A 118482-nucleotide genomic window follows, 5' to 3' on the forward strand; every position below is an offset into this window, starting at 1 on the left:
CATACCTTTCTGAGACGTGCATTTGCCCTCAGGGGTCCATGATGAGAGCACCAGATGGCCTTGGAGGAGACCGCTCACATCAGGCCAGAGCAGGGGCAACACGGTAGTAAGAACAACCTGAAGACTTTCCTAAAGGTTCCTGCCCCCAAGCAGAAACAGCTTCAAGTTTTTCCATGGGGCTTTGGGGACCTCTAGTGGTCAGAGAACCACACTGCCCCGACCTATGACCAGAGGGAAGTCACTGCTCAGAGAGCCCACGGACTCCAAGTCCTCCTCTTAGGTTCTGGGTTCCCGTTTACTGAGCTCCACCGCTTGCCAGGCTCTGCTCTAGCACTGGGGATGCAGCCATGACAAGTCAGACCCAAGAACCTGGGGGCTCACAGTTAGTTAACAAGTTCCACCATCCCACACAGTCAGGCCAGACAAAAGCACGTCCATGTCCAACTCAGTCTTTATTGACTGTTTTACCTTGGGGCCACCAGTGCTAACAGGTGTGGGGGGGCCCACCTTTATTCATGTCAAGGACCCTACAGCACCCCCCTCAGAAGACAATAAATCCAGTTACAGAACTTACATGGCAGTTGGGAGGAGTGGAAAGGGGCACAGTATGTACAGAGACCTAAGGGGGCGGTGGAGGTTCTTCAGCAACCGGGCCTGGTAGTGCTGAAGAGGGAAACGAGCCGCAGTCAGCCACTGATCTGGACCCCCTCGGCCTCAGCCAGAGGGTAGATCTCAATGGCCTCCACCAGGGGCAGAGCCTCCACTGCAGTCTCCATCACAGCCAGGCCCACGGCGGCTTCGGCCTCTGCCAGCTGCTGCCGCACAGCTGCCTGGTGCTGCTGCTGGTGGGTCTTGCGGTGCTTCCACAGGTTGGAGAAGGAGCGGTAGCTCTTGCCACAGTCGGGGCACGAGTAGGGCCGTTCGCCTGTGTGGATGCGGCGATGTTCTGCCAGGCGCATGGAGATGGCAAAGGCCTTACCACACACTTCACAGGCAAACGGCCGCTCACCAGTGTGCAGGCGGCGGTGGTCCTTCAGGTGGGTACTCTGACGAAAGGCCTTGCCACAGTCAGGGCACGGGTACGGCCGCTCGCCGGTGTGGATGCGCCGGTGCACCTGCAGCGACGTCTCCGTGCTGAACAGCTTCTTACACTCGCTGCACTCCAGGCCGCGACGTCGGGCGGGGGCCGCAGGGGCAGCGGGGGCTGCGCTCCCGAGGGTTGTCGGGGAGGTGATGGGTGTGCGCGCAGCCCGCGGGGCCCGAGGGGCCGGGGGCTCCTTAGCCAGGACCTCCCCTGGCCCAGCCGCCGCGTGAGCGGCCTCGTGCGCCTGCAGCCGAGCGGCTGAGCCCACTTTCTTGCCACACGTGCCGCACTCGAAGCGCCTCGGGGCCTGGGCGGCTGCAGCTGCACAACGGTGCTCCCGCAGCCGCAGCGAGGAGGGGAAGGCAGCGCCACAGGAAGAGCAGCGGTGGGGCTGGCGCCCGGCGTGGGCCACCAGCTGGTGCACCTCCAGCAGCCGGCGCAGCAGGAAGGAGCGGGGGCACTCGCGACACTTGTAGGGGTACTCGCCCGTGTGGTGGTAGCGGTGCATGAGCAGGCGGTAGGGCCGGTGAAAGCGCACCCCGCACTCCTGGCAGCGGTACGGGAAGTGCTGGGCATGCACCAGACGGTGCTGCCTCAGCGTGGAGCTCTGGGTGAAGGCCTTGCCGCAGTCCCCGCAGCGGTAGGGCCGCTCTCCTGTGTGTGTGAGGCGGTGGCGGGCCAGGTTGGCGGGCGAGTTGAAGGGCTTGGAGCAGTCCGGGCAGGGGAAGGGCCGCTCGCCCGTGTGCGTGCGCAGGTGGTTACGCACGTGCGACTTCTTCTTGAACATCTTGCCACAGATGCTGCACTTATGGCGCCGTTCCAGCCGGTGCACAAAACGCTGGTGCCGGGTCAGCTGCAGCGCCTTGCCAAACTCGCGACTGCAGAGGAGGCAGCGGTAGGTGCCTGGGGCGGCAGGCTCGGCAGAGCTCTCCTCGGCCACGGGGGGCTCCGGGGCCTCTGGCTCTCCAGTCTCTGCTGGGGCTGGCTCAGGAAAGCCAAGGACGGGCTCCTCCGGGGGGACTGGCGTTGTGGGCAGAGGGACACCCCCAACCCCGTGGGTACGCCGGTGATAAAGGAATTTGGTGAGGTTGACAAAGGTCTTTCCACACGGACACGAATGCAGAGGATTGGGGGTGTGGGCTCGCCGGTGGGCCAGGAGGAGGGCCTCCGTGCCAAAGGCCAGGCCACAGTCCACGCACAGGAAATGAGACTCACTGCTGTGGTCTCCAAGGTGCTGGTCCAGACTGGAAGGGCTGGGGAAGACACGACTGCACAGGGGGCACTTGAAGACACCCTCCCGGTGACTCCGCAGGTGCTGCTGTAGCTGGTGAGGTGAGAGAAAGAGCTGGTCACAGGCTGAGCAAAAGAGCTCCTGGGTGGCTGCCCCGCCTGGCTCTCCGCTGTTGTTCCTCCGTGCCCTGCGCCCCCGGCGATCGCGCCCGAGGGCTTCCCCGTTGCGCAGCTCGTAACTGTGGTCAGAGGAGGGCACGGGCTCAGGCTGAGACACAGGCACCTCCACCGGCGCTGGGGTCAGAGTCTCCTGCTGCAAGACGGGCTCCTCAGACTCTGGGGCGGGAGCAGGGAAGTGGGTGGCCTGATGCTCCAGGAAGTCAGCTGGCAGCTGGAAGAGCTGAGAGCACTCCGAACACTTGTAGAGGAGCAGCTCCACCTCGGTCACCACCTCAGTGGTGGTGGCAGCAGCAGACGGGACAGCTGCCCCTTCCCCGCCCTCTTCTGCTTTGCGGTACGAGTGCTCCACAGCCACGCGGGTCTGGCCCACGGGGGACCCCACGACAACTGGGGACCCCAGGACAACTGGAGTCGGAGGCTTGGTGGGAGTGGCCCGGAGGTGCGTCTGCCGGTGGTTCAGCCAGAGCTCCTGGCTGGCAAAGAGAGCCTTGCAATCCACACACTCATAGTGGATGGTACTGGAGCTCAGGGCAGGCGCCTTGGGTGGTGGCTCAGCTGGCACTGCCTCCTGGGGTGCCATCATCTTCAGGTGCAGCTCCTGGTGCTCCAGGAGCTGGCTGGGTGACATGAGCAGCTGCCCACACTCCAAGCACTGGTACTGGCTCTCCTGGACGAGGGTCTGATAGAGGCCGGTGCCAGAAGCGGCCTCTGCTGCCACAGTGACTCCAGGGTCAGCCACACCCACCAGCTCAAAGTGCTGCTGGGGCACATGGGAGTTCTGATGCATGAGCACCTCCTCCAGGGATCCATAGAGCTGGTTGCACTCAGAGCAGACATAGCGGTGCTCAATGTACAGGACCGTTTCCTCTGACTCTTCAGTCATGACGGTGGCAACACCCTGGGCTGGGAGATGTGGGGACAAATCATATCTAAGTCACTGATTCTTCAGTCCTTCCCAGGGACAGTTCTTTCCCTTTATCATTGCTCTACCAAAACCCTAGATCAATTTCCCCCTCTAACTTTTTGCTTCCATATTTCTACCCGCACCCCACTCCCTTCCTCTCCTGAACACACAAGAACACCAAGCACAAAACCTTTCCCCCAGTCCCTTCCCAGTCAATCTACCCAAATCTCATCTCTGAATCTTAAATTCCCACCACCAGATCCTTGCAACCTGTTGACTCTCTCATCCTCCTGCCCCACAGCTGGCCCAAGACGCCAACCTACCACACAGGAACCTCTTCAGTCAATACTTCCTCTACTGACTCCTTACCAACACACTACCCATCCCTACCCCAGATGCCCAGGAGAGTCCTCACAGGCTTGGACCACCCATTTCTCACAGCTCGCTCCTCCTCTGCTTCCACCCCCAGGGTCTCTCTCTCTCTTCACACCCCAACCACTCAAACTGTCCCAATGCCCGACCGCTTTCAGCACCTTTTCATGGTTCAACCTCCCTCCTCTGCACATAGCCCATCACCCACTAACCTTCTCCCTTTGGTGCCAAGGTTCCTCACATCAATAAACTTTTCTCACATTGGCCTAACCCATCTCCACACCCAGACCTTGCCCACCTTAACCACTTTCCCATGATTCCCAGGTCCCTCTGTTCAAATTACTTAACTCCCTCTACACACTAAGGCCCTTTCCCACAATCCTAATAGCCTACCCAGAACTTCTAGACTCATCGTCACAAAAGACAGCCAGAACTTTCTTCACACTTAGACCCCTCCCACCACCCTAACGCATGTCTCCAGAGCACCCAGACACTCTTCCCATTAATCCTCTACCTCTTCTGTGCACTGAGACCTCATCCACAATTCTAAGTCCCTCTGGGGTACCCAGCCCCCTCTTCGTACTGACTTAAGCCCCACTTTTTCATAGACAACCACCCTGGACAATTGAGGGATTCCCAGAACCTCTCTCCACATATTCTTCTTCGCAAAAAAGACCATTCCCATCCTAACTTATTCTTGGGATACCCAGATCCTTCTTTAAAAAAGACCCACCCTCACCCTAATCCATTCCAGGGACAGACCTCCGCACCACCCCCCCCCGCCCCCCCCCCATTACTAATCTAACCTTTTCTTCCTTGCAGAAAGACCCAACCCCACCCTAACCCACTCCAGGGATGCTCAGATCCCCTCTTGATACCCAAATTCCTCTTTTCTGCAAAGAGATCCCACACATACTCTATCCAATCCAAGAATATCCAGACTACCCCTCATAATGGCTTAGATTCCTTTCCCACATACTCCTCCCACTGTCCAAACCTCATTAAGAATACCTAAACCCTGCATCAGCACCCTAACCCTGACAGCCAGCCAGATCCTCCTTCCTAACAACCCAAGCCCGTCTCATCAGCCTATTATCCCTGGGGCTACCCAGACCCCCTGTTCCACCCTAGACACACAGATCGCTCTCATCACCCTAAAATCCTCAAGGGACCCCCAATTCCTACTCTTCACCTTGACCTAATTCCTGGTACTTTCCAAAAAGACTACTTTTCAAGTTATTCGATAAACACGAAGACCACAGTTTCATATAACATAAAACTTCTTTACACAGAGACCCATTCTCAGGTCTCTCAACCCATTCCAAGAGTGCCCAACGCTCCCCGCTCGCTCTCCCTCCCCACATACTTTGGTTTAACTCTTCACATTAATGTAACTCATCCTCATCCTTCACACTGGGACCTCCACCTCGCCCTAAGATACCAGGCATATCCATTTCCTGGTATCTTTTCACACTGAAGACCTAACTCATGAGCTTAACTCTCCAGGCATAACTAGATTTTCGCTTTACGTCAACTTAACCACCTCCGTTCTCACGGCCGGAACCCCTCCCCGGGTACCCAGCTGTCCTCTAACCGTCCAGCCTTCGTCCTGGGTTGTCCCACAGCCAAGCCCCTAGCCGCGAACTCCCTGGACCCTTAGAGACCCTCCCGGGGACACTCGAACGCCTCCCTTCCCACCCAAGTACCCGATAGCGCCCAGCCCGAGCCCCGTCCCTCCTCAATCAGCCCTTCCCACGACTCTCGCCCCCTTCCGACCCGCCGCCCCGGCCCGGTCTCCCGCGCACCCCGCGGGCCGTTGGTACCGCTCCGCCCCACCTCCCGGCGCGCGCCCCCCCCTCCGGTCCTCAGTGCGCAGGCGAGGTGGCGAGAGAAGGCCGCACGGGCAGGGTGGGGAGCCCGGCCGGCCCTTCACACGCCAGCTCGCACGTACCCGCCTCCGCCGTCTCGCACACCCCGGGGCCAGACCCGGACCCGGGCCGCAGCTCCCCTTGCGCGGCAACCCTAGCGCTGTGCCCTCTCTAGCTCCCGCCGTCACCTCTCGCCTGCTCCGCAGCCTCGCTCTCGCCCCCGATCGCCCGCAGCAACGCCCCTCCCACCTTCCTCCTTGGCCGCCGCGCGGATGGCCGAGTGCGCCCAATCATCGTCCGTCTGGCCTCTGCCGTTGGGCCAATCGACGCTCACGTCTCCGAGCCCTGGACCAATAGTATCGGGCGTTGGGCTCCCTCCGCAGCACCCAACCAATCCTCCAGCGATGTTTTCTCACTGGCCCGCCTCCGACTGATAGGGCCCGCCTCCTTACGCCCTCTGAAGGATGTTCCTCCTCCACCTCCTCCTCGACCCCTCTTGACGGCTCGAGAAGGGAGGACGGCGCGATGACGTCAGGCGGCGGAGCGACGTTTCTGGCGCCATCTTGGGGCCGCTGGGCGGGAGGTGGGTCGTTCTCCAAGGGGAAAGTAGGGGAAATTGAGGCACAAACACCAGGAGGGCGGCGGAGGTGGGGGTGCTGAAGCTTAGGAATCCCTGAAGAGCGAAGGGAGAGAGCGAAGCTCTGGTCAGCGCGAAGGGAAGGAGAAAAAGGGGAAATCAGGGCTCTAGACTTTGTTAGAGAAGAATAAAGGCAGAAAGAAAGAAGGGAAGAAAAACCGAGGGACCCTTGAGGGAAGGGGGAGGAAGAAATGTTGGAGGAAAAGCACGGATAGGGAATCTGAGCGAGCAAGGAAGATCTGAAGGGTAAGGGAGGAAATGGAAGTTGGAAGGAGAGACAGTAAAATCCAGGAGGGGCAGTTGTTTGGTTTCCTATCGTGAATATTTAATAAGCGGCTGCAATATGCCAAGTCAAGGTTAATCTTTGTAGGGATAGAGAAGGAACAGGAAAAGTCTGTGCCCTCCTGGATTTTAATTTCTGAGAATATAAAAGTATCAGGTTCAGGGCTTCCCTGGTGGCTCAACCAGTGGTTAAGAATCGCCTACCAGTGCAGGAGGCACCCGTTGCATTCCTGATCTGAGAATGTCCCACATGCATCGGGTCAGGTAGGCCAGAGGACAACTGCAGAGCCTGTGTTCTGCCCCAAGGGAAGCTACCACAAAGAGACGCCTGTGTACTGCAAATAGAGAGTAGCCCCTGCTCCCTACAACTAGAGAAAGCCCACATATAGTAAAGCCAAGTGCAGCCAAAAATAAATACTGTAAGAAAATAAAAGATCAGGGTACACAAGTAGCTGTAGACAGCCAGTGACAGTAGTTGTAAAGAAAATAAAGCAGGGGGACAGAGGACATGGACTGATCTTGGGTGGCAGGGGGGCCTCTCTCTGAGGTCACTGAGGGATGACAGGAAGGAGCCAGGAAGGAAACTGCTGTCGGGGTGGGGAAGGTACCCAGATGGATCCTCATTTTTCCCCAAACTCCTTTCAACTCAGGCTCTGGTCCAGGAGAATTTCAAAGTAAACCAAGTCCAGGACAGTGATGTTCCTGCCTTCATTATCAAGGCTTTCAGAGCCAGGAGAGAGGAGATGGCAATGGGACTCTCCTGGGCCCCCTTCTCTCCCTGCCATGATACCCCTAGGCTTCCTCTAGCCCAGGCCAGAGGTCTGAATTCCTACCTTTTGGGAAATCTGGCCCCTACTCCACCTCCCATACTGAAGAGGCACTAAGGTCTCAGGCCAGGCCAGCTAGCTCTGGCATTCCATTTGAAGAAACAAGATGTGTAGGGGGTTGCTGCTGCTGCTGCTGCTGCTAAGTCACTTCAGTCGTGTCCGACTCTGTGTGACCCCAGAGACGGCAGCCCACCAGGCTTCCCCGTCCCTGGGATTCTCCAGGCAAGAACACTGGAGTGGGTTGCCATTTCCTTCTCCAATGCATGAAAGTGAAAAGTGAAAGTCAAGTCGCTCAGTCGTGTCCGACTCTCAGCAGACTCTCAGGTGCCATTGCCTTCTCCGTGTGTAGAGGGTAGATGACCTGAAAGACAACCAGGGTGAGAACCTGAAGGTGGTGACCCTGTAGTGTCTGGACTGTATTCCACTTTCTTCTAGGGTGCTCTTTTTCCAGGCTGATGGCCCAGAAGCTCAGGAAGGCTGGAATCCCCATATGTTTGAGGAGCTCTGGACTACTCACATCCCCTTATGGATGGCCCTCAGGGCCTTGGAAGCAAGTTGCCCCCCACCCAGCACTGCAGTTGCCAGAGCTGCTCTACTCCCCAAGGACAGGAGGGGACCTGCAAGAGATTCTATTGTTCTAATTGCTTCCCCTCCCTCCATTGCTAAATGTCCACCAACAGATGAATGGATAAAGAAGATGGGGTATATATACATAATGGAATACTACTCAGCCATAAAAAAATGAAATAATGTCAATTTGCAGCAATATGTATGGAATTAGAGTTTATCATAGTAAGTCAACTAAGAGGAAGACAAATTCCATATGATGTAACTTAAACATAGAATCTAAAACATGACACAACAGAAGATATCCATGAAGCAAACAGGCTCACAGATACGGAGAACAGACCTGTGGTTGCCAAGAATGTGGGGTGGGAGAGTGAAATATTGGGAGCCTGGAATTAGCAGATAAAAACCATTATATATAGGATGGATAAGCAACAAGGACCTACTGTATAGCACAGGGAATTCCATTCAATATCCTGTGATAAACCATAATGGAAAAGAATATGAGGGGACTTCTCTGGTGGTCCAGTAGTTAAGAATCTGCCTTCCAATGCAGGACATGCAGGTTCAATCCCTGGTCAGGGAGTTAAGATCCCACACACCTTGGGGCATCTAAGCCCATGCACCACAACTATAGAGTCCATACGCTGCAAACGAAAGATCCTGCATGCTGCAACTAAAACCCAACATAGCCAGATATATAATAATAAATACTAAGAATGTTAAAGCATATATATGTATATCTGAATCACTTTGCTGTACAGCAAAAATTAACAACATTGTAAATCAACTATAATAAAAATTTTAAAAAATTTCAAAAAAGTTGTGTAAGAGTTATTTTTATTAGGATCTCAAGTGCTTCCTTTTTAAAACAATTTATTTTGGCTGTGCAGCATGCAGGACCTTAGTTTCCAACCTAGGGATAGAACTCATACCCCATGCATTGGAAGCGTTGAGTCTTAACCACTAGACCACCAGGGAAGTCCCTATGTCTCATCATTAGGAAGAGACACAACCAGGATACTAACACAGGAGTGCACTCTAAGATCTACACTCTTAGGTCCCACTCAGGTGGGACATCCAGAGCCTCATACCAAATGGATGCATGCACTGCATGCGTGCTAAGTCACTTCAGTTGTGTCTGACTCTGCCACCCTATGGAGACGGCTCTCAATGGCCTAGTTTGAGCGCGTCCCCATCTCTGAACTGATCCCTGTGGCCAGGACGATGTGGTTCTTTGATCCTGAGTCAGGAATCAATCAGTTCTGGGAACCATGTGGTTCCCTGAGGGAAAGTTCAAGTTCTGCCATGGGGATGGGCACTGGGCAGGTAAAAACAAGACTCTGCCCGCCTCCCAGCCTGGAGATACATGCATGTATAAGGAGAAAGAAAAGGGAAGAAAGAGAGCCAGTAAATGCAACAGAGGAACAGTATTTGGGGTGTAGAACATAGAGGGAACTTTCGCTGTGGATTCAGGGTAGAAGGGATGTTGGATGAACCCTAGATGGTTATTGTTTAGTCATTAAGTCATATCGGACTCTTTTGTGATCCTATGGACTGTAGTCCACCAGGCTCCTCTGTCCATGTGATTTCCCAGGCAAGATACTGGAGTGGGTTGCCATGCACCTCCTCCAGGGGATCTTCCCGAACCAGGAATCGAACCAATGTCTCTTACATCTCCTGAATTGGCAGGAGAGTTCTTTACCACTAGCACCATCTGGGAAGTCCGGATGAATGCATTATTGCTTTCAGGGTGAAAGCACCAGGGGCAGGAACCAGATAACCTGGAAGCTAGACTCAGCCTTTGGGGTTCCATGCTCTTGGGCAGATTCTCACTCTTTAGCGGCTTCCTTTCCCCACTTGAAAACGGAAGGGTCCAGCTTGACTTATCTTTTTGCTTATACCTTCAGCTTGGAATTCCCAGTTTATCTGGATTGACTAGGTCGCTTCACTTCAGATGATGCAGGAGTAAGCTGAGGCCTGCATCAGTTTTTATGGAGGTGGTGGCACGGGACTAGGGCATCTGGGACAGGATCAGCTTAGAGAGAATATCATTCTATGCTGGGGTCCCTGCATAAGCAATGGCCTGGAGGCCACTGTAAATCTGGGCTTTCAGACCTAGCTGGAGCTGAGAGTGGGTGTTGGGGGTTCCTTAAATCACGTGAGGAGGGGTATGCAAAGTCAGAGGTCCTTCAGGGTCAAATATATGTGGCAGATGTATGTTGGGGCCACCCCACATGCCAGCTGCAGAGGGACTTCTGTGCCAGGCCGATGTGAGAGTTGCCACGTGCCGACTGTGTGCCTTCTCGCGAGGCATGCAGTCACGTGTGCTGGGGGCTGCACGTGAGTGAGTGCATTAGTGTCTCCTCCCCATCACGAGCATTGGGGGTGGTGGTGAGTCACGGACTCAGCCTTCAGCACCAACTGTCATGTTCCTTCCCCCCAAATTTCACCCCCCACCCAGCCGTGCACCACCCACCCCCACTCCTGCTTCTCTCTGCCATCCCCCTGCCCTGCTCAGCTCTCTCCCAGAGGGAGGGGGTCTCCCACTTCTGTGGGCTCTGCCCTCCAGCTCCCTGACCTTTCCCACTGCCTCTATGCTCGGGTGGGTGACTCTCCTCCCCACCCACTCAGGTCCCCAGGATTTCTCTGCTTCATGGAGAATTCCCCTACTCACCACCCATCCCTGCCTCTCCTTGGGGGCTATTCCTGTTTCTAGGGGCTACTCCCTCTTTCCCACAGGCCCGCTGTGCCTGCCTCAGTGGGTCTTTTGGGTCCTCATTCTGCCTTTCTGGATTTTCTGGCCCCTGTGGGCCTCCCTCCAGGTCCATGACCCGCTCCCCCTTTCCCTGGCCCTCCTCCCAGTCTCCGTGATGTGCGCCCTTGTTCCAGTTTCTGTGGGCCTCTTCTCCCGTCACCCCAGACCACTCCCCATGTCTTCTGTGCCCGAGGGCCTCAGTCCACCAGCTTCCCTCTGTCCCCCTCTTCACGAGGGGCTCTCTGGGTCCACCAGCTGTCCTTGCCTCCGAGGTCCTTAATTTGTCTCTGTGGTCTGCTCCCTTGTCTCGATGGCCCTTTCTTTGCGCTGGGCTTCTTCCTGTCCTTGTCCTTGTGGGCTTTGTGGACCCTGGTCCACCTCTGTGGCTCTTGATGGCTGTCTTGCCCTTTCTCTGCATTTTTCTTCATCTCCGTAGCCCTCTCCCCCAGCTGCATGGCCTTCTCCCCAGGTCTCCCTGCCTTTCAGTCTCTGTCTCCTGTGGGCGCCTGTGCCCAAGGGCTGCCCGGGCAGGGCGGTGGCATGGTGTGGTGGAGGAGGTGGCCCGAGGGGTGGGCCCTCTGTCCAATGCAGCGCCTTGCCCTCATCAGCATTCTCCTCGCGGGGGCCCCCCAGCCGGACCAACGGGCTCCCCCTCCCCCGACTCCCCTCCCTCCGATCTCTCCCTCTCTCTCCGTCTTCCTCTCTCTCTATCTCCGCCTGCCTCCCTCCCTTCCTCCTGCCCGCTCTCCTCCCTGTCTCCCTCCCTCTCTCCCTCCTCTCTCCCCCCGCCCCCCTGCGCTCCAGGACCCAGCGCGGGCGGCAGGCGGGCAGGCAGGCGGCGGCCTCGGAGGGGAGAAGAAGTGGCGGCGGCGGCGGCGGCGGCGGGGAGGGAGGCCCAGCTGGGAGCCCGGAGCCGGCGGCTGCTCCTCGCAAGGGACCAGGAGTCCGTGGCCAGGCCCTCCCGCTGAGGCCCTGCGCTGGGCGCCCCGGGACACCCCACCCTCCTCCGCCTTCCTCTTCCACCTGCTCCTCTCCATCCTCCCCTCCCTCCTCTTCTCCATCTCTCCACCTCTCCGGCCCGGCTCGTCGGCGGCGGCTCTTCTCGGGGTCTCCCAGCACCCCCTCCACCCCGGCCCCGCCACTCGTCCGCCTCTCCCCGCCCCCAGCATGCCTTCCCGGCGCGGGTTGAGGGCTTGAGGACTCCAGGCCCCAGCCTCCTCATCCAGGGCCGGCCCGGGCTCCAGGGGGGAGGGGGGAAGGGGTGGCCCCCTCCCCCCCCCAGCCAGCCCTCCCCTCCCCCACCTCTCCTGATGGCCGGCTTCCCTGTCGCCACCCAGGCCTCGCCCCCCGTGGCCCCCCCAGGCCGGCCCGGCTAGGGGAGGGGGCGGGGGCCCTTGCCTGGGCCGGCTTCCCCCTCCCCCGGCTCTGCCTGTGCCCCCTCCCTTGCGTTTTCACCTTCCTGCCTCCTTCCCCTCTCCTCTCTCCCCTTCCCTCCTCCATTTTCTCCTTTCCCCTTCCTCCCCTCCCTGCCCGCCCTCTTCTCTTCCACCTGTCCTTCCTCCTTGCCCCCCCGGGGAGCCCCCTGTTTGGGATTAGTTGGGGGCCACCGCAAGAGGCGGGGGAGGGGGCCCTGTGGACTGCCCTCTCCCCCCGCCCCAGCCACGCCGCCCAGCGCCGGAGCATCTCCCCCTTGTCGATCCGATCCTCGGGCCTCGAGGGAGCCCAGCCCTCCGTCCCACCAGGATCCGTGAGTGTCTGCAGGGTGCGGGTTGGGCCTGGGCCTGGAAGGCTGGGCTCACTGCCGGCGGCTGGTGGGGGGCCCACATCCCCTTGATCCCCCCGACCGGCAGACACCCTCCCCCACCAAGGGCCTGCCCTGCACCCTCCATCTCCCCACCTCCTTTCCCCTAGCCTCTCCTCACCCCTTCTTCTCATTGCCCAGCTCAGCCGTGCCCCTCAGCCCCCCAGCTGCTGGGCTCCTGAGGGGCTGATCTGGCTCTGACTCGCGGCCTCACTCCGCCTCCGGGACTCCTGGCTGGTCTCCGCCCCTGCTAGCTCCAGCCTCGGTCCGCGGTGGCCGGCTGTGCTCTCTCACTCTGCTCCCGTCTCTCTCTCCTTTCCCCTGAACCTCATCCTCTCCACCTACCGTGGGCCCCATCCCAGCCGGTCTCTGTCTCCTGGAAGTGTCTTTTCTCCGTTTTTGAATCTCCCATTTCATGTGTCTGTTGGACCTCTCTCTGACTCTGTCCAACTTCTTTCTCTTTGCGGTGAGCCCAGCCTTTTCTTGGTATGTCTCTATGGACCTCCCGGTCTCCCTCCCCTCCCTCCCGTCTCTCAAAACTCTCCTGTCTCCTCTCTGTCTGGGAGGATCCTCTGCCTGGTCTCACCCTCTCCCCACTGCCCTCTGTCCACTGTTCACTTTGCCGGGGCCTCTGCTCACCTGTCTGCCTCTGTCTCCACCTCTGGGCTTGGAGGCCGTCTTCCTTCTCTTACTTTCTGCTTTCTTCCCCCAGATCCACTCCTCATCCTGTCTCCTCCATCCCTCACTCCTTAGCCACTGCCCTGCTTTGCGGTCCACTTTGTCTCTTCCGTGATGATCTCCCGGGCCCCCTATTCTCTCTTCCCCTTCTGAGTCCTCCCCTTGCCTTGGGGCTTGCAGTCTCTAGGGTTGACCTGCTTCCAGGATGCTCCTCTGTGCAGATGGATGGATGTGTCGGTGCTTGTCCCCTGCCTGTGCCCCTCCAGGTCACTCACTCTTCTTCCCTCCCTCCGTTTCCCTCCTTGACTCTCCTTTCTCCTCTCTCCATGTTGGGGAGTCTGTCTCTCAATCTTGTGTCTGTCTCTCCCGCTTGGTCTTTCCTCTTCTCTAGAGAAGCTGTGTGGCTCATAGACCTTTTCTCTCCATCTCTCTCTTTCCGACTAGCCCTTCTTGTCAGAGTTTGGTGATCTCTCTCCTCCCCTCTGTTCCTGTACCTGTTCATCTTTTTTCTCTATCCCTCACCCCATTTGCCCTCTCTCCTTTGCTATATTTCTCACTTGCCCACTTGTCTGTCTTCCTCTCCTGGCAGGGCCCATTCCGCTCACTCAGCTGCTGTGTTTCCATCTTTATCTGGCTCTGCTTAAGTCTCTGGGCCTGATTCCCTGCCCTCCTCTCTCTCTGCGCTCTCCCTCTTGTCTCTGTCCCCTTTGGTGTCTCACTTCTAGGTGATGTCTGTGTGTCCTTCTCCCTCATTGAGCCCCACTCACTTCCCTTTGGTTTGTCTGTCTTTCTGTCTGTACCTCTTTGTCCATCTGCTGCCCCAGCCAAGTCCCTTGACTGTCTCTTTCAGCTCCCACCGGTGTCTGCCACCTGCGGGTCCCTGCCCTTCTGGCCCCTGTCTCTTTCTTGGTCTTTATGTTTCTAGTCTCCTCCCTGATTTGTCCCCAGAAGCCCCTGGAGCTCAGGATGACCCCTCACTCGCACCACTCTCCTAGCCCCGCCCTGCACACCCCTGTCCCTGTGAGTTCTTCTGGGTTCGCCCTGCCTCTTTCGGTTCTGCACCCTTGACAGGCCTTCACCTTCGATGCAGATTACAGTCCAGAGGCCCCAGGTGGTCCAGCAGGCCCTCCTACCCTCAGCCTGTCTTTCCCAGAGGTCCTGAGAGAGAGGGACCTGTTCAAGGTCACCTGGGAGGTGGCGGCAGAGCAGGGACCCAGGGAGTCTCTGGTGGCCTTGGCCTAGGTTTTTCTGGCTACAAGGGATGATGTGAAGTGTTGCCGTGTGCTTCTGCCTCCTCCATCGGTGGGTCTCATTCTGCCATCTCCCCAGCCTAAAACCCAAGTGTCCCTTCCCATGGGGCCCGGCCCTTGACCAGGGGAGCCATGCAATTGGCCAGACTCATCCCTGCCCAGTGGTCCCCCTACAGAAGGCAAGGGCACTGGAGCAATTGTGGGAAGCAGAGACTCACTGGCTCCCACTAGTCTTCAGCTCCCTAGAGCAGGGGGATGCCATAGTTTGGCACGCGATTCAGCAGATAGTGCCCACCGCCCCCCCTGCTTTATTCACTCCTTCCATCCAGCTTACTGGTGGCATCTCGAGTAGATTTGTGTCTTCTCTCCATTCTGTGTCCCTCCTGTGTCTTTTTTGTGTGTGTCACACTGCTTGGCATGTGGAATCTTAGTTCCCCTACCAGGGAGTGAACCTGCTCCCCTTACACTGGGAGCCTGTAGTCCTAACCACTGGACCACCAGGGAAGTCCCCTCCTGTGTCTTGATTTCCCTCTCTTCTACCTGCCCACTCTCTTCCTCTCCCTGCCCTGCCCGTTCTCACTCTGTCTCCATGTCTCCCTGTTTTCTGTCTTCTCCTTCTTTCTCTTTCCTAGTCCTGTCCTCTTCTTCCTACAACTCTTCTTCTCTGTTTCTCCCCATTACGAGAGAAATGTTTCTCTCCATTGTTTCTCCCAATTCTCTTGTCTTCGCATCATCTTTCTGTTCCCTTATATCTTGGCCTATTTTCCCTTTTTCCTTTCTTGAGTTTCTTCATATCTCTGCCACCCCCAGCCTCTCTTCTTTCTCTCTGTCTGTTTTTGTCTTTCTCCCTCATTACTCTTTTTTTTTCCCCTTTTTTCTTTTTTAGCCCCTTAGGTGCCTTGGATCTTCCCATCTGTCTCCATCTGTGTGTCTCCATGTGTCTTTCTCTTCCCAAGTTTCTTAACTCCCGGATACTTTCCCCTCCAGACCCCGGATGTCCAGGCTCCTCTCCCCGTGGGATTGTGGGAACCAGGGACGTCAGGAAGGTGGCAAGTGAGGCCTGGGATGGGGTTGCCTAGCAACCACTGCATCCTCTCCAGCCGGTTTCTGTTGCCTAGTAACGGCTGCCTGCCCAGAGACAGGGGCGGAACTGGGTGGGGGGTGGCACTTCCTGGTTTCCTATTGGGGTGGAGATAGTCCCTGGAATCTGCTCTTACCTGAGATCCTCTTCATATCTCCCTCCCATTTGGGTAGCTGTGAACATCCTCCATCAGTGCTTCTCCCCCTTGGTGCTGGGGTGCCGTGAGCCTCGGCCCCCACCACTGCTAGTCTCCTGAGTCTTGGCGCCCCCAGCGATGGCTTCAGTACTGTCAGCTCTAATGAGGGCAGGGCCCTTCGGAGCTCAGCAACTGCGTCCCAGGCTCTGTGGTCACCACCCCATCTGGCAGTCCACAGAGGGGCTCAGAAGCCCCCGTTTTGGCAATCTCCCCTTGGGCGGGGGGGTCTCCCTGCAGGTGGCGAGTGGGGGCCGCGGCAGCTGCGTCCCCATGAGGAGGGGAGGAAGATGCCGGCTGAGCTGCTGCTGCTGCTGATTGTCGCCTTCGCCAGCCCCAGCCGCCAGGTGCTCTCATCACTGCGCATGGGTGAGGCCCTGAAGCCCCCCTCCATCCTGCCTCCCCACAGACCCTCCCACTGGGCACTGGGGCTCTTCTCTGATCATGCCGGTCCCTCAGGAACCCAGGGATCCGGGCCGCAGTCTGGCAGCCCCTGCCCAGCTTCTTCCTCCCCCTGAGCCTAGGAGTCAGCATCCCAGGTCTCTCCAGGCTCAGATGCAGGAGTCTGGACCCCTTCACCCCACCTCCAGCCCTACCTCAGAGCCAAGGAGTCCAGGAGCCCAGCCCCTCCTCCCTCAGGACCCAAGAGTATGGTCCCCAACTCTTGTGTTGCCTCAGCTGCCATCCTGGACGACCAGACCGTGTGTGGCCGCGGCGAACGTCTGGCCCTGGCCCTGGCCCGGGAGCAGATCAACGGGATCATCGAGGTCCCAGCCAAGGCCCGCGTGGAAGTGGACATCTTTGAGCTGCAGCGGGACAGCCAGTACGAGACCACGGACACCAGTGAGCAGGGCCACGGGGGGGCGGGGGTGAGGCAGGCCGGGCTGCTGCCTCCATCCCTCCCTCAGCCTGCCCTATTCTGGGTGCTGCCCTGGAGGACCCGAGGGCCTCATTTGAAAGACAAGCTTCATGACTGGCTGGGGATGCTTAGCCCCCAGAGCTAAGTAACGAGGGGCCCAGGCAGTGGGGCTGGAGGCCTCAGGGGCAGGGACAGCAAAGGTGTTCTGGAGAAGACTAACCTGAAGCTGAGCTCTGAAACATGAGCAGGATCTAGAAAGAGAGGCATTGCTCAAGATCCAGCCTGTGAAACACAACCAGCCCTCTAGTAGGGGTTCATGAGTCTATTGAGTTCTCACAGAGTGAGTGAATGTCCCTTGAACAGACGTGCTGGGACACAGACTAGTGGACCTTCAAACGAGTTTTAGATTTCTTCCCTGCAGACCTTATCAGAACCTTTATTTTGTTGACGTTTGTTTCAGATCTTTGAAGGGCCAAATGGGCTCCAGTGACTCCTGGACTTTTTTGGCTGGAGTAGCACAGAACACAAATTGAGAGACTGGGTTGGAGGGTGTGGAGGCAGATGGTGTTCCAGGCATGTGCCTGTAGTCTGGAGCTGGGGCAGAGGGGAGGACTGAGTGTTTGGAGGCAAGGAACATGATGTGGGGTTGCACTCAGCCTGACCACCTGGGCTCAGTACCTGTTTGCAGGGATCGTGAGAGACTAGAGTATAGCTGGGTGATGGGAGGTGAGGCTGGGCAGGTTGACAGGTCAGCTCGAGGAGGCTGAAAGATGCCATCTTCACCTGCAGGCAGCGGGGAGTCATTGATGGGTTTGGAGCAGGGAGCTGGTGAAAGTAGAACTTGGAGGCTAGACTTGGGTGGCTGATGAGGAGGCTGGTGACTGCCTGAGTTGACAGCCCTGAGATAGGACAGGGGAGGAGGAGTTGAAGAGAGGGAGAAAGATGTGAGAAAATCTGAGGACAAAAAAGAGACAGGACTTGGTGACTTGACCATTAGGAGAAAGATCAAAGCTGAGGATCATTTCCAGGGATGTGGTGTGTGTGAATGATCACCCCGGCCCCCTCACCAACACGGAAGGCGTACAGGGAGTACATTTGGAGGAAAATGAGATGCTCTTTGTTGGGTGGCAGAAACCCAACTCAGGCTGACTTAAGAAAAACAACTTATCAGGCCATGTCACTAAAGGCCCTGATGCTGGGAAAGATTTTAGGCAAAAGGAGAATGGGGCAGCAGAGGATGAGATGGTCGGATAGCATCACCAACTCAATGGGCATGAATCTGAGCAAACCTCCGGGAGATAGTGGAGGACAAGGGAGCCTGGCGTGGTGCAGTCCATGGGGTTGCAAAGAGTCAGACATGACTTGGTGACTGAACAACAGCAAAATAACCTAAAGATTAATTTGGGGCTTGCTTGGATCCAGGTACTCGAATGATATCCCTGGATTGTTTCTGGCATGGCTTAATACAGATACTCAAGTGGTGTTCTAGGGAGCTCTGTGTCTTCATCTCTGGGCCCTACTTTCCTCTCAGTTGGTTTTGTTTTCAGGAGTGCCCTCCCCAGCTGGTGTCAGGATGGCCACAACAGGTCAAAACTTTACATCTCTCCAGTTTAGCAAAGCCAGGGATAATTTTAGCAGGGGACCTGGGGAAGGCTCTCAATGGCCTAGTTTGAGCCCGTCCCCATCTCTGAACCGATCCCTGTAGCCAGGACGATGTGGTTCTTTGATCCTGGGTCAGGAATCAATCAGTTCTGGGAACCATGTGGTTCCCTGAGGGAAAGTTCAAGTTCTGCCATGAGGATGGGCACTGGGCAGGTGAAAACAAGACTCTGCCCGCCTCCCAGCCTAGAGACGCACACGTGTATAAGAAGAAAGAAAAGGGGAGAAAGAGCCAGTAAATGCAACAGAGGAACGGTGTTTGGGGTGTAGAACATAGAGGGAACCCTGGCTGTTGCCACCATGTGCTGCAGCCCACCAGCGTCCTCTCCATGGGATTCTCCAGGCAAGAATACTAGAGCAGGTTACCATTTCCTCCTCCAGGGGATCTTCCTGACCCGGGGCTGCAACGTGCCTCTCCTGTGTCTCCTGCATTGGCAGGTGGATTCTTTTACCACTGAGTCACCTGGGAAGCCCCGTACCCTAGGTTTTATGTGGTTAAAAAGGTTGAGAAAGACAAAGGCTGAGAAACCAGACACTGGATTTGCAGCCAGAAGGAGGTCTTTGGTGTCTCCTCTTCCCCTCTTTGTTTCTCTCTTGCTCTGACCTGGCTCTCTGTTGCCGTGTCTCCCTGTCCACCTCTGTCTCGTGGCCCCTCTGTTTTTTCCCCCTGCGATGGCCAGGTCAGGGATCGGGCCTCCGGGTGCCTGGCACGGGGAGGAGGATCAGGCAGCCCTGTGTGGAGTGTGGGGTTCTCTCCTGGGCCAGGGAAGGGTCCCCAAGGGTGGGGACAGAGAGGAGGAAGCAGGCGCCTGAATCTGCGATCTCCTCCTGCCCCTCACAGTGTGTCAGATCCTGCCCAAGGGGGTTGTGTCTGTCCTGGGACCCTCCTCCAGCCCTGCGTCTGCCTCCACAGTGAGCCATATCTGTGGAGAGAAGGAGGTGAGAGGCGAGCCTGGGGGGTGGGAGGGCGGGTCCCTGGAGGCTGAGGGCCGGGGAAGGGGAGCAGGATGGGAGCACAAGCTCTTCTCTCTTTAGATCCCCCACATCAAGGTGGGTCCCGAGGAGACACCCCGCCTTCAGTACCTCCGCTTCGCGTCCGTCAGCTTGTACCCCAGTAACGAGGACGTCAGCCTGGCCGTCTCCCGGATCCTCAAGTCCTTCAACTACCCCTCGGCCAGCCTCATCTGCGCCAAGGCCGAGTGTGAGGGAGAACGGGTTTTTTTTTTATCTCATTTTCACTTATTTGATTTTGTTGGCCACACCTTGCGGCTTGAGGGATCTTAGTTCCCCGACCAGGGGTCAAACCTAGGCCCTTGGCGGTGAGAATGCGGAGCCCTAGCCACTGGACTGCCAGGGAATTCCGAGGGAGGAGGATGGGAGGCTTTGTTTTCTGTTTCCCCAAACTCCTCTTCCCAAGAGATCTAGTCTTTCACAGTCATTGGTGCCCCTGGTTGTAAGGTCTGGGGGAGTCAGACACAGTCTCTCCTTCTCCCCACATCCCTTTCCCTTTAGGAACCCAGATCTCTGGTTCTGTAGAGCTTCTCATTCCCCCACCCCCAAGGAGACCATTTAATGTGCAGATCATCACTAGGCATGGCTCAGAGCAGGGCCCTGTAGGTCCCAGCGTGTCTTCAGTGAGTAGTGCTAGGCTGGGTCCCTGACTTCCTGGAGCTCCGGGGCCACTGGGTCGCACGGTGGTCGAGCGGTTGTGATTCAGTGATGTGAGCTCTCAGGAGTTGAGCGGGCGGTGATCCTACCCTGGTCTGAGAGCCTCAGAGGCCGCCTCCCAGAGAAAGTGACCTCTGTGCCGGACCTGAAGGGTGGGGATGAGTTGAGGTGGGAGAGGAGGGAAGGCGTGGGTACTGAGTAGAAAGCAAGGCAGAGGCAAGGCCCAGAGAGGCTCAAAGATGCCCCCTGTGTGGAAGTAATGAAGCAGGACCCAGAGATGGGGCTCTGTTGCTCCGGGCCTGTGTTTTATCCTGAAGGTGATGTGCTAAATCACTCAGTCGTGTCTGACTCTTGTGACCCCGTGGACTGTAGACCGCCAGACTCCTCTGTCCATGGGATTTCCCAGGCAAAAATACTGGAGCGGGTTGCCATTTCCTCCTCCAGGAGATCTTCCCCACCCAGGGATGGAACACAGATGTGTCTCCTGTGTCTTCTGCATTGCGGGTGGATTCTTTACCCGTTGAGACATCAGGGAAGCCCAGTGATGGAGGGTGGGGAAAGGACCCGTGCTAGGCAGGGGAGTGTGTCACAAGAAGAGCTCTCTGGGCCCTTTGGCTGCAGTGTAGAGAGCAGACTTGGAGAGTGACAGGAGACGTGGCAGGGAGAGCCCCCAGAGGTGGGGAGGGATGGTCTTGATTAGAGCTCAGGTGGTGGCTCCTCAGGTGGATCTGAGGAGCATCGTGAGGAAGGCCAGAGGGGTCATGGACGGTGACCAGGTCCTGCCCGAGGAGGAAGGGATGGTCAGTTCTGGGGTACGCAGTGGGTTTGAGGTGTCCTTGAGACAGTCAAGTGGGGACGTCTAGGGGGCTGGTGGGCCTGTGGGTGTGCAGCTGGAGAGAGAGAGGACCACGCTCAGTCACCTCCAGGAAGAAGTCCCCTTTCGTAAGGTATTTCCTGCACTTGGCGTGGTCCAGACATTCTTCTTGGTCTTAGGTATCAGGCTGTGTGTGAGCCAGGCCAGGGGTCCCCGCCCTTGTTAGAGCTAATGAGAGGAGCCAGGTGGTAAACATAGAGAAGATGTGGTCCAGTCAGCAGTGTTGAGTCCTGTGCACAGGAACTTCCCTGGCAGTCCAGTGGTTAAGACTCGACTTTCCAATACAAGGGCTGTGGGTTTGATCCCTGGTTGGGGAACTGGGATCCCATGTTGCACAACACAGCCAAAAAAAAAAAAGTATATATATGTGTATGTTTGTGTGTGTGTATGTATATATATATCTGTATCTATCTATCTATCTATATATATATATAAAGTTCTGTGGATAAATAGAGGAAGATGACAGGAACTTGGAGAGCTGGGGCAGTGGATGGTATTTGAAATGGGCTGGTGGGCTTGGGCCTTGTTGAGGAGGTGACATTTGAGTAGAGATCTGAAGGTGGTGAGGGAGGGAGCTGAGTGGGGATCTGGAGAAGAGTGTTCCAGGCAGAAGGGACAGCAAACACCGAGGCCACTGGGGGGTGGTGTGTGTGTGTGCACGTGTGTGTGTGCGTGTGTGTGAACGAGGAGGCTAGCATGGCTGAGAGTGAGTGAGAGGAGCTGAGGTCAGGGAGATGAGGCGCGTGGGCAGATGGAGTGGGGCCTTGGGGGCGGTGAGGACTTTGGCCTTCACTCTGAACAAATGAGAAGGCATCGGAGGGTTTGGAACAGACAGGGACATGCCTGCTTACAGCAGTTCTGGCTGCTGCCCGGGGAACAGGCTCTCCTGGGGGTGCGGGGCGGGTGCCGTCGTTGTAACAGGCAGGAGATGGCAGCGGCCTGGGCCAGGGCGGTGATGGTGGCTCAGTGCCACGGGGTATGCTTTGAAACTCGAGCCTGGGTGGATTGGGCACTGATGTGAGACGGAGAGGAAGCCAGGCTGCCATCAAAGGTTTTGGCCTGAGCGCCTGGCCGGCTGGAGTTTGTGCGCTGACCCCGAGAGACTGCCGGTTTGGCGAGAAGAGAAGATTGCGGCTCCACACGTGCAAAGTGTGCGTGCCTGTGACGCAGCCCGTTGGGGGCAGAAAGGTGGCAGAAGACGGGTGTGTGGAGGTCAGGGGAGGTCCTGGCCCAGCGACCCAAGAGAGCCAGCTGCGCTCTGGACAGCTGCCCCGCGTCCTCTCCCCAGCTACCCTGTGTTAGGGAGGAGGGAGCAGCCGCTCCCATCCGGGCACACGGAGGGGCTCTAACTCAGGGCCCCTTCCCTCCCTCAGGCCTGCTGCGATTGGAGGAGCTGGTGCGTGGCTTCCTCATCTCCAAGGAGACGCTGTCTGTGAGGATGCTGGATGACAGCCGGGACCCCACGCCCCTGCTCAAGGAGATCCGTGACGACAAAGTGTCCACCATCATCATCGACGCCAACGCATCCATCTCCCACCTCATTCTCCGTAAGGTGGGTCCCTCCCTGCCCCGTCTCTGACGCCCTGCAGGGTCAGGAGCAGAAACGTGGGGTGACAGAGCAAGTCAGCCGAGGCCCTCAGTGGTCGCGGGGCGGTCCGGAGCCCCGCTCCCCACGTGCAAGCACTAACCAGGAAGTTCTGTCTCTTCCCGCTTGCACCCCTGGTTGGATCCTGGACAGTTGCCTCCCCTTTTTGAGAATACGTCCTACCTCAGTGGGTTGCCCGAGGGTTAATGAGGGAATGGTGGGGAGGCACCAGGATGGCCCCTGGCCCAGGGTGGATGTTGGCATACTGGGAGTGCCCTGTGGTCTTTACTGAGTGCTCGTCCTGGTCTGTTTTGGGGTGTTTGCGTGTCTTCTTTAATTTGGCTCTTGGGAATTAGCTGGTGGTCCAGTGGTTAAGGTTCCACACTTTCACCGTAGGGAACATGGGTTCGATCCCTGGTCGGAGAATTAGTATTCCACAAGCTGCACGACTCAGCCAAAAAAAAAAATTATATAGGCTTCCCAGGTGGCACTAGTGGTAAAGAACCCCCCTGGCAATGCAGGAGATGTAAGAAATGCGGGTTTAATCCCTGGGTCAGGAAGATCCCCTGGAGGAGGGCATGGCAACCCAGTCTAGGATTCTTGCCTGGAGAATCCCATGAACAGAGGAGCCTGATGGGCTACAGTCCATGGGGTCACAAGGAGATGAACATGACTGAAGGGACTTAGCGTAGCACAGCGTATATATGTATTTGGCTCTCATCCCACCCTGCAGGGCAAGTATGACACCATTTTGTGAATGAAGAAGCAGGCGTTCGGGGGCAGAGGTAGACTGGCTCAAGGCCACCCAGGACGGGCCGGCCCCAGGACCTTCCCCTCCCACCCCAGGGCCCTCCAAGTTCCACCCACCAGTGACCCACGTTCATTAATCATTCATTGTTCCCTGCTCTTAATTTTCCTGATAATCTAATCTGTATTATTTATTTTTCTGCAGCTTTTAAAAAATTAAAACCATATGTCATTGCTGAGTGTAGCTTCTAGGAAAGCAGTGTGACAGCATCCATAGGGCTCTTGAGGCAGGCGTCTGAGAGAAAAGATTTTGGGTTCTCAAGGCAGGCAGGGCAGGCCTGGGCCGGGGTCCCAGCCCCTTCTGTGTGAGCCGGGTGACCAGTGATCACCTTCCTCTCCGGCCCGCACGTTCCTGTCCTGGAAGGGGCTGTAACCACGCGCTAACAGCTCCTGCCACGCAGGAAATGCGGGCTGATGCCATTTCCTGTTCTAATGATCAGAGCGGGACAGAACTGGGCACTGCTGGCCTGAGATGTCTTCCAACTTTGTTCTCCTTGAGGACTGTGAGAAAGGGGGCTCACAACGTGAATCTTGAAAGTTATTTATTTTCTAAAATCTTTTCTTTTTTGGCCATGCTGCGAGGCAGGTGGGCTCCTAGATTCCCTATTGAACCTGTGCCCCCTGCAGTGGAAGCGCAGAGTCCTGACCACTGGATCTCCAGGGAATTCCCCCAAATCTTGAGATTTAAATGGGCATCTTTTCATGGCAAAGTGCTTTTAAAGATGGCAAGGCGTAGTCTTTCTGACCTGTGACCAGGCTGAGCCCTACACGATAGCAGCCCCAAACTTGGCTTTGGGGCAACCTGGGGGTTAAAGTTAAAGTTACCTATCCTGCCTCCACCCTTTTTCCCTGTCTCTCTCTGTGCCTGGGTGTCTCTTACTGTTTCCCACGGGGTGTCTCTCAGCTTCTTCCCATTTCTGCCTCCTCTGTTCTCCAGGCCTCAGAGCTGGGAATGACCTCAGCATTTTACAAGTACATCCTTACCACCATGGTGCGTACCCCCTGCAGCCCCCACCCGCCTCTGCCCCAGGCGGGCCCGCCCCAGCCTCACGCCCTCTTCTCGGTCCCAGGACTTCCCTATCCTGCACTTGGACGGGGTCGTGGAGGACTCCTCCAACATCCTGGGCTTCTCCATGTTCAACACCTCGCACCCCTTCTATCCTGAGTTCGTGCGCAGCCTCAACATGTCCTGGAGGGAGAACTGTGAAGCCAGCACCTACCCCGGCCCTGCGGTGAGCTCGCGCCCTCCTCCCAGCACACAGACACTCATGGGGCCCCTTCAGGCTTCAGCCAATCGTGCTCAGAACCCCCAGTACCCCTCTTGCTTTCTGAGTTCATCCAGGAGGCCTCACAGTGCAACCCCGGGGTTAAGTCTGGCCCATTTCTTCCTCTCCACCTGCTCCAGCCACACCTCCAGATGCCCCAGCACACGCACACCCCAGGGCCTTTGCACTTGCTCTTCCTGCTGCTCTGCGTGCACATCCCCAGGGAGCTAGCAATTCGCTCCCTCATCACCAAGTTACTGCTTAAATGCCCCCCTATTTTAAAAATGGCCAACTACCCGCTATTTGCAATGTGAGAGACCCGGGTTCCATCTCTGGGTCGGGAAGATCCCCTGGAGAAGGAAATGGCAACCCACTCCAGTATTCTTGCCTGGAGAATCCCATGGACAGAAGAGCCTGGAGGGCTACAGTCCATGGGGTCACAGAGAGTCGGACACGACTGAGTGACTAACACACACCCACTGTTTAGCCCCCTTCCCTGCTGGGTTCTTCTCCATAGCACCTGTCTTTGCTTGTCTAATCACCCCGTGGCTTGCTGTATGTTGTGCTTAGATGTATTTATAGGGATTTAGGTTGTAAGTTCCATGAGGGCAGGGGTTTCTGTCTGTTTTGTTCATTATTGTATCCCCACACCTAAAACCAGCTGGCTCAGGGTAGATGTCCGAAAACGTGTGTTGAATAAATGCAGACATACAAAAGATGCATACTTAACGTGTATTTGTTCACAGACATCTAGTCAGACACCAGGGTACTGAGAAGACACACCTTTGTGCACAGAAACTTACACAGACACCGAGCCACGCGTTCAGACGTGTGCGTGCAGAGCCCTCACGCACATACACGGACAGACACGCATCCGTCCGCACCCTGCACCTACCAACACCACACGGCTACTCAGGCTGTCACACCCAGCTCACTGAGACACGTTCTCCCAGGACACGCCCCGAATTCACGGACACAGCCCAGCGGCCTGTGTGTGTCGAGCCCTCACTGGGTGCCAGGCGCTGTTTTGAGTTCTTTGCATGTGTTCTCCCCCTGGAACCCCACATAAGCACTCGGAGGCAGAGTTAACTGTTACCTTTACTTTTACCAGGGAGGAAGTGGAGATTTGGGGAGGGGTGTGGATTCAGCTCTCTGCAGGAAATATTAGTAGCAGAGCCAGGCCTCTAGCTCAGAGTTGCCTGCCACCCAGCGCCGGGCTCATAACCCTCATGCTCTCCTGTTTCCTGCACATGGCGCCCCTCCCCCAATGGATAGACAAATATGCACGTTTGTCCAGCCCCGCCCACATAAGTGTGTCCCTGGGCACACTCAGACAGGGGCTCTAGCTGTCTCCCTTCGCCTCCTCCATGACCCCATGTCAGCCACACAGACGCATGGATTCCTGTGCCCACGAACCTCCCCACTATGGGGGTGACAGCTGGCCGTCCAAGCAAACCCTCTTGGATGTGCTCTTCCCAAGACTCATGCCACACAGGACAAGCCGCCCTCATGACGGGAGAAACCCTTCCTTGATCCTGACCTCATGATTTTACATTCCTGGAGAGAGCAATGTCTGAGGGCTTGGGGGTAAACACCACGGAGCTTCGGGCCTCCCTTGGCTGAACTCCGTCTTTCCCACCCGTTCCCCGTCTCTGCCCCCCACCCCACCGTCCACCCCCCAGCTGTCAGCTGCCCTGATGTTTGACGCCGTGCATGTGGTGGTGAGTGCCGTCCGGGAGCTGAACCGCAGCCAGGAGATCGGCGTGAAGCCGCTGGCCTGTACGTCGGCCAACATTTGGCCCCACGGGACCAGCCTCATGAACTACCTGCGCATGGTGAGCCGGGAGCGGGGCGGGCCGAGGGGGCGCGGCAGCCTGCCTCGGGCGCGGGGGCACTCACTGTGTCCCCCTGCGCCCCGCTCCCTGTGCCTCCGACCCCGCTCCCCGCCTCCGTGCTCCCTCTGGCCCCGGCCTTCCTCCGTCTGTGCTGTTCTCTCCCCGTTTCTCTGTCCCGCCTCCTCTCCGTTCCCCTGTGGTCCTTCCTGGTCCCTCTCCCTCTCTCTCTCATTGTCGTCTCCTCCCTCTGGGCCCCTGCCACCCCTCCCTCTGCCCTCCTCCCGCCCTGCTAGGTAGAGTATGACGGGCTGACCGGGCGGGTTGAGTTCAACAGCAAAGGGCAGAGGACCAACTACACGCTGCGCATCTTGGAGAAGTCTCGGCAGGGCCACCGGGAGGTGAGCTTCCCCAGGGTGAGGCCGGGGGGCCTTGATGGGGTTGGGGGGAAGGGTAGGGCAGGGCCCGAGGGCTGAGGCATCTTCTGGTGGGGCGGTGCCCGTGCTGACAGCGCCCTTTCTGCCTCAGATTGGGGTGTGGTACTCTAACCGGACGCTGGCCATGAACGCCACCACCCTGGACATCAACCTGTCGCAGACGCTGGCCAACAAGACGCTGGTGGTTACGACCATCCTGGTGAGTGGCCCTTGTGGGGGTGGGCCGTGGATGCAGCGGCCTCTGCTGAGCGGTGCCCCTGCCTGGTCCTAGTGAGGAGGCGGGATGCATTGCCAGGGCTGGCCCAGCACCCGGAACAGGGGAGATGTCACCCGGGCACCCAGCGACCCCTGATTGTGGACAAGATGTCACCTGCCTAATTGCTGCTGGAGCCTCAGCGGGCACAGACTCTGACGTTAGAGCCAGGTCCAGCCCCGGGAGCTGCCAGCCTGCCAATGCCTGGCAGAGACGGGAACCGCTGTCAGCATGAGCATTCCACTGGCACCACAGGCAGGGGCCTTGCACAGCGCCCAGCCCAGGGTGGGCCCCCGTGAATCACCATCGCGGGAAAGGTCATTTTGTCACATTTGCCCTCCAAGCCTGTTGACACACACCAGCTTACTTAATATCCATCTTGAAGAGGCTCAGAGAGGTGAAGCGACTGGGCCAGGTCACACAGCAAGTGTAAGGCATGGCCGAGATGGATGCCACGTCTCTGCATCTCCGCAGCTTGGGTCTTAACCACTGTGCTCTAAAGGCCAGTCCTCCCCTTCCTGAGCCCTGGCACGATCATGGTCCTGTGGCCCCTGGGGTGCCAGTCCTACGTTTCGCCAGGTCGGAGACCAAGGAGCCGTTGTGTGTCAGCGAGGATTTATGAACCCGCTTTTACATCAGGCAGCGTGCTAGGCCCTGGCAGGCATCACTCTTTAAACCTCTCAGCTGCTCGGTGAGGTCTGTCCTGTCTTTCTCCTTTTGATGGTCAGGTAGCAGTTTACAAGCTGGGTCCTGGCTGGAGCTGAGGGACATACTTGCAACCCCTGCCCTGTCCCCTGAACCCTCTGCCTCCTGCCAGGAGGTCAGGGAGGGGAGATGCTCAGGACCTGGGGAGCAGGAAGGTGCCCCGAGCCGCTGGGCTTCGGGGCAGCCGGGTCCCTGGCCGGGTGGTATCTGTTGTCTGGGGGGAACCCCCTGGTCACTGTGAGCTGGGCTGGCCGATAGCTGTGGACGCTGAGCTTGGGAGGATTACACAGGTTCCGCAGGACGGCAGAGGCCCCTAAAGCAGTGTGTCGCACGCTGAGCCATTCCCTTGGTCCCTGGGGAACTCCTGACCTAGTGTGGGCCTCGCCTCCCTCTGGAGAAGGGCCAGCGAGCCTGCTGGGGAGGGACAGATGGCCTGTAGACGGGAAACCAGACGCTTCCTAACAGCCTCACCGAGGGGCCCTGAGGGCCAGGCCAGGCTGACTGGGAGAAGGAGCACCTCCTTGCACACGTGGAGGTGGAGTGCACCCCAGAGGCTTCCTGGGGTTCTGGGTAGGGAGCAGGGGCAGACGTCAGGGCGGGGATGTCAGGAGAGCACAGCCATGACCTGGGGGGCTTCCAGCCACTTGTCTCCCCTTTTCCCCAGGGCCCCTGAGCCCGTGTTGCCCTCCTCCTAACCTTCATTTTTCTTGTGATGGAGTCATTCATTTGCTCATTCATTTTACAAATATTTACTGAAGCTGCACCAGATCTGATACAAATCCCAGAGTATCACCGGGATGAGTCACAGGTGGTCTCGTGGTCTCTCTGTCTTTCAGTGGCCCCGGGGAGGGGATCCCAGTCTGATGAAGGAGGCAGACCTGGACACAATCATTCCAAGCCAGGGTTATAAGGGGGCCCCACAGAAAGGAGGGGCTGCCTGAACTTTTAAAAGCCTGAGGAAGGAAGGCTTCACAGAGGAGGTGGCATTAGATGGGGCTTTAGAAGCTGTGTAGGAGTTGGGTGCACAGAGGAGGGGGCCTGGCCTCCCAGGCAGGAGGAACTCCCAGGAGGAGGGGCCTCAGGAAGTGTTTGCCAGGTTGAATGTGGAAGCAGCAGCCTCAGTGTGCCTCTCTGTTCATGAACTTTCTCAGACTCATGTTTCTGGGCAGGGCCTGTGCCAGGCACTTGGCAACACAGACGTGAGTCAGCCTGGGCACCGGTGGGAGGGGCACGGAGTTGTCAGGACCTGTCTTATTTCCCGCTCTGGTCCCCAGGGCTTGGGATGGTGCCTGGCACCCAGCGAACATGGAGGAGCAGTGAACACTGTGACAGGTGGGGAGGGGCCTCTGAAGAGCTTAGTCATGCTCATTCTGTACCTTGGAGGGGTTGCCCTGGTGGCTCAGCAGTCAAGAATCCGCCTGTAATGCAGGAGATGCAGGTTTGATCCCTGGGTTGGGAAGATCCCCTTGAGGAGGGCACAGCAACCCACTCCAGGATTCTTGCTTGGAGAATCCCGTGGACAGAGGAGCCTGGCAGTCTACAAAGAGTCCATCGTGACTGAAGTGGCTGGCATGTACCTTGGAGACTGTTAAACCGGAAGGGACGGGGCCAGATCTGGATGTTTGGAAAAGCTGGGCCCTGAGGGAGACTGCAGGAGAGAGATGCTCCAGGTCAGATGGGAGGATGAGGCTTGAGCTGGGCTGGGGGTGTGGGGAGGGAGGGACCTGATGTGGGGTGCTGATGGGCTGGCCTGAGGGAAGGAGCAGGAGGAGGTCCTCGATGGCGTGGAGGCTGGGGTTATCCCCAGGGTGGGGTCCACATGTCTGGAGCTGAGAGATCAGGCTGGTGCCAAGATTGAAGGAGGTCCCACAGGGAAGCTGCGGGTGTGGGACAGGTCCCAGGGGATGATGCCATGCTGGGCCATCCCAGAGAGTTTACTCCTTTCCTGGCATTCCTTTTCATTAAGGCATGACATCTTATCTTGCTCTTTGGTTTTCTGGGATCAGACAGACCTCACTTGCATTCCTGACTTCACCTGGACCTTAGTGTCCGACTCTCTAGGTTCCATACTTTATCTGTAAATGGGTCTAATAGTCCCACTTTGAAAGGCTGTGGGAGGATTGCATGAGATCAGAGGACCCCCTGGCAATGTCCTGCTGGCAAAACATGCTGAGCACATGGGAATCCCTTTTTTCTCTTTTTTCTGACCTGGTATCCTCAATAAGAATAGCAACTGAGACTTCCCTGGCGGTTCAGTGGTTACGACTCCAGACTTCCATTGCAGGAGGCATGGGTTCAATCCCTAGTGAGGGAACTAAGATCCCAGCACAAACAAGCCACATGGCATGGCTGCCCCACAAAAGAGTAGCAATCATCATGCCCAGCGTCTTTGAGCTGTGTGCCGAGTCCTTTCCTGGTGTTACTCAGTGTTCATGGCAGTCCTGAGGCTGGTACCATGGTGACTCCCAATTTTCAGACAAAAATAAGGCACAGGAGGGTTAGGGGACATGAGTGGCCCAACTGGAAGATGGCAGGGCCCACGTGTCTCTACCTTGAACCACAACACGTCAATTTCTGCTTCTTTCCAAGCCTTCACTTCCATTCTAGACCTGGCCCAGCTGTCTGTACACTTGGTCACCAGGTGGGTCTCTTCTCTCTGTTCTCAGCTTCCTCCTGTAAAATGAGGGAATTAAAATATTCATGACAGAGTGAAGGGTGGTGGACTAGATCAAGGTTCTTTAAACTGAGCTCCAGGAAGTCATGGATATGGAGTTGGGTCCTGGCTTCATGAAAGGGTCGAGGCAAGCAGCTTGTGAAGAATTTTCCAGAACCCATCCTACTTTAACATTTTTGGTTTTAGTTTCAAGGGATTTTTTTTTTTCCCTGGCAGTGTAACATGCATACAGAAACTTTCACGAATCATGAGTGTACTGATCACTGAATTTTCAGTAACTGAGCACACTTGTGGGACCAGCCGTCCACATGCCCCTTCAGGTGTCTTAACTCCTGCCACGGTCTCAACTTTTATCACCACAGAGTAGATTTGCCTGCTTTGAACTTCACGTAAATGGCGTCATATTCTGTATTCTGTCTTGTGCATACATTTGTGAGATTCACCAACTTTGTTGCAAATGGTTTAGTCTCATTGTGGTCCAGTCGCAAAGTCACGTCCGACTCATTGCGACCCCATCGCCTGTAGCCCGCCAGGCTCCTCTGTCCATGGGATTCTCCAGGCAAGAATACTGGAGTGGGTTGCCATTTCCTTCTCCAGGGGATCTTCCTGGACCAGGGATTGAGCAATGTCTCCTGCTTGGCAGGCAGATTCTTTACCGCTGAACCACCAGGGAAGCCTTCAGTGTTGTTACCTGTTGTGTTACATGAACGAACCTCGATTTATTTACCCACCAAATTGATGGGTGTTGGAGCTGTTTCTAGTTCTTTTGCTGTCGTGAATAGTCTTGCTGTGGATACTCTGCCACATGCCCTTTGGTGAACGGATACACATTCCTGTCAAGTGTATAGGCAAGAGAAGAATCGCTGGGGTTTTCAGCTTCTACAGATACTAACAAAGCATCTTCCTAAGCCATGGTACCCATCTCCATCCCCACCCATGGTGTATGAAGGAGGATTCCAGTCGCTACTCACTTCTGCTGGTGCTGAGTGCAGAAAGCCGCCGACCCTATTGTGATTTTCATGTACGTTTCCTTAATGGTCAGGGAAGTTGACCACTTTTCACTTATTGCCTATCTGGAATCTCCTTTTGGGAGGTCCCTGCTCAAAGCTTTCTGTATATTCAGAAATTTGGGGTATCTGACCTTTTTATTGATTTGTAATATACTTGTGTATTCTGGATATAAGTTCTTTGTCGGAATATGCATTGCAGAGATCTTCTCCCACTTTGTGACTTTCCTTTTCACGCTCGGAGGTTTGTGTTTTCTTTTTTTCCAGCCGCACTTGTGTGGCTTTTGGAATCTTAGTTCCCCGACCAGAGATCAAACCCGGGCCCTTGGCAGTGAAAGCGTGGAGTCCTAACCACTCAACCACCAGGGAGTTCCCCTCAGTGGTATCTTTTGAGGAAAAGATTTTTAATTTTCCTAAAGTCCATTTTTCCCCCTTTCTGCTTAATGCTTTTAGAATTTAACAATTCTTGGGACTTCCCTGGTGGTCCAGTGGTTAAGACCCTGCATTTCCACTGTAGGGGGCATGGGTTTGATCGGTGGTTGGGGAACTAAGATCTAACATGTGGTAAGGCATGGACAAAAAAAAAAAAAAGAATTCTCTGCCTACCCCAAAATCATAAACATACTATTTTCCTGTATGTTTCTTTGTAATAATTTTGTCTTTTACATTTAGATCTACAGTCCACCTAGAATTGCTTTTTATGTATCATGTGAGGAGGAGTGGTCAGAATACTTTCTTCCCATATGGATGTTTTATTGAAAGGCATCATTTATCAAAATGTTCATTCTTTCTCTTTTCGCTACAGTCTTACTCTTGTCATAAATCGTGCATGCTTGCATGCTAAGTTGCTTCAGTTGTGTCTGACTCTGTGTGACCCTATGGATTGTAACCCGCCAGGCTCCTCTGTCCATGAGGTTCTCCAGGCAAGAATAGGGGAGTGGGTTGCCATGCCCTCCTCCAGGGCATCTTCCCAACCCGGGGATTGAACCCACGACTCTTATGTCTCCTGCATTGGCAGGCAGGTTACCACTAGCGCCACCTAAATCAAGCATACATTTACCTGTGGATGTACAGATTCTTCATTCTACTGTCTGTCTGTCTGTCTTTGCTCTACTACCACATTGTCTTAAAACACCACGGCTTTAAGTTGTGTTAAAGCTATGGTAAACCCTTCAGTTCTCATACTCTACTTTAGGATTGCTTTGGTTCTTTTGATCTTTTGCATTTTCATATACATTTACATATCATCTTTAAGATGTTTTAAATATTTTAAAATTAAAAATGTTAAACTGGGGGCGGGACAGAAGTAATTAAATAGAATTAAATAGCATTCAATTTAATTCTCCATTAAATTGAATTCAAGGCTTGCAGGGTGGGTAAGGAGTGAAAAAAATCTGTCTCTTTCCCTCTCCAGTCCCGCATTTTTTCCCCATCCTCCCAGAAATATCTGAGCATATACAAGCACATCCCCACTCTTGCCTTCACAAAGAATAGCATATTGTACACGTTGTTCTGTAGCTTGTTTTTTTCCTCTTAATATATCTTATAGAACTTGTTATTTCAGTAGTTGCCTGGGATTCTTTGATGACATCAATAATCTTTTTAACCTGTTCCAAATTAGGCTGTTTCAGTCTTTGTTCCCGCTACGAGAGGCGCTGCCACGACTCCCCTCGACCTGCATTCTTGTGCGCAGGTGCATAGCCACTCGGATGAATTCTTAGAATCAGACTTAGCAACATCCCACTGTCTGCAATGCTGGGTTTTCTGCAGAAGATTCTTTTTTGAAGGAGTCTGAAAACCTTGGATTAGAGGCTCCTTCAGGCCCCCAGCTCTGATGGTCTGGGACTGCAGGTTGAACGCTAGATCACTGTTTTCCGACCTTGAGTTCTGTTCCCAGGCCTCAGCCCTTATTTTTGGCTCTGTCAGTTCCCACCCTGATCCTGAGGCTTTGAACCCAAATCTACAGCCCAGATGCCTCAGTCTTGAATTGGGAGAGCGGCCTGATGGAAGGAATGAGGGCTCTGGCGAGTACAGCAATGGGTTTCAAATCCAGCCTCTGCTCCATCTCCCCTTCCCACTGCCCTGCTTCGGCTGTGTGACCTTGGGCAAGGCACTTGACTTCCTCCTCTGTATGTCAAGAGGTCTGTACCAGAGCCTTCCAGCTCCAACACTGGCTTGTCTAGAGAATTCCTAATTTCTGATTCTCTGGCTTCGATACCTGGCCTTCCCTTCCCTCACCCCCATCTCTGTATCTGGCTACTCACAGATCTGCCCTCTGATTCTGTCCACTTGAGTTCAGTCTGGCGCAGAGCTTAAGAGCAGAGCTGTGGACTCAGCCTGACTTGTCCATCTCAACCACTTACTACTTCACTTCTAGGGACCTGTGTCCTCATCTCTCAAATAGAGGTAATAATACCGACCTCCTACGCTGACAGGATAGCTGTCATACAGCAAGCCCACAAGAAATGCTAGCTGCCGCTGCTATTATTAGCATCATCTCATCCCTACTCTCAGTTCCACAAGTTTGGATTTAGAAATGTGGCTTTGGAGAGAGAGAGAAAAGTACTGACTTCCCTCTGCCCCATCTCCCCTCAGCTCAGGGGCTTTGCTGGGGTCCAGGAATCCAGTCTGCAGTATCTTATAGGTACCTTCTAGTACCTATCAGGCTTCCCTGGTGGTTCAGATGGTAAAGAGTCCACCTGCAATGCAGAAGACCCAGGTTCGATCCCTGGGTAGGGAAGATTCCCTGGAAAAGGGAATGGCTACCCACTCCAGTATTCTTGCCTGGAGAATCCCATGGAGAGAGGAGCCTGGTGGGCTACAGGCCTTGGGGTCAAGAAGAGTCAGACGTGACTGAGCGACTAACACCATAGTACCTACCACTGTATAACAAACTGCCCCCAAACCTGGAGGCTTCCAGCAATAATGATTATTTCTCACAATGCTATGGGTCAACTGAACAGTTTTGTTTTGTTTTTCTAATGTGGCCGCAGCATGCAGCTTGTGGGATATTAGTTCCCCGACCAGGAATTGAGCCAACACCCTCGGTGGTGAAAACACAGAATCCTAAGCACTTGACCCCCAGGGGAGTCCCTAAAACTGATGTATTGATTTACTTAATTATTTTTGACTGCATCTTGACGCTTGTGGCATTTTTGTTCCCCAACCAGGGATCGAACCCAGACCCTTGGCAGGGAGAGTGCAGAGCCCTAACCACTGGACCACCAGGGAATTCCCTGAGCAGTTCTGCTGCGCTCACTGCGGTTGTGTGCAGCTGGTGTCTAGGCTGGGCTGTTGGCCAGCATACCTCGGTCCATTCATCCTTACTCATCCTTCAGCAGGCTGGCCCAGGCTTCCTTACGCTGAGGTCCCAAGAGGTCTGCCTGAGGACCCAGGCGCTGAAAGTCACACAGCGCTACTTCCACCACACTCCGTTGGCCAAAGCAAGTCTTGAGGCCAGCTCAGACCCAAGAAGTGAGGAAATCCACTCTACCTCTTGATGGGAGGAGCTGCAAAATACTGTGCGTCTACCCCAGAGCTCAGTAATTCTGTATTGAATGAGAGGCAGCAGGATGACCTCTGTGAACCTCAGTTTTTTTTTTTTAATTAATTAATTCATTCATTTTTGGCTGTGCTGTGCCTTCATTGCTGCACACACATGGGCTTTCTCTAGCTGCAGCAAGCCGGGGCTGCTCTCTGGTTGCAGTGCACAGGCTTCTCATTGTGGCGGCTTTTCTTGTTACAGAGCATGGCTCTAGAGTGCGGGCTCAGCAGTTGCAGAGCACAGGCTTAGTTGCCCCAGGGCATGTGGGATCTTCCTGGACCAGGGATTGAACCCTACACCACTGCATTGGCAGGTGGATTCCTGACCGTTACACCACCAGGGAAGTCCAAGCCCTAGTTTCCACATATGTAAAGTGAGTCTAAGAATACCACCCATGTGAGGTCGCTGTGAGGAAATAAAGTGATAAGATCCAAAGAACACACTCAGTGCAGGAGCTGGTACTCAGCAGGTGTTCAGTCCATATGGTAACCATTGTGGATATTATTGGCCCAGGTTCTTCTGGCTGCTTCCTAAGTCATAACGCCTTTTATTCCTAAGTCCAAGGTGACACTGTACAACCATTTAGACAATAACTGCACAGATAAATTTCCCTTTTGTTACCATCATCTTCCTATACCTCATCTTAGTAACACTTGGAATATTCTCTCTGCTTTTGTCTCATTTGGCACAATAAAAGTCAGTAAAGTCTGCTCAAACCCCTCAGAAATAAGCATCAGCGTAGCAAAACGGCTGTAGGCCAGAGGCTGCAAAGTGTTAGGTGTTTGTTTAGCCTGCAAAGCACTAAAAAAAAGATGGTATTAGAATTTGAGTTCTTGCTAACCTTTATAATCAGGAGATTTTACGAAACAACCTGGGTTTCCAGATTCTCTTAACATTGGACCATCTGGCATCTCAGGCCTGCTACTCTCATGACAGCATTGGGCTGGAGCTAAATCCTGGTGGGGCAGATCCTCTTGGATCCCTTGGTGGCTCGTGAAGTCAGTTGAGTGGGTCGCTATCGATTGTGTAGGAAAATGAGACAGAGCAGGACAGAAAATACCAGGATATTCTGCCACAGTTGTAAGAAGGACTGCTTTGTGGAACTAAGTGTAGTGACGCACACGCAGCTGCAGTCACACAGGCATATGTGTGTGACTTGGATTACAAGTAATACATCTCAAGGGGCTTCCCACGTGGTACTAGTGGCAAAGAACCTAGGGGACGCAAAAAACATGGGTTCCATCCCTGGGTCGGGACGATACCCAGAGGAGGGCATGGCAACCCACTCTAGTATGCTTGCCTGGAGAATCTCATGAACAGAGGAGCCTGGTGGGCTACAATCCATGAGGTTGCAATGACTGAGCACCCATGCATGCCGTGCAGACTGATTCACTCGGTTTACCTGCCTTGCTCATAGCCATTTGAGCTTTTTTTTTTTTTTTTGGCTGCGCTGCTTGGCTTGTGGAATCTTATTTTCCTGACCAGAGATTGAACCCAGGGCTATAGCAGTGAAGGTGCGGAGTCCTAACCACCAGACTGCAAGGGAAGTTCCCATTTGAACTTGAGATAAGTGAATATTAACTTGGCTGGTGGAGATCAAACCAGCTCCCTGGGATCTGCTAGGGGCTGGCAGGTTCCCTGTGCTTTTTCCTTGGCTCTGAGTATTTATGTTTTTTAGTAGTTATTGATATTTTTTTGAGGTATAGTTGATCTACAGTGTTGTTAGTTTCAGGTCTATAATATGGTGATCACCTCTTACACACACACACATATATATTCTTTTTTTCAGCTTCTTCTCCCTTACAGGTTATTACAAAATATGAGTATAGTTCCCTGGGCTGCACAGTAGGTCCTTGTTGATTATCGATTTGTGGTGCTGGAGAAGACTCTTCAGAGTCCCTTGGACTGCAAGGAAATCAAATCAGTCAATCCTAAAGGAAATCAACCCTGAATATTTATTGGACGGACTGATGCTGAAGCTGAAACTCCAGTACTTGGGTCACCTGATGGGAAGGGCTGACTCACTGGAAAAGACCCTGCCTGCCCTGATGCTGGGAAAGACTGAAGGCCAAAGGAGAAGGGGGCGACAGAGGATGAGACGGTTGGATGGCATTACCGACTCAGTAACACTGAGTTTGAGCAAACTCCAGGAGACGGTGAAGGACATAGGAGTCTGGAGTACTGCAGTCCATGGGGTGGCAAAGAGTTGGACACCACTTAGCGACTAAACAACAATATGTTAATCCCAACCTCCTAATTTATCCCTCCTCTCCCAACCCTGCCCTGGCTCTGAGCATTAGTAAACAGGGGCTGTAGGTAGGCCAGGACTCCGTCACCCCTGCTCTGCGAGCAGGTTCCGGAGCTAGCTGCTGGCGTGGACTCTGGGCCCCAGACTCCCCTTGATGCTCCGTCTCTGACCCCACCCCCTCTTCTCGCCTGCTTCCCCAGGAGAACCCGTACGTCATGCGCCGGCCCAACTTCCAGGCTCTGTCCGGGAACGAGCGCTTCGAGGGCTTCTGCGTGGACATGCTGCGGGAGCTGGCCGAGCTGCTGCGCTTCCGGTACCGCCTGCGCCTGGTGGAGGACGGGCTGTACGGGGCGCCCGAGCCCAATGGCTCCTGGACGGGCATGGTGGGCGAGCTCATCAACCGGGTACGGCGGGGCTGGGGCTGCAGAAGGGGCGAGGGCCGGGTGAGGAGGGAGGGAGGGCAGCCAGTGGGGCCTCAGGGCCAGCCTGGCATGTACACTAGGCACCAGCCCATGGTGTGCTGTGCCCCTGTGGCTGGTGAGCACCACGGAGCCAGCACAGACGGGAAGAGGACAGTGCATCACTTCCGGTGTCAAAGGCCATGCACATCACTTTCTGTGTCTGGCTTCCAGATGCTTCCTTCTTGCCGCCTCGGCTTTGTCTTTGCTCAAAGCTCAGAAGGCAAAGAATCTACCCGCGATGTGGGAGTTCCCCTGGAGAAGGGAATGGCTATCCACTCCAATATTCTTGCCTGGAAAATCCCATGGACAGAGGCTACAGTCCATGGGGTTGCAAAGAGTCGGACATGATTGAGCGACTAACAAAGACTTGAGTGAATGAAGGAGACGAGGAGTCGGAACTGGAGGGACTGGACAACTGGAGGAGGTGGAGAAAGCTTCCTGTGGGAGGCGAAGCTAGGAGGGGCAGCCAGGGAGTGCACCTCAGGTGTGCTGTGCCCGGGCACTTGCCAGCAGGTGGACTTCGAGGTTGCCCACTGCTCTCGCAAGTCCACTCTTCCCGTAGATGTGTATTGAATGTCTAGTGTGTGCCTGGAGAAGGCAATGGCACCCCACTCCAGTACTCTTGCCTGGAAAATCCCATGGACGGAGGAGCCTGGTAGGCTGCAGTCCATAGGAGTCAGACACGAGATCGACTTCCCTTTCACTTTTCACTTTCATGCACTGGAGAAGGAAATGGCAACCCAATCCAGTATTCTTGTCTGGAGAATCCCAGGGGAGGGGGCAGCCTGATGGGCTGCCCTCTATGGGGTCGCACAGACTCGGACATGACTGAAGCGACTTAGCAGCAGCAGCAGCAGTGTGTGCCTTGCACCTTGCTAGACCTAGGGTATAGTGATGAGCCTAGGGGACCTGGACCCTGCTTCCAAGAGCTCAGGGCCCCATTGAGATGTAGAAAAACAAATGACCACAAAACAGAACCTTCCGGACTTCGAGGGGGGAAACTCAGAGGAGGGACCTAGAGGCTCCTGACCCAGCCGGGGATCCAGGGAGGGCTTCCTGGAAGAGGTGACACCCCAGCAGATTCCCAAAGAGTGTGAAATAGTCAGCTGGGTGAAGTGGGGTTTGGGAGGAGGAGAACTTATGTGAAGGAGAAGAAATGGCATTTACAAACAGCTGGGTGGGATGTGTGTAAGAGAGAGGGGGATGTATCAGGAGAGCAGCTGGGCCCTGAGTGTGGGCAGGATGTGAGGGTAGGTGAGGAGGGGAGAGGAAAGGCAGGTGGGAGGTGGTAGGCAGGGTGCAGTGCAAAGACTATTTTGGAGTCAGGCCCACCCTGGTATGAGTGCTGTGGTGAGTCATTTCTCTCCTCCCAGCCTCAGTTTCCCCTTCCTAGGATGGGGGCTGATGATAGCTGACAGGTCTGTAACGAGGGTTACAGACACACCACACGTGTTGCTGGTCATATGTAGTGCCTGAGTTCCTCTTTGTTTCTGGTTGCCCTGCAAGGCTTGAAAGATCTTGGTTCCTCAACCAGGGATTGAACCCAGGGCCCCAGCAGTGAAGGTGTGGATTCCTAATCACTGGACCACCAGGGAACTACTGGAACCACCCTGTAGTTCCTTTTCCTTCCAGAGACTAGAAGCTGCATGGGCAAATGCCCAGAAAAGACAAACAGGCCCCTGGCTTAGGGCATGCCCGGGGCAGGTGTGTGGAGCAGGGACCTTTGGCCATAAACAGTCAGGGTGGCCTTGACATTGGACTTGGCAGAGGGCATTGGAGACTGTCACTTTCCTGTCTCTCTCATCCAGAATTCACTGCATGCGAGCCCCTGAATATCACCAGGGTAAACTCAAAAACGCCACTTCGCTTGACAAGGACGTTGATCCCTTAGGGCACTGATTTTCAAAAGTTGTTTTGACTGCAGAACCTTTTTTCCAGTTGAAAGGGCCCTCAGAACCCTGGACAAAACAGCTGCTCTGGTGGAGAAGGAGGTGGGGGTGTCCCCAGGGGTCCTGGTGACTCAGTCTTCCCCCCGACCCCGGCCAATTCCAACTGGCAGGCCTGAGGCACTGTTGTGCAGGCACCAGCTGGTTGAAAGCTTCAGCCCTGGGTGGGTTTAAGAGTCTGAAGCCAGGACCTGAGGAGCCCAGAGGCAGAAGCTGGTGCCTTAATGCCCACCTCACTGGCAGCCTTACCTGCGACCTCATCGCCATAGCCTGGTCCCCAGTCATGTAAACTCAGAACTTTGTGTTCATCGGGGCCCCCAGAAATAAGATTCCAGGAGAGTAACAACCACCTCCTCCCCAACCAAAGTCACCGTCAACTGGACGCCTGTCCATTCATCAAGGAAGAAGTCCTATTTATAAACGTATGACCTTGGGCAAGAGTTTAACTCCCTGTGCCTTAGAACTTGGTGTGAAGGTGCCTGGGGTGAGGATTGGGAACTTTGCTGGTTGGTGGCTGCTAATTAGAAAAGTTTATGCTCCTGGGTCCTGGGTCTTGTCTGAATCTCTGCAGAGCATTTGTTGTGTGACATTGGGCGAGTTATTTAACCTCCCTGTAAAACTGAAGAAATAACAGATGCTCACACATAGGGTCGTTGAGAGTGTAAAATGAGTTAATCTGTGTAGGGGCTTGGAACAGGGCCCTGCAAGTAGTGGGTGCTGTGTGCCTGAACTCTCTTTCTGTCGTTGTTAGTGTTATTCCTGCCAGCATGGACATCCATTCATGCATTCATCTGCCCTCCAGCCAGCTAGCATTTACTGAGTGCCTGCTGTATACCAGTAGGAAAAATCCCCTGATGCTGGCAAAGATTGAAGGCAAAAGGAAAAGAGGGCGGCAGAGGATGAGATGCTTAGATAGCATCATTGACTCTATGGACGTGAACTTGAGTGGGAGATAGTGGGGGACAGGGAAGCCTGGTGGGCTGGAGTCCATGGGGTCGCAAAGAGTCGGACACGACTTAGCAACTGTATACCAGATGCTGTGGTACACCCTGGGGATTCAGTGGCCTGGGTTTGCTCTTAGGGTTAAAGACTTTGGTCCTCAGCTGGCGACCCATGGGATGCACCCCCTACACACAAAGGGTTGAGCTGGCTCAAATGAGGAGACAGTCGTGGGGTGGGGAGTGGCAGGGGCTGCCAGAGGGTCTGTAGGGATGGAAGGGGAGGCTGGAGAGGGCCTGGACTTGGTGACTGCCTGGGGTGAGGGACGGAGGAGAGAGGACGTGAGCGCGCCTCCTGTTTCTGATTTGGGCAACTGGGCACCAGCTATGACATTTAGGGGAAGAACACTGGAGGAGGAGCAGGCTGACTGCAAAGGATGGGCATGGTTTGGCCTCGCCGAGGCTCATCTGCCTGCTGTGGAAGGCCAGGCACACTGAGCTTCACACAGACACTCCCCACTGTTTTCCCGACGGTGGCAGCTGACGTTAGTGAACTTCACGCCACGTGCCAGAACTTTGCAAGTGTCACTTACTTCTGACAATCCTTCCTGGACCAGACGATCACTGCTCTCCTGCCAAAGTGAGATCAGGGGCTCAGCAGTGAAGGGACCAGCCCCCAGCACGCAAGGCTGCAGATGGGTGTGTCTGACCCGAGGCCTTTGCAGACACTCGGCAGGTCCTTAGGAAGCCTGGAGTGCTCAGGGTGATGCTCACGCCGTGCCAGGCCCTTGTCCGAACTTTATGAACTTAACACAACTCCTTGACTCCTCACAGCCACCCCTTTGAGGATGGCCTGGTGTTAGCTCAGATTTCTGTAATGGACAGAGTGAGGCACTCAGATACCATGTCCAGGGCACATGGCTGGTAACAGGCAGAGCCAGGGCTGGCATCCCGGCAGGCTGGCCCAGACCTGATGACTGACTTCCAGAGGGAAAACAGCCCGGGGCACCAGCAGCCCCCCAACCACCCCAGGGCCAGGTGCAGGGCTCAGACGCCAGGCTCCAATTATGGTCCATTTATTTCACCCAGTGGCCACTGCTGGAATTGGCTTTATCCCTGCTGTCACTGCCGCGCTGTGAACTCAGCCCCGCCCCTCTCACCCACCTTCTCTGGGCCTCCCATCTCTCTCCATTCCAGTTTGTCCTCTAGATTCGGACACGACTGAGTGAGTAACACACTTTAGTTGTCACCTCCCCAGGCCTGCAGGCTAAACTCTGTGCACTTTGGTCTGGCACTTAAGAGATCAGGAAGCGAATTTCCAGGTGAAAATCAGCAGGCAGGAGGTGTGTGGGGGCGCCCTTAGAAACCTGCCTTGTGAGATGGTGTGCAGGAAAGAACCTATCTGCCAATGCAGGAGATGCAGGAGACCCAGGTTCCATCCCTGGGTGGGGAAGATCCCTTGAAGGAAGGCATGGCAACCCACTCCAGTATTCTTGCCTGGAGAGTCGCATGGACAGAGGAGCCTGGTGGGCTACAGTCCATGGGGTCGCAAAGAGTCAGACGTGACTGAAGTGACTTAGCATGAGGGAGGGGAGGAGCAGGCTTGGGCAGAGAGGGAGGGGTTGAGCTGTGAGGCAGTCGTGACCATCCTGCGGGCAGCTCTGGAGCTGGGGTGGCCATTAAAGATGTCCCCCTGAGGGAAGGGGCCAGGCTTTTATGCCCCCCACCAACAAATCATTGGAGAGGGGCTGTCCTCAGGGGACGTCAAGGGGCTTCTTCCACCTACAGAGCAAACAGCCACCAAAACCTGGGCCCGTGAGTGTCCCGTCCTGAAGAAGGGTCCAGGCGGCCACCTCGGTGTCCACAGCTGTGAGCTGGTCAGACGCCAGATGGAGGCGGCCTCAGGTTGGAAGTGTTCCCACGTGATCTCTGACAAGCCACTTCACCTCTCTGATCTCAGTTTCCCCTCTTGAAATGGGAATGATGTTCCCTCTGTCACAGATTTGCAGGGAGTGGGCAAGGGGGGATTCAAGGCCCCAGGACAGAGCCTGGGTCACTGGGGTCTTGCAGGTACGGAATTTGGGTGTGTTTGTTTTTTGTTTTCCTTTTTGACCTCGCTACGTGGCTTGAGGATCCTAGTTCCTCAGACAGGGATGGAACCCGGGCCTTGTGAGTGAAAACACTTGATTCCCAACCACTGGACCACCGGGAATTCCTTCTTTTTTTCTCTCTCTCTTTTTGGATTGTATTTTTATTGTGTTGTGCAGCCACGGGAAGGTTTTAAGCAGGGAAGGTGCCATGATCTAATTTCTTTATTCTTTTTTTTATTGAGGTGAAGTTCATATAAAAGTAACCATTTTAAAGCATACAACTCAGTGGCATTTAGTATATTCACAATATTGTATAACCATTGCCTCTCTCTAGTTTCAAGACATTTTCATGAGCCCCAGAGAAAACCCAAACCCAACAGCAGTCACTGCCATTTGCCCCTTTCCCCAGCACCTGGCAGTTACCACTCTGCTCTCTGTCTCCATGATTTACTTATTCTAGACATTTTGTATAAATGGAACCAGCCAATATGTGGCCTTTTGAGTCTGGCTTCTTTCACACAGCACAGTGTGCTTGAGGTTCATCCACATTATAGCGTGATGAGTACTGCCTTCCTTTTTAAAAAAGTATTATTATTATTCTGGAGGAGGGCATGGCAACCCACTCCAGTATTCTTGCCTGGAAAATCCCATGGACGGAGGAGCCTGGCTGGCTACAGTCCATGGGGTCACAAAGAGTCTGACACCACTGAGCTACTGAGCGCGTGTGCGCATGCGCGCACGCGCACACACACACACACACACACACACACACACACACGTTATTACTATTATTATTATTATTAGGCTACCCCGTGCAGCACGTGGGATCTTAGTTCCCTGACCAGGGATGCAACCTGCACCTCCTGCATTGCAAGTGTGGAGTCTTAACTGCTGCACCACCAGGGTAGTCCCCTGCCTTCCTTTTTGAGGCTGAATAATATTCCATTACATGGATATAGGGCCTTGATTTAATTTCAAAAACATGTAAAAATGATTACTCTGGGCAGGGCTTCCCTGCTGTCGCTAGTGGTAAAGAACCCACCTGCTGATGCAGGAGACAAAAAAGATGCAGGTTCGATCCCTGGGTCAGGAATATCCCCTGGAGGAGGGCATGGCAACCCATTTCAGTATTCCTGCCTGGAGAATCCCCTGGACAGAGGAACCTGGCAGGCTACAGTCCACAGGGTGGCAAAGAATCGGACGTGACTGGATGACTGAGCGTGCATGCAGTGGTGGCTGAGAAATAACCGTAGTGGCCCAAGAGTAGAGACAGGATGGTCCATTTCAGAGGTTGTTGGAAGGTGTGGAAGAGGGAAGACGCTGCCTGGTGCTGGGGTGGTAGCTATGTCAGGTGTACCACCAGGTAGGGTGTGTGCCAGAGGCCAAGAGGAGTCAAGTAACTGCAGGGTTTGGCTAAACAGCTGGGCAAAACCGGTAAAGCCAGTTTCCATGGTGGGGAGGATACAGGGAGTAGGGAGGATGAGAGTTATCTCTGGGCGTGGATCATTGGAGATACCTACTTGAAATTCAAGTGGAGACAAAAGGATTTCCTTGTGCGACTGGGCATGAATTATTTAACTCATCCCCTATTGATGGATATTTGGATGGTTTCCAGTTTTTGCAGGCATAGACAATGCTACCATCAACTGGGCCTGTGGATTGGTGAGGGTGTTCCTGAGGGATAAATTCCAAGCGGTGGAAGCATTGGGTCAAAGGGTATGAATATTTTTTAAGTACATACTGCCAAATGGCCCTTCAAAAAGGTTCCACCAATTTATATTCCCACTCAAAGTGCACGAGAATGTCAAATTTCCCACACTCTTGCCAACAATGGGTATTATCAATCTTTTAAAAAAATCTTTGCCAACCCGAAAGGCTAAAAATAATCTTAGCGTTTTAACCTAAACACAATGTCACGCGGCTGCACATTAACCCCCATGTGGATGTACTGTAATTTATTGAAACGCTTTTTAGTTGTTTCCAGGTATTTTTATCCATCTGTTTGTGCTGTTATAAACAACCACAAGCAAACATCTTCATGCAGAAAAGCTTAGCCTGCATTGTAGCTGACTAGAATTGACTCTCAGTAGAATTACCAGGTGAAAGAGAAAAACCCTTTGTATGGCTTTTGTTATATATTGTGGAACTGCTTTCTGGAAAGACTGTACCAGGTTCTTCTTTCTTTTCTTTTTTTTTTTTCCAGCTGTGCCACATGGCATAAAATGTCTTAGTTCCCTGCGTGCACGCATGGTCAGTCACTAAGTTGTGTCTGACTCTTTGCGACTCCATGGACTGTAGCCCACCAGGCTCCTTTGTCCCTAGGATTTCCCTGGCAAGAATACTGGAGTGGGTTGCCATTTCCTTCTCCAGTGGACCAGGGATGGAACCCGAATCTCCTGCATTGGCAGGCAGGTTCTTTACCACTGAGCCACTTGGAAAGCCCCTTAATACCCTGACCAGGGATCAAACCCATGACTCTTGCGGTGCAAGCTCGAAGTCTGAAACACTGGACCTCCAAGGAAATCCCTTCTTTTCTCTTTTTTCAAGCCCAGTTTCTTTTAACACCAGCTTTGTCTTAGCACTGAGGAATTGATGGGTTTTTAGATTTTCAGACAACCTCCTATCATTTTCATAGATGGCAAGGCATTTTGGGTTTTCCTGCTTTTACTGGTGGACCACCATAAGGGTTCTGTGGCTGTGTGATCGATGCAGTCTGAGCCCAGGTTCCACTCAGGAGGGGCCCGATGGATCTGTGGACTCCCTCTGTGTTTCCCCAGGTCTGGGTTGTATAATTGGGACAGACGTATATGGCAGCTGGCAGAATCCCACGTTGGTTTTCTGACCCGTGGAGTCAGGATCATTGTTTTAGAAAGTGCCAGTGGAAGCCCCCAGAACGCCCCACATTTCCCAGGATGGAAATCCAAAAGCAATTCTACTGCCTTTGGAGGAACTGCAGATTAGTGCCACCATTAATGGCTCAAAAGAAGCTGCGGTGGTGATCTCATCTTTGTTCCACTGACCTGTGTGGGGATTCCTCTAGCGGTCCAGTGGCTAAGACTGTGCTTCCAATGCAGGGGGCTTGGGTTTGATCCCTGGTCAGGGAACTAAGATCCTGCATGCCACAAGGCACAGCCAAAAAACAAATAGACAAAAAACGACTGACCTGTTTGGCTTGTGTGGAAGGCAGATGGATCTCGGAGAATGACTGTGGATTACTGTAAATGCAATCAGGTGGTGATTGCAATTGCAGTTGCTGGCCCAAATGAAGTGTCTTTACTGGAGCACGTCAGCACAGCCCTTGGCAGCTGTTGTGAGCTACTGACTGACCTGGCAAATGCTTTTGTCTCCATACCACTTTCCAAGGACCACCAGAAGCCAGGAGTACAAACCTTGAGTCTTGCTGAAGGCTGACATCAACTCTCTTGCTTCTCGCCATCACCTAGACCACTGAGATACAGTGTTGCCCTTGTCCATCACACTGGCAACATTCTGCTGATCCGATCTTAAGAGGAGGAAACAGCATTTAGTAAGGAGGTTGGCAGTAAACCCACTGCTGATATCAGTCAGTTATGGTCCAATCTGGAGACAAAACACCAGTTACTTGAACAGAATCATGTTACTCAGTTGTGTCTGACTCTTTGCAACCCTACGGACTGCAGCACGCCAGGCTCCTCTGTCCTCCACTATCTCCCACAGTTTATTCAAAGTCATGTCCATTGAGTCGGTGATGCTATCTAACCATCTCATCCTCTCCCGCCCTCTTCTCCTTTTGCCTTCAGTCTTTCCCAGCATCAGGGTCTTCTCTAATGAGTTGTCTCTTCGCATCAGGTGGCCAAAGGTATTGGCGCTTCAGCTTCAGTCCTTCCAATAAATACTCGGAGTTTGTTTCCTTTAAGATTGACTAGTTTGATCTCCTTGCAGAATCATATCAGCTATTTTTGTATGCTTGTTTTTATTTTATTTTTGGTCGCAGTGTGCATGCAGGATCTTAGTTCCCTGACCAGGGTTGGACCTGTGCCCCCTGCAGTGGAAGCTCTGAGTGCTGAAACTGTGCACCTCTGATGAACCCATGTGTGAGGATTCAAAGCCAACCAAAACGCAGATTGGGACTTGAACCCACGGTCCTTTTTATTTTATTTTTTAATATTTATGTATTTGGCTGCGTCGGGTCTTAGCTGTGGCTTGAAGCATCTTCACTGCATCATATGGGATCTTTTGGTGCAGCACTCGGACTCTCTAGTTGCGGTGCACCGGCTCCAGAGCTGGCAGGCAGGCTCAGTGTTGCAGCACATGGGCATCGCTGCTCTGCAGCTTGTAGAATCTCAGCTCCCCGACCAGGGATCGAACCCGAGTTCTCTGCACTGCAAGGTGGATTCGTAACCACTGGACCACCAGGAAAGTTCTGAATCAACTGTCTCTTAATTAGAATCACTCACCTGGTGTCCAAACTTGGGTTCTTTGAGTCTCAGCACAGAAGGAATTCAGGGAGAGGCAAAGTGATAGGCAAGAAGTAGAATTACTAATATTCCACTTGCTTGTGTGGGATGCAAGTGGGCAGGTGCGGGGGCTGTGTCCCAAAAACTACATTTTGGGCTTAACTGGTAGCTCAGAAGGGAAAGAATCTGCCTGCAATGCAGGAGACCTAGGTTCGATCCCTGGGTTGGGAAGATTCCCTGGAAGGGGAAATGGCTACCCACTCCAGTATTTTTGGCTGGGAAATCCCATGGACAGAGGAACCTGGTGGGCTATAGTCTATGGGGTTACAAAGAGGACACAACTGAGCAACTTATACCCTTATAAGTTGACTGAACACTAACACTTATAATCAACGGAAAGTGGAGAAGGGGGGAAAGGACCACCTTCTTCCTTTTTCTTCCAGTTGATGTCAGGCTTACATCACTAGCTTCTTTAGAGTGTTTGACCCTATGAGGTCAAACTAGGACTGTCACAGAGCTTATTGAAATCAGCAGAATGGTGGTAACATGTCCTAAAATATGTTGAATCATCTCAGTTTCCATGTAACGACAGTCTCTTGCTTTGAAATGTTAACCTTTCCCTTAAATCTGTCCTTAACCCTAAGGATCATTATTTTGCTGATCTCGACCAGCACAATGCAAGCTTCATTTTTTTTTTTTTCTTTCACTTAATGACCTGGGGCATATCGCATGCTTTTACTCATGGCTTTGTAGTTAAGCAAACCTGCTTCATCCCAGGATATTGTAATAGCTCTCTTGAGTGACCCTCACCTTAGAGTAGAGCTTCCCCGGTGGCTCAAATGGTAAAGAGGCTGCCTGCAGTGCAGGAGACCTGGGTTTGATCCCTGGGATGGGAAGATCACCTGGAGAAGGAAATGGCAACCCACTCCAGTGTTCTTGCCTGGAAAACACCATGGACAGAGGAGCCTTGTGGGCTACAGTCCATGGGATCACAAAGAGTTGGGCATGACTAAGCGATTTCACTTTCGCTTTACTTAGAATGGTCTCTTGAAGTTCCCTAGGTTTTCCTGTCTATCTACAATCCCCTACTGGGACTTCTACAGCCATCTATGTAACTATCTATTTTTATCCCTATCAGTTTTTTAAATTTTATTTTAAAATATTTCTTTATTTGGCCGCATCGGGTCCTAGTTAGAACGTGTGATATCTTCACTGAATCTTGTGGGATCCTTCCTTGTGGTGCCTGGACTTTCTCATTGTGAGGTGCGGGCTTAGTTGCCCCAAGGTATGTGGGATCTTAGTTCCTCGACAAGGGATCGAACCCACGTCCCCTGCATTGCAGGGTGGATTCTTAACCCCTGGGGCCATCAGGGAAGTCCCATCCATATCAGTCTTAACCACTGGACCACCAGGGATTTTTCCTCCTATCAGCTATTGGAATAGAGAGAATTTAATATAGCTATTTGTTGCGCTTCCCTGGTAGTCCAGTGGTTAAGAATCCGCCTGCCAAAGCAGGGGACATGGATTCGATCCCTGTTCTGGGAAGATCCTATGTGCTGCGAAGCAACCGAGCTTGTGCCACAACTACTGAGCCCCTGCTCTGGAGCCTGTGAGCCACAACTAGAGAGGTGCCCCCGCTTGCCACAACTACAGAAAGTCCTTGTGCAGCAACAAAGACCCAGCATAACCAAAAATAGACAAATCTCTTCAAAAAAGAATTGTTAGCTTGGGAAATCCCTGGCAGTCCAGCGGTTAAGACTCTGTGCTTTCTCTGCTCAGTGTCCGGGCAGATCCTGCAGGCTTCACAGTGTAGCCAAAAAAAAAAAAAAGAATTGTTAACTAGATGTAAAGTTGTTAGAGGGCTTCCCTGTTGTCTCAGTGGGAAAGAATCCACCTGCCAATGCAGAGACGGGGATTCTATCCCTGGGTTGGGAAGATCCCCTGGAGAAGGGAATGGCAACCCACTCCGGTATTTCTGCCTGGAGAATCCCACGAACAAAGGAGCCTGGCAGGCTACAGTCCATGGGGCTGCAAAAAAGTTGGGACACAATTTAGCAACAAAATGAAAATTGTGAACCTGCTAACCAAAAGAGTAAAAAGGAAACTAAGGGATCCTGAGGGTAGCAGCTGCAGGAAGCACCCACCACCCTGAGGGCTAAGGGGAAAGGAGAAGAAGTTAGAAAGACTGAAACTTAGAAACTCGAGAGAGGCCCAGTAGAGCTGAGACTCAGACCTTTGAGGCAGAGATGCTGTTGGTCTGGTTTTGCGGATGTTTGGTGGGACTTTGGATTTGAGCAGCAACTTACCCCTGGGTCTCACTGCGTGTGCTGCTTCCGTCCTTTTACCAAACAATTTGTAAGACTTTTCATTTTGAGGGAGGCCCAGAGTACAAAGACCGCAGCAGGTGCTGGCTTCATGTAATCTGACCTGACTGACGCCCGGACCTGATGACCCGGCAGATCCAGGGATGTGCAGAGTGCTGGTGGCAAATAGGGATCAGGCAGCAGGAGGTCACTCACTGCAGACCGCGAGGGCTTTGAAGCAAATCAGGCTCTTTTCTGTAGATACTATTTTTTTCAGTTTGAGAAACTGCTCATTACTGGGCCCCCATAGAGATCGAACACCTCTCCATGGATAGTGACCATGTGACCTGAGGACTCATGTGATCTGAGTATTGTCATCTGTGCTCCAGTCAGGGTCCTACCGGGAAACAGGTCACTCCAAATATCTGAATGAAGAGAAGTATTCACTAGGAATGAAGTTGCTAACTAGGTAACTGGGAGGGTAAAAGTTGAAGTCTGAGGCCAACTTTTTCTGCAAGGGGCTGGATGTAAATAGTCCCGGCTTCCAGGTCATCCTGTCGCTACTCAACTCTTTTGTCTGGAAAGCAGTTGCAGACGATAGCTAAACGAGTGAGGCTGGCTGGGTTCCAGTAAGACTTCATTTACAAAATTGGGCAGATGCACTAGACCTGGCCGTGGTTCACATATCCTTGCTCTCAGGCACGGAGGTAGCAAGTCAGGAAGCCCCTCTGTCTCAAGTTCCGAAGGAACAGAGAGGAGCTGACGCTGTTGGAAACTGAGGAAGGGCTCTTTGAGGCTCGTTCTGCAAGCGCTTGTTGTCCTTCTTAGTCGCTAAGTCATGTCAGACTTTTTTGTGACCCCATGGACTGTAGCCTGCCAGGCTCCTCTGTCCATGGGATTTTCCAGGCAAGAATGCTGGAGTGGGTTGCCATTTCCTTACAGGGGATCTTCCCGACCCAGGGATCGAATCCCTGTCTCCTGCATTGGCAGGCGGATTCTTTACCACTGAGCTATCAGGGAAGCCCACTGCAAGTGCTAGGAGGCTGCAGACTGGATTTGTCTGCTGTCCTGGGAAGAACCGCAGCTACCTTTGGTGCAGAAAGGAAGGCTGGGGACCCGAGAGCCCACTGGAAAGTGCAGGTCACTCTCATTCCTCCAGCCCTGCAGCCTTCCTCTGGCGCCCCCTACAGGGAGCCGATGGCACAGCCCAGATGGTTTGCACAGAGCTGGTGCACAGGGCAGGCTGGGGGCAGCGGGACAGTCACAAGTGGTTGGTTTTTGGACATTTAGACAACCCCTCGCCCCCCATCATTTCTACAGGTGGATAGTCATTTGGCTTCTTCCCAATTTCATCCCAGAAATGAAACTGTCAGGGTCACCTTGGGGAAGGGAAGTCTTCTCAAAGGAATGGGTGTCTCTTTTGGAAAATGAAGAGGCGGGGAGGAGGAGGTGGAAAGGGAGGGGGAGTTTTAAGTCTCTGAGAGGAGTCTAGAAGGAACTTTCAGCCTTTAAGGATCTGTCTGTCCTCTGTTCAGAATGAAATCTGAATCTGACCACCACCACTTTGCCCGCCCCCAGCATCTCCATGGACACCTTTAGTCAGCTTTCTCCCTGCCCATCTCACCCCTATGCCCGCTTCCACTCTTGCCCCTGTGGTCTGTTCTCAAGGCAACCAGATCAGTCACCTCCTGCTCACACCCTCTGATGTGATGTCTTCCACTGTCCTTGGAGCAGAATTGGCCGCCTCACCCTGGCCTGCAGGGCCCTGAAGGGCCCTGGTCCCCACTCCACTGAATTTCCCACCCCTTACTTTCTTTTTCTTTTTTTAATATTTATTTATTTGGCTGCACCAGCTCTCAGTTGAAGCACACAGGATCTTCAGTCTCAGTTGTGGCAAGACCAGGGGTCGAACCCGGGTCCCTGCTTTGGGAACACAGAGTCTTAGCCAGTGGACCACCAGGAAGTCCTCTACCCCTCCCTTTCTGCTCCAGCCACCCTGGACACTGTCTTGGGTGCAGTGGGGAAGCCACCCCTGGGTTTTAAACAGGTGATTATCACTTTGGATTGGGGGTGTTATTAGCGGAGGTGGGGTTGTGTGGCAGTGAGGAGGCTGACGGGTTATCATGGAGGACCTTTGTCAAGACAGACCTCCTGGGGTGCATGAAATAAGATTCCTGTATTTGCTGGCATTGTTCCTGACAGTTCACGTATTAGTCATAAGAGGGGCAAGTGCACAACAAAGGAGAAAACCGGAATTCCCTGGTGGTCCAGTGGTTAGGACTTGGTGCTTTCACTGCTGGGGGCACAGGTTCGATTCCTGGTCACAGAACTCAGAATCTGCAGGTTGTGGGCCAACAAAAAACAGAGGGAACCACTCCTTACTCTCAACATGCAGAAATCCCCAAGGGTGGGCTGTGAACCCAGTGTGTTCTGGGCCCTTGCCACATGTCGAAGCCTCTGGCTTCATCATCGCTGCTCCCAAGTCTCACTGGGGCCATGTCGTCTGACCCCCACCTGGCAGGAATCGTTTCACCTGCATATCTCCCTCTGCTCTTGGTTTGTCTTTCGGGTCTGTCCTTTTTCCCTGACATCGAGTGATCTTTCAGATGGGTCTCTTCTCCCCCGGTCGCGGATTTCATTTGGGCCCCACATGATCTCTCTGTGACCCTGGTTCTGATGCAGCCTGTGGCACCCCTCTCTCCTTCGAGGCCTGAGCCCTCTCTCCCTTCCCCCAGTTCTGCCCCAGCCTCTGTTACCTCCCATGCTGCCAGTCTCAGTGCCTTGGGGAGGTGAGCATGTCCCTCCTCCCAGACCAGTGATCCAGGACCTTGACTCTTCTGTTTCAGCCCCAGGGTTTAAGGTCTGTGCTTGAATTGGGAGTCAGTGTTGGGCCCAGTTGAGGCCGTGGGGGCGGAGCCAGTGTTCATGGAAGAGGCACCCTGGGAGCCGGGTCCCAACCCAGGAGACGTCTCGCCTACATGTATTGCCCCCATTTTACAGAGAAACAAACTGAGGCTCAGAGACACGGAAGCCCCTGTCCCAGGTCACCCAGCGAGCTCGGGTCAGAGCCAGGGCTCCCTCCTCCCACACCCGGCCCGTACCAGCTCCCTGCCTCCTCTGTCATGTATGTGTGCGTGTGAGGCCACGTGTTCACGTGTGTGCACTGTGCCTCCAGGGGATGACCCCCCCACACCACATCACCTGCTCTCGTGTACTGGGCACGTGTCTGTCTGCCTGAGTCCACGTGGGTAGCCTGTGTCTGGACACTCGTGTGGATTTGGCTTGGTGCGCACATGTTGCTGGTGTAGACTTGACCGTGTACAGTGCTCACATGTGCAGTGTGTGTGTGTGTGTGTGTGTGTGTCTCCAGGGTCTGTATATGTGTGTGTGAAGTGCCAGGTTTTTTCCCAGCCTGGGTCCTGCCCACAGCTAATGACTGACTGATGTCCACTTGAGCAAGATGGCCTCTTTGGGTCAGGCATCCCGGTGCGCCAGCCAGACCTCCCCAACACACCCTTTTCTCCCTCCCTTCACCACGTCAGACATGGACCCCAGCCACCCACCCTTCCCTGACTCAAGACTATGTGCAGCTCCTCTCGAGGTCATTCTCTCAAAGGAGCTGGGCGTAGTCCTGGGTCTCGGGATGCCTGGGTGCACACACCTGGGTCCCTAGCACCTGTCAGGGGCAGGAGCGTGGAGGTCACACGTCTGTGTTATGATCCCCAGCTGTTGTGCCTTTATTCCTCAGTGCCTTGGCCTCTCTGAGACTCAGTCTCCCCAGCTGTAAAATGGGGCTAGTACTGGCCCCCAGGGAGCTGTTGAGAAGATTATACAAGATAAACCCTATAAAGTGGCATCTAGCTCGGAGCCTGGCACAAAGTAAGCTTGATAAATGTTACCTGTTGTTAACTGTTCATACCGAAGAGAAACCAAGGCTCCCAGAGGGTCCTGAGTGGGTCAGCGTCCGGGCATCTTGACTCCAATCTCAGGACCCCGGCGTGGTGGGAGTGGCGGGGGGTCTGTGGTAGATTTTATAAAGCAGGGCATTAAATGATGAGCTTGACGTCGGGGGAGGGGAGCGGGAGAGATTGGATGAGGCGGGGCAGCTGGGAGGAAGGAGGATGTGAGATGACGGGTCCAATACGGGCCCAGGGTGCACTCCTGGAGCCGGTCTGGTCCCCTGGCTCCTCCTGCCGTCCTGCTCTCTGGGTGTCTCTCTCTTGGCTTCTGATACTCCAAATTGTTCCCTCGGTACAGCTCTCTCTAACTGCGCGTCTGTCTCCCTGGCCCACCCCTCTGCTCCCGCCCCGCCTCCCCTCCAGCAGAAGGCAGACCTGGCTGTGGCTGCGTTCACCATCACAGCTGAGCGGGAGAAGGTCATCGACTTCTCCAAGCCCTTCATGACCCTGGGGATCAGCATCCTCTACCGGGTGCATATGGTATGGTTCCCCTGGAGACGTGGCCGGGGGTGGGGCGGGGGTGGCATTGAGGCCCGAGGGAGACAGAGGCTGCAGGCTGGACCTTGCCTGCCGTAGTGGGGCCTGTGGACCCCGGGGCTTTGGGAGGGCCTGGGGGGGACTCTGCTCACACTCCCTCCCCCACCAGGGCCGCAAGCCCGGCTACTTTTCCTTCCTGGACCCCTTCTCTCCGGCCGTTTGGCTCTTCATGCTTCTTGCCTATCTGGCCGTCAGTTGCGTCCTGTTCCTGGCCGCCAGGTGAGCCCACTATCTGCTGCCTGGGAGGGAGGGGGCAGGGCGGACGCAGGAGCTGGGCTCTCTGCAGCTGACCTTCCTGTCTGTCCTGATTGTCTCGGCTCCACTTGGAGTCTTGGGTTCCCTGCACCCGCCCTCCCCTCTCCCTTTCCGGCCCGTCTCTGTGTTTCCTCCCTGTGTCTCTGGCTTCTGCTCCGTGGTCCTCTCCAGACCTCTCCCCTTCTCGTTCTCCTGTCCTCTTCCTCTTTTGCCCCCACTGTCTGTGTGTGTGTGCCTCTCCCTGCTCGTCTGTGTCTCTCTTCCTCTCCATGTGTCTTCCCGTCTCTTCTCATCATGGTGGCTCTCTCTCTCTCCTGTTCTCTTTCTTCCCACCCGCTGTGTCTCTCCACAGGCTGAGCCCCTACGAGTGGTACAACCCGCACCCGTGCCTGCGGGCGCGCCCCCACATCCTGGAGAACCAGTACACGCTGGGCAACAGCCTCTGGTTCCCCGTGGGGGGCTTCATGCAGCAGGGCTCGGAGATCATGCCCCGGGCACTGTCCACGCGCTGCGTCAGCGGAGTCTGGTGAGAGGCTGTCTGCCCGCCCCAACTGGGGTGGGTGGGGTGTTTTGGGGGTCCCTCCTGAGACCTGGGCCCATTCCTGTTCCCCACGCCAGCCAGGTGATGGGACACGGGGTAGGGCGAGCTAAGCCCCAGCTCTGCAGCTCACTGGCTGTACGACCCTCTCCATGCCTCAGTCTCCTCATCCGAGAAATGGGAGTAAAAATGCCCACGTCTCATGTAATCAGGACAGCATGAGTGTGGTAGTCACTGTCTGGGACATTGCCCCAGGCAATCACAGAGACTAGAATCCTTGAGCCACGACAGCCTTCACTGTCCAGAGGCCAAGGCTGAGGCCCAGTCAGACACCTGCTCCCTCAGAGCCCCACAGGGACCCAGTACCTTGAACAGAGCTTATTTTGACTCTGAGACAAGCTCTGAGAAGCTTCATACCAGAGAGCAGACACTGACAACCGGTGGTGTCTGGTTCATAGCTTTACATTTTTTGGATTAGTTGTCATTTAAAAATTGGGCAAATTCACTTACAAATTCAGACTTCTTTCTTCTTAAAAGAAAAATACTTAATTAAATTAGTTTATCTGTTGGCCACGTGGCATGTAGAAGCTTAGTTCCCCAGATCCTATAGGGATTGAAGCCATGCCCCCTGCACTGGGAGCTTGGCTGTTCTTAACCACTGGACTACCAGGGAAGCCCCAGGCTTCTTTCTTTTTCTGTTTTGTTTTGGCTACGCCACACGGCTTGCAGGAATCTGTTTCCCAGCCAGGGATTGAACCCCGGGCCTCGGCAGTGAGAGCCTGCTGCCCTAACCATGAGGCCACCAGGGAACTCCCCACATTCAGATTTCTCACTTCTGAAAGCTTTGGGAGCTCTGGTGTTGCACAGCTGGCACTCCCACCTGGTGTCGATGCCGCTCCATTGGCCCCAGGCCCTCTGCCTCCCCCGGTCACTTTCTGGCCTCGCTTCCGTAAGCGCTCATGTCTGCCACCCTGTCTTTGATTTATTTAGCCCCATGATATGTGGGTGGAGAAGGCAATGGCACCCCACTCCAGTACTCTTGCCTGGAAAATCCCATGGACGGAGGAGCCTGGTAGGCTGCAGTCCATGGGGTCACGAAGAGTTGGACACGACTGAGCAACTTCCCTTTCACTTTTCACTTTCATGCATTGGAGAAGGAGATGGCAACCCACTCATGTGTTCTTGCCTGGAAAATCCCATGGACAGGGGAGCCTGGTGGGCTGCCATCTCTGGGGTCGCACAGAGTCGGACACGACTGAAGTGACAGCAGGGGGATGGTATGTGGGATCTTAGTTCTCCAACCAGGGATGGCACCTGTGCCCCCTGCATCAGGAGTGCAGAGTCTTAACCACTGGACCACCAGGGAAGTCCCCATCCTGTCTTTTAAATAGCAGATGGGCTTGGTTGCAGCTCATGTGACTCTTCTCAGCTCCTTTTCCTCCTTCAGTTCAGTTCAGTTCAGTCGCTCAGTCATGTCCGACTCTTTGCGACCCCATGAATCGCAGCACGCCAGGCCTCCCTGTCCATCACCAACACTCAGAGTTCACTCAGACTCATGTCCATCGAGTCAGTGATGCCATCCAGCCATCTCATCCTCTGTCGTCCCCTTTTCCTCCTGCCCCCAATCCCTCCCAGCATCAGAGTCTTTTCCAATGAGTCAACTCTTCGCATGAGGTGGCCAAAGGACTGGAGTTTCAGCTTTAGCATCATTCCTTCCAAAGAAATCCCAGGGCTGATCTCCTTCAGAATGGACTGGTTGGATCTCCTTGCAGTCCAAGGGACTCTCAAGAGTCTTCTCCAACACCACAGTTCAAAAGCATCAATTCTTCGGCGCTCAGCCTTCTTCACAGTTCAACTCTCACATCAATACATGACCACAGGAAAAACCATAGCCTTGACTAGACGGACCTTTGTTGGCAAAGTAATGTCTCTGCTTTTGAATATGCTATCTAGGTTGGTCATGACTTTTCCTCCTTAGAACCACAGAAAGCCAAGGAGCACGCCTAGAACAAGGAACATTCTCCAAGTTTTATGGATTAGAAGGCCGAGACCTAGAGAGAGGAAGTGGTTCCCCAGAGAGCGCGTTAGGCTAGAGGCAGGGTGAGGCTGAGCCAGCTTCCCGCCCCGGTGCCGCCCACCCCCCAGTCCCTGGGTGCTGCCTGAGCCTGGCTCTGCTCCCTAGGCCCTTGGTGACCTCTCCAGGGGCACCCAGGACGTTGGGCCTGGTCCGCGTCTGTTACAGTCAGTGTGTCAATAGTCATTCAGCACAAAGTGCTTCTGAGCCCTTTCTATGTGCCACTTACTCAGGTGGAAAATTAAGAGGCAAAGGAGCTGAGAATAAATAAGTAAAGAGATAAATAAACACAAGGACGTCATATTTTATGCCAGGATTGTATCCCAATGATACTGTCTGATTCAAAACTTGTTCATTCAAGACCAGCCATAACGGTGGCAGGTCTTTCTCTCAACTAAGTGGGACTATCTACCGTCTGGCAGTTGTTTGCAATTTGCTTGGCCCACTAGCTTTGAAACTTTTGAATCTCAATGATTTCTTTTAAATGTCTTGGAATTGGCATCACTTCAGGAGTTACACCCTGCCTTCAGTTTTCTGTTGCTGTTGCAACAAATTACCACAAACTTAGTGGTTTTAAAAACAATGTAAATTTATTCTCTTACAGCTCTGGAGGTCAGAAGTGCAAGATAGATATCACTGGGCTAAAGTCAAGGTGTTGGGAGGGCCAATTCTGAAGGCTCTAGGAGAGAATCCATTTCCTTGCCTTTTCCAGCTTTTAGAAGCTGCCTGCATTCCTGGGCTTGTGGCCTCTTCCTCTAGCTTCAAAGCCAGCAGCACAGCATCCTCAAATCTCTCTCTGACTCTGACCTCCTTCTTCCCCTTATAAGGACCCCTGTGATTCCATGGGCCCACCTGGATACTCCAGGTCAATCTCCCAAACTCAGGATGCTTAACTTAATTCTATCTTCAAAGACCCTTTTTAACAAAAAAATTATTTATTTGGATGCACTGGGTCTCAGTTCTGGCACTCAGAATCTTTGATCTTCATTATGACATGCCGGGTCTTCAGTTGCAGCATGCTAACTCCTAGTTACGGCATATGGAATCGAGCTTCCTGACCAAGGATCGAATCTGGGCCCCCTGCACTGGAAGTACAGAGTCTTAGCCACTGGACCACCAGGGAAGTCCCCTGTGAAGAGCCTCTTACTCCGTGAAGGAAGATACAAGTTCCAGGGATGTGCATATAGACGTCTTAGGGGCAAGGATTTCTTCTGCCTACCACACATCCTAAGTGAATTTTATTAGCATTTTAAATGTAACGATGTATCAGATGCACATAAGCTGAGCTACTGAAGAAGCCAACAGGGTGCAGTGAAGAAGAATGAAGATGCTTAGGAAGGGCACCTCTGAGGGAGGTGACATCTAGGCTGAGTCCTAACGGTGCAAACAGAGGCAGACCTGCCAAGGAGAGGGAGGCACATTCATCCAGGCGGGAGAGGGCGGCCTATGTGAGGAGGTGGCTGCAAGAGCAGGGAGGGACCCGCCGTGACAAATCTGGCTGAGTCCCCAGGTCAGATGGGGGACCAGTGACCACCTGTCTATAGCCCATCCCTTCTGCTCCTCAGTCAGGGACCCTCTTCCCCAGCTGGATGTTCTATGCCCCAGGGATGTGGTTGCCACAGGAACAGCAGCAGCCCCCCAGAGCCCGCCTCTTGGGCCCCTCATCTCGTGTCCACCCGGGCCACAGCCTCCTGCAGCCACACCCAAGGGCGCATCATCATTTGGGACAGTTCTGCCTTGATTCTTTATTGTTTTGGGCCATGCCCCATGGCCTGTGGGATCTTAGTTCCCCAAACAGGGGTTGAACTCGCACCCCCTGCACTGGAAGCCCCGAGTCTTAACCACTGGACTGCCAGGGAGGCCCCAGTTATGCCTTGAAAATCAGTATTTCAGAGTTCACGCTCTGACCCCAGCCCTGTCCCTCCTGGGCTCCCCCATCACTCCCTTGAAGTTGGTCCTTACACCTCCTTTGCCCTTGTCAACTTCTCAGGCCAGGTCACCCTCTCCTCACGCCCTCCTGGTAAAGAAAGCCCCCAAACCTCAGGTCTCGCTCTGTTCCCTTCCCCACGTCCACCAGGGTCACATGTGCCCCCTTTATTGATATGGCCAGCACACCCTGTTAGCCATCCTCTTTCTAGAAACTCTTTGCTCCTAGGCTGCTGTGTCTTCCTGGTTCCCTGCGACCTCTGGATCCTCTGTTCCATCTCACCATGGGCTCCTTTGGCCCTTGCTCTCTCTCACTCCACACCAGTGATTCTTCAGTGCTCACAGACTCAATGCCCTCTTTAAAAAACAAACAAAACACTATTTACTTGTTTATTTTGACCACTCCACACTGCGTGTGGGATCTCAATCCCTGACCAGGGCTTGAATGCAGGCCACAGCAGTGAAAATGCAGACTCCTAACCACTAGCCTGTGCACATGCTAAGTTACTTCAGTTGTGTCTGAGTCTCTGTGACCCCTGGACTGTAGCCCACCAGGCTCCTCTGTCCATGGGATTCTCCAGGCAAGAATACTGGAGTGGGTTGCCATGCCCTCCTCCAGGGGATCTTCCCAACCCAGGGATCGAACCCATGTCTCTTAAGTCTCCTGCATTGGCAGGTGGGTTCTTTACCACTAGCGCCACCTGGGAAGCCCCCCTTAACCACTAGACCACTAGGGAACTCCTTCAATGCCTTCTTTTTTAAAAAAATAAATTTATTTATTTGTGGCTGTGCTGGGTCTTCGTTGCTGCATGGCCTTTCCTCTAGTGGCGAGTGGAGGCTACCCTCTAGCTGAAGTGCACAGGCTTCGCAGTGCCGTGGCCTCTCTTGTGGCGGAGCACGGGCCCTAGGGCGCTTGGGCTCCAGTAGTTGCAGTTCATAGGCTCTGGAGCACAGGATCAATAGTTCTGGTACATGGGCTCAATTACTCTGTAGCATGTGGGATCTTCCTGGATCAGGGATCAAACGTGTCTTCTGCCTTGGCAGGCAGATTCTTTACCACTTAGCCACCAAGGAACCCAATGCCCTGTTTTTATAACAAATATTTGGTAACATCTCTTTTCCGCCCTAATGAAATTCAAAGGTAATACATCAACCTACACACATGATTCAGAACAAGTCAATATAATGCCCTGATTTCAATACAAAGGAGAAAAGGGGAAGTGATTGAAGATAAAACAGTAGGAAAGCAATACCTAAATGCTTGGGCGGGACTGTGCTCCAAGACAGATTGCAGTGGTCAGGTGGCCGAACCTACAGGTAGTGGATACCTTTGCAATTATGAGAAGACAGACTGTTTAATAGAATGATGTCAATACCTGAGGCGTTAAGCTTTGAAATCATTGGCAGATAAGTGTATCTGTACAAATACAAATCACCATGAATGTGAGACTCATCAACGCAGCTGGTCCAAGTGTCCACACCGTGACTCAAAGACCACAGACAGGGCTGCTGTCAGAGACACGATTTCCCCAAATTGTGAACAGTTCTTGGCAAGGTTTCAAATAAAACACCATCCAGCTTTGTTCCTCAATCTAAACAATAGGTAAACATTTCTAAACATTTCTAGAAATGTTGGTTTCTATTCTAGCCATGCCAAAAATATTTTTGTTTTTATGTCCGTGCATGCTCAGTCATGTCCGACTCTTTGCAACCCCATGGACGGTCGCCCACCAGGCTCCTCTGTCCGTAGGATTCTTCAGGTGGGAACACTGGGGTGGATTGCCATTTCCTTCTCCAGGGGATCTTCCTGAGCCAGAGATCGAACCTGAGTCTCCTGTGTTGGCAAGCAGATTCTTTACCAATAGTGCCACCTGGGAAGCCCTGGTTTTTATGTACCAGGGAGTTAAGAGTCAGATAATCATGTACAGGATTTTCCATGTTTAGACTAGGCTGTCTGGTCGACACCTGTCCCCACCCACTGACATCAGGACGCCACACAATCACTGGTCACCAGAGTGCCCCACACCTCACCAAGCACTTTCTGCAAACAACCCTGGGGCCACTCCCTGCCCGGGAACCACCACTCTATACCCCCAGCTTCCCTTCCCAAGTCCTCAACTGCAGATCCCTCCAGGAGGCACCCTCAAACTCAGCTTGCCCAAAATGGAGCTCACGTCCTTACTCCAAAATTGGTCCCCAGGTTCTGTCTTGGTGAACGGCCCCATCACCCCCACCACCGCCACCGCCCGTCTGCAGTGCTGTCCCTGGGGTTTCAGGGTGCCTGGGTTGTATCAGGCACTGAATCGTTTTGTCTTGAGTGAATGACAGCATTGACCCGTGGGGTAGATTTGAAGAGACTTGGCTTCCAGAGAGATTATGGTGGACCCTGGATCTTTGTGTGAGTCGAGTTTGGGTTGCTTTTGGAAAAGGCGTATTATTCATCTGTTTATCCTACACTCCACCCGCATCCCAGCACCTAGCACAGGAGTGAGCATGCGTGCTCAGTAGAGGACAGCTGCTCTTCTCATCATTATCCGCTGGAGGAGGGGGTGGTCTGGAAGGACCTCTCAGCATCTTTCCTGTCTTCAGGCCCCACAGATCTGTATCTGTACTTTGGCAGGGAGCCTAGCCCCTCTCATCTGCCTGGTGGGAGGATAGAGGGCCAGGCCAAGGCAGGTGATTGCCTTTGGGTCTAGAGCCAGGCCAGTGGGTACTTCTTTTCCCAAGTCCGTCCTGAGTCACAGGACCACGAAAGCACACACATGCATGGCACTTGGTCTGTGTCGTAACTCACTCTTAGAACAGCCCTGTGAGGAGCGACCTACAATTATTATCATTATTAATATTATTATAAATACTGTTATTTGGGCCACACTCTGAGGCTTATGGGATCTTAGTCCCTCCACCAGGGATTGAACCCACCCACTTAACACTGAAAGCATGGAGTCCTAACCACTGGCCTGTGAGGGAATTCCTGTGGGGGCCTATGATTATACTTAACCTCACGGGTGAATCCATGGTCTCACAGCTCATCAGTGATGGAGCCAGGATTTGGGGATTTTCCAGGGACCTTGATTTCTACTTTATTTCCACTGTGGTCAGTGAATATTCTCTGTAGGATTTTAATCCTTTGTCATTTGTTGAGACTTGTTTTATGACTCAGCATAGAGTCTATCCTGGTAAATGTTCTACATGCACATGCGTAGAATGTGTGTTTTGCTGTTGGTGGGTGCAATGTTTTGTAAATGGGAATTAGGACCGTAGGTTACTCTTGTCTTCATGTCTTCTATATGCTTACTGACTTTCTGTTTACTGATTCTGTCAATTACTGAGAGAAGAGTGTTGAGATCACTACTTCTGGAGAAATTTTATGTTTCTCTTTTCAGTTCTATCAGGTTTTGCTTTATGAATTTTGAAGCTGTGTAATTAGGTGCATCCATGTTTGGGACAGTTGTGTCTTTTTGATAAATTGACCCTTTTGCTATTATGTAGCTCAGTTGGTAAAGAATCCGCCTGCAATGCAGGAGACCCTGGTTCGATTCCTGGGTCGGGAAGATCCCCTGGAGAAGGGAAAGGCTACCCACTCGAGTATTCTTGGGCTTCCCTTGTGGCTCAGCTGGTAAAGAACCCACCCAATGCAGGAGACCTGGGTTCAATTGCTGGGTTGGGAAGATCCCCTGGAGAAAGGAAAGGCTACCCACTACAGTATTCTGGCCTAGAGAATTGGCCAGAATTGACTATATAGTCCATGGGGTCTCAGAGTCGGACACGACTAAGTGACTTTCACTTTCACTTCCTCTTTATTCCTGATAAATTCCTTGTTTTGGGGTTACCTTTTTTGATATTCATATAGCCATCCCAGGTTTTTTTAAGAAGTATTTATTTGGCTGCACTGCATCTTAGTTGCAGCATGTGGGATCTAGTTCCCTGACCAGGGATTGAACCAGGGCCCCCTGTTCAATCACTGTAGCCTTAGTGATTGGAGTCTTAGCCACTGGACCAACCAGGAGTCTTAGCCACTGGACCAACCAGGGCCATCCCCAACATTTTTAGTGCAGTGTTCCATATTATATCTTTCCGCCATCCTTTCGTTGTCAGCTTACCTACGCTGTTATATTTAAAGTGGTTTTCTTATAGACAGCACGTACTTAGGCCTAGGACCAGGGATTGGCAAACTTTTTTTGAGTATTGGGCCAAATTATAAATATTTCAGGCTTTGCTGGTCATATGGTATCTGTTGCATCTATCTAACCCTGATTATGGTACAAAAGCAGCCTTGATTGAATGAGTGTGGTTGTGTTCCAATTAAACTTTTTTTTTTTTTGGCTGCACAGCAGGGCATGTGGGATCTTAGTTCCCCAACCAGGGATCCAACGCATGCCCCATGCCCCCTACATTGGAAGCTCAGAGTCCTAACCGCTGGATCGCCAGGGAATTCCCCCAATAAAACTTTATGAACACTGACAGTGAAATTTGAATTTTATGTGTCACATGTCATGAGCTGTTACTCTTCCTTCAGTTTGTTCTTAAGCATTTTAAAATGTGAAAGCCATTCTTAGCCTGTGGGCTGCACAGAAACATTAAGTAAGATCTTGCCTGTGGGCCATAGTTTGCCAACCCCAGGCTGAGACCATTTACCTGCAGTATAATTATTGGTATTTATTTGATGTTGTTTAATTGTTAGGTCGTGTATTTTTTCAATCCCATGGACTGTAGCCCGCCAGGCTTCTCTGTCCGTGGGATTTCCCAGGTGGGAATACTAGAGTGGGTTGCCATTTCCTTCTCTAGGAGATCTTCCTGACCCAGGGATCAAACCTGGGTCTCCATGTCTCCTGCATTGCAGGTGGATTCTTCACCACTGAGTCACCTGGAAAGCTCATAAAACCCAGCATTTACTTATAAAAATTAGTTGCATTCATTCAGAAAAAATTCAGACTTTATAAACTTGGTGTAAAATGTTATTTCTAAAACAAGAAATAACTAATAATGTGTGTATGTATGTTGTCTTACTTGGGGCTTATTGAGATTCTTGGATCTGCAAGTTTATAATTTTCACTAAATTTGAGAAATTTTGGACATTACTTTTTCCAATATTTTTTTCTGTTACCCCCTTACTCTCTTCTGTCTCTGGGACTCCCGTCATGGATGTGAGACCACTTGGTGTTATTCCTCAGGCCACTAAGGCTCTGTGTTCATTGTCGGTCATTTTTTTCCCTCTTTGTGTTTCATTTTTTGTGTATGTGTTTCTTTTGAATAGATTCTTTTGCTGTCTTCAAAATCTGTTTTCTGTGCAGTGTCTAATCTGTGTAGATCCTTCCAGTAAAAATTTCCTTTTAGATGTTGTATATTTCATATAGAGATTTCTGTTCTTTTCTTCCATTTCCCTCTGCAACATGTTCATGTTTTTCTTTACATCCTCGATCATTCTGAATGTCTTTGTAATAGCTGTTTAATGTCCTTGCTGCTAATTCCATCATCTCTGCCAATTCTAGTTCGGCTTCCGTTGAGCAACTTTTTCCTAGTTGTGAGTCAGTTTCCTGCACGTTTGTTTATCCGGTATTTTTTTTTAATTGGATGACAGACATTGTGGATTTTATATTGTTTACATTGTTGCATGTATTAAAGAATCTTTGGGTTTGTTGGGTTTTTTTTTTCCCCCGCAAGACAGTTACTTGTGGATTCTTTTGAGTCTTTCCAGGCCTGTTTTTAAGCTCTTTTAGGGTAGGTCTAGCTGTCTATGGGGTCGCATAGAGTCGGACACGACTGAAGCGACTTAGCAGTAGCAGTAGCAGCATAACAACTAATTCTAATGTGTTATCCTTTATCTCTATTGAATGTCTTATGCATTCAAAGAAATCTCTCTACTCTGGTTAGGAGCTCAAAAGATTCCCATCCCTGTATGAGCCCTGGAAATTGTTCTCCCTTTGAACGTTCTTATCTGACCCCTTGGAGTTTTATCCAGTGCATACACAACTGACATTCAGCCAAAGATTCAAAAGAGAAGCTTTGCAGATTACTAGAACGCTGAGCATTCTGCTGCTTCCTCTTGGGCATTCTGTCTCATGAATGCCAGCCATCTCTCGGCCTTCTTGATCTCTGATCTCCATCTCTGCAGCTCAGTGAGTTTGCCAGACTCGGGGTTTTCCTTCCTGGCACGGCCGTCTATAAATTAAGTCCAGCTGGGTAATGGCAAGCAAATCTTACTTCATTGTTTCTCTTCCCTCAGGGATCCTGGTCCTGTAATGCCTGTTGTCCTTTGTCTAAGGTCATTTCCTATACCCTGTCCAGTTTTCTATTAATAGTTCACAGTAAGAGGGTATTTCCAGACCATCTCATTCTCTTGTGTTTCTGACAGTGGAAGTCTCTGGAAAGAAAGTGTTAGTTGCTCAGTTGTGTCCAACTCTTTGTGACACCATGGACTGTAGCCCGCCAGGCTCCTCTGTCCATGGGATTCTCCAGGAAAGAATACTGGAGTGGGTTGCCATGCCCTCCTCCAGGGGATCTTCCCAACCCTGGGGTCAAATCCGGGTCTTCTGCATTGCAGAAGTCTTTACTGTCTGAGCTACCAGGAAGTCTCTGGAAGTAATACTTAAACCCAGGGAAGGGACTTCCCTGGTGGTCCAGTGGCTTCAACTCCGCTCCCAATGGAGGGGGACCTTTGTTCAATCCCTGCTCAGGGAACTATATCCCACATGCTCAGCTAAGACCTGGTGCAGCCAAATAAATAAATAAAAATCTTTTTAAAAATGTAAACCCAGGGATCTGGCTCCAGATTCTATGATCCCAGCCCCTCCCAGCTCTTTGTGATGCCATGTACTGTAGCCCACCAGGCTGCTCTGTCCATGGGATTCTGTGATCCCAGTCAGCAATCAGCCTTCTAGCGTTCTAGATGCTGGGGTCACTGAGGGGGCACCACCAAGGGGTGCATGGCCACAGGGGCGAAGTGGCAGGGGGGCTCCAGCCCGTGGCTCACCCCTCCCACCCCTCAGGTGGGCCTTCACCTTGATCATCATCTCCTCCTACACGGCCAACCTGGCCGCCTTCCTCACCGTGCAGCGCATGGAGGTGCCCGTGGAGTCGGCCGACGACCTGGCAGACCAGACCAACATCGAGTACGGCACCATCCACGCCGGCTCCACCATGACCTTCTTTCAGGTGGGGCCCCCGGGGCCGCCCTGGCTTGGTGTTGGGGTCACCGCCACGCACAGCAGCTTAGGGTAGGGCAGGGCATTCCTCATAAGGTCCCCACAGGGCCTGGAGGAGGAAAGCTGTCCTGTTTGGCCTGGATGGAGGTCTCCCTGAAGCAGGCTGGGCCCTGGAGAGATAATGGGGTGGAGCTTCTGCTTCTCTGGATATACCCTGGGAACACTGGGAAGACAGGGCTGGGTGTTAAGCTGCGCCAAGACCCAAGGGTGGGAGAGAGAAAAAGGGTTGGAAAACAGGTCATGCCCCCTCCTTCCCAAGCCTTCAGTCCTCGGGTTCCTCGCTGGGCTGGTGGGTGTGGGGATGGTTTGGACCTAGCCTTGAATAGTCAGTCTGTCTGTCTGTCTTGTCTCTCTCTGTCCTTGGCTCTGTCTTCCTCTGGTCTCCTCACTCTCTCCGCTTGAGGGAGACCTCCTGGAGGGCAGAGGGCTCGGGGAAAGGCAGGAGTGGAAAGACCCTCACCCGTGCTCCCTCCTCGTGCTCCCCTCCCCGTGCTCCCTCCCCGTGCTCCCCTTGCCCAGAATTCACGATACCAGACGTACCAGCGGATGTGGAACTACATGCAGTCGAAGCAGCCCAGCGTGTTTGTCAAGAGCACAGAGGAGGGCATCGCCCGCGTCCTCAACTCCCGCTACGCCTTCCTGCTCGAGTCCACCATGAACGAGTACCACCGGCGCCTCAACTGCAACCTCACCCAGATCGGGGGCCTCCTCGACACCAAGGGCTACGGCATCGGCATGCCGCTGGGTATGGCAGCCCTGGGTCCCCGGGCGGCCGGAGCCAAGCCGCAAGTGTGAGCAGGCCACAGGGAGGGCCAGACCCTCCCTGAGTGGCAGCCCTGGGGCCCTGGGTGGCTGGAGCCAAGCCACAAGTGTGAGCAGGCCACAGGGTGGGCCAGACCCTCCCTGAGCAGGCTGGGTGTGCTCTGTGTAGCCTCCTGCCTGTGTGGCCTTGGGCAGGTGTCGCCACCTTCCTGAGCCTCTGTGCCCTCCACCAGGATAAACAGGCCTAGGAGCCATCCACTCCAGCCCTGCAGAGCAGCTGGGAGAACCCTGTGAGGCTCGCCACCTTCTCCCATTGCCCCAGGGCCCCTCCAGGGGGGAGGGTATGGTTTTGCTGACTTCACATTCTCTGCACCAAACCCACAGCCTGGCCCAGCGCAGGTGCTCAGGAAATGACAATGGATGTTGTTGGATGGGTGGAAGGGAGGGAGGAAGAATGATGGATGGATCTGCCAGGGAGACCTGGACGAGTTTTTCCAGGGCTGGTGCTGGAAACTCACCACTGATTCTGTCACCCAATTTTGGCTTTTAAACCTGCCTATATTCTGATGATTGCTGCATTACTCACCTGTGACTACATAACAAATGAGCCCAAATTTTAGCAGCTTTGCAGTAGGGTCAGTGCTGTTATCGGGGAAACTGTGGTGCCTGGTGCTCTGAGAGACAGGATCCGGAGTCACACCAACGTGGATTACAATCCCAGCTTCCTCCCTGACTCAGGCGACAATGTCATCTGCCTCCTTCAGATAACGAGGGTGGTAATACCTACCTTGGGCTTCCCTGGTGGCTCAGCGGTAAAGAATCCACCTGCCAATGCAGGAGATGTGGGTTCAGTCCCTGAGTGGGGAAGATGCCCTGGAGAAGGAAATGGCAACCCACTCCAGTATTCTTGCCGGGAAAATCCCTTGGACAGGGGAGCCTGGGGGGTTACAGTCCATGGGGTCGCAAAGGGTCAGACACAACTTAGGGACTGAACAGCAACAGTACGTGCCTCACAGGATCACTGTGAGACCTGAATACATTTCTGTAGACCAAGGGTCTAGCACATAGTAGGTGTCTGCTAAATACCCATCACCACACTTGCCCTAGTTTCTGGCACCTGGAATCATCATAGTGGGGACTCCCCTGGTGGTCCAGTGGTTAAGACTTCACCTTCCAATGCAGGGGGCGCAGGTTTGATCCCTGGTTGGGAAGCTAAGATGCCTTACAGTCCAAAAACCAAAACATAAAACAGAAGCAATATTGTAACAAATTCAATAGAGACCTTAAAAGTGGTCCACAGAAAAAAAATATTTTTTTTAAAAAGAATTACCATAATTAGTTCAGGGTAGGATGTGGATGGGACCCAAGGATAGTTTAAGGGAAGGATCTGAGGCAGGGAGGAGAGAGGTGGTTCAGGTCTGGGGCCATGCAGAGGAGAGGTGTGACTGGGCATGTGGCAGGTCTGATGCCCTACTGTGTGCCAGGACTGTGCTGGGTACTCAGAGGCCACAGCAGGGAGCTAGCTGCTGAGCCCCCACCTCAGCTGTCTACTGGGGCGAAGATGGCAGACAGACAGTTAACACATAGCCTTATAAGGTGACATCATGTGGTCACTACTGCTCTGAAGTAAATTAGCGGAAGAGATGGACAGGGAGTGGGGTGCTTGTTGTCATCTTTTTTTATCTGGCTGCACCACATAGCTTGCCGTATCTTAGTTCACCAACCAGGGATTGAACCCAGGCCCCCCGTAGTGAAAGCACAGAGCCCTAACCACCAGACTGCTGGGGAAGTCCCTGGCATTTTAAACAGAGTTAGAGAAGACCTTTCTGAGGCACCATGTGAGCTGCACCTTGAGTGAAGTAAGGAAACGAACATTCCAGGCAGAAGCAAAAGTCCTGAGGGAGCCCCAGGTGGCAGGACCGGTGAATGCAGGATCTTGTTGAACCTGTGAACATCTTTTTTTTTCTAGCTGCAAACAGAAGTCATTGGAGAGTTTTAAGCACCAGAGAGGTGTGATCTATGACTGTGTTTCTGAAATTGTCTCTCTGGCTGCTGTGTTGAGAAGAGCTTCAGTGAGGAGTGAGGGAGGGGGCCACAAGGAAGGGAGTGGTGTTGTTCAGTCGCTCAGTTGTGTCTGACTCTTTGTAATCCCACGGACTGCAGCATGCCAGGCTTCACTGTCCTTCACTATCTCCCAGAGTCTACTCAAACTCATGTCCATTGAGTTGATGATGCCATCCAACCATCTCATCCTCTGTCCCCCGCTTCTCCTCCTCCCTTCAGTCTTTCTCAGCATCAGGGTCTTTTCCAATGAGTCAGCTCTTTGCATCAGGTGGCCAAAGTATTGGAGCTGCAGCTTCAGCATCAGTTTTTCCAATTCAGGGTTGATTTCCTTTAGGATTGACTGGTTTGATCTCCTTGCTGTCCTGAGAGGGGGAAATGGTGACAAATGTGACAGGTCGGGGGCTTGGCCCAGAGGTGGTTAAGGGGAGATGGTGAGCAGTAGTCAGATAGAGGGTGGACAGGGAAGATGCTGGGCACACGGCAGAGCCGGGAAGAGAGGAGCTGGGCCTTGGGGGGCAGGGCTCCAGTGTCCCAATGACCTGCCCCTGCCATGTGCCTGGTCCAGGCTCCCCGTTCCGGGATGAGATCACGCTGGCCATCCTTCAGCTTCAGGAGAACAACCGGCTGGAGATCCTGAAGCGCAAGTGGTGGGAGGGGGGCCGCTGCCCCAAGGAGGAGGACCACCGAGCCAAAGGTCAGCTGCCCCCGCGCACCCTGCCCTTCCTGGAGGCCCCTCACTGGCCCCTTCCTCCCCCACCCACAAGGCCCGACCCCTGGCTCTCCCCTTCCACCCCCAGGCTTGGGCATGGAGAACATTGGGGGCATTTTTGTCGTGCTCATCTGTGGCCTCATCATCGCTGTCTTCGTGGCGGTCATGGAGTTCATATGGTCCACACGGAGGTCGGCAGAGTCAGAAGAGGTAAGGAGGCTAATGAAGGGTATGCGGGGGAAAAGCGGGACCTCGGGGGTGGTGGGGGGTCGTGAAGACTGTGGCATTGGGAGCCATTCCTGGAAGAATGCGGGGGAAGGGGTGGGAGCCAGGGAGGGGAGAGACGATCCTCCAGGGGTCCCAGAGCTCCAGAAAGAGGTGAGGGCAGGGACTTCGCTGGTGGTCCAGTGGTTAGGACTTGGTGGTCTCAAGGCAGAGGGTCCCGGTTCAATCCCTGGTCGGGGAACTAAGATCCCACAAGCTGCAGGGCAGCGAAACTTTAAAAAAAGAGGAGAGGGCAGAAGGAAGACGAGAGAGAGGGTCCACGGACATGAGGACAGGTAGAGCGGGAAGAGGGCGCCGGCAGCCGTGAGGATGCGGGGGAAGGAGCGAGAAGGGGCACCGAGAGAAGGCTGGGGAGAGAACGAGGTGGTGGATAAGGAAGAAATAGCAGGAGAGACAACGGGGCAAGGAGAATGCAGCTGTATGCGGCAGCAAGGAAGCCGGCGTGCTGGCCGCTCTCACGCCCTGTGCCGGCGCGGCCTGCCCACCCACACTCCACCGCTGACCCGGCGGCCCTCCCCCTCGCTCCTCCCTCCGCGATTCCCACCTTGCGCGCCCTCTGCCAGCCTCCAGCCCCGCCTCCACCTCCCGCTGTGAGCCCTTGACCTTGCTTCTGCTCGCCTGAGAAAAGCAGAGGAGTCCGAGAGCCTGCCAGCCCTCACCTCCACATCCCGCCACCCGTCTGCCCTCTCCACTCGCCCCATTAGTTATTCCAAATGAGCATCCACCTCCTCGCTAACACTCCCTCCACCTGTGCCCGGTACCCTCTCGCCTTCCCAAGGACATGCCTCAGCTTTCCTTCCCTCCAGCATCATCAGTTTTCCTCTCTCTATCGGATCAAGCCAGGTGTCAGACAGATACACTATCCTTTCTCCCATCTTCAAGGAATCCTCTCTCTCGACTCAGATTCCCCTCCTGGTCACCAGCCCATTCCTCCCCTTCTGTGGTAGCCTTGACAGGGTGTTTCCAGTTTCTGTCCTTCCATTCATTCTTGGACACACTCCCATCCACCTTCTGTCCCCGCCCCTCTGCTGAAGCCAGTCTCGCCATCCACAACCTTCACATCTGAAATCCGGTGCCTGAGTCTCCAGCCTCATCACTGTGAGGTAGCCCAGGGCTCCCACACAGCTGGTCACCACCTCCTCAGCCCTCTCTGGTCTGCTCCTGTCTCATCTTCCTCCTACCTCTCTGACATTCTCGTTGGGGGGCCCTAGGGCTCGGGCCTTGGACTTCTCTTCCTCACCTCCCTCGGTGATCTCTTCCAGCCAAATGGTTTGCAAGACCGTATGCTGATGACTCCTGCATTATTCATCCGTTGCCACGTAACAAGCTATCCCCCGTTTTAGCAACTTCCAACAACAAACTGATACCAGTTCATAGTTTCCATAGGTCAGGAATCTGGAGCAGCTTAACTGGGTGGTCCTGGCAGCTCAGTGTCTCTGCTAAGGTCACGTGCATGATTTCATGGGGAGTTGCTGTTGTCTGGGGGCTTCCCAGGTGCTGCTAGTGGTAAAGAACCTGCCTGCCAATCCAGGATATGTAAGAGATGCAGGTTCACTTCCTGGGTCAGGAAGATCCCCTGGAGGAGGGGGCATGGCAATCCACTCCAGTATTCTTGCCTGGAGAATCCCATGAACAGAGGAGCCTGGCGGCTACAGGTCCATAGGGTCGCAAAGAGTCGGACACAACTGAAGTGACTTAGCACGCACGCACAGAGGCCCCAGTGGGGCTAGAGGATCTGTTTCTAGGATGGCTCCCTGTCTCACAGTGTACTTGGGGTTTTAATTTATGGGAGTGACTGGGTGATGATTTGGAGACGCCAGTGCCAGGGAAAGAAGAATTTAGTACTTATATCACCTAACAGAAGCCCATGCTCCCCCCACCACCACCGCCATTGGGGCCACAAGGAAAGCGCCACCTTTAGTCAGGAAGCAGAAGAAGGGAAAGAGAAGCCTAGGGCAGAGGCTTTATTGGGAAAGGCAAGGCAAGTGGGGAAATGGCTTAGTACTCGGCCATGTGAACGCTGTTAGCAGGCTCTGGGCTAGAGGGGTGGTCTCTACTTGTCTGGTACCTGCCCTGGGTTGTTTTAGGGTTTGGTGTGTGAGTCAAATAAAGGGGGAGTATAGATTCAGAACTGGTTGGGTTTTCGTATGAAAGGCAGGTTCCCAACTCTTTGCTGTCCCTAAGAATCGGCTAGCTCTGGGAGGGTGGTCTCTCCCTGGCTAGCAAGATGTTTAAGATGTCAAAACATCCTGAGATAGAATAAAAATACACTCATTCACATGGCAGTGGGCAGGAGGCCTCAGTTCCTCACTCAGAGACTTCTCCATAGGGCTGTTTGAGTGTTCTCAGGCTGTGGCAGCCGACTTGTCCCAGAGCGAGGGATCCAAGAGAGAGCCAAAATGTCAGCCGACCTAGCCTTATTCTGTGGATCACACAGTGGCCTTCCTACAAAGGCAAAGGGGATTACACAAAGGTGTGAACTCCCCGGGGGCAGGATCTTGGAGGCTGACTGCCATAACCCCCAGGTGTGTATCCCTTCCAGGGACCTCTCCCTGAACCCACAGTTTGTAAATTCAGCTCCCTGTATCTGCACCTCCACGCGGATGTCCACCAGGTGGTGCGTGATGTCATGTGGCCAGCACGGAGCTCCTGCCCACCCACCAGGCAACACTGTCATCGCTGGGACCAAAACGTGTAGAGTCACCCTTCACCCCTCCCTCTTCCTCACGCCCTCTACCTGATCTCAGCAAAAACTGTGGGCTCTACCTTTGAAACACACCCAGAATTCAAACTCTTCTCACCTCCTTGGCCACCACCACACTGGTCCAGTCACTGCCATCTCTTGCCTGGTGATCAGAGTGGTTTCTTAGGGGCCTCCCTGCTCTTGCCCTTGGCCTCCCTACAGTCTTCTCAGCACAGCTTCAGAGTGATCTGGTGAAAGCACAGCAGTCCTGTATCTAAAACTCTTCTGACTCAGTTGTTCAGTCACTCAGTCGTGTCTGACTCTTTGGGACCCCATGGACTGCACCACGCCAGGGTTGCCTGTCCTTCACCATCTCCTGGAGCTTGCTCAAACTCATTCCGTTGAGTCAATGATGCCATCCAACCATCTCGTCCTCTGTCATCCCCTTCTCCTACCTTCAATCTTTCCCAGCATCAGGGTCTTTTCCAGTGAGTCGGCTCATCTGACTCAGAGTAAAAGCCAAATGCTTACTGTGGACTCTGGGCCTTAAACGAGCCAGCCCCCATTGCTCCTCTGACCTTATCTCCTGCCATGCCCCCTTGCCCACCCCACCCCAACCACCCTGACCTGCTCCAGGTTCTTCCAGCACCTCCTCACCTGTATCCAGCTGAACTGTCTGCCCTCCCTCCTACCGGGTCCCATGCAGCTCATCCCCGCCCTGCCTTTGTCTACTTGCAAGTCCTCTTCTCAACGAGTCTCCCCTAAAGTCTCATCTCAACGTTCCACCTTGCTCCCCACCCACGCCCCTATCTCTCTTCCGAATTTAATTTTTCTCCAAAGCACTCATCACCGTCGAACATACTGTGTCTTTAGGTTTTGTCTCTGCATGCTGGACTATAACCTCCAGGAGGGCAGGGGCTTCCACCTGTTCTCTGCTGTGGCCCTAATGCTCCCAGACGGTGCCTGGGACACTGTAGGTGGTCTGCCTGTACGTTGTGAAAGTGTTAGTCACTCAGTTGTGCCTGACTCTTTGCGACCCCATGGGCTGCAGCTCTCCAGGTTCCTCTGTCTGTGGGATTTTCTAGGCAAGAGTACTGGAGTAAGTAGCCATTGCCTTCTCCAGGGGATCTTCCGCACCCAGGGATCAAACCTGGGTCTCCTGCTATGCAGGCAGATTCTTTACCATCTGAGCCACCAGTAGGTGGTCAGTACCGAGCACAGGAATCAGTGACAGAGGATGGAGAACAAGTAGGAGGGAAGGACTAGAAGCAGTTAGAAACTTCCGAGTGAAAAGACAAGAGGCGAGATAGGAGGAGGAGAGGAGCATGGCTCAGAGGTGAAGGGCCGATTTAAGAACAAATCCAGAGAATAAGGGAGACGGGAGAGAGAAGTGGAGGACAGACAGGAGTTGAGAGGCGAGAAGGAAGAGCACGGGGAGAGAAGGGACCTGCGAGGGAAGAGCCTAGGAAGCGAGGAGAGGATGGAAGGAAGGGAGAGGACGAGAGCGCAGGTGGGAAAGAGGAAGAGAGGTGAACACAGCGGTGGGGCGGGGAGAGCAGGAGGATGTGAAGAGCGTGGCCTGGAGGACCAGAGGCGTGGAGAGGGAGGAGGCGCGGCGGCAGGGAGGGCGCAGACCATGACCGCCGCCTCGCGCCGCCCCCAGGTGTCGGTGTGCCAGGAGATGCTGCAGGAGCTGCGGCACGCCGTGTCCTGCCGCAAGACGTCGCGTTCCCGCCGGCGCCGGCGGCCCGGCGGCCCCAGCCGGGCCCTGCTGTCGCTGCGCGCCGTCCGCGAGATGCGCCTTAGCAACGGCAAGCTCTACTCTGCTGGCGCGGATGCGGGCAGCGCGCACGGGGGCCCCCAGCGCCTCCTGGACGATCCGGGGCCGCCAGGCGGGGCTCGGCCCCCCGCCCCCACGCCCTGCACCCACGTGCGCGTCTGCCAGGAGTGCCGGCGCATCCAGGCACTGCGGGCGTCCGGGGCCGGCGCGCCCCCGCGTGGCCTGGGCGCCCCCGCCGAAGCCACCAGCCCGCCCCGGCCCCGCCCCGCCGGCCCCCGCGAGCTGGCCGAGCACGAGTGACCACGGGAGGGCGCCCGGACTGATGCAGGGGCCGGGCTCGCCCCAGGCCCCGGTCGCCCTCGCTTCCCCAGTGGGCGAGGGACGAGACTTGCGCCCGCCGCGCACCGGACGCCGCGATTTTGCCTTCGGTTCCCGGTGAAGTCCGAGGCTCGGTTCCAGAGCCTGCCTGCGCCCCCTAGTGGACTCGCCGGAGGGAGCCGCGGACGCCCGCACTCCGCCCCCGACTGCGGACAAAGACGAGCGCAGGGACCGAGAACTCCGGGGGCCGGGACTGCAGGGGTCGTTCCCGGAAGCAGAAAGCAGTCCGCGGGGAGAACCCCATCCTGGGACTTCTCAGGCTCCCCAAGACTTGACGCAGCCCTCCCCACTTCTGGAGAAGTGGGAAGCCTCTGGGCAGATGGGTGTCCCCTGGCGCCCCTCGACTCTTCTCTTTCTCTCTTTTTTTTGGGGAGAAACCTCCGAATTTCTATGAGACCCCCACAGGGAGGGGGTCAGTTGGGCCTCCATCCCTCCCCCTGCCACAGCCCAGTCCCTGTTGGAATAAAAAAAAGAACAAAACCCCAAAGCTGGGGATACGCAGGTCTCATTTCCTGGGGGTGTGAGGGCACCGAAGGCTTGGGCTTCCTTTCCCCACCCCCAGGGAGTCTGCTTAGAACCGCAGACTGGATGGTCACCCCTTCACTCTCTCGATTCTCCGCCCTGCCCGCAGACAGCAGGTCAGCGCAGGTCTGGGCAGCTGGCCCTTCTCCACTGACCTTCTCCCAGGACAGAAGGAGGCAGCTCTCCCTGAGACAGATGGAGAGATGGAGGGATCTGGAGAGGCGGAGATACCAGGAAAAGGAGACATAGAATGACAGAAACCAGATGGGGCTGGGGGAGGGGAGGGCGAGTGAACAGTTCAGTGTGGTGGTGCCCCGGCTAGCCCGGACGGTGACAGGTGTGTGCCTGGGCCAGGGTGATCTGTTGGCTTTGTAATCATGTGCATGTGTGAACCTCCCTGAGACCACCTTCAGTTGTCTGTGCCCCAGATCCTGTGTTTTCTGCTGAAAACGTAACTCCCCAGCCCCCAAGAGAGGAAGTGAGAAATCCCAGTGGAGGGGGAGGTGGCGGGGCGGGAGGCCGAAGGGCCGGTGGAGCAGGGAAAAGGGTGGGTCTGCTTTCTGTCCCCGCCCTCCCCCGCCCCGCTGGAGGTTTCTGTGGAAACTGCCGCTGAGAAAGGACGAGTGAAGGTCACACAGCCAGAGCCAAAACGAGGCCGAGTGGAAGGGGGAGATATGGAGAGGTGGAGAGAAAGAGATGGGACAGGAATGAGCAAGAGACAGAAAGGGAAGAGACAGAAATGGAGTAGCGATGGGGAGAGACCACGGAGGTGGGGGAGAGACCACGGAGGGGAGCAGAGAGGGATGGGGAAATAAGCCAAAGAGGAAACAGGGGGACAAGCCATAATGAGGTGGGAGAAGGGTGAGACAGAATGGGAGAGAGGAGGGGTAGACAGAGAAAACAGGTTAAGAGACCGGGGGTTGTTGGGGCTGAGAGAAGCAGAGACTGAAGTGGAGCAGAGATAGGTGAGAAACAAGAAGCCTTGGAAAACTAGATGTAGACGTTAGGGGGCCCCGAGTCGTGGAAATGCTAGAGATCAAGCGAGGGAAAGGAGAGAGGCTGGGCCCCGCCCCTCGGGCAGGCGGCCCAGAGCTCGGGAGCTGTCCGTTCAGCACCGGCCTGGCGCGCAGCATCGCCCTGTCTCCCCGACAGGACCTGCCAGCCTTCGCACGGCTTGGGCACGCCACATCCAGGGGACCCCGCCTGTCACACAGCACCCCGTCTCAACCTGGCCTCTTCCGTGTCTCAGACACTTGCCACATGTGTGCCCTTCAGAGGCAGGTGTGGGGGCGAGCTTGTGTCTCAGGATGTTTCTTGTTTCCACATCTCTTAGAGACTAATCAATGTCTCTGCCCTTGAGCGGGAATGTCAGTCCGTCAAGGTGATAGAATATGGCTGCAGACATTTGTGGTCTCTTCCATTCTCTGTCCCAATACCAAGCATCAGGTCTCCCATTTCTGAGTCTCCCCCACCCCCATTTCTGCTCTATCTCTTCAGTCTTTATCTCTGTCTCCTCAGTTTGCCAAACATGTCTGCCTGGCTCTCTATGTCCCGTGTCTCTCTGTCATCTTCACTAAGTAATGCAGTTGATCTGTCTCCTCCATCTGTTTCCTCATTTCTGTCTTTGCCAGTCTGTCTGTCTTTGTCGGTCTTTCTGTTTTTCCTTTCCTATTTGCATCTCTCTGGTTTTGAACTCTGTGTCCATTCCTCCCCTTAGTCTCTCCTTCCATGTCTCTTGCCGAGTTCCCTTGTCCCCATCCATCCCTGTGACCTTCGTAAATCTTCCTCCTCCCCCACCCAACTTCCGCAAAGCCTCACACTGGGAACACTGTGCACAGTCATCAATCTCCCCAAACTGAGGAGGGAGTGCATGAGGGGGGACAGGAGCCTGTCTGGGGTGCAGTCTCCCCCAGCCCAGCTGGTGAGCAGAAGGAGAGAAGGCCAAGAATCTCCTGGGATCCTGAAACCCCCCAGGCTTCTCCATCCCCCCAATCTCTCTGCCATGGTCCAAGCTCATCCCTGTAGGATAAGGTAGAGAGGAAAAAGATAAAGGTGAGACAGAGCCTCCCCCCTTCCCTCCCATCCCCCTCTTGGAAGGGGACAGAGTTCCGCAGAGGGGCCAACTACCAGGGCTAGAAGATGTGGCTCCCCCCCCCCCCACCCAGTCTCCATGGAGACAGGCCAGATCCGTAAGCCCAGCCTCCTTTGCTGCATACGCTGCCTCCCTGTTACTATGGCAACAAAGGACAGCAGGGAAGGATGGGGACGGGTCAGAGTACAGGATTGGGCTGAGGCTCTGGGTGCTGGAGGAAGGAAGGAACCCACCTGCCTGCCCCCTTTTGCTCTCTGGCCCAGTCTCCCTGTCCTTGTGGTTCTGTGGTTTTCAATCTCCCATTTTTTGTGTCTCACTCCAGCCTTCAGCCTTTCACACAAATCAGTGACCTGGTCCTTAACCTTCACGCCCCTTGCCTGTCCCCCACATCTCGACTTCCATAGGTGGGAGGATACCCACATTCTGAAAAAGCTACAGAGACAGGCTCTTGCCTGCTCTCTGCCCTTTCTGCCATCCCCACAGAGTCTGGGAGTGTTCCTCATAGAGCAGAGAGGTGTGGGTGGGAGGCTGTAACTCCTCAGGCTCCAGTGGGTGGCCGATGGGATGTCGTGTGTATTGTGGCAGGCCTGGGGTGTGGGTGCCAGCTGTGCATCTGTGTGTGTGTGTATCAATATATGCCGAGCTGGGATGTGCACAGCGTGGGAGTGTGGGCATTGGGGGTGTTTGAAGCTACAATGCAAGTGTATAAGACAGCATTGCAATACATGATGAGTGTAGTGTGTGAGGTGTGTAGGATGGTGTTGCGTGATCTGTGTCTGTGAATTATTGTGCCGTGCATGAGTCCGAGTGCACCCTTTGTCTGTCATTCACAATTAGCAATACTTTGGCAGTTTGGCATGGAAGGTCTTTGCGTGTGCCCAGATATATTGAGAAGGAGTGTGTGTGATGTTGTGTGACCACACAGCAGAGCCCACAAAGGTTCAAATGGTGTCTGGGGCAGTGTGAGGCCTGTGTCTGTGTGACGGTGCTGAGTGTGGATGTGTACTGGTTCATGGGCCCATGGGTGACATGTTTACTGGTCTCTGTGTGAGATGGTTTAAGGCCAGCTATGATGGAGCATGTGACATGTGTGTCTGTGAGGTGGTGTTTTAAGGGTGTGTGTTCCTCTGCATGGCATCTTATGCCTGTGTGATTCTGTTGTGGTGTGCTGGGGTGTGCAGTGTGCTGTGTGTTCGTGAGTCTCTGGGCTTGTTTTGATGGGGTACTGTGAGATGTGTGGGAAGTGATAAGCTGGTGTGTGACGGAATGTGACTGTGAAACTGGTGGTGTTGGTGGGTGTCCCCAGCGTCTATGCTCTCTGGGTGATGGTCGGGTGTCAGTCCCATGCTTGGTGGGATTCTCTGGCTGTGATGTGTCTCCTGTGTACCTGTGCAGTTGTGTCTCGTTGGATAACTGCAGTGCCATAGTGGGTGAGGGGAGGTCACACACTGAGGGGGCCTCAGGGCCCCGCCCCCCTCTGCAGCGTCCCTGCTCATCGCGGGGTATCTTTCTCGCCTCTTGGGTTCCCTCCATCTCCGCCTCCTGAACAGCACCCCACAGTCTCCAGGGCTCCCCCTGCCTCACTGCAGAGAAGGGTGCTCTGGCCCTCCTGCCTTATTGCAGTGGCTTACGGGGCTTACCCCCACCCGGTGTGCACCTTCCACAGCGCACCCCTCCCTCTGGTGGCACACAATGAGGGGGGATTCCGGGGCTCTCCCACCCTCAGCGCCCGCTCCTAGGAGGCGACACCCCACACTGCAGGGGCTTCCAGGTCCCTCATTGGCGGGGGGGGGGAGGGGGGCTCCGGGTTCTCCGCTTCCCGCAGCGCTCCCCCTTCGCCGCCGAGCCGCCACTTTGCGGAGGCTGGGGGGCGGGGAGAACAGCTGCAGTACCGGGGGCGGGGCCGCGGGCCATCCATCAGGGCGGCGGCGCCCCTGATTGGCCGGCGCCGGCCCCCCCGCGGGCGCGGGCATATGAGGAGGCGGAGGCGGCGGCGGGCGCCGCAGACTCTGTGCGGTAGGGCTGACCGCCGGACCCACGCGCGGACCGAGGCGCGGGCGCTGCAGAGGCCCCCAGCCCGAGCCCGCGCCTAAGCCCACCCTGAGGCCCCCTGCCTCGGCCCCTGCCCCGCCTGCGTGCCCCTGTCCCCCGGAGCCGCCAAGATGGGGGTAGGTGCTCGGGCCAGCCAGGCGATGCCTGTGTGCGAGTGTGTGTGTGTGTGTGTATGTGTGTGCGTGCCTGTGTGTGTGACATTGTGGGTCCAGTGACATTGGGTGTCTGCGGAGAGCGGGGGACGAGGACTCTGGGACCTCTGCTCTCCGGGACCCGGTGCAGGCCCCTGGGAGCCAGCTGACCCTGCCCATCCGTGTGGTTGTGTCGCTGGCTGAGTGTGTGCCCGGGGCCGCCTGGGTCGGTGGGAGTCTGTGGCGCATGTTGGCGTGTCCTTTGTGTGCGGGGTTCGCGGGGCGCGGACCGGCCTTCGGCCTCTCTGTCTGACCCGGTGTGGTTCTCTGCTCAGCCGAAGATGTGCGTGTGCGTGTGCGAGTTCCTGGTTCTGTCAGGCCTGGCAGCACCGTTCGCCTGCGATTGTGTGGCTCGGGTCGTGTCTGAATGCCTGCACCCGTGTCTGGGTGTGTCTGAACGCCGGTGTTTGTGTCTGGGGGTGTTGAAGCCCGTCTGCTTCCGTGGCCAGGCAGGGATAGGTCCAGACTATGAGATGCACACCCGATGACCTCCCTTTCTCCTTCCAGGCCCTCATGGGGTTGCTCCGCAGTGCGGAGCAGCCTGGGTCTGCAGCGCGTGTCTACCTCCTAATCTGGGGGAGCAGACCTGGGGGCTGGGGGGAGCAGGAGAGCCACGGCAGGGAGACTGAGTGCCTTGCTGAGGGCTATGTGTGCAAATGCGTGTTGTGGGGGTATTGTGCATGCCCGGCTATGCCCTTTCCTCTGTGTCCGTGTGTCCTTGTCTGTGAGTTTCTCCAGCAGATGCCGCCTCTTTCCCTGGCTGACCACCTGACCCCCCAGCTGCAGCCCTGGATCCCTCCCTGAGTGTGTGGGGCGGGGCCAGAGGGAGGGGGTGGGGGGAAGGAGGCTGGTGGGCTGGGCTGGGTGGGATGAAGAGAGAGGGGGTTGGGATGGGAGAGCGAATATGAGGGATGGGGAGAAAGATGGCGGAGGAAGGCTGTTGGGTCCAGGAACGGAGGTGGGGGATGGGGCTGCAGGTCGGTGGATGGGGGTGGGCGAGGCTGAAGGGGAAGAAGAATTGGATGGGGAGAGGACTGGGAGAGAGAAGGTGCAGGTGGGAGTCAGTGATGGCTTCCAGGTAAGTGGAAATGGAAGGGAAGCCAGGGGCAGATTGGAAGACAGGGCTGAGGCTAAATGCCTTAGATAAGAAATTGGGGGCGGGTCTTAGGAAAAGACGTGGGACAGGAGAAGTGAGCGCTTTAGACATGGGAGACAGAGACATGGGAAGACAGAGAGAAATGGGCAGACACAGAGAGAGATGCTCTGAAAGAGACAAAGAGATAGAGAAACAAAGAGAGAAAAAGAGACATCGAGACAAAGAAAGAGACAGACACGGGCAGGAGGATATGGAAAGACAGAGAGATATAGACAAGGAGAGACATGGAGAGACAAAGAGAGAAACTGAGGCTGAGATGAGGAGACCCAAGGACAGACATATCCCATCCACAGACAGCCAGAGGCAGCCTGGATGACAGGAAAAGGGGACAAAGGGCACGAGGGGAGGTCGACTGAGATGCCGGGATGAGGCCTCAGACACCTTGAAAGGGGGAGGGACGGGCGGGCCAAGGGGCAGAGCCTGCCTGAGCTCGGCTGGCGTGGAAAATGGCGAGGAACTGCAGAGGCGGCTGCAGCAGCCAGACACGCGTGTCCCCCACCCTCTGAGGTGCTCCCGCCCTGCAGTGCGCCCATCTGGGCCTCCTGCCTTGACTGGGAAAGCCTCGGCTCCCCCTCCAACAGATGGAAGCCCGCCCCCAAGGGAGTCTGGTCATGACAAGGGCAACCAGCAACCAAGGCTCACCTGCCAGGGACTGGGGTACCCCAGTCCCTCCTCCCTCAGACCCAGGAGTCCAGGCCCCCAGCCCCTCCTCCCCCAGCCCCAGGATCCAGATCCTCAGCCCCTCCTCCCCCAGACCCAGGAGTCCAGACCCCCAGCCTCTCCTCTCTCAGATGGAGGAGTCTGGGACTCCACCCCTGGGTCTCACAGGGACCCAAGCATCAGCTCCCGGCCTTCCCTAAGTCTTCAGGGGTGGGCAGCTAGTTTTCTTCCCACCTCCCTCCAGGCCCCTCTCTCTCCTCTCTTGCCTGCCCCTCATTTCTCTAACTTGTGCCCACGACCTTGTATCTCCACTCTCTCCGTCTGTGGGTCTGCCCCTTGTGGAGGCTGAGACCCCTCCTGAAGCGGAGGTGGAGGAGGGTCCTCCCTGCCTGCCTGAATCTCCATGCTCAGTGTCAGACACAGCACTGCTGCAGGGCTGGCCCAGCGCCAAGCCACCCTCGTGCCCCCTGAAACCCAGGCTCCCAGGCCTTTAGGATGCAGTAGCCACCCGGGCTCAGCCTCCGGGTCTGGGGGCAGACAGCAGGCAGCTCAACCCTCTACAAGGTCACGAGGGGATTAGCACTGAGCCGTGCTGAGCCTGGGATCCCAGCTTGGCTCTGGGCCTGTAAGATCTGTCAGCGGGCCTCTATCAGCACCCAGCCTCACCCCACCCCTCCTGCCAGCCTCCGAGGACGCTGGCTTCCCCATGAGCCCAAGCCCCCAAACTAGAACTTCCATCGCTCCCCCTACACTACATCCAGTTCACGCCAGGCCTGGAGGACTTGTGCCTCTTGCTCTTCTGCACCCTGAATCCCAGCCAGCAGCTAGTCTGTCCTTCAGAGACCTAAACATGCCCACCCCCACCCAAACGTATTCATGGCTCCCGCCATCCCCCAGGAGAGAGGCTAGGCCACAGCTTGTCAGTCAAGCCCCTCGGGACCGACTGCACGTCCAGCCAGGCCACCATCCCTGGGCCCAACAGGCGGCCTCCTGGGCATTTGTCCCAACTGGTCCTCTGAAAGAGACATCCATGGAGTTGGGAGAAGAGATCCAAGAAAAGAGCCAGGAAGAAAAGACAGGGAGAGACCTGGGGGAGTTATATGGGGGAGGCCTGGAGCTGGAAGCACAGAGATGCCAAGATGGATGAGAGAGAGAGAGGGAAAGATACGGGGGTAGAGAGGAAGATGGCAGAACAAGACCGTGAGACACAGACAGACAAGATGGTTGAAACAGTAGAGACAGGGAGAGACGCACCGAGCATTACAGAAAAGCAGGTACCTTGAGAGATGAAGACAGAAAGAAGTAGAGATAAGGATGGACAGAAAATACTGACACTCAGGGATAATCTAAGATCCCCACACACCAACTTGGAAAGAGATAGAAACCCAGGGAGAACACAGAGAGACTGACTCAGCCACACTCAGGGAGAGAGTTCAAGAGATGGTGACAGATATTGTATGAGATGGAAAACATAAAGAGCCAGAGATCAGAGAGACAAAAGTCTCAGAGAGACACGCGTAAAGATGCAGAGACAGAGAATGTGAGTGATGAGAGAGTGAGATTAGAGAAAGAACTGCAGAGAGATGGAGATAGCCACAGATGGAGAGGTAAAGCGGCAGAAGGAGACAGAGAGACAAAAGGGAATAAGACAGGCACAAGCAGAGACCTGGAGAGGCAGATCAAGAGAGACAGACCAACAGACATAGCAAGAGACAGACACTTGGGGGGGTGGGGGGGCTTGGGCAAGCCCAGGGAGAGGAAGTAAGAGACAGAAAGAGACACACAGAGCAAAAAAGGACATATGGAGACTGAAGGGGAGAGACCTAGAGACAGGGAGAGAGAGACAGAGGCATAGACAGACCCAGATGGAGACTCGCTGGCGCAGAGATCCAAGGAGCCAGAGCTGGGGGGTGGGGGTGGGAAGCAATAGGAGGAGACAAGCTTCGGGAGTTCTGTGAGACACCCAGGCCGAAGGGCAGGGACAGAGCCCCCAGAGCAGGCCCTGCCCGAGACACAGCTGCACAGCCGCAGGGCCGGTGCCCCCCTGTAACCCCTTCTCGCCCGCAGTCTGGTGGTTCTGACAGCTATCGTGTCGCCACCTCGCAGGACAAGAAAGATGACAAGGGCTCGCCCAAGAAGAGCAAGGGCACCAAAGACCGCCGGGACCTGGATGACCTCAAGAAGGAAGTGGCTATGGTGAGTCCCACCCTCTGCGCCCACCCGGAGCAGACCCCTCCCCAAACGACCCCCCCTACCGCCAGGCCTCCACGCTCACCCAATGTCTCCCCAAACTCCTGTTCCTCAGACAGAGCACAAGATGTCCGTGGAAGAGGTCTGCCGGAAATATAACACTGACTGTGTACAGGTGCGGCCAGGCTGGAGGGACAGGGGTCCCGGGGGTGGGAGTGGGGGAGGCATGACCCCCACAATGCCTGAGGGTGCTCTGTAATGTTGGGGTGCCAGGTTTCTCCGAGAGGGTCCTATGTGAGTCCTGTGTCCCCCAGGGTCTGACCCACAGCAAAGCCCAGGAGATCCTGGCCCGAGATGGGCCCAACGCGCTCACACCGCCACCGACCACCCCGGAGTGGGTCAAGTTCTGCCGCCAGCTCTTTGGGGGCTTCTCGATCCTGCTGTGGATTGGGGCCATCCTCTGCTTCCTGGCCTACGGCATCCAGGCGGGCACAGAGGACGACCCTTCTGGCGACAACGTGAGTGCCCTCCACCCGCCCCGCCCCACCCAGGAGGTCCTCCGCATAGAGACATGCGTGTCTCACTTCTCCCCTTGGACTTTTCAAAGCCCCGCCTCCGACTTCTTCTCATCTAACTTTCACAATCACTCAGTGAGAAAACCAGAGATGCAAGGAGGAAAACGGGCTCAGAAAGGACAAGTATGGGATCCTGGTGATCCAGTGGTTAGGGCTTGGCGCTTCCACTGCAGGGGGCCTGGGTTCGATTCCTGGTTGAGACCTAAGATCCTGCAAGCCACATGGTACAGTCAAAATAAATAAATAAATAAATAAGACCAAGTTGCTTGTTCAAGGTCACACAGTAGGAAGTATGAGCTGGGGCTCCATCCCAAAGCTGTGTTGTAACATCACTGGCCTTGAGGGTAGACACGAGCAGGTGGTCATGGCCTAAAAGATGCTCAGTGAATGGGCTCACGTAGAGACCCAGACACACCCACGTGCTGATTTATCAGGGCCTGTTCACTCAGCACAGGGGACACACACACACACAGTCTCAACAGACACAACACTCTTAAACATAGACGTGTATTCTGACTACACGGAGATCCTTGCACGCACACACCCACGCATGCGCATGTACACACTAGTGCGGAGTCAGTGCAGGCAGTCACACTAACACGTAGATTCAAGCACGGCCACCTAGTTTAGACACAGGCACAGACACAGACATGGACCGAGAGACAGACAGACAGACACAAGCACCCAAACACACAGAGTCGCAGGCATAACCTGGTGGCGGACAGAGCGGTGTGAGAGTCAAGCGCAGACAGGATTCTCAGAAATGAAAACCTGAACAGGTGAACAGACCCAGAGTCTCAGACCTAGGCAGACCAACAGAGGGAGACAGACAGAGACCCACCTAGAGAGAGTCAAACACAAACAGTCTCCTACATTTAAAGTCAGGCTTTCAGTCAGACAGGCACGTTGATCTTAACACAGACAGACACATGGACAACAGCATACACACCGATTCTCTGACATAGGCTGAGAGACCCACAAAATAGAGAGATGGACAGACCAGAGGCTCAGGCACACTTTTGTTCAGGAAGAGAGATTCAAGGGAATTCCCTGGTGGTCCAGTGGTTAGGACTCCATGCTTTCACTGCTGAGGGCCTGGGTTTGATCCCTGGTCAGGGAACTAAGATCCCATAAGCTGTATGGCAAGCCAATAAACAAACAAAACAAACATTTTTTAAAAAAGAGAAAGAGAGTCTCAAACATGGACAGCCAGAGAGACACAGACCCTCAAATAGATACAACCTGAGGTCAGACATACAATTGCAGAAGCCCACTTACTCAAAGCTCTCTCCCCAGACTGCACACATCTCAGGGTAGGGCTGGTGGGGAGTTGCTGTGGGGCGGGCTGTGACCTTGAGTCTGCCCACAGCTGTACCTGGGCATCGTGCTGGCGGCTGTGGTCATCATTACCGGCTGCTTCTCCTACTACCAAGAAGCCAAGAGCTCCAAGATCATGGAATCCTTCAAGAACATGGTTCCCCAGGTGAGGGGTGCCCAGGAAGGGGCCAGGTGGGGTGTGGACAGCTGCCGAGGCTGTGCCCAGAGACCTCAGGCAGAGAGCATCAGGGAGGTGACGCCTCTCTATCCCACCCGCAGCAAGCCCTGGTCATCCGGGAAGGTGAGAAGATGCAGGTGAACGCTGAGGAGGTGGTGGTCGGGGACCTGGTGGAGATCAAGGGTGGAGACCGAGTTCCAGCCGACCTGCGCATCATCTCAGCCCACGGCTGCAAGGTGGGCGTGGGGCCTAGCTCTGCCCTTCCTGGAGCGGCCCAGGAGTCCAGACCCCCAGCCCCTCCTCCTCAGACCCAGGAGTCCAGGCCCCCCCTCCTTCCCTAGACCTGCAAGTGCCTTTGACCTTGCCTAGAAGTTGCACCCTCTCCACCTTCAAGAGCCCAACTCTGACACCCAGACTTCTAGGTCTCTAGCTGTGACCTCCACAGACACAGGTTTCCTTAATTAATGAGATTTCCGCCTCATTAACAAAACAAAGGAACAAACAAAAATCTTGAAATCTCCTCTGAGCAAATGCCAGTTTAACCCAGGCCTGGGGTTGAGCCCTGTCCCCTGTGCCCTCACCCCAGGTGGACAACTCTTCCTTGACCGGCGAATCAGAGCCCCAGACCCGCTCCCCCGACTGCACGCACGACAACCCCCTGGAGACCCGAAACATCACCTTCTTTTCCACCAACTGCGTGGAAGGTGAGACAGTTGGGGTGGGGTGGGCACCTGGGTGGGGCCAAGCTGGTCCAGACAGACAGACGCACCTCAGGGGCTTGGCGTCTCTCTGCACCTCGCTGAGCCTCAGCCCTGTCCCCTCTGGCCACACAGGCACGGCTCGGGGCGTGGTGGTGGCCACGGGTGACCGCACCGTCATGGGCCGCATCGCCACTCTGGCTTCGGGGCTGGAGGTGGGCAAGACGCCCATCGCCATCGAGATTGAACACTTCATCCAGCTCATCACTGGTGTGGCCGTCTTCCTGGGCGTCTCCTTCTTCATCCTGTCCCTCATTCTTGGATACACCTGGCTTGAGGCTGTCATCTTCCTCATCGGCATCATCGTGGCCAATGTCCCAGAGGGCCTGCTGGCCACTGTCACCGTAAGGCCCAGACTCCTGGGTCTGAGGGAGGAGGGGGCTGGGGGCCTGATGGCAAAGATCTTTTCTTTTAAAAAGTTTTTTTTATTTGGCTTCACTGGGTCTTAGTTGCCACATGCAGAACCCTTAGGCAATGATATTATTTTATTTACTTATTTATTTTTTTTGGCTGCAGCACACAGCATGTGGGATCTTAGTGCTCTGACCAGGAGTCGAAACTGTGCCCCCTGCATTAGAAGGCAAATTCTTAACCACTGAAGTCCAATGGCAATGATCTTGATTGCAACTTGGGGGGCCGAATTGCAATCAAGACATCGAGGGCCAAATCCTCCCAGACACTGAAGAAGGAGGGTCCTGGGACTCAGTGGGCCTCGTGAACAAAACAAACCAACAGGGATTTCCTGGCTGTCCAGTGGTTAGGACTCCATGCTCTCACTGCCGAGGGCCTGGGTTTGATCCCTGGTCAGGGAACTAAGATCCCGCAAGCTAACCACCCTATCATTTTTGAAGTTAACTTACAAAATTAAGAAGCACACCCTCATGGTAAAAATCAAAAGAATACATTAAAATAGTTAAAGAGTAAAATAACAGTCTGGACCCACTGCCTAGCCTAGCCATCACCCCCACTTCAGAAGCAGGCTCACTGTACTGTTCCCAGCAGAGGTGGGCACATTCCCACATATGTAGTAACTGTTTTCAGTGTACACAGAAGGGACCATCCTAGGAATACTGTTCTGCTCCTTGATTCTTTTAGAATCAATAGATCCTGCAAACTTTTCCGTATTAGCAAATTCAAAGCTACTCTAGGTCAAGGTCTTTTATTGACCTACACTGTACACACAAGAGTTGCACATACGAACATACAACCTGATGAGCTGGAGTCAGTTGAACACACCCTAGGTCAGCGGCACCCAGACGGAGTTCCCTAGAAGCCCTCTCAAGACCTTGTTCAGCCCTTCTCCTGCAACCCCAGGATTACCCCTAGGATAGCCTGGTTTCAAACAGTAGTTTTTTTACTTCAAATCAGTGGACTCATTCAGCAGCAACTCTTGTTTCTGGCTCTTCTTTGCTGAACATTGTTTCTGAGCTTCACCCACGAGGTTGTAGGCACTGATCTCTTATCCTTTTTCATCTCTGTATAGTATTCCCATCTTTTATTTCTCCAATTTTCTCTTCTGCTGTTAGAGAACATTTTGGTTGTTTCAGTTGGGGACTATTATGTTGCTGCTGTGAACATTCTAGTGTATTTTGGGGGGTGCATCTGAGCCCATTTCTATGAGTCTGTGCCTTGGGTGGAGTCTCTGGGTGATTCTTTGCCCAGGATTCTCTTTGGGCTAAGCAGTCAGGTTGTTGGACAGTCGTGTTGCCGGCCCAGCCCCGCCACCTGACTCTACCTGTAACTCACCTGTCCTTGCACGTGCCCCAGGTCTGTCTGACACTGACTGCCAAGCGCATGGCTCGGAAGAACTGCCTTGTGAAGAACCTAGAGGCTGTAGAGACCCTGGGCTCCACGTCCACCATCTGCTCAGACAAGACAGGGACCCTCACCCAGAACCGCATGACAGTCGCCCACATGTGGTTTGACAACCAGATCCACGAGGCCGACACCACTGAGGACCAGTCAGGTGAGGGTAGAGCCCAGACAGGAGGGTGCTTGGCCCCCCGCCCCAGCTGCCCCTTGCCCTGATTGGTGGCTTTTTCAGGGACTTCATTCGACAAGAGCTCGCACACCTGGGTGGCCCTGTCCCACATCGCTGGACTCTGCAACCGTGCTGTCTTCAAGGGGGGTCAGGACAATGTCCCCGTGCTCAAGGTGGGTCCCCCCTCTCACTGGCCTCAGCCTGGCTCTTGCCCATCCCGTGCTTCTCTGCTCTGCCAGCCCTCTCTCCCGCCCTACAGAGGGATGTGGCCGGGGATGCCTCCGAATCTGCTCTGCTCAAGTGCATCGAATTGTCCTCTGGCTCCGTGAAGCTGATGCGTGAACGCAATAAGAAAGTGGCCGAGATCCCCTTCAACTCCACTAACAAATACCAGGTACCCTGGGGCTCTCCACTTTCTCTGTGATGCCCCCAAAAGCAGTGCTCTGCCCCACTGCCCTCCTGCTTTGGGCAAGCTATTAACTTTCCCGGAGCCTCAGTTTCCCCATCTGTAAAATGGGACTGATAGTGGAGAGAGGAACAGAGATGGGAGTGAGAGCGAGGCCTCTGTGGGAGTAGGAGGCAGAGGAGTAAAGATTTCTTGCAGCAGAGTGGGAACCAGCCAGAGATCTCATTCATTCATTCAGCAGATGTATTTTTAAGCAGCCACCATATGTCTGGGATGCTTCTGTTAGGTGCTGGGGAGACATAACAGCAGTGAGTGAAACAGTGAAGTTCCTCCTCTTGTGGAACTTATGCTCCTGTGCCAGGAGACAGATGATAACAAAGGCATGAGGACTTGAGGAAATTTGGAATATGTCAGGAAGTCACCGTGCTGAGGGAGGAAGCCCTGCAGGTATCTTGGGGCAGTGGGCATAGTATGTGCAAAGGTCCAGCGGCAGGAATGTGTTGAGGTGTCTGAACAAGGGGTTGTGGAGCCAGGAAGCATGGTGGGAGATGAGGGCTGTGTGTGCTGGGCCAGGTCCCGTCAGGCCTCATGGGCTGTGGACACAACTTAGGTGTGACTCCATGAACCAAGGAGTAGGGTAGAGATGGGACCTGACTCACATTTTTAAAAACTACTTTATTGAGGTCTAGTTCTTACACCATCGTAGATCACCCACGTAGTACATAATTCAAGAGTCTTAGTATAGTCACACATAGTATATACAACGTAGCATAGCTAGCGTCTACTCAGTCAGCTTTAGAGAATTTCCATCGTCTCAAAAAACACCCTCACACTCTCTGGCTTTGTTCCCCTACCTCCCCCGTCTCCCCAAGCCCTAAGCAACTACTAATCCACGTCCTGTCTCTATGCCCTTGCTTATTCTCGACACTTCATGTCAACAGAATCCTACAATATGTGTTTTTGAGCGTCTGAGTCCTCTCACTCAGCATCGTGTTTTCCAGGCTCCTCAGGGCTCCCCTGGTAGCTCAGACAGTAAAGAATCCGCCTGCAATGCGGGAGACCTGGTGTCGATCCCTGGGTTGGGAAGATCCCCTGGAGAAGGGAACGGCTACCCACTCCAGTATTCTGGCCTGGAGAATCCCATGGCCTGTAGAGTCCATGGGGCCACAGAGTCGGACACGGCTGAGCGACTCTCACTTCCCTTCCCTTCCGTGTTGTAGCACGCGTCAGTACTCCATTCCTTTTTATGGCTGAATGACTTCGCGTTGTATAGCGAGATCACATTTTGTTGATCCATTCATCTATCAATGGACATTTGGGTTATTTGCACCCTTTGGCTACTATGAATAATCCTGCTGTGAACATCCGCCTACAAGTTTCTGTGTGGACATCGTCTGCACACCTCTTGGGTGTATACCCGGGGATGGCCGGCTTACGTCGTAACCCTATGTTTAAGCTTTGTGGGGATAGCTAGGCTGTTTTCCAAAGTGGCTGCACCACTTTTCACTGACTCTCATATTTTAAAGTCTCCTTCTGCCTACTGTGGGGAGAAAATAAAATACAATGGGGAGGGGAGGACAGACACAGGGACTTGATGTGGGGTGCTGCTGTGACATTTCATATGAGAGATGCTGGTGGATGAATGGGAAGGCAGGGGAGGTGAGAGAAGTCAGAATCTGGGTACTTCAGAGGTGAGCTGAACAGATTTGGTGATGGGGTCTAATGTGAGATGAGAGATCGTCGGGCGAGGCAGAGAGAAATGCCGGTATCCTCAGGACCCTTGAGATTTCTGTGAGAGAGACACAGAGGAGAAGAAATATTTGTCAGACAAAGAGACAGAAATGGGCAGGGATGAGCAGAGATCTCTGTGAGAGGGTCCGAGAAACAGATGACAATCTATCAGGTAGAGAGATTCAGGCAGTGCCCTCTGGGGAGCCCGGCTGTGGTCCGTCCTGGCATCCGTGGCATCCTGGCACCCGAGGGGGTGGCGGGGAGTCCTCTTCCCCCCGGCTGGGCTCAGGGAGCCTCCAGGTCCCTGGGAGGCTCAGGCACGGCCACCCTCTGCTCTGTTTGCAGCTCTCCATTCACGAAACTGAAGACCCCAATGACAACCGGTACCTGCTAGTGATGAAGGGCGCCCCCGAGCGCATCCTGGACCGCTGCTCCACCATTCTGCTACACGGCAAGGAGCAGCCGCTGGATGAAGAGATGAAGGAGGCCTTCCAGAATGCCTACCTCGAGCTCGGCGGCCTGGGCGAGCGTGTGCTTGGTGGGCACCAGGGGTGGGGCCAAGTTGGGGCAGGGGCCGGAGGGTAAAGAGGGATGTGGTGCTGCCCAGAGCCTGGCTCAGAATAGGATCTCTCAGAATGCACCGTGATTGACTGAATGAATGACAGGGGAAGCCATCTTTCGGAAATGAGTGTGGACTGACTCTGGCCAGCTGGGGAGTTTGATTGCTGCCACGCGGGAGCTGTGGGCAGGAGGCAGGGGGGACTGAGGCTGGAGCCCCTCTTCCTTTCTCCCCACACCAGGTTTCTGCCACTACTACCTGCCCGAGGAGCAATTCCCCAAGGGCTTTGCCTTCGACTGTGACGACGTGAACTTCACCACCGACAACCTCTGCTTCGTGGGCCTCATGTCCATGATCGACCCTCCCCGAGCGGCTGTCCCCGACGCGGTGGGCAAGTGCCGCAGTGCAGGCATCAAGGTGTGGCCCGGGGGGCATCGGGGGAGGCAGGACCAGGGCTCCAGGGGCCAGCAGTGAGGCTGGACCATTTGCACACAATGCCCGCAGGTCATCATGGTCACCGGGGATCACCCCATCACGGCCAAGGCCATTGCCAAGGGCGTGGGCATCATCTCCGAGGGCAACGAGACTGTGGAGGACATCGCTGCCCGGCTCAACATTCCCGTCAGCCAGGTCAACCCCCGGTGAGCCCCGCCCAGCCCGACTCAGGTCCCTCTGGGACAGTGGGTCCCATTCCTCCAGGGTCTCCTCTGTTGACTCAGCATCTGGGCCCCATTCCTCTTCTGTCTTAATGATGGGGAGCCTGGTATTCCAGCTTCATGAGGCTGGCAAGGGGTGGGCTCACATCCCAGCTTGGCCACACGTGAGCTGTGTGACCTTGGGTGAGTCATTTAGCCTCTCTGAGCCCCGGTTTCCTCCTCTCTAAAATGGGCTGCTAGTAATTCCCATCTGGGAGGATTCTATGATGTCTCTCATTGCTGTGTCCATCAGTTTCTTCCTGCCTGTCTTTTACGTCGTTGTCTCTCTCATCTCTGTTCTGACTCCCTCAGCTTTCCCATCCTCATGTCTCTCTCTGTGTCTGTTTCCATTTCCTGCTTGTCTGCATATCTCTGTTCCTCTGAGTCCAGGGTCCCAAAGTTCTTCCTGAGGTCTGCCCTCCATCCCTCCTGCAGCCCCTCTGCCCCCATTTCCCTTCATCTCTGATCCCCCCACCCCACCCCTGCAAAGCCCTTTGTCCCTCTCTCAGAGCCTGGTCCGTCTCCCCCTGTCTGTGGGTCTGTCTGCCTGTCCTGACCACTCTCTGCTCTCCCCAGGGACGCCAAGGCCTGCGTGATCCACGGCACTGACCTCAAGGACTTCACCTCCGAACAAATCGATGAGATCCTGCAGAACCACACCGAGATCGTCTTCGCCCGCACCTCCCCCCAGCAGAAGCTCATTATTGTGGAGGGTTGTCAGAGACAGGTGGGCTGGGGCTGGGGTCCCTCGGGGGAAAGGGGCTGGGGGCCAGGACTCTGGGGTCCATGATGAGAAGACGGTTAGTGCCAGGCCTCCAGGCACTGTGCTCACCCTCTCTCCCTCCAGGGAGCCATCGTGGCTGTGACCGGGGATGGCGTGAACGACTCCCCCGCCCTGAAGAAGGCCGACATCGGGGTGGCCATGGGCATCGCCGGCTCTGACGTCTCCAAACAGGCAGCTGACATGATTCTTCTGGACGACAACTTTGCCTCCATTGTCACGGGTGTGGAGGAGGGTGAGTGAGTCGGCCCAGGTGGCCCTGGAGACTGGGGTCCCTGCGTGAAGCCCAAGAAGGGCGAGGGGAACAGGCCAGGGCTGCAGCGGGTGCACGATGGGGAGATGGCGGAATCCTACCAGGCCCCCAGTACAGCCTGAGCTTGTCCTTTTCAATTTTCTTCCCCCCACAGTGTCGGGGGCTCCCTGGGGGCAGGACTGAGCTGATACACTTCAGGGTCCCCGTGTTGCCCAGCGAGGACCCAGTCTGTTGGGCAAGGCAGAGGTGGAAGTATTTAAAAGATACTCAGAAGTACAACCTCAGGGAGGCAGAGGGTCAAGCAGAGGGGCCCTGAGGAGGCCTCTCCCCCAGCCTGCATTCGGGAGCCAAGGAAGCTTCCCCGAATGGGCAGGAGTCACTGTGCCAAGTCCCCAGGGCCATTGGGAATTTTCACAGAGAAATGCCAGCGAAGGGAGTTGCAGGCAGAGGCACGGCCATGTGGGGGCGCTGGCGGGTGAGGCTGGGCCGCCAAGAGCCCAGACCTCAGGGTCCCCTGGGCACCACTTCCTGACGGGCCTGGATGCGGCCGCAGATGGGGCTTGTTCATGTTCGATTTTATTCTGATCATCCAAGTAATTCATGATAATTACAGAAAATGCAAAAAAGCATTAAGAAGCACATTGGCATCGCCCACAACCTCACCATCCAGAAATATTCACGGTTCACACTGTGGTTGCATTTTCTCCCAGTCTCTCTCTTACATTTCAAATGACCCAGTGTGAAAAATAACTCGTGATGAGGGAGAATTCAAACAGTAGAGCTGAGCCTACAGCCTCAGGTTAAATGCCCTGAGCCCTTGTCTCCTATGGCCCAGAGGACACATGGTTAACCCTTTCTCACCGCCCTCCAAAACATGTTACACGCATGTGCAGAGCACACACTTACGGATGCTCTAGTTCACACCTCCCAGACATTTCTTGGGCTCCTACCTTGTGCATCACGCCAGGGGCTGGGGAATCAGCTATGAGCAAAGCAGACATGGTCCCTGCCCTCCAGGAACTGGGGGACCTTCCCCAAGTTAACAAATTATAACATAACAAATGAAATTACAGGGACTTGCCTGGAAGTCCAGTAGTTAAGACTGTGCTTCCAATGCAGGAGGCACGGGTTCTATTCCTGGTCAGAGAGCTACCATCCCACATTTCATGCAGCAACAGCCAAAACAAAAATAAAACAAAAAACTAATTACTTATGGTGACAAGTGCTAAGAAGAAAACCAGCAGGGTGCTATGATAGATGATAACAGGAGTCCTACCTTAAAAAAATTTTTTTTTGGCTGCACTGCATGGAGTTGGGGATCCTAGTTCCCCAACCAGGGATTGAACTCGCACCTCCTGCATTGGAACCACAGAGTCCTAACCACTGGACCTCCAGGGAAGCCCCAGCAGGGGTCCTACCTAGATAAGGAGGGGCAAGGAAGGCCTCTCTGAAGTAAAAGAAGCAGCACAGTTTAACCTTCAGTAGGGGGAAGTCCGGACACACCCACAAGCAGAGCAAGTGGCACAGCAAACCCCGTCACATCGCCCGGCTCAGTACACACACTGGGCTATGCTGAAGTACACTTAAATCATCACCCATAAGTACTTAGGGTGAGACCCCGGTAGTTTGTGGAGAGCCACACCTTGAGGGGACAGGAAACAGCATGTGTGAGCAACTAGGTGCCTTATTTTTTACACAAAGGGGATCATACCATCTATGCCACCCCCCGCAGAACAGGCTGCCTGTCTGTCCCTTTTTAAAAATAAGTATGGCAATTCCCTTTTTTTTTTTTTGCTGTGCCATTTGGCTTGTGGAATCTTAGTTCTCTGACCAGGGATCAAACTTACGCCCCTGCAGTGGAAGCAGGGAGTCTTAACCAACAGGCCACCAGGGAAGTCCCTCTTTTTTGGCTATTATAATGCTATGGTGGGGCTTTCCTGATAAAGATAAAGTTGGTAAAGAATCCACCTGCAATGCAGGAGACCCTGGTTTGAGTCCTGGGTTGGGAGGATCCGCTGGAGAAGGGATAGGCTACCCACTCCAGTATTCTTGTGCTTCCCTTGTGGCTCAGCTAGTAAAGAATCCTCCTGCAATGCAGGAGACTTGGGTTCGATCTCTGGGTTGGGAAGATCTCCTGGAAAAGAGAGAGGCTACCCACTCCAGTATTCTGCCTGGAAAATTCCAGGAACTATGTAGTCCATGAGGTCACAAAGAGTCGGACACAACTGAGCGACTTTGATTTTCAATGCTATGATGAACATTCTTGTACTTGCTTTTTGGTGGACATAAACACTCATCCTATAAACCTATGATGAGGATTGCTGGGTCAATAAGGCAGGGATGCTTAACTTTAACAAAAAATTCTGGGCACTCCCTGGCAGTCTAGTGGTTAAGATTGCACTTTCACTGCTGGGGGCACAGGTTCAATCGCTGGTCAGGGCAACTAAGATCCCGCAAGCCATGCTGCATGGCCAAAAAAGGGGAAAAGAAAAAAGAAAAACTGCTACGCAGTCTTCCTAAATGGTTGTATTTTGAGAATGTTTGAACAGAGGCAACCTGATTGGATGTCTGAATGGAAAGGCGGGTGGTGAGGGGATGGATTAGGAAGGACGCCTGGACTGGGTAGGGAAGGGGCAGCGGGACTAGGGTGCCCTGGCGTGGGTGCTGAGGTCTGAGCCCACCCTGCCAACAGGCCGCCTGATCTTCGACAACCTGAAGAAATCCATTGCCTACACCCTGACCAGCAACATCCCGGAGATCACACCCTTCCTGCTGTTCATCATGGCCAACATCCCACTGCCTCTGGGCACCATCACCATCCTCTGCATCGACCTGGGCACCGACATGGTGAGTCCCAGCCACCCCCAGGCTCTGGGAGGGCAGGGTCCCCCAACACCACCCCGATTCACGTGCTTCTCCTGCCCAGGTCCCTGCCATCTCATTGGCGTACGAGGCTGCCGAGAGTGACATCATGAAGAGACAGCCCAGGAACCCACGCACTGACAAGCTGGTCAATGAGAGACTCATCAGCATGGCCTACGGACAGATCGGTGAGGACCTGGGGCCCCCGCCTGGCTTACGGCTGAATGCCCAGCGCCTGGCCCACCCTGGGCACTCGGGAACCTCGTGTTGAATGAGTGGAGTGAAAAGCAGGACATGCTGCCATAGGTCTAGTCGTGGCAGTCCAAACGTGGGCTGGAGAAGAATTTCCAGACACAGAGCATTTCAGAAAGGAGTGAGTGTATTAAGAGCAAGGAGCAGAGATAATGAAGATCCTGCAAATGTAGTGGGTGGGGGAGAGTCAATGCTTTTTATGGGTTAGCAGCCAGTTTTTTAGCCTCATGATGAAGAAAACTCCTGCTAGAAGGGTGGCATTAAGTGACCGGTTAGGGTGCTAGAGGGTGAGTACCGGGGTGGGCATTTTTACCTAATATGGGGTCAGGAAGCTGGCCAGGAAGGATCGCAGTGTGGGCGGGGTTGGCAACAGTTACAATGGGGTTCAGTCAGTTCCAGAGGTGACCTTGATTCTGGGCTCCCTTTCTGTGGCCTGGATGCCAGGTCTCATGCCTGTGACCTTGGTGTGGGACTCCACAAGTTTGGAAGGAGTGACTTAGAGATGAGGGGTGGAGGAAAGGCCTCCCCAGGGTGCGTGTGGGATACTGAGTGGCCCAGGAGGGCCACGCCACTGCTCCACCACCCACCATGCTGGGAAGGACCAGTCAGCCTGTGAGCCCTCTGAGGGCAGGGGCGAGCCCCACCCGTTCCTGCCTCCTCCTCCGTCTGCTGCTGGAGGGGAGAGTGCAGAGCTTTACAGGTGTCCCAGCAGAGGCCTGGTGGTGGTGGTCAGAGGCCTGGGAAAGTCATTCCTGCATGGTGGTCCTCAGGGACTTCCTGATGTCCATGTGGCCCGGGTCAAGTGGGAGGGACTCCAGGTTCTCCATCTCTGGGGAGCCCCCTCCCCGAGTCTGCTGCTCCAGAGAGCCCATTCCAGATGCTCACCACCAGGTGGCGCCCTCAGGTCGTCCTCTGGGAGCCCAGCCAGGAGGATGCTAAGGCAGAGCACCGAGTCTCAAGGGGCCCCAGAGGTGCCCTGGGCTGGCTGCCCGCCCCACCTCAGCCTCTCCTCATCTCCCTACTCTCCTCCCCCAGGAATGATCCAGGCTCTTGGTGGCTTCTTCTCCTACTTTGTGATCCTGGCAGAAAATGGCTTCTTGCCTGGCAACTTGGTGGGCATCCGGCTGAACTGGGATGACCGCACGGTTAACGACCTGGAGGACAGTTATGGACAGCAGTGGGTGCGTAGGGGTGGGTTCCACAGTGTGGCCGTGGGCCTCCCAGGAGGGGTCTCTGCCCACAGCATCCTGGGCCACGGTGAGCTGTCCTATCCATGCGGGTGGCTTGCTGTGATGGCCCCTCTGCCCTGGGAGTCATCAAGACCCTCCTTCGGACACAAGGGGTCTCTTGGCACTCTTGCCCCACCCCATCGTGGTCCTGTCCACTGGCCAGGCTCTCTGCCCTGCCAGGCAGGAAGCCTTTGTGACCCCCTTCCCAGTCTGTCTTCCCTTCACAGCACAGCCAGTGTCCCCCGAGGAGGCCCCCAGGTTCTCCGGTCCACAACTAAGGTCACCAGCATGCTCTATCCTTCCTTGTCCATTTCCTGACTCTTCCTGAGGGGCTCTGAGCTACAGAGGGCAGACATGTCCTCCCAGGGGACCCCATCTGGACAGAGTCCCCGCTTTGCCCTGGGGACCTACGCAGGAGTGCACACAAGGAGCATGTGGGCAAGGAGAGGGGGCTGGGGCTGCGGCCACACTGACCACTGGCTGACACGTGCATCGTCACCCTCGCAGACCTATGAGCAGAGGAAGGTGGTGGAGTTCACGTGCCACACGGCTTTCTTCGTGAGCATAGTGGTCGTGCAGTGGGCTGACCTGATCATCTGCAAGACCCGGAGGAACTCTGTCTTCCAGCAGGGCATGAAGTGAGGGTCGTGGTCGCTGTGGCTGCTTTCCGTCCCGCCCCACGTCTGTCTGTTCTGGTTTTGCCTCTGAGTTGATTTTCTCTCCAGTGGTCACATCTGTCTTGGATTCCCTGTCTGCCTGTGTGTGTGTGTGTACGCGCGCGCGCGCGCGCGTGTGTGTGTGTGTGTGCACGCGCGTGTGTGCGTGCGTGCGCGCGCGCTGCTGGGATGTTCCTGCGTCCCTCTCCAGATCTGTCTTATCTTTTTATACCCCGGCCTGTCTGTGTGTCTCTGTCTTCATATTTCACCGTCGCCATCTCCCTGGACCCATCTGTGCCTCGCTGCCTCTTTCTGTTTCCATCCCTCTGTGTCTCCTTGTCTGTCTCTCTCCGTTTGCCCCGGGGGAGTGCCTCTGTGTCTATGGGGTGGGGATGCCGGGTGGGCTTCTCTGGGTCCAGCCCTGACTGTGCCTGCAGGAACAAGATCCTGATCTTTGGCTTGTTTGAGGAGACGGCCCTGGCGGCCTTCCTGTCTTACTGCCCAGGCATGGATGTGGCCCTTCGCATGTACCCTCTCAAGTGAGTGCCTTTCCCCCTTCCAGGTCCCACCTGCTCCAGGGCCCTCCCAGGAGCCTTTGCAGTGGAACACCGTCATGGGTGGGGGGTGGGGTGGGGCTCTGTAGACCCCGGCCCAGAGCCATGTCCAGGGCACCCGTCACCTTGGGCACGAAGGATCAGGGGGCAGTGCGCTGGGCGTGGCCCCTCTTTTCCTCCGTGTTGCCCGGTGGCGCTGACTCGCTCCTCCTCTCGCTTCTCCGCAGGCCCAGCTGGTGGTTCTGTGCCTTCCCCTACAGTTTCCTCATCTTCGTCTACGACGAAATCCGCAAACTCATCCTGCGCAGGAACCCCGGGGGTGAGGGGCTAACGGGGGTAAAGGTGGGAGGCTGGGGGGAATGGGAACGGGCAGCTGGAGGGGGAGGCTGGAGAGCGCCGCCTGGTGACGATGCTAACCTCACTGTCTTCCCCCTCCTCCCGCCCCTCCCATACCCCCTCCTCCCTTCCGCGCTGTCTCTCCATCCCCTTGGCACCTCTTACCTCTCCCCTTCTCTCCGGGCCTCCTCCTCTCTGTGTCTGTCCCCGTGTCTCTGCCCCTTTGGACTTCTTTCTGTGTCGCTGCCTCTCTGTCTCTGCTTGTGCGTCTCTCCGTGCCGGTCTCTCCCGTCTCTGTCTCTTTCCTCCTTTGTCTCTCCAGGTTGGGTGGAGAAGGAAACCTACTACTGACCTCAGCCCCACCACGTCTCGCGTCTCTTTCCTGCCCCCGCGAGCCCAGGACCGCCCACTCCAGTGCCCCTCATTTTGTATTCTGGGGGGAGGGGCCCTTTCTCCCCGTGGCCCCGCCCCCTCAAGTGATCTCCCGCCTCCCTCCCCCACGCCCCGTCCCTTGGCTGGCTTCTCTCCCCGCCCCCACCCCCGCCCCCTGCCTCTCTCCCCTCCCTCTCTTTTGTGTGTGTCTGTTCCTCTCCTCCTCACCCCTGCCTCCCAGACCCCTCCCTGGACTCTTTTTTACTCCTCGTCGCCCCCTGGCTGATGCCGTCTCTGGTTCTGGACAATTATCAAATATATCAGTGGGGAGAGAGAAGCCGTGTGTGTCGTGCTTTGCTTTGTTGAGGGGGTTCAGTGCAGGGGGGATGTGGGCGGGACAGCGTTCCCCGTGCTGGCACCCATGACTGGGTGATTCACAGAAGCCCAGAAATTTAGCCTGGCATGAACGTGGGAGTCATGGAATTTCAAAGTCATCAAATCACAGAGTTTTAGACCCAACAAGGATTAGTATGAGAACACTGTGAATTCGCCAGGTGATGGGATCCTGGGATCAGAACACGGGAGAGGGGGTCAGACTCTGGATCCTCTCATATTGGAGAAGACCCTGGGGGGCCATGATGATACAATGGTTCACTGAGCTCCCACTCTGTGCTCCGCCCTCTTCTAAACATTCTACCTGTATTAGTTCACTTAATCCTCACAAGGCACAGAGAGGGAAAGTAACCTGCTCGAGGTCACACAGCTGCGAGGGGACAAATCTGGATAACCTAGGATGTCCAAGCTCTAAGTCACCATGTTCTTCTCTTGTTGAGATAAGCTTCCATCTGTGACTTGCACAGATCTCAAACGCATAGCTCAATGGTTTAAATAATTATATCCACATAGCCACCATCCATACTGAGCTGTAGAACATTTACATCTACCCAGAAAGTCCCTTCATTGCCCCTTCCCAGTCAGCAGCCCCTCCACAGGCAACCATTGATCTGCTTTCTGTTACCACCTTTTGGTTGTGCCTGTTCTTGGACTCTGTAGAATGAAATCTTCTGGTGTGCTGCTGTCGCAGGTCCTTCTTATCCTCAACATCAGGTCTATGAGGGTCATCCATGGTGTCTCAGGTATTGGTAGCCAACACTTTTTCATCGCAGGGTTTCCCACTGTGTGACTGTTATGCTATTTGTCAACCCACTCTCCTGTTGATGGAGTTGTTGTTTCCCTTTTGGGAGCCTCTAGGAACATTCTAGTAACATCCTCTGATGACACATGTGGGCATCTCTGTTGGGCACATGCCTAGAAATGGAATTGCTGATTGGGGATAGACTGTGTTTACCTTTCATAGAAATAGCCAGGCCCTTTCCAAAGCTCTTGTGTCATTGGCATTGCCACAATGTATCACATTTCCAGTTGCTCCACATCCTTGTCAACACTTGCTATTGTCAGTCTTTTGAATTTTAGCCCTTCTGGTTGGGCAGCCCTACCACTTCCCTTGAGGCAGCCTTTCTAACAGAGATGGCAGTGAGAGGAAGGCCTGGGGCTGGTCCTTGGCCTACCTGCCTCCCAGCTCAAATGTCTGGGATGCTGAGAGTCCACATGAGTGTGAGTGTGTGCACGTGCCCACCACACAAGACAGTGCTGAGGAAGAGTGCCTTAATCTGCAGGGGACAGTCTGAGGGCAGGGGTCATGATGCCAGACACCGCCTGTGGTGCCCAGGGCAGAGCCTGGTCCTGGTAAGTGTTATGAGCCCGGACCTCCCCTAGGGAGGCCAGAGAACCTACTTTATTCACCGGATACAGGGAAAGGAATACTCCCATAGACAGGTGGGCAATCTGAGGTCTAGAGAGGGCAGGGACTTCCTTGAGGTCACACAGCAAATACATAACCCAGGTTTCCAATTGTCTATCTTCCTATCCTCCCAGCTCCATTTCTTCCAGGGATCCAAGAGGCAGGAAGGTGGCCTCAGGCTGGAGGGACCCCCTTATCTCCAGCCATCCCCCTAATTCATGGCTCGCTTGCCATAGGCCCCTTTTCCCTGGTCTCCCCTCACCCCCCTGTCTCAGGAATCTTCCTATCTCTCACAGTATCTCCGCCTTAGGGCTTCCTCCCACAATCCCTGTTTCAAGGGGCTCCTCCCTCCCATTGCCCTTATGTCAAGTCCCACCCTGCCGCACTCAGAGGGTCCCTCCCCATAATGTCCTTGCCTCTCGACCCCACCGTCCGCAGCCCATGCTTTTTGACACCTCCAGGCCTTTGCTTATTATGTCCTCTGCTCAGAGCAAGTACTCACAGGAACACAAACATGAGTTATGAGTGAAATGACTTTTATTTGTGTTGTATGAGGAAGCCCCAGAGCTCTCATAATAAAAGTCAAATCCCATTTCCCCAAAGTTGGCCCTGGAAGAAGGCAGCTGGGTCTCTGCCTCCTACCGTCTGCTCTTCAAGACTCATGTTTTGCTTGGGGGCTCTTCCAGTTACCTCCACTGCTCCCATTACTTTGAAATTAGGTGGCTGCTCCCCTATTAATGCTTTGGACTAACTGTGGACTCACAGGAAACCTCCTACCCCAATTTCCTGAAGCCCAGCTCGGCCCAAGTGGGAAACCTGAACAAGCTTCTACTAAAAGCCTGGGGCTGTCAAAGAGGAAAAGTGAAAATGTCATTTGCTCACTCGACCCCATGGACTGTAGCCTGTAAGGATCCTCTGTCCATGGAATTCTCCAGGCAAGAAAACTAGAGTGGGTAGCCATTCCCATCTCCAGGAGATCTTCCCGACCCAGGGGTCAAACCTGGGTCTCCTGCATTGCAGGCAGATTCTTTACCGTCTGAGCCACCAAATATTTCATTGGGTGTTCTCCTTTAGCCGCACCCAGCCTCGGAAAATGAGGTTCTCAGTCTGTGTAAGAAGAAGTTTCGGCTTCCCGAAACTTCTATACACTTCTTGAGGCCATTCTGGTGCACCTGCTTAGAATGCCGGCTGGTTTTCTACAACTCACCCTGCGGCAGGGGAGAAGACTGAGAGAGCTAAGATTCTGGGAACCAGGGGAAAGAAAGGCCCATGTCTCAGACACCAGCCACTCTTTGGGACATCCAAGGGGCCAATGAGAAGGCTGGGACTTCCCTGGTGATATAGTGCTTAAGAATCCACCTTGCAATGCAGGGGATCTGGGTTCGATCCCTGGTCTGGGAACCAAGGTCCCACATGCCACAAACCAACTAAGCACCATGTGTTGTAACTAAGACTTGATGTAGCCAAAAATAAACAAAAAAAAATTTTTTTTTAATTTTTTGAGAAGGCTGAACTCTAGAAATAATTATAACAGCCATGATAATGTAGTGGCAATGGACTACTGTTTATCAAAGTTATGGAATATCAAGACTCTTTCAAGCACTTTACATGGATCATTCAACCCAATCTCAATCCCATGAGTGTGGTACTCCCAGGATCTTCACTGTCCAGATGAAGACACTGAGGTTCAGGGAGGTGATGAGCTCAACACAGCTTGAAGTTTGACCTCTGACCCCAGAATCCCAGCTCTTAGTTATGACATCTACATCTTTAAAAAATTCTCACCCCTTCGATAAAACTGGACAAAAAAATGATAAATGAAAAAATAAAATCTCAACCTTTCCCTCCACTTCCCTTCACCCTAACCAAGGTCCCTAATCCTAACCCATTCATCCTTGGGAGCCCAAGGGTGGGGCTGGAGCTTTGCTCCCCACCTTAGACACCCCCTCCAGCAACCATGGCCCCATCACTAGCCTGTTAAAGAAGGAAGGAATAGACTCCCACGAATTCTTTACAGTCTCGCTTTTCAAAATGTGGGCCATGGACCAGAAGCATCAACATCACCTAGAAAATTGTTAGAAACGCAGATGAAGGGTCTCGCCCTAGATCTGCTGAATCAGAACATCTGAGTGTTTTATCAAGTGTTTTTTTAATACCTCCTAGAGACAGAACGACAGCTCTACATGGTCCCAATTGTAGCCTGCACGGGGGAGTACACAGCGTCTTCTTGCCTTTAGAGCTTGCCTAACGCCCTGACTCCTGACAACTCACCTTCCCCGACTCCACGCGTCCTAATCCGGAAACTACAATTCCCACAATGCCAAGAGGGGCTCTGGGTTATTTTACACGACTACAACTCCCAAAGTGCTTCGCGAGTCATGCCACCATCATGGTGCCCATTCACCCCGGCACCATCAGGACTACAACTCCCACAATGCTCGGCAGCAGAACTACAGTTCCCCAGCGGCTCCAGAACGGCTACACGTCCGCTATAGCTCTGCTGGGTGAGGCCGGGCTCGGGCGGGGCCCGCGGGGTCTGCAGAGCCCTGGGCTCCTCAGTTCTTTCCCAGACAACATAGACATGGCGGTCGAGAAGGACCAGCAGAAGGATGCCGAGGCGGAAGGACTGAGCGCCGCGTGAGCAACCGAGACCCGGGAGTCCTGGTCCCCCGACCCCTTCCCCCTGGGGGTCCTAGGAATCCTGGCCTCTAGACCTAAGAGCTTGGGCCTCTGTTGTCCTCTTCGGGGAGTCTGGGCCCTCAGCCCCTTTCTCCCCTGAGATCCAGGAGCCTGGGACCATTATCCACCCCAGAACCCCGGAGTCCGGCCCCCCTCGGTCCTCTTCTTGCTGGAGGGTCCGGACTCCATCCCGGTCGGTCGATCGCTGACGTGACCCGTGACCCCTCACCCATCAGGACCCTGCTGCCGAAACTGATTCCATCTGGCGCGGGCCGCGAGTGGCTGGAGCGGCGCCGTGCGACCATCCGGTCCTGGGGCTCCTTCGTGGACCAGCGGCGCTTCTCGCGGCCCCGCAACCTGGGCGAGCTGTGCCAGCGCCTCGTACGCAACGTGGAGTACTACCAGAGCAACTATGTGTTCGTGTTTCTGGGCCTCATCCTGTACTGTGTGTGAGTGCCTCTTCGGCCAGTCCGCGCCCCCGTCCCCACCCCCACCAGGCTGCGTGGCCCGCGCTGGCCTACCCCGCCCTCAGCATCCGGCCGCACCTCTCACTGCCCGGGCCCCATTCCCATGGGATAGTTCCGCCGGAAGTTTTCACCGAAGGGCCAGGTCCCTAGTCCCCCCATCAATCTGGCCAGGATTCAGTGTGACCAAATGTGATTTCCTCGGCCCCAAGCAGATCGCCTGCCATCCGCCGATGGGAAGGTCAGGGCCTCCTTGTCTGGCCTAGCCCCAGCTCCCTGACGCATGGCTCCCTTCCCCTTCCAGGGCGACGTCTCCCATGCTGCTGGTGGCTCTGGCTGTCTTCTTTGGTGCCTGCTACATCCTCTATCTGCGCACGTTGCAGTCCAAGTTTGTGCTGTTCGGTGAGAAATCCCTTGCCCAGACTGTTCACATCCTGGTCTCTTGGAACGCAAACCTTTTGACATCAAACCCAAGTCCTTTTGAACCCACGTCTGCCCAAGCCTCTATCTACACTAGATTTCCCCAAACTCGGTCCCTTAAAGTCTCAGACACACGTTATGCTCCCACCCACTCACAGCCCCCGCAAGTTGCTATCCCCCAAGTCCAGAAGATACCCCAGAATCCACCTCCTCCTGACTCCTTAAACCTATTCTTTCCCTCTCCCTCCTGCCTGACCTCCTGCCAAAAACGTCAGCTGCACGTACCCACATCGGCCACCAGGTGGCGACTTCTCACTGGCCTATATCCGTGCTCCCCCTTTCCTGCTTCCTGGGGTGGAAGTGGAAATCTTGGGATTTCTCAGAGAGGGAAGCTGAGCCCTGTGGCTCACGTGGTCCCAGACTGACACCGGAAACACCACTGAGAAGAAAGACAGGCCTGAGGACTTCCCTGGTGGTTCAGTGGTTAAGACCATGCTTCCAACGCAGGGGGCATGGGTTCCATCCCCCATCAGGGAACTAAGTCACACATTATGTAAGGTGCTGGCAGAAGATTTAAAAATAAAACAGAGGGCCCTGAGTTCCCAGCTAGGGGATGCTCAAGGGCTTTGGACTGGGGATAAGGGGGAATTGGGCTCAGATGAACAGGTAGACCTAAGACAGAATGCTTCAGAAGCCTGCCGGTCCTATACATGACAAAGGTGGGCTGGGTGGAGGGCGCATCGGGCTAGCCCAGGGTATGGAGGGAGCGCTTGGAGTATAGACACGACTTGGCTTCAGCCACTGCTGCCACCAGTACCTGCAGTTCCGACCTTCCAATCCACCACGAGAAGCCAGACATCTGTACAGCTGCCCCTTGGTGTCCATAGGGGATTGTTCCAGGAGCCCGCATGGATGGCAAAGTCCACCGATGCTCAAGTCCTTTATGAAAAATGATGTAGTACAATGATCCACGGGTTTCCATCCGTGGATGCAGAGGGCCGGCCTATTGTTACATGAAATTATCCAGTTTTTCCAGCAGCCACAAACCAAATTCTGATGGAATAATGTGCAGACTCAAAAGACACATCCCCAGGTCAGATTTGGCTCTTAGGCTGCCAGTTGAAGGTTCCAGATCTGCGCGAGTGCAGGTTGGAGCAGGAGAACTAGTCAGGAGAGGGAGGCTGGGAGCTTCCTAGCAGAAGTGGGGTTGAAGGGCAGAGGGCAGGGGGCTGAGGAAGGCACTCTGTGTTCCCACGGTCAGTGGGTGGGGCCAAGGGCTGGAGGGCCTTGGCACAAGTTTAGATTAGACCCTGAGGCTCCCAGGGCTTGTGAGTTTTGGGGGAGCATCAGGGGTTACTCTGGGAGGAGGCACAATGCCCTCTGCCCCGCAGGCCGTGAGGTGAGCCCTGCCCATCAGTATGCTCTGGCTGGGGGCGTCTCCTTTCCCTTCTTCTGGCTGGCTGGCGCAGGCTCCGCTGTCTTCTGGGTCCTGGGTGAGTACAGGGTCTGGGCAGCACTGTGGGCAGTGGGGGCCAGGTGAGGCCACCAGGCCCTGAACTGCCCATTTTCCTGCAGGAGCCACTCTCGTAGTCATCGGCTCCCACGCCGCCTTCCACCAGATAGAGGCTGTGGACGGGGAGGAGCTGCAGATGGAACCCGTGTGATGTGGCTTCGTGGGCCCACCAGCCTCCCGAGCTAGCTGCCCCTGTTCACCCGGTCCCACTCAGCTCTGCAGCTCTGGCCAAAGGCCCCCTTCCCACATCAAGACCAGGGAGGGACTCCACCTTTGGAAATAAAACTGTTACAGTTGTTCAGCAAATATTCTCCCTCTTCTGTGGGTCTGTGTCAGTGATGCTGGGCTCCTGCAGAGACCAAGAAGGTGGGGGTGGGCCATGGGTGGAGGTGGGGGTGGGGAATGGACAATAAGCAAGATAAATAGCAAATATGATAGGATGGTCAGTGGCAACAAGTTCTAAGGAGGAGAAAAGAGTATGTCAGGGCCCCTGAGATCACCCCCATGTTTCAGGATTTGCTAGGAGGACTCAGGACTCAGGCACCAGCCGTATTCATCTGGCACCAGCTGCAATTTATTATCATGAAAGGTTATGAAGCAAAATGTCGCATAGTCGTGTCCGACACTTTGTGACCCCATGAACTGTAGCCCACCAGGCTCCTCTGTCCATGGAATTCTCCAGACAAGATCACTGCAGTGGGTTGCCATGCGCTTCTCCAGGGAATCTTCCCGATAAAGGGATTGAACCCAGTTCTCCCGCATTGCAGGCACTGTCACCTATGAAGCAAAATCAGCAAAGGAAAAAGGCATGTGGGGCTAAGTCCAGAAGAAACCAGACACAAGCTTCCCAGAGCCCTCTCCCAGTGGGGCCACCAGGCTGGGTGCAGTCACGCAACAGTGAAATGCTGTCTGCAGAGTTCACCACAGACTCAGTACCCAGAAAGAAAGCAGGTCTTCAGCATAAACAACGTGGGTTCCACAGTGCAGACGCAAGAGCCATTCTTTCGGGGAGCAGCAAGAACCCTGCTGAAATCCAGGTTCCCAGAGGCAGACAAGGGCCACTGCACAAGCACGCCTCTCGAAGGGTGGCCAGCGCCATGTCAACTCCTCACAGAGAAAGTTCTGGAAATGAGTGATAGGTGAAAGAAGCTTCCCTGAGGTGATGTGGAGTGAAGACTTAAATTGAGTGAGGCAGACTTCCCTGGTGGTTCCAGTGATTAAGAATCTGCCTGCCAATCCAGGGAGCACAGGTTTGATCCCTACACCAGGAAGATTCCACATTGCGGGCCAGCTAAGCCCATGCGCCACAACTACTGAGCCGACGTACCTAGAGCCCCCACCCTGAAACAAGAGAAGCCCCCCGCCCCTGCCCCTGCACAGCAAGGAAGACCCAGTACAGCCAAACAATTTTAAAAAATTGAGTGAGGGAGGGAATTCCCCGGGTGGCCCGGTGGTTAGGACTCCATGCTCTCACTGCTAGGGACCAAGGGTCAATCCCTGGTCAGGGAATTAAGATCGCATAAGCCATGTGGTATGGAAAATAAATTTTTTTTTGAACAAAGACCTACTAGCTTTCACACTTAGATATTAATTGGTAGCTAATCAGCTTTAGTTTGTGAAGCGAGTGAAAGTCGCTCAGTCGTGTCCGACTCTTTGCGACCCCATGGACTATATAGGCCATGGAATTCTCCAGGCCAGAATACTGGAGTGGGTAGCCTTTCCCTTCTCCAGGAGGTCTTCCCAACCCAGGGATCCACCCCAGGTCTCCTGCATTGCAGGTGGGTTCTTTACCAACTGAGCTATCAGAGAAGCCCCGAAATAATCATAAAGTGAGAGCAGGAGCAGCCACAGACCCCTCCCTCCCAGAGGGAGAATGTTCTGGTGAGAGGAAAGAGTAGGTGAAATGCCGGGAGACAGCAGTGGGCCTGGCGGCAGGAACAGTGAGGAGGCCTGTATGGCTGGAGCAGACGGGGAGGGCGGGTGGGTGAACTGACCCCCCTTTGGCGGGGAAGAGGCGTTGGTTCTCCTGAGTGAGGTGAGAGAGGCACCCTCGGCTCTTCGCTGTGGCGTGAAGGCCACTGTGTGGTACAACCACCGACTAAACAGAAAGGCAGGCGGTAGGGAAAGCAGGTGGCAGGTGTGACGACAAGTGAGGTGGCAGATAGGGCCCGAAGAGCCACTTCAGAGGGGGCTCGCTGAGGAGGCGACGTTTCCGTGAGCTCGGAGGGACACAGAGCCGGCCACAGCAAGAGCCGCGGGCGAAGTGACCTAGCAGGGGCACGGTGCCCCACACGGCCAGTTGAGGCTGGCCTCCCCACCCTCCGGTCTCATCAAAACCCACTAGTTCACTGTTCTTTTCAGTAGGTGTTTATTGAGGGCTCACTGAGCGTCCAGTATTGTTCTGGAATTCTGTCACATATGGTGGCCATCAGCCACGTATGGCGGGTTTCCCCGGTGGCTCAGACGGTAAGGAGTCTGCCCACAGTGCTGGAGACCTGGGTTCCATTCCTGGGTCGGGAAGATCCCCTGGAGAAGGAAATGGCAACCACTCCAGTATCCTTGCCTGGGAAATCCCATGGACGGAGGAGCCTGGCGGACTATAGTCCATGGGGCTGCAAGAGAGTCGGACACGACTGAGCGACTTCATAGCCATATATGGCTACTAGCTACTTGAAACATGGCTGATCCGGATTGAGACGCGCTGTACGTATAAAATACACACCAGATTTCAAAGACTTAGTAGGAAAAGAGTGTAAAATATCTCATTAATAATTTTTATATTGGTTATGTGCTGGAAGGATAATCTATCAGATGTTGTTGTTTAGTCACTAAATCATGTCCAACTCTTGCGATCCCTATGGACTGTGGCCCACCAGGCTCTTCTATCTATGGGATTCTCCAGGTAAGAATACTAGAGTGAGTTGCCATTTCCTTCTCCAGGGGATCTTCCCAACCCAGGATTCGAACTGGAGTCTCCTGCACTACAGGCGGATCCTTTACCACTAAGCCACCTGGGAAGCTGATGGATATGTTGGCTATCTGTTGGATATGCTAGGGTTGGATATGTTAGGGTAAATTAGTATTTTCACTTTTTTCTTTACTTTTTAAAATGTGAGGGAATTCCCTGGTGGTCCAGTGGTTAGGACTTGGCACTCTCACTGCGGAGGCTGGGGTTTGATCCCTGGTCGAGGAACTAAGATCCCCCATACCACACAGACAGCATGGCCAAAATATATATATATATATGATTAGGTACATAATGCAACATTACATCTGTAGCTCCTATCCTGTTTCTACTAGACATGCTGGCTTAAATGCTGAAGAAACAACAGCATCACAGTTGAGGCCCTGCCTTCTTGGGACTCATATTCATGAACCAAACAACCAACCATTAGGAAGCTCTCAGACAGCCAAGACTATGAAACAGGAGACTGGATGTGACTAGAGGGTAATTGTGGAAGGCAGGGCTCCATTAGAGTGGAGGGGCAGGGACTTGCTGGGCAATGAGGAGGAGCTTGCCCTTCAGAGGTCTGGGGAAAGAGTATTCCGGCCAGAGGGAATTACAAGTGCAAAGGCCCTGAGGTAGGACTTGCTCAATGACGAGGCATGGCTGTGGGTGGGGAGAGGGGAGAGACAAAGGAGATGACGGTGGGGAGGATGGCAGGGGCCGGATCAGGCAGGACCTGGGAGCCAAGCGGAGGTTTTGAACTATAGCTTAAGGCAATGTGAAACTATGGAAGGCTCTTGAGCAAGGGAGGGAGAAGGTCAGGTATGAATGTCAGGAATATCCCCAAGCGACTTCCCTTGGAGGTCTAGTGGTTAAGACTCTATGCTTCCTCTGCAGGGGGCACAGGTTCGATCCCTAGTTGGGAACTAAGATCCCACAAGCCACGCTGTGTGGCAAAACAAAACAAAACTATCATTTGGGGTCCTGAGGTTGAGCTAAGCTGGGGAAGATGAGGCAGGGACTGTGAAATGGAAAGGACAGACAGGAAAAGCAGATTCAGGAAGATGAAGGTGGGAACTTGGTGACTGGCCTGTGTGGGAGGGAGCAGGCAAGGGGAACCCCCAGGCTTTCGGCAAAATGGGGAGACCAGGGGGCTTGTGTGTCCGGGTTCACGGTGTTCCCGGTCACCGGGGGGCGCAGTTCCAGTGGTTGCCGCTAGAGGGCGGAAAAGCGCTTCGTCCAGCCCTTCTCCCCGGAGGGCGCCAGGGACGGGCTTGTTCTGGCAGAGGAGACCTGGAGTGTCTTCGGCTGCGGGTTAGGCTCCTGGGTCTAATCAGAGGCCAAGTTCCCAACTTGAGGATGGCTGCAGGTGTTCAGTTTTTTAATCCAGATGCCAGTATTCGCAGGGGAGACTGCCATCAGGGTGGGTGATCACTCTGCCCAGTTTCCGTTGCTGGGCCTGGAGTGAATGTGGTCAGACTGCCTTGCTTAAAGGTGACTGAGGCCCGAGACTGCCTCGCTTGAAGGAGACTGAGGCCCGAGGCCCGAAGACTGGGGACTGAGCTCACTGGGGCAAGGGATTAAAGCCCAGGTCTGGGAGTGGGAGGCTGGGACTCGGGCCAGAGGCCTAATGTGGAGGTGACTGACTCCAGGTCCCTAACTCTGATATTGAGACCAGAAGCTTCCACGGGGTTGTTCATGAGTAGGGGGTCACTTCCCCATCTATCCCTTCCTGACTTGGAGTTGAAAAGTTTGTTTTGGGGTAACAGAAACTGGGGGACTTGGTGTCTCACCAAGAACCACAAGTCTGGTTGTCTATTTTGGTGATGGAGGTTGGGGGTCCAGCTGGCTGGTCGGGGTGGCAGACTGAGGATCTGACTGTCAGTTTCATGACTGAAGAGCCCGTGGGCTCAGGTTTGGGGTGACAGGCACAGTGCACCTACTTGTCCAGTGCAGAGTGACAGAACCAGGGAGTGCTTGCCCTTCCCCTGGGGTGTCAGACTGAGCATCTGATTGTCTTGTTTGGGGTGACAGCTTGGAGTCCAGTCCCTGATTTGGGGTAATAGAAATTGGGGTGCTCAGTCCCTCAGTCGTGTCTGACTCTTTGTGACCCCATGGACTGTAGCCCACCAGGCTCCTCTGTCCATGGGATTCTCCAGGCAAGAACACTGGAGTGGGTAGTGAGTTGCCCCCTCCTTCTCCAGGGGATCTTCCTGACCCAGGGATCAAACCCAGGTCTCTTGCATTACCAGGAGGATTCTTTAGCACTAGCACTACCTGAAAAGCCCCAGAAACTGAGGATCTGTTGTCAACTTTTAGGTGATTTATCTGGCTTGGGGTGACAGACCGTCCTGAGGACACTGGGAGTCCAGGGCCCTAGTTTGGGATGACAAGGTAGGGGGCCCCGTGCACTGGGGGCATCCTGATGGGGGCTGGTTGTTTCCTTGAGGTGGCAGAGACAGGCAATACTGTCTGGCTGGTGGTGACAGAGCCTGGGGGTGCCATTTAGGACACCAGGGGTTGGGGGCTCTCTGCCCAGTGTGAAGTGGACAGCAAATGAGAGATTTTTTTTTTTTAACATTTGCCCTTTTTTTTTTTTGGCTCTGCTGCATGGCTTGCAGAATATCAGTTCCCCAATCAGGCATTGAACCCCCAGGCCATGGCAGTGAACACGCTGAATCCTAACCACTAGATTACCAGGGAACTCCCCAGGATTTTTTTTTTTTTTTTTTTTAGTTTGAAGAATGTCTGCTCGTCTAGTTTGAGATTAAAACACTGGATCTAGTTCTCAAATTTTTCTCTTTTTTCACACGCTGCTAGCTGCATGCAGGATCTTAGTTCCCCAACCAGGGATCCAACCTGCGCCCATTGCAGTGGAGGCATGGAGTCTTAACCACTGGACTTCCAGAGAAGTCCCTAGTTCTCAAAGTTTAAGTGACAGATAAGGGACTCTTCTATCTGGTTGGGAGTGATAGAGACCAGAGTTGTGGGAGGTGTTAGGCACTGGGGTTCTTATCAAAGTTGGGGTGATGGGGACTAGTCTAGTCTGGGGTGACAGACTGAGGGTCTTATTGTCTACTTTTTGGTGACCAAGACTGGACTCTGGAGTTTCTTTAGGGGTGTCAGAGTTGGGGTCTGGTCTTTTTGAGGGTGACAGAATGGTAGTCTAGTTTTTAGGCTGAGATGCCAAAATTCTAAGGTTTGGGATGCCAGATTGAAGATTCAGCTTCCAGTTTGGAGCTCTAGAAACTGGGGGTCTGGTGGGCCCCATTGGGGTGTCTGAGACTCGTAGTCTGATCATTCCTTTTGGGGTTCAGAGACACAAGGCTGGTTGTCTGACTCGGGATTATAGAGGCCAAAGGTCTGGTTATTTAGTTTAGGTTGATGACACTGGGCATAGGGTGTTAGTTTGGGTGAAAGACATTGGGGTGACCACCTGGATGGTATGAAGAGGCAGACACTGCAGGTCTGGTTGCCTCACTGGAGTGACAGGCCAACTGGACTCCTCCTGTCTGTCTTGAGAGGCAGAGACCTGGATGACCGTCATCATGAGATTTCAGAGGGCTGTGGGGTTTCTTTGTCTAGTGTGAAGTGCCAGAGCCTGGGGGTCCAGATGTCTGGCTTGGGAACTCAGAAGTGGGGGTTCGGGGACTTCCCTGGTGGTCCAGTGGCTAAGATGCCATGGTTCCATTGCAGGGGGCCTGGGTCCAGTTGCTGGTCAGGAAATTACATCCTTCGCAATTAAAAACAAACAAACAAACAAAGATCCTGCATGCTAGAACTAAGACCTGACACAGCCAGATAAATTTTTAAAATATATTAAAAAAAAAAGAAGAAGAAGTGGCAATTCAGGACTTCCCTGGTGGCCCAGTGGCTGAGAATCCGCCTGCCAATGCAGGGGAGGTGGGTCGGATCCCTGGTCTGGGAAGATCCCACAGGCTGTAGGGCAACTAAGCCAGTGCGCCACAGTTATTGAGCCTGTACGCTCAGGAGCCTGTGCGCTCAGGAACCTGTGCGCTCAGGAGCCTGTGCGCTCAGGAACCTGTGCTCCACAACAAGAGAAACCACTGCAGTGGGAACCCTGTGCATCGCAACTAGAGAAAGTCCCTGCTCACCAAAACTAGAGAAAGCCCGCGCGGTGCGAGCAATGAAGACCCAGGGCAGCCAAAAAAGAAAAAAAAAAAAAAAGAAAGAAAGAAACAAGGATCCATGTGTCTAGACTGAGGTGTCAGAGACCAAAGGTTCTGGGATTCAGAACCAGATTTAGGGCGATGGAGACTAGGAGGTTGGTTGCCTAGTTTGGAGATTAGGGATCAGTTGTTCATTTGGGGATGAAATGATTGTGACTTAAGAGTTGCATTTAAGGTGACGTAGAATGGAAGTGTGCTTGTCTAGTTTGGCAGAAGGGAGACCAGGGTTCTGGTTGTCCAGTTTAGGACGACAGACTGGAGTTTGACTGATATGATGAAGGCTGCAGGGGCTGGGGGCCAGGTCTCTAGTTGGAGATGACATTTATGTATCCAGATGCCCAGTGTGGAGTGACAGAGCATGGAGGTACCATTGTCTTGTTTAGAGGGGACAGAGACTGAGTCCTGGGGCATATTTGGGGTGTCAGAGACTGAGGGTTAAACTGGATTCCAGGGACATTCAGTTGTCAGAATCTGGAGGTCTGCTTGCCTACTTTTGTGGGACAGAGCTTAGGGTCCTGGTTGTATATGGAGTGACCGATGGAATCTGGCTGTTAAGGGTCAAATTGGGGGTGCCAAGGAATATTTGGGGGTTTGGCTGTGGGTCTGTTATCTAGTTTGGGGGATCATAATGTTGAGTTCCAAGGTACATTTGGGGTGAGAGTCCAAGGGCATGGCTGTGTGGCTTTGGGGAGACAGAGTCCATAGTCCCAGGGTATACTGGGGGTGATAGAAAGGTTGTCTCATTTGGGGGATCAGAGACTGGGGTCCCAGGGTATATTTGAGGAGACAGAGAATGGGGTCTGGCTGTCTCGTTTGTTAGGACAGTGACTGGGATCTCAGAGTGTATTTGGGGTGGCAGAGGTTGAAGTCTGTCCAGTCTTGTGGAATAAACACTCAAGCCCCAGAGCATATTTGGGGTGACAGAGGTTGGGGTATGGGTTTAATTTCACATGACAGAGACTGAGCATCTGGGGTAACAAAGCCTGGGATGTGGTTGTCTGTGTTGTGGGACTGAGAGACTGGCATCCAGGGTATTTGGGGGGTACCTGTCTTGTTTTCTAATCTGGGATGATGACTGGCATCTTTTGCCTAGTTTGGTTGACAGTGATCAGAGTTCAGTTGTCCGTTTGGGGGCGACGGGTACTGGGATCAACTGTCTAGTTTGAGGTGATGAGACCAGGTGTCTAAGGTAGCACAGGTGCGGGGACAGCGTCTCTCCCTTCCAGGTGACAGACCGCTTGTCCCTGGATCTGGAGCCAATTCATGTGAACAACGGCGCTAGCAGTAAAGAACCCACCTGCCAACGCAGCAGACATAAGAGACGCAAGGTCGATCCCTGGGTCAGGAAGATCCCTTGGAGGAAGGTATGGCAACCCACTCCGGTATCCTTGCCTGGAGAATCCTATGGACAGAGGAGCCTGGTGGGCTGCAGTCCATAGGGTTGCAAAGAGTCAGACACGACTGAAGCAACTTAGCATGCACGTACGTTGTGAACAATGGTTCAGTTGAGGGTGAAATTGTGAAGCCAATCATTTACTTTGGAACGCTAGAACTGGGGTTCTCAAAATATATTTGGGGTGATGGATGGGGTGACTGAGAGTGGGGTGCCAGTGGAGAGTTGGGGGGAACTGAGATGGGGGGCTAGCTTGCTTCCTGTGGGTGACAGAGACCAAGTACCCTGTTGGGGTGTCAGAGACTGGGGTTCTGCTGATCGACTTTGGAGTGACAGATGAGCACTCAGTTGCCTGGCTTGGGGAGACACAACCTGGGGATCCAATGACCCGATTCAAGATGACACATGGCATTGTGGAGACAGGTTATGTTTCCTTACCAAGGGTCTGGCGCTCCATTTAGAGTGGCGTGACAGTCGGTGGGGGGACCTAGTTTCTTATGACAGAGATTAAAGTTCAGGGTCTAGTTTGGAACATTAGACCAGGAGTCCGGACTGTGTACTGGGTGTTAGGGGGAAGCCAGCTGCCTAGCTTGGGGCACAGAGACTGGGGGTGTGGTTGTGCAGTTGGTCAGACTGAGGACCATCAGTTTTAGTCCGAGGAGGCAGAAACTGCCACTTGAGTCCTCTGGTTTGGGGTGCAGAGCTGGGGACCCGGTGCCTTCCAAATGCTGAATCTGAGAATGCTGGTGCCTGAATATCCCTGGGGTGGACTGAGTCAGGGGTCTCCTGCACCCAGGGACGGGGTCCCTGAGTAAGCGTGGCCTAGGTGCGGAGTCCTGTTTGGGGGTTACCAAAGCTGAAGAGTCTGGACTGTTGAAACCAGAGAAGAAATTCTCTGGCAGACCAGGGAATTTTTTTGCTTCCACTGCCAAGGGCTCAGGTACAATCCCCAGTTGAGGAACTAAGATCCCGCAAGTCATGTGATGAGGCCAAAAAAAAAAAAAAAAAGTGGAACAGGAGAGATTGGGACCCCAGGGCCCAGGATCCATTGAGGGGTTATTGATTGGGTCTGGGGATGTCTGCAACACGAAAGTCCAGGGGCTTTCAAGGTAGGGACACGTCCGCACATGAATGTGGAGGTGATGGGCACGGCAGAGATACCCAGCATGGGGAGGATCAAGGACAAGACCCAGACGCAGGCCTTGGGGGAGGAGAGGGCCTCTGAGGCGGGGGCACTGTGGGCTGTGGAGATTTCTGGCTCAGGAATCAGGCTGGTTCAACTGCCTTCATCAAACACAACAGCGTCCTGAAGGCCAAAGTCAAGTCTGGGGGCACGTGGCTGTGGTGGTTGCAGTGCATTGTTGCAGGTGATGAAAACCGGGGACTCAGATCCCTACTTTGGGAAGATGCTGAATTTGGGGTGACTGGAGTCCCTCCTGCCAAGTTTTGCTGCTCATGAGCCCACGTTCCTGGTTTGGGTGCCTAGGTTCTAAATCTGTGCAGACTTACATGAGGACTGGAGGGGGCCGCTGAGCCTTGCGTTAGTGCTGGAGACAGCCTGGATGGTAAGACTGGAGGGGCCTCCTGGGCTGCTTCCCCTGTCAAGACTGGGTGAGCCTGGGGACTCCACTGTCCAGTTGAGACTGACTGGCTTGGAGCTTAGTGATGACCACATTTGGCAGCCCCTTTGCTCATCTGGGGGCTTCCCAGATGGCCCAGTGGTAAAGAACCCACCTGCCAATGCAGGAGACACGAGTTCGATCTCTGGGTCGGGAAGATCCCTGGGAAAAGAAAATGGCAACCCACTCCAGTATTCTTGCCTGGGAAATCCCATGGACAGAGGAGCCTGATGGGCTACAGTCCACAGGTCACAAAAGAGTCGGACACGACCTAGCGACTAAACAACAACATGTTCATTTGGGGGTCCTATTGATTACTTTAGGACTGACTGAAGTTTGGGGCTCGCTAAGCCTGGGTGTCCTGCACCCTGGTTTAGGGGTTATCTGACCCTGGGAGCCCAGATGCCAAGCTGTGGGTGACCTGCTATATGGGTTTCAGTTGCGTATTCTGAGAGGGGCTTGCTGTGACTTTACTTGACTGTGGGGCCCTGAAGTCAGGTAAATTTAGGGGTGGGTGAGACTGTGGTCTGCATTCTAACTTTATTTTATTTTTAATTGGAAGATAAGTACAATATTGTGATGGTGTCTGCCATACACCAACATGAATCAGCCATAAGTATACATATGTCCCCTCCCTCTTGAACCTCATTCCCACCTCCCTCCCCACCCCACCCCACCCCTCTACGTTGTCACATAGCACCGGTTTGGGGTTCCCAGTGTGATATAGCAAATCCCCACTAGCGATCTATCTTACAACTGCCCTGGTGGCTCAGATGGTAAAGCATCTGCCTGCAACGTGGGAGACCCAGGTTCGATCCCTGGGTTGAGAAGATCCCCTAGAGAAGGAAATGGCAACCCACTCCAGTACTCTTGCCTGGAAAATCCCATGGACGGAGGGACCTGGTAGGCTACAGTCTTACCATATGTTACCTGTCTTACATGGTAATGTGTAATGTTGCCTGTCTTAGATGAGTGATGTGTGTGTGCCCTGTGTTACATGGGTAATGTGTAATGTTGCCTGTCTTAGATGAGTGATGTGTATGTGCCCTGTGTTACATGGGTAATGTGTAATGTTGCCTGTCTTACATGGGTGATGTGTGTGTTGCCTGTCTTACATGGTGATGTCTAATGTTGCCTGTCTTACATGGTGATGTGTAGTTGCCTGTCTTACATGGTGATGTGTAGTTGCCTGTCTTACCTGGGTGATGTGTGTGTTGCCTGTCTTACATGGTGATGTCTAAGGTTGCCTGTCTTACATGGGTGATGTGTATGTTGCCTGTGTTACATGCGTGATGTGTAGTTGCCTGTCTTACACGGGTGATGTGTAGTTGCCTGTCTTACATGGTGATGTGTAGTTGCCTGTCTTACATGGTGATGTGTAGTTGCCTGTCTTACATGGGTGATGTGTATGTCGCCTGTCTTACATGGTGATGTGTAGTTGCCTGTCTTACATGGTGATGTGTAGTTGCCTGTCTTACATGGGTGATGTGTAGTTGCCTGTCTTACATGGGTGATGTGTATGTTGCCTGTCTTACATGGTGATGTCTAAGGTTGCCTGTCTTACATGGGTGATGTGTATGTTGCCTGTCTTACATGGTGATGTGTAGTTGCCTGTTACATGGGTGATGCATATGTTGCCTGTCTTACATGGTGATGTGTAGTTGCCTGTTACATGGGTGATGCATATGTTGCCTGTCTTACATGGTGATGTGTAGTTGCCTGTCTTACATGGGTGATGTGTAGTTGCCTGTCTTACATGGTGATGTCTAAGGTTGCCTGTCTTACATGGGTGATGTGTATGTTGCCTGTCTTACATGGTGATGTGTAGTTGCCTGTTACATGGGTGATGCATATGTTGCCTGTCTTACATGGTGATGTGTAGTTGCCTGTTACACGGGTGATGCATATGTTGCCTGTCTTACATGGTGATGTGTAGTTGCCTGTCTTACATGGGTGATGTGTAGTTGCCTGTCTTACATGGTGATGTCTAAGGTTGCCTGTCTTACATGGGTGATGTGTATGTTGCCTGTCTTACATGGTGATGTGTAGTTGCCTGTTACATGGGTGATGCATATGTTGCCTGTCTTACATGGTGATGTGTAGTTGCCTGTTACACGGGTGATGCATATGTTGCCTGTCTTACATGGTGATGTGTAGTTGCCTGTCTTACATGGGTGATGTGTAGTTGCCTGTCTTACATGGTGATGTCTAAGGTTGCCTGTCTTACATGGGTGATGTGTATGTTGCCTGTCTTTCATGGGTGATGTGTATGTTGCCTGTCTTTCATGGGTGATGTGTAGTTGCCTGTCTTACATGGTGATGTGTAGTTGCCTGTCTTACATGGTGATGTGTAGTTGCCTGTCTTACATGGGTGATGTGTAGTTGCCTGTCACATGGGTGATGCGTATATTGCCTGTCACATGGGTGATGCATATGTTGCCTGTCTTACATGGGTGATACGTATGTTGCCTGTCTTTCATGGGTGATGCGTATGTTGCCTGTCTTACATGGTGATGTGTATGTTGCCTGTCTTTCATGGGTGATGCGTATGTTGCCTGTCTTACATGGTGATGCGTATGTTGCCTGTCTTACATGGTGATGTGTATGTTGCCTGTCTCACATGGGTCATGTGTATGTTGC

At 54.1% G+C, this 118482-nt stretch overlaps 4 protein-coding genes across 12 annotated transcripts; 3 read left to right on the top strand and 1 right to left on the bottom strand.

Moving 5' to 3' along the window:
* Positions 1-433: 433 nt before the first annotated feature.
* Positions 434-6130, bottom strand: ZNF574 (zinc finger protein 574). 5 transcript variants are annotated; one of them, XM_024978610.2, is made up of 2 exons: positions 5827-6130; positions 434-3397 (listed from the first exon to the last, which is right to left on the bottom strand). In XM_024978610.2, exons 1-2 carry the CDS (start codon positions 5930-5932, stop codon positions 687-689), a joined length of 2817 nt encoding a protein of 938 aa, XP_024834378.2. In that variant the 5' UTR covers positions 5933-6130; the 3' UTR covers positions 434-686. The 5 variants fall into 5 exon arrangements, with proteins under 5 accessions (XP_024834378.2, XP_059732977.1, XP_059732976.1 ...); XM_059876994.1 differs by lacking the exon at positions 5827-6130 and adding an exon at positions 5576-5593; XM_059876993.1 differs by lacking the exon at positions 5827-6130 and adding an exon at positions 5477-5540.
* A 5381-nt stretch (positions 6131-11511) lies between these two features.
* On the top strand, positions 11512-74955 carry GRIK5 (glutamate ionotropic receptor kainate type subunit 5). Of its 3 annotated transcripts, none has more exons than XM_024978413.2 (20): positions 11512-12456; positions 15953-16081; positions 16391-16555; positions 19072-19169; positions 19266-19431; positions 22146-22324; positions 24102-24155; positions 24235-24396; positions 26112-26264; positions 26558-26662; positions 26790-26897; positions 37330-37533; positions 53626-53742; positions 53909-54018; positions 54407-54580; positions 65582-65747; positions 66317-66542; positions 69189-69317; positions 69421-69542; positions 73964-74955. In XM_024978413.2, exons 2-20 carry the CDS (start codon positions 16003-16005, stop codon positions 74378-74380), a joined length of 2934 nt encoding a protein of 977 aa, XP_024834181.1. In that variant the 5' UTR covers positions 11512-12456; positions 15953-16002; the 3' UTR covers positions 74381-74955. The 3 variants fall into 3 exon arrangements, with proteins under 3 accessions (XP_024834181.1, XP_024834182.1, NP_001039889.1); XM_024978414.2 differs by having other exon boundaries at positions 53629-53742; NM_001046424.1 differs by lacking the exons at positions 11512-12456; positions 15953-16081; positions 16391-16555; ... (2 more) ...; positions 22146-22324; positions 24102-24155 and having other exon boundaries at positions 24326-24396; positions 53629-53742; positions 73964-74945.
* Positions 74956-79038: 4083 nt separating this feature from the next.
* ATP1A3 (ATPase Na+/K+ transporting subunit alpha 3) lies at positions 79039-99153 on the top strand. Of its 2 annotated transcripts, none has more exons than XM_024979111.2 (23): positions 79039-79240; positions 83238-83327; positions 83437-83496; positions 83636-83839; positions 85266-85379; positions 85493-85627; positions 85978-86095; positions 86225-86493; positions 87917-88115; positions 88194-88303; positions 88390-88524; positions 90613-90805; positions 91068-91243; positions 91331-91467; positions 92098-92248; positions 92369-92537; positions 95248-95402; positions 95482-95605; positions 96705-96850; positions 97406-97536; positions 97992-98093; positions 98336-98427; positions 98767-99153. In XM_024979111.2, the coding sequence occupies exons 1-23, from the start codon at positions 79235-79237 to the stop codon at positions 98793-98795; spliced, it is 3045 nt and encodes a 1014-aa protein (XP_024834879.1). In that variant the 5' UTR covers positions 79039-79234; the 3' UTR covers positions 98796-99153. The 2 variants fall into 2 exon arrangements, with proteins under 2 accessions (XP_024834879.1, XP_024834878.1); XM_024979110.2 differs by having other exon boundaries at positions 79080-79240; positions 83199-83327.
* Positions 99154-103109: 3956 nt separating this feature from the next.
* Positions 103110-105999, top strand: RABAC1 (Rab acceptor 1). Of its 2 annotated transcripts, NM_001075575.1 has the most exons (5): positions 103110-103254; positions 103533-103745; positions 104065-104162; positions 105572-105673; positions 105756-105994. In NM_001075575.1, exons 1-5 carry the CDS (start codon positions 103199-103201, stop codon positions 105842-105844), a joined length of 558 nt encoding a protein of 185 aa, NP_001069043.1. In that variant the 5' UTR covers positions 103110-103198; the 3' UTR covers positions 105845-105994. The 2 variants fall into 2 exon arrangements, with proteins under 2 accessions (NP_001069043.1, XP_024833914.1); XM_024978146.2 differs by lacking the exon at positions 105572-105673 and having other exon boundaries at positions 103186-103254; positions 105756-105999.
* Positions 106000-118482: the final 12483 nt, after the last annotated feature.

Source organism: Bos taurus, chromosome 18 (assembly GCF_002263795.3).
Source record: "Bos taurus isolate L1 Dominette 01449 registration number 42190680 breed Hereford chromosome 18, ARS-UCD2.0, whole genome shotgun sequence".
In the NCBI taxonomy this organism is placed as follows: domain Eukaryota; kingdom Metazoa; phylum Chordata; class Mammalia; order Artiodactyla; family Bovidae; genus Bos; species Bos taurus.

Bases quoted from the DNA above. Each gene is read 5' to 3' on its own strand.
- ZNF574 (XM_024978610.2), bottom strand. From the start codon at position 5,932: ATGATTGGGCGCACTCGGCCATCCGCGCGGCGGCCAAGGAGGAAGGTG. The intron at 3,398-5,826 runs GTGACGGCGGGA...CACATCTCCCAG, and splicing joins GGCTGCGGAGCAGGCGAGAG to CCCAGGGTGTTGCCACCGTC.
- GRIK5 (XM_024978413.2), top strand. From the start codon at position 16,003: ATGCCGGCTGAGCTGCTGCTGCTGCTGATTGTCGCCTTCGCCAGCCCC. The intron at 19,432-22,145 runs GTGAGGGAGAAC...TCCCTCCCTCAG, and splicing joins CATCTGCGCCAAGGCCGAGT to GCCTGCTGCGATTGGAGGAG. The intron at 24,397-26,111 runs GTGAGCTCGCGC...TCCACCCCCCAG, and splicing joins GCACCTACCCCGGCCCTGCG to CTGTCAGCTGCCCTGATGTT.
- ATP1A3 (XM_024979110.2), top strand. The intron at 91,468-92,097 runs GTGAGCCCCGCC...TGCTCTCCCCAG, and splicing joins GTCAGCCAGGTCAACCCCCG to GGACGCCAAGGCCTGCGTGA. The intron at 92,538-95,247 runs GTGAGTGAGTCG...CCCTGCCAACAG, and splicing joins TGTCACGGGTGTGGAGGAGG to GCCGCCTGATCTTCGACAAC.
- RABAC1 (NM_001075575.1), top strand. From the start codon at position 103,199: ATGGCGGTCGAGAAGGACCAGCAGAAGGATGCCGAGGCGGAAGGACTG. The intron at 103,255-103,532 runs GTGAGCAACCGA...CTCACCCATCAG, and splicing joins GCGGAAGGACTGAGCGCCGC to GACCCTGCTGCCGAAACTGA. The intron at 104,163-105,571 runs GTGAGAAATCCC...TCTGCCCCGCAG, and splicing joins GTCCAAGTTTGTGCTGTTCG to GCCGTGAGGTGAGCCCTGCC.